The following is a 122,535-nucleotide window of genomic DNA, read 5'->3' as shown; positions in this document are numbered from 1 at the left end:
ACCAAGTAAAACCAAACAATTTCTTAAGAGTTTTTAAAATTCTGTTACCACAATAGAGGAGAAGTCATACATCAAAATACAAAAGCACCCTTACTTCTGCTCTGCTGCACAACACACTTGCTATATTTAGCTGTGCTGGGGAATCAATTGCTTTATATAATCTTATCACAAGCCATTGCTGAAAAAAAAACCATCTGAGTCTGTCACTTGACCTTGGGCAAAACAAGTCTTTCTGCTTTCTTCAGACCTCCTTCTGCCACATATGTTAGAAGAATCTGTAACCAAGCAGTGATTTCCACTGTCCTTGTCCATAGTCAGTGGAGTAAGCAAAGATGCAAGTACCTTCGTTGTCTGAGAACTGTCTTTTTTTTTGGCTGCTTTTTAGCGTGTTCTGTGCTTCATTTCACTTGAACTTTTGAACAGAAACAATACCAGTTTTGTTTAGTCCTTACAATACTAATTTTCTTTTATTTAGCCCTTATTAGCAGAAGCAAACAAACCAAAAAAGATCATTATGATTGATAGCTACAAACCACTTTGATCTCTGAAATACAGAGTGTGCTAGATTACTATTTAAACTTTTCCCTGCTTTTCTTTTTATCCAAAAGTCACTAATACCTGATTCCTACTTCCAAACCCATAATTTCTTCTGTCTTAAGAATTCTACAGTTTGAGGCTGGGAGAAGTCTTTAGAGAAATATTGCAGTATGTTTGCTCTATTCTTTCCATTCTCCCTCTGTGTTGGCCAATACACACCTTGGACAATGGGGTTACAATGACCTTTTTTGTACGGCTGCTGAGCCAAATGTTTGTGTGCTTGGTAGTAGTGAGGGGAATGAGTCCCAGCAGAAGTGAAGTGACCAATAAAAAAGAACAGAGTAAAAAATCTTTAACATTAAGGTCTCTCAAGCCTGCAACTAGAGGACAAAAACAAAGGCATCTCTTTCCAGGAAGCAAAAAATATCTCCTTTGTTTCTTGAATTGAATATCCTAGGGCTTATGTTGAAGGGAAACTGTTGCAAATGATGGCCAAATGGTACTATTTTCATTATTTTATGTCTTACCTTAAGAACTTGGCTGTTTAGTAGGTACACTTACTACTTTATTTACTCACCGTAGTCTTCTTAAAAAAATGTAAGACTAAACCACTACTGCTCTATAGTGTACACAAATGTACAAAATCACAGAAGCTTTTCTGAACACTTTTAAAGGAATAAACATTCAGAAAGCCTGAATTAGCACCATAGCCACAGAATTCTTACACTCACTGATTTTGCATAAGACTTAGATGAAGCCTTTAGTCTTTATTATTGTCTTTCATTACATTAAACAATGAACGTGGCCTATGTTTGCTCACTTGCCATCCACTCAAATGCCCTGTGGTTCTCCACAGTAGCTGACAAACTCATGAGATATTTTGGATGTTTAAGAAAAACAGACAGTGCATTGTAGATTTTATGTTATTAGGGACATTCCTGATTCTGCTAGGCAAAGCCTCCATGTTCTTCACTGGAATGTGTAACAGTGGAACCTACTAGAAAAGACTTCATCGTTAATAAGGAACCTGCTTTTTCAGCATAGCAATGCTCCACCTTTGTGGTGGTCAAGAAACTTGTGTGTGATAATATAGTATGTGTATTATTTCTTGTCGCTCAAAATACAGAAGATAAAACCCGGGTCATAAATGCAAAATTGTATTGTACGTCAGCATCACTTGCTATGCTTTTAAAAAAAAAGTTAATTTATTAAAATAAAATTTTAGGTAAAGATTACATTTGTCTTTACATGAGAAGGAAAGTGAGACTTTGCAAAGTGCTCTCTTTGAAGTGATTTAGTACAGTTAAATAGTTCTAGACAATAAAAGAAGCAGGGTGAATAAGGAGTGCAGAGAAGGGAGCAATGCAAAATATTACTGTTTCCTTTGGATCTGAAAAAGAAAAGGAAGTTACAAGACCAATTAGTTCTGGAATTCTACAAGTCACTAACATTCTTGTATTCCCCTCTTTTTTTCCTTATGTGTTGGTTGATTCTGGGATGGATTGTTCCACTGAGGCATTTCAGGAGCCTTCAACAGAAGAAAGATGCACATCCAACAGAAGTTAGTAAAAATATACTCAAGCAGTTCTATGATTGTAATCATACTGGCACCACAAAACAATCCAAGCTGGCCACCTACATCAGCTGTAATAGAAGGAAATAAACACGTCATCCAAAGCATTTAGTTTAGTCTAGCAAGCAAACAAAACCTACCAGGCTCAAGTGTTAAATAGATTCAATATACATAATCCATCACTTTAAGAAAACAGAATTAATATTCTTAAGAATGTTTACTGAAGAAGACTAATGTGTTTTTGAAAATTCTAAATAAGCAAGTACAATACAAGACATCCTACTCGGAAACAGATACTTAAAATATTTCTTACTCCCCTGCCTTTTTAACTGTTCCCTTGTTTCTCCTCCCCATGTTCTCCCTCTCCCCTCCAAATCCCATAAATGTCACTATTCTTACAGTTCCGTGTGTGATATAGCCATAAATTAGCACCAAACTTAATTCTTACTCTCAGTTGCTCTCCCTACCACAGGTTCTTTAATAGAATTACAGGAGACAGTATCAAAAATGGCCATGAGACAGGCATGATTATTACCATTATAATATTAAAAGTATTGATTTTTGTTCAGAAGCCTACATAGTCTTTGATTCAGGAGAAGAGAGAACAAAAAAGGCTGGTTTTTTTAGTCTAGTAAGGTGGGGGGTTTTTATTAGTTTTAGATAAATTATTAATCAGCAATAAATGAATATTAAACATACACTTACCGAGCAACTCAGATATAGTCAAGGCCTTCTGCTGCTGTGTTATTTTGTAGCTCAGATCATGATATTTAATCTCAATGCACACAAGGTTTTGCCTAATGACGAATACATACAGTTTACTTGAGACAGTCAGGAGTGCTGTTCATTTTTACCAACACCTACCAGCATGGTCTGAGTTCAGGGGGAGTAATGGTGTCTTTTAATGAAAAATTAGATGAGTGTTACCAAAACCAGTTACATGAGAGAAGGAAAAGAACCAAAGTCTCCTAATAAAAACAGGAGCTTATCAGAGGAGTAGATCTTCATGCTATATTGAAAAAGTAACTCTAGGTCTGTACTGTGAGATATACTTGTACTTTTTAAGGGTCACTGAGGTAAACTTGGGTGGAAATGTCAAGCATTGTGACCTACAGCATATAAAGTGCCTGGAAATGTAGTCTACCCTTCTTGATTATGTACAACTGCATATTTAATTGTGCTTATTCCCATGGGCATATTTGTGCAGAACAGTGCTTGTCCTATATTCAGAGGTTTAGTTTTATCCTCTGCTAATAGCCTTGCTTACCTAATTATGTTCTTGCTTGTTGTAAAAATGGGAGAGTAGGTAAATCTCAGTTGGAGCAAGTCCAGAGAAGGGCCATGAAGATGATCACAGGGTAGGAGCACCTCTCCTATGAACACAGGCTGAGAGAGTAGAGAGTTGGGGCTGTTCAGCCTTGGAAAGAGAAGCCTTCAGGGAGAAATTATAGCAGCCTTCCAACACATTAAGGGGGCCTACAAGAAAGCTGGAGAGGGATTTTTCACAAGAACATGTAGGGATAGGACAGGGAGGAATGGCTTTAAACTGAAAGAGTGTAGGTTTAGATTAGGTATTACGAAGAAATTCTTTACTGTGAGGGTGGTGAGGCACAGGAACAAGGTGCCCAGAGAATGTGTGAATGCCCTGTCCCTGGAATTATTCTACACCAGATTGGGTGGGACTTTGAGCAACCTGATCTCACGGGTGGTATCCTTGCCTATGGCAAGGAGGTTGGAACGAGATGATCTTTAAGGTCCCTACCAACTCAAACCATTCTATGACTCTTCAGAAATGTGAACAGCTACAGATTCTTGGATTGACAGTGATAATGAGCTCATTAACAATAATAATGAAAGTAAATTACTTTATATACAAAATAATAATTTCTGTCTCTTTGGGTGATAATTCTAAAACTCAGGTAGCACTGATTAGTAAAAATCATCTTATTCTCATAGCTTCTGTTAATAAGACTCGTACCATTGTCACGGAGTTGCTAGCAGAACTATCCAATAAATATTTAACTTTTCCCTTCTTGCATCTTCAGAAATAAATAGATCTCTATGTTTCATAGTTTGGAATATGTACTCATTAATGCATGGACTGGATTCCTACTGGTTAAAGCTTGGAAACAGGAAAATGTCCTGTATGTTTACTTACTTAATTGAATAATTACTGGATAACTTATGATGTTTACAGACAATTAAATAATCAACAAAGATAAAATGTCCTCAAAGGATTAATATCCTTAGTGTATAACAACAGGTTCAATTTTCATAATCTTCATTGGGAACAGACTTTTTAGTAGGGCCTGTAGATATAAGGCAAGAGGTAATGGTTTTGAACTAAAATAGAGTAGATTCAGACTAGGTATAAGGAAGACATTTTTTACAATGAGGGTGGTGAAACATTGGAACAGGGTGACCAGAGAGATGGTAGATGCCCCACCCCTGGAAACATTCAAAGTCATGTTGGATGTATCTTTGAGCAACCTGATACAGTTGAAGATGTCCTGTGTCATTGCAGGGGGGGGCTTGGACTACTGGACCATTGAAGGTCCTGTCCAATCCAAACTATTCTACAATTTGTATAGTTCTTGATCATATTTAAACATATGCAAGCATTTGGAGACTGATGGCTTCAAAAGTGAGAAAACTGAAGTCACTGAGACAATGAAACTCATAAATATTTCCTTAACCAATTTTTCTGCAGTTTTTTATAAACATACTTTGATGTTGTACATACTATGAGTTCATGTAGCACCTGCCTTTATACTTACTTTGTACTGCTGAGATCTACAACTGTGAGCAAGAGGAAATTCAGTCTATGAAACTGTGTTAAATGCTCTTTGACAAGTAGATCGTATCTTTCTTATCCACAGTCTTAGATGTATCTAAGTATATTATATATTCTTATATATATACATATACATATATATATGTATAAATCTTAAGTAGTTTTGTCTAAGAGATTGTATTATCTCACAGACAATGTTATTAATACCCCACATAAGAATATCTTTTATGTTCATATTTTCATTGTATTGTCTGTTAGAAGAGTTAAAAGGAATTTATAATTTCTTTATTAAACAAGGGGTTAAGCAAGATTACCTGATGTATTCTGGGCTTTTCTTCAGTTTCTCAGAAAAATATTTTATGGCTTTTTCTCCTCCAAAACTTGAATAGGTGACAGTGGTGGGATAATCTGTTTCTTCACATGGGGCAGGGCAAGTAGAATTGTGTGTTCCTACTGTACATAATCCTTTTATCTCTATATCATCTGAAATTTCAGGAGAAAAAATATATACAATATTTCTAAAAAAGCACAGAGTTTAAAAATTTTTGGAAAAAACTTACTAAATGACTTTTAACTGGCTATGATAAATATATAGGTTAATTATCCTTAGAAAAGCAGATACTTGTCAGTTTTGAAGAAACAAATAAGTATTTATAACTGTCATTTGGGAAACTGATGCCCAATAATAAGGGTTGGGATATTTTGCTCACTTTTTCCAAAGAAATTTAGCACCTTTCAGTCTTTCTGCCTTTATCAGGGCTTTGTGTGCTTATTATTTCTCATCCTCAGTTGAATAATAGAACAACGGAAGCATTTCCATGTTCTGTGCTAGCTTTCTAATTACATAGTTAGGAGTATATCCTTGGTCTTGATGCCTTGATGTCTGCCCAAGTCATTTCAATGCACAGAAATGGCTTTCAAAGCAATTCCAGTTGTAGTTTACTATCATCTGATAACTATATAAAAATCTTGGTAAGCTAAATTCACTTTACCTTAACCCCTGCCTGCCATTTGATAGTTGGGCTCAAGACAGATAGGAGTCTTAGGGAAAGCTTTGTTTCTTCAAATATGAAAACAAAGTAATAAAATTCTGCAGGTCTGGCTGCTCACAAAAGTGTTAGTAGGTCCCGCAGATACTGGATTAGTGTGCTGTCACTTTAGATTTTGTTGTCAGATGTCTTACCTCTCTGGCACTGTCAAGGGAGAGTCAGCCCCTAAAATGGGATCCTGGGGACCATACACCTACAACCTATAAACCAGGTTCACCATGTACAGTACTTTGATGCCAGTTCCTTCTGGGGTCCGGCTCTGAATCCTTGATAGGACTTTGGGGTCATTTTTGTTTATTGCTCTGTAGTTTCTTTGAAATTCAGTCATCAAATATCAGTTAAGTAAAATGATAAACCACTTTCCATCATGAGAGGCTTTCGAAGATCAAGGTATTATAAGAGAGCAAACTTAGTGAAATCTATTTCAAAAGAGTCACAGGAAAAAACGGTCACTGTTCACTGTAGTAGATCTTGCCTACATGCTGCACACACCTAATTAAAACAGAAATAAACCCCTACACAGTTCCCCCTTCCACCCCAACTTGTTAGTCTACTAATCACTCATTCCTTTGGGAAGAGAGAGTCACGTTACACAGCAAGAAAGCAAAATAATTAAAAAGGAAGCTTTCTCAAGTTCATGGGAAGTTACTTGTCAGGTTAACATTTTCAGTATTTTTCAGAATATCTGTTCTAGTGACTTACAGATCTTATATCTACTGTGTGCAGATCATTTGTTTATGGAAAAGAATTGCATTTGAAGAGCTTTGAAAATTTATAATTGATTTTACTTTTGAAAAAACGAAACCTTCAAGTCCAGTGATTTATATTTTTATCAGTTAGGAATCTTTTTATTACTGTGCTGTTCACTCTTCTTATACAAAGAATACAACATTGAATCTACAAAGATGTGAAAATGATAGCCAGAGGCTTGGTAACTGAAAACAGATTAATTAAACGTTCTTCCATTTTAAACCATTTCTCATTGCTGTAAAGGAATTTTTCTATTTGTTTGTTGGGCGGGGTGTTATTTTCAGGAGGGTTTTTTTGTGATTTTGGTTTGGGGGTTTTTGGCTTGGTTTTGTTTTTTTTTTTTTTTTTTTTCTTCAATGGGCATATATATCATGCTCTGTCTGGTCTCTATTTTCAAAATAGTAAATGAACTGGGATGTACTCCATTTCAGATTACTTTCAGTATTTTGTTTTAATTGATATTGTCTACTATTTGGAATTGGCTTAGAAAACATGAATATAAAGTTATTACTTACAGACTGCTGGATAAACACATTTGTAAAACTTCAGCAAGTCACATTCTGTTCCATTTCCTAAAAATAAATAACAAGCTTTAGGAAGCTAAATTAACAATCTAACCCTTAGCTCTAATTGTGCTAAACTGAAATGTAATGTCATCAGAGCCTGTTCATCACTTCACATTAATGATTGCACAACTGAGAAATTAATTCAGCTGGGCACAGTGCAGTTGCCAACACCAGAATGGGTACACAGGGAAAAGAGAAAACAGACCAAGCCAGGAGGCTGCTGTTGGAGAAAACATCTTCACTGTATGTACCAGCCAGTACTACCTTTAAGCTTGTGGTTCACTCTTTGTGTTATCTTGCTAAAGACATGAATTTCTGATTTTCCTAGTACAAATAAAAAACCCCAAAAACAAGTGAGGTAGATTTGGTATATGATTACATCCCATGTGTTTCTGCAGAAGTTTTGAACTTCATATAAGAGCTTTTTGGACATGTAATAGGTAAGGTAGTACCCTGAGCTAATAGCAAAATTTTCAGATTTCAGATGTCCTCAGGTTCACCCCAATTTTTTCCCTCACATGGAAATGTTATGTAGAAGTTTAGCACACAGTATTGCTCTCCTTTATCTAATTGTTGTTGTGTACAGCTCTCACCCTGGGTATAGGAGCCCCAGGCTTAATTACCTTCTCAAAACCCTTTCCATGATATTTTCCAGAAGACTGCCAACCACCTTTCCAAAAGGTTCTCAAACAAGCAGGCTAAAAATTACGCATTAATGGGTAAAAGCATTCTACCTTGCTTGAGCATATTTAAAAAATACGAGTCAGAAAGTGCAGGCTTTCTTGTGGCTTTTCTTATGAACTAGTGGCTTTCTTTTCCACTAGTTTTGACAAAATATCTGCAACAGCACAGATTTGTGATCTAACTCTTGCTTTAAGGAGGGATGATAATATTATTACATTTAATGCTGAAAAGGTGTGCTCAGTGTTACTGCTTTACATGTCTGGAGTGATTAAGGTGCCTGTATTCTTGAGAGGAGTGTTACAGCATACACCCTGCATTTGAGGTTGATTAGAAGGCTCCACACAGCCTTTTGGCTTTTGCAGAGCCCAGTTCTGGTGCCAGGCTATTTCCATGTTCATGTGTAGGACCTCAGATTTGGTCTTCAAACGAGCAGTTCTGCTGTGGTTGCTAAACACCTGTAAAATAATTTTTCTGGCTATATGTGAAAATATATGACTTCTTATGGATATAGTTCCAGCTCTTTGGGAAGTCATATTGAAGATTATAGACTGTCTTACACTCCTGAGGCATATTTTCTTCCAATTGTTTGGACTGTATCCTAAGAATAGACAATGACCCAGATGGTAGGTCTAGAGTTGACCAAATGTCTTTTCTTGGAATTTTAATTAATCCAGCTGTAGGAATCCACCAAACATGTGCTCCATCTCCTTCACTGTTCAATAAAATGTGAAGTCTCCTAGGAAGATGATCAGTGTCTGGTATGATGATACTCCTGAGAAATACCTGGAAGAATGAATGGCAAACAGCCACACCAGTCCTGTATGTACCGGGCTTTGCATTCCAGCAAACATCCATTAGTACTATAAATCTTGTGGTACTGCAGCTTTATATCAGGCTTGCACTCTCCCCATGGGTATTCTTGGGTAATTGACTGTAGAGTAATAATAACAAAAGATGAAAATTTTTTTTGTCTCTGTTTTAAATTTAGATATTGTTTTCTCACATTTTAAAGTGCTGAAGGAAGCCTGTTGAAGACATAAACAGTAACATTGTGATTTAATTGGAGGCAGTTACAGTTTGTGCTCTTGGGATTAAAAAAAATCATCTCCTCTCTGTCACAGCAAAAGTAGGGCCTGATCAGACAGCCTAGTGCAAAATGGTGCTCCATTCCACTTGGATTCCACTAGGAATCTGAGACACCCTTAATGGGAACAGAATGTGTTGATGGGGAAATGCTGTGATGTCCTTGTGTCATTAAATGTCAATGAGACTGTAAGGTGACAGGAAACAAAGGCTGACTTTAATAGAGACAAATTAGGAAGACCAGTGACATCCTCCCCAAAACAGCAGTAATCTGTTTTTGTCTGGAGAAAATATTATTAGGAGTCACTTAGGCATGATAAATATTTTACATTCCAACATTGTCATTGGTTCAGAAGAGAATTAGAGACAGTAGAGACCACTACTTCCAGATGATGATCAAAGTCCTTACCTTCAGTTGGTGAATTGCAACCTGTGCGTGCGCGCCGACTGGTGTTAATAAACCTAAACCATCAAAGCGTGGAAACTCTTGGGGTGAATGGATAACAAAAGTTATCCCAGCATCAGTATAACCAAGAGCAGGTTCATCAGTGAATTGGTCCTGATACAAAAAGAATTATTTAAAGTAGTTTTGCCTTTGCTTACTATCCGAAGCTTTAGCTATACTTAATGTGGTACTAAGCTATCAAGTCTTGTATCTCTAGTCATATTTTTGGCAATTAACAGGAAAATATGGAAGCAAACTAACTTGAATTTCCTTTGTTCATTACCTCTGTGGGTTTCCTTCCACTGACTATAAACTTTCAAGTTTTTTATTCCTTTTGGCATCCCTTCATTTCAAAAGCTAGAAGGCATAGATGAGTATTTACTCATATCCTGGATATTTATTCCCTTTACTTGCAACTACCTGTCACATTTCAGCAGACTTTCCACTGTTCTCTTCAGAACCTTTCACTCCTGACTCATACTTCCTAAAGAATAAAAGTGAATGTCTAAGTCCATATTTTAGATTTCTTCCCTGATCTCACAAGGTGATATTCCCTGTTTTCTGCTTTTTGTTGATCAAAGACAATTCTAACATCAGAAACTGTTTACAGTGCAAAGACCAGGTCTTGCCTGGCACTGAGTACTTGCAGCTGCTGCTGCAACTAAAATTCAGTGCTACTTAGACACTGGCATCATATGACCTTACCTACTGGGCCATTATATAAAATGAAGTGATGTTATCCTAGATTGCTTGTATAAAATTAAATCACTGCTCTGATGTCATGTTTAAGTTGTAGATGATTTGTGCATTTATATGCTCACTCACAACTTTCAGAACCCCTTAGCTGGGGACAGAGTAAATAATAATTCTGACTTTTTAAATCTGTATTTGGGCCTTTCTTTTAAAATACCCTCTCACTTGGAAATAGTCTTCATATAGAATTTTGTTCACGAAATTCTGGAGGTCTATATAAAACCAACTAAACCAAAAACCCAAACCAAACTCAAAATGAACATACAAACAAAAAAGCAAAACCCTCCACTAATTTAGAAGTTATGACTTGATTTGTTGTTTATAATCCTTAGGATAGCTGTACCTGTTGGACATCAAAAAGCAAATGTAAGCCTCTTCCAGACAAACTCACTCTTCTTGCTGAAAGATCATTGTGATTAAAAGTAAAGCAGTTTCCATATTCAGTGAAAACATGTTCAAAATCCTTCAATAAAGGAAAATAGGGAAGAATGAAATAAGGAAAGAACACTGGAAGTTTCCCTAGTGAATTACAATTCGAGAGAGTGACTACTGGGGTTGTTGGGGTTTTTTGATGTTTTTTCCCCCAAAGGCAGTCCTCGGTATTGCAATCAGAAAAGTGGTAATTGATGGAAATATTAAAAAATATTTCACTTCTTTCTATAGAAAATGAAATTCAAAGGAGAAATTTCACATTGTTTATTAATACATATGAGCTGCTCAGAATAATTTAATGAGATTCTGTGGTTTTTCAGTACCTGTTACATTATATAGAAATTATATACTCAACAACAACTTGTTTAATTTTTTCATTAGCTGTTTAGTGAAGATTGTTTCAAACTGAAAGTTGTGTTACATATGAAAGTAAGTATTTGCATTTTTGCCAAAGCCACCTCATAATTTAATATGACTGCATCTCATTGCTTTAGTTTTAGTTACTAGCACTGGCGTTTTTCAGTTAAGACAAGTCTCCAATGTTAAATTTTAAAAGCTACAGCATATCTAAAGATTAAATTAAACTGAGAGAAAAAAGGCCTGACTTTTCACATTTTCTATTTAAGTTGAAAATTGCTTTATAGAAGAATCAACATAAAAATGGGATGATCATATTCTTGGCTGTTGTCCAAAATTCCCAGAGTTGGGCTACTTTCATGTGAATATTTAAAATTCTTATGAACTCTGCATATAGTTACCTTGGCTGTCTATATTCTTGACCTCAAGAACAAAACTACAGAATCATGTCATGCAAAATAGTCCATTCAATCTGTCCTTCAATATAGGCCATTGATGGGAAAGACTGTTATAACCTGGAGGTACGATGGCTTTCAAAGGCTGTTGTTTGTGCAGAAGTGGCACTGGGCATAGAGCAATTGAAACTGAAGTTCCGTGTTACAGCTCAGGGAGTCCATCAGGCTGCCTCTGCAGTCAGTATGAGAACTGAGGCCCTCAGGTAATTTAGAGCAGGCCTTTTTTTCTGCATTGTTTGACTGTAAAGGGAACACAGGGGGAGTAGCTGGCAAAGCTAGATGTCCTAAGTTGACTGTAAGAATATATCCCATTCCCCTCCATGCTACTCTTTTTGTAAAACAAGCATATTTACCTGTGGGTAACATGGCTTTCCAAAAAAATCACATTCTAGCAATGTGCTGCTGTTCAGATAAAACCCATTTTTTCTTGTAAACTCTTTGATGCTGAAGTTCTGTTGCCCAGCAAGGAAATCATTTAACTCTTGAGAATATTTATCTTCCATAACAAATTTTTGGAGAATTGCAGACACAATGTTCCAAATAAAAAAAATTATTTTGAGGTTGCTTACTGCATGAGCTTGAAACCTGTCAGTGAGAAGAAAAAGAATTGCTTAGAGTTCTGCAGTTTCAGGACTGATCTCTAGACTGCTCTTGACAAAACTGTGATGTGATTTGTTGTCTGCTTGCAAACTATAAGTGATTCTTGCCCACGGGGCTGCACTTTGATCTTGACAACATGAAGAAGTCTCCATCTTTAGGAATGTATCTTCCATATCTGGAAACAGAAAACTGACACCTTCCCATGGCTATTCTGGTCAGTCATGTTGGAAACATTTCTGTTGTGTGTGGTTGTTTACTAAAAAAAAATAAACCCCAACCCCCCTAAATAGATTAGCCATTCTCATAAGCTAACAACCACATTTTTAGAACTGATGACTAGCTGAAAAATTGCATTTGCATGTGGGAAACTACCTGAGAGGAGCTATTCCTTTCAAAGAAGACTGTCTTTCATTTGGAAAATTGAATTCTAAGTGCATCTGCAGTAATCTCCTGTAGCTGCTTTACTAAGGCACAACGCCCCAGTGTAGAGACAGTCTACCTTCCCATGAGCTCTGTGGCTGGTGACACAGTGGTATAAACCAAGGGTGATCCTTACTCCTTGAATCCATGTGAAAAATCTCAAAAACATGATGAGACATTGTAGGTGCTTTCCTGATGTACAGCATTGAAGTCCTTTATTAAGTAAAGTAAGGATTTACAGAAGTTATATTTTTAAAAACGTATTGGTATGTTTGTATAATGGATCTTGATGTTCCAACTTAAGGAGGATTAGTAGGAACAATTCTTCACAACTGAATTTGAGTCAAAAAATATAGACAAAGAGAGTCCTGTGCCTCTTCTTCCTGCTAACAAAAAATCTGGTTACTGAAAACAGGAGGGAAGGATAAGCACAGCATGAATGGCAAATGGATATGGCAGCAAACTGTGGCTTAGAGGGAAAACTGCCATGCTCAATTTACGATGTGCTGCCACTATAATTACAAGAAGTGAGGCACTTTTGTAACAGCCAGCACACTGCAATCAGAGGGACTTCTACCTGCAGTGCCTGTTGTGCAGTTATAACCCACGATTGCTTCATGCAGGGCAATGATAAGGTGGCATAGTGAGGCAGAACAGCTCCAGGCATTTCAGGCTTGGACTTTCAGCTGATTCTGCCAGCAAAAGGTAGAAGAAAACTTAAAATCTTTGGGGAAAAAATTTGGGTAAACTTTCTGTATTTCTAAAACTGTTACTGAATTACATATTTGCTCTAAAAATCAGGCCTGAGGTTTATTACATTATTTTCAAAGTGGTTGCATCTCAATCTTGGCCACTGTCTTCAAATGTAGAAATCTGTAGTGAAGTTCCTGCTTAGATACATGACTTCCAAACAAACCAAATGCTTCCCTCCTGCAAAAAACACAGACATCGGCTGGAACTCTAAAGGCTGAGCAACTCTGAAAAAAAGGTATTTTTTTGCCTAAGATTTCTACCTTTGTATGAAGTTTCTGTTTCAAGTTATTTGCAAATCTTGTCTCTCATTTTTAACTTGGATGTGGCTGATGATTGTCCCTTAGTTACACTGTAGAAGTAACACTCATTCATAGAACACCCCCACCAGAGGGATTTTTCTACTCCAACTTCTGTTTTGAAACTTAAAAATCTGTCATGCAGTTCTTCATCTGAAGAAAGGGGAAGACTATAAAAAAATCTTCCTTAATCAAGACTCGTATTTTCATCTTCATTTAAATCTCCTGTGTTGGTGTGAAAGACATGCCCCGCAGAACCGTATTTTCCTTATTTTATGTGATTTGTCCAAGTGAGTTGTGCAATATGACAGCTTTCAGATAAAGATGTGTTACCTCTCCAGAGCAAACAACAAACACAACTTTTACCTGTTTAAGTTGCAAAAAGTCACGGCAGGAAATTGGATTTCTTCCACATACTGAACCACCATTGTAGTTGTGGTTGGCCAGCTGAAGTAGTAGATGAAGCGACTGCAAATTTGCCAAATAACAACAGCAAGACAGCCTGCAAGTACAAGCAGCCACAGAACTTTGCGAGTCTTGCTCCGTGTTTTAAGAATATTATGCACGCCATGAAAAGAAGTGGATGAGGCAAACTCGTCATGATACTTCCTTCTGTCTTCGAAATTTGGCATCAGCTTCTTTATTAAACACAACCGTATCTTTTCCAATGTTCCTGAATATGGAACAAAGTGAAAACACTTTTCTAAAATTAGCATTTAACCATCACTTAAGAAAGGAAAAGTAGATGTAAAATTTCCCTTTAATTATAAATTCTCTCTTTACTTGCTTGCAAGGATGTAAGAGTTGTGTGCTAAGACATGAGCTCAGTACTGCCCCGAGTACAGACTATATCTTGCAATATTTCAAGCACACAAATGTTTAAGCACTTTAAAATAAAAGAGTAGTTCCATTTCTTGGAAGAAGATTGGATTTTGGCATACCTCAGTGATCTAGACCCATGGGTTGCTGTGAACTTACTGTGAAAATTAAGCATCTGACTTTTACAGTAACCACCCATTAAAGGACTGGTCCTTCACACATGATCTGAGAAATAAGGTAAAAAAAGGAATTACATGGAATTATATGAAAGGAAATTTCACTTTTTCACTATTAAAAGGTTTAGGATAAGCCTTGGAAGGGTACAGGTTCAAAACAATAACTTATCTCATTTTCTTAAGTTCATACTTGTCTGATTCCCTAACTTTGAAACAGGAATGGGTTTAGTTTTGATTTACCCCAAGTTTCCTACAAACCGATGTTAACAAAAAAAAAAAATGAACAAGCCAAACTGTTTTTAAATCTAAGTTTAGGAGCTATAACAGTAATGAATATAATCAATACCTGGAACTGCAGTAATTTTCTTATGTTTGATGCTGAATAATCTTTTGGACATGGATTTAAACTTCATTTTCTCTCCCAAAATATCCAAATGAGGGAAACTTAATGAGACCTTTCTTGTATCTTATCATAATTGGACCAGTCTGTTTGCAAAGGGCTTCATTTACAGGTTGTTATCCACTACTTTATTTTGACATTGTCCATAAGAACAGTAAATCAAAGAAAGTTTGTGAGTCAATAATAAATAGCATCTGGAAATATAATATTTAGATTGGTGTTTAACAACAATTAAATGCTTCCCTAATTCCGTTTTTAACAAAAAATTAGGTTTAATAGTGTGTGTGTGTGGTAGGAAGAGAATATATCCTTTATAAGACTGATTTACTTGAGGGTGTTACAACTGAGCAAAGGAACAAAGGGATGTAAAAGTCATCTGCCAAAGCCACATCAGCCACATCGTCACCACATCAGTATTCAGGGGTGTTGCTTTGGTCCACAGCTTCTAGACTGTGATAAGGAAATCCCAGACAGTGCTGGATTTCAAAATGTTTCTCTGGAGGGAAAGTATTTTCTTTATGTTGTTCTTTTAAGATCTGTGTAAGAATTTTGATTAATATCACATAATTAAATGTGACCCAGTTTCATCATCAAAGAGTTTTCTGCTAGAAAAAGTTCAAGAGTTTCTCTCCTAGCTCTAGTGACTATCGGACCCTGTTGCAAATCCATTCAGCCATGTGGGGGTTTGTACATCGTGCTGGAATGGAGTGGATTTCTGGTTTATCTCTGGGCTTCTCTCACCAGATATGTGCAGTGGGACGAGCTCTTTGCGTGTTCCCTGAATAAGAGTGGAGGGAAGTACATTCCTAACATATATCTGCATCTGCTGCCTGTAGACTCCAACAAGAAACCACAGGCAAGTCAGACCGTTTTCTCCAGGGACAGTGTTGTGTTTATTCCTCTTATATGCACTGTGCTAGGTAAGAGCATGATACAATATCCCTACATAAAAGTCCATTGCCATAAAAAAACCCACTAGTTAGCTTAATCAGCAGAAGTGTAACTTTGAATCTATGCAAATATGTAACTAAATTGTATTTCAGCTCTTGTGCATAGCTACTACAGTAAGTAGTAGCAAGTAGAAAGGATGTTTTAGCTGATTGTAAAAGTTTTGCTTTTAATGCATAAGATTATCTAATGGCATACTGCTGCTTTCATTAGTTTCACAACAGGAATTAGCACTGCTATGTGTCATAAAGAATCCTTATTCTACTTTCAGATTTCTTTAGCAAATGCTATAATTAAAAGAAAATAAGGAAAGAAAAATTATTTTTAACTACTCCAAGTAAGGTCAAATGGTAGACTTTTGGTGTGAAATTTCGCATAGAGGGTGGATTGGAAAATGGTATCAAATGCGTAAGTTGGGAATAGCCATTTATTTGGGATTTGGTCCATTTATGAGGAATAGCTACATTCCAGTGACATATAATTAAGAATAAAATGGTTATTCAAGGTGTCTGTTAGTGAATAGTAAAATAATAAACCACAATAATGGATGATTGTGAGATTATAAATTATTAACCTTTCCTTCGCCTTAATGGTGGGTCATCACATCCTATGCTGTGCAAAACTTAAGCAGTGTGTGTCTGGACTAAGGCTATGTAACTAACACAGCTGAACTAGCTGTAAGTGGGTTAGAGTATCCAAGCTGCTGCTAGATAGACAGTAAAGTCTTGCAAGACCTTAGACACATAGACAATAAGGTTCTTTTAGTAACAATAGAAAGTATATTTAGTATAGGTACTGCAAAAATAATTGTCAAATGTAATAAACCCAATATTTATAGAAGATTCAAATGATATGGATAAGTAAAAAAGCAAGGAGGTAACCAAATGAGAGGAAGAGAGGAATAGAGGAATCCAGGTCCAGGAACAAACCACAAGTTTGGAGCCAAATATAGAACATGAATGTAAGAACTAGTAAGGTAGCTCATATGTTCAGGATGGGCTGCAGATATTTTGCCTCAGGAAACACTGATTACTGGAAAACCCCTGAGAACCACCATGGTTAGTCAGAAAACTTGATTTTCCAGTCAATATTGTTAAAGAAAAAGTTACTTCCCTGCATGTATAACCAGGAATACAGGGACATACTATTATAGGCTTATAGAAATTCAAATAGAAATAGAAATTCACATAGTTATATGGGTATAGAGAACTTCACCCCTCAGCAATTCACAGTATCTTTAATTTTAAAGCTATAAATTGGATTTAAAGTTTTTTTTGAACTTCAATCAGCAGGCAACTGGTCACCATCTATAACTACTTGTACAGATCACTGATAGATAATGGGAATAGGCTCTTTGATCTAGTGGGGAAAAAGATGTGACAGGACTGAGTGGGAAGAACTGGAAGCTAAGTTCTAGCAGACATAAGGTACAACATTTTTATTTTTCTATTCTCAATATTTAATTGTGATTGGATTTTCATTAATTAATATATTAAAAAAGACTGGCTTTTTAAAAGGTCACTTATCTTCAGCCAGAGCTCTTACCTGAGAAGAGTTATTTCAGGAAGGTTGTATGTGGCTTCTGTACAAGGGTTAGTCAGTCTATCAGATAGTTACCTGATTTCTTCTTTGCCTTGATCTAAAAATCATTCTAGTGTGGTATCATTAAGAGAAGCAATGGCTTAGTTAAAACTGAATTAGCTTTATTCTAAATACATAAAGGACCAATAGCTAAAGATTTTTTTCATTTCTTAGGTAAGTGTACAAATCTTTTTTGGCAAGCTTTTTTCATCTCTCCCTTCTTCTTCATATCTTGAATAGGTACACCACTGCTACATTTGGACAAGATTACAAATAGCAAAGGTCTTGGTAAAGTGCTCTAGTATGCCTCGTCACTTACCTTTAGCATCTGATTGAATGAATCTCCCAAGCTGGTCCATGTGGCCGCGCTTATTTCAATAAGGAAAGAATGGATAACAAGCTGCCTTATCACTGTGACCGCTGGTAGGTAATGGCTTTTATAGAAAATTAAATGGGAGGTGATACTTGATGACACATAAGACTGGGCAATTTACCAGCCAGGGTTGCTATGTTTTACCTTTCATTAACATGGTCTGCAATGTAAAGAAAAGATTATTCTTATTACAGGATCAGTTGTACACATTTATATACATTTCAAATACATAATATGCTAATAATAGTACAAGTGCAGGCTTGTCTTGTGTATTGCATCCCTTTGCAAATTTCTTTCATATTTTTCCCTTTTGCTTTAGAAAGACCAGTTATCTTCACTAAAATACTGGGCTGTTCAGAACTGAATAGCTTCTCTTGAAGTAGATAAGGAGCTCTTCCTGCTCTGGAGGGCAATAAATGCCTACCACAAGGTTCCCACCAGCAGCAGGATGCAGTTCAACCACACTTTAGTAGCTGTCTTCATAACCAGCTACAGATTTCATGTTCTTGTGGACTTGGCAAAAAAGAGCTGTTATTCCTGAGAACTAACCCTGTGGGCGAGGATGAAAATACATGCAAAGTCAATCATTCCAGCAACTCCTTACGAAAAAGGACAGAGACTGCTTTTGTGCTAGATGCGCAATATGATCTTGTTTGAAATTTGTTTCAAGAAAAGAACTGAATATCTAGTAAAAGAGAATAAAAGTATTAGAAAATTCAGACTTGGGATGCACTTGATCAATGCTTTAGGAAACAATAAAGAAACGCCACTTCACATTCCCTGTCTGATCTGCTTATTTCATTCTCTCTGTTAGTAATAGTCCACTTGATCACCTAACCTGTTCTTGGGTTATCAGGTGTATTAGCTTGGCTCCTTGGTGCCCCACTGTCTAGTTGTTTGCTGACTGTTTTCTGGCTGTGTTGTTAATGCTACAAGAAGCAAGGTAAAGCACTGAACTCCATTTAGTTATTCCTGTGTGACAAGATTTCTGTATTCAGCTTCTTGGAATTCCCAGCTCCGTCTGTCACTGCTGCTAGGGAAGACTTTGCACCATACATGTGTTCACTCAAGCAGTGAAGTGCTTAACAATAAACTGTTTTTCAACATCTGTATGTAACTCAACCACAACTAATGCTCTGCTGAGCAGTTGCCAAGCGCTGCAGATCCATTGAGTCCTATTAATACAAACCACTCTAATTCACAGAACCCAAACCTGAGTTGCTTGAATTCTTAAAACAAATTATGTCTATCTTTTATACTGCTGTGTGCATAGAATTAAGAAGCATAAAGAGTAAGTTAGTTGCTCTCTATACAGCAAATTATTCTTTTTACAGTTTTCTTTTTTTTTAAAAAAAAAACCCCTGCGTTGCTGTCTTACAAAGAGCTTTTATGCTTATATAATACTTTAGATGAACAAGACTTGTGTTGTCCTGTTGTGTTTTACATAAGAAATTAATTTTTAAATTTTTCTTTCTTTTATGGTTGTTTTACATTAATTCTTAAGCAAACACTAGAGGGTGAAGACCAACAATCTTGTGTTTGTTCATCCTTCTCAAATGGCTTGCACAAATAGCTCTGAGGCTGTAAATTGGTCACAGGCAGTTTGGTCTGTCCACTTACTCCTAGCAGTATGTATCTGGTTATCTAAACCACACGTTCTCTGGTACTTAATGCACTAAAGATTAGGAAAACCAGCCAATGACGGAGGTGATTGCCATTTTTTGTATTCACACATACCATGAATTCTGTATTCAAACTGTTATTTGAAGTCAGTGCTGTTCAGGTCTTCTCTTATGGTGCTAAATTAAAAAATAATGCTGCAGCCAGCATAACTACATAGCTATTTCCTAAAACAAATAGATAATGTGTTACTGATAAAGTTAATACTTTATAGCCTGGTTGCAGCAAAATGTCTTCTAAGAATTCTTATCGGCTGCTGAGAGAAAATACATGCACACACAAGTAGGTATTTGGTGCATATTTAGCTTTTGTTGGACAATTTTTTTTCAGAAAATGTTGAAGTGTTTCTTTCCAACTCCTGTTTCATTACATGAGACTCTCTGTAAGTGCTTTCTCAACGTTAATGCTTCTGATGTTTTGCTTAGCTCTCTTTTTTGATGGGAACATCTCAAATATTATCCACTTTTAAGATAGAAGAAGTGATGCATTTGGTAATATAGCAGACTGCGACTACTTTTACTTAATTCATAAAAAAAATACTAGCAAAAAAAAAGGGGAAACAGAGAAAAAAATAAAGTGATCACCATCTAGGTTGTTGTAATGTATTGTCATTGTCATTTTATTGCAAATGCTAGTAACTAACTGTATATGCAAGCATCTATCTTGCTCCTTCCTTCAAAGCATGTACTCCCATTGGATTCAGCAATGGAGGGGCAGGGAGATGGAGGGGTCTGCAAAAGAAGGACCTCAAAGAGGGTGTGAGGACTCATTGAGTCTTTCTGCATCAGGGAAGAATCAGCTATGACTGGAGAAATTGTGACCTCTCATTGTTTTCTAGTGCTTAGAAATTTCTTTACTTTTTGTTTTCTCATGTCTCTGTTATCTTGCCATAATTTAAACTGGTTGCTCCTTTTCCCCTCCCCTTGTATATTGAAAATTGATTATTAATCTTCCTTTTGAAAGAAAGATATTTATCACTTTTCCCTCACAATCTTCTCTTAGTTATACAGGTCGATTCTTCCCATTTCTCTTAACAGGCCATATTTCCTACATCAAACATCCATTGTTCTTGCCATCCTCTTCTGAACCCTTGCCAAGAGCTCTTCATCTGTCTTGAAGAGTGATTCCCAGGATAAAATATAACAGACAAATTCTTTCTGATGCTGGATGGAAAGGAGGGATTCCATGCAACATAGAAACTTTCCATTTAAAAATGCTGGTATAAAATTTTCTCTTTTCACAGCTTTGCCTTTTGTTGGTTAACGTGTTATGTTTTAGTAACTGAAACATGAAGCTAATTTCTAAACAATTTCTTACTTGCTACTTTGGTTATCAGACCTGAAATTCGAAAGTACTGCTCTTTGCATTATTGAAGATGCACATTATTAATTTCAAAGCATTAAGGTAAGTGTGAATTCTAGCTCCCATCAGCCAGCATGCTATTACACCTTCCAGGTTGTTCTCTGTTGTCAGTTTAAGAAATGTACAACCTATTCCACCATCCCAGCCATTAATGATAATACTGAATAGGATGAGATTAGCAAATTTTTATCAGCGTTTGTCCTGAACCAGCCCTTTGCACTTGACAGCCGTGTGCCATGGAGTAAACAGCAGCACGAATTGAGCCACGTGGAGGAATTGGGGGTAGCTTATGGCTCCAGGTTTGGGCTTCACAATACCTGACTGGTAATCAGAATTCAGCCATTCTGTATTAAAGAATTGCATCCTGCAATGTGTGGCTGCAAGGCATTTGATAGAGGATAGTGTGCCTTGGGACAACTCTGTGGCATGTATTCAAGATATGCTGTTTTTCCTAAGCTTATAATTCTGGCTGATATTGATGCAATTCACTGATGAAAGGATGGTGTTTTGGCAATAGAAGTGATAGATCATTTTCTTCATACTTGGGGAATAGTTATCAGTCAGAACATGAGGAAGATAAATGGTTCCTCTGGGACAATTCCGAGAGCCGGCTGCTTCACCGTTGGAGTACAGCTCTCAGGCAATCTGCGAAAGCACAATCAGCATGAGTGCTGTATATTTAGAAAATACAGGTGTAGGATGAACCAGTGGTAATCTTAGAAGAGATCCTTTTTAAGCACAGCTTGGATCAGACAGGAGATTTGCTACCAGCATTAACAGATACTGTGCAATGTGAAAGAAATACTGCTGCATTCTGCTGAGCCACAAATGAGAGACAGCAGGGGTGAGGTTGTGCTGGCGACTGTGTGAAACACAAATGGAAGTTAAAAGCATGCTGGGAAGTGATGGCACAGTTATTTGTGTTTAAGAAGTTGAGCAAATGCAATATCTAAAAAAAAAAAAAAAAAGAAATAGTCTTTCCAGCACTATCTCATCTCTTTGTTTGTAGTTTGCAAGACCTTGAGCTCTGTTCCTCCCCCAGGTACAAATGTCTGATTGGATTATTAATATTGCATCAACTTTAAGCTTGTTTGTTTTAGTCCAGAGTCACTAAATTTTAGTTTTCTTAAAACCAACTGTTAATTTCAAATGCTAGTTAAATACCAAGTCTTGTTTTGAAAATCACAAAACACTCATTTCAGTAGAGGACATGTTTTGGTGCCAAGTTTATTTTCTCCCCTTCACCTTCCTCTTATGTGTCTTTATTCACCTGTCTTCTTCTTATTATATTATTAAATTGGGTGAGGAAGAGATTTTTGTTCAGTGTTTGCATAGCAGCCAGCACAGTGAAGTTCTGGCTTAGGCTACTGGGGGCTTCACCTGTGCAATTTGAGTTGTACCTTGTCAACCAAAACGTACCAGTAGCTGCTGTACTGCATTTCACTATTGTAATTGTGTGTTCGTTGTCCAAGAGGCAAATTCTTTTATCACTATAATTCTATGGAATTAACAATGCAGCATCTATACATAGAAAAGGTATTTTCCATTTGATTACTTCATCTCACAATGGTCACAATAGAACCTACACAAGTGTAAAACAGAGTGTCTGGGACTAAAAAGGTATAGTACACTTACTTCTCATTAGCTGTGACTTAGTACCAAATGGAAATGAAAATTACTTGATTATTTGGCAGGAAGTTTTAAACTAACACAGGGAAATACTCTTTCAGATGATATGAACTTCAGTTACGGAACTCATTGCTGCAGGCTGTGGATTCACAGAAGGGTTATTAAATGCAAGGTCACAGATATGTTAGAAAGTCCTAGGCTGTCAACACTGGAAAGTTAGATAAATACACTGGGGAAATTATCTCACTGTAAGCTTGCTTTTTAGTTTGTTGGGTTTTTTGTTTGGTTGGGGTTTTTTTGTTGAATTTTTTTTTATTTTAAAATGTTTGCTTCTTTTGTTTTAATATTTCTTCCCAAGACTTCTTTTACTTTCTAGTAGAAACCTTTTGGCATAGCACAACCTACTTGGATCTTTGACTCAGTGCAGCCACTGCTACGTAGGTAGAAGCCGAGTGTGCTGGGTAACTCATAGTCTGCAATTATGGGACAACAGCGCTGGGAAGCTTCAAGCGTCACTTGTTTGCAGCCAGGAGTTCTCTGAGCTCTTTCTTCAAGTTAACAAACATTAGGAAAACAAATTGATCTGTGATGATTTTGTAATCAGAATGACAGTTTGAACAGTAGAATGGGTGACAATGTCCAAACACGTGTATGCATTTTTTCTTCTCCATAAGTGATTTTATGTAGGAGAACTTGAGATCTGGGTAGGATGAACAGGTCACTTCTAATACACAATCTTCTTGGATTCATGACAATTTATAGGAGGTCATTCTTACTTACCCGTCCTCATCAGATTAATGTTCTAGACAGAGAGCTCCACACAGCAAGAACATGCAGAAGCTTGGCTTCAGCTGTGTCTATAAATCATGCTACAGGCCACCTTTGCCTTACATCAAACGTCCCCTTGGCCAGGCTAGAGACAGGCTCCCCTTTTGCCCTTATGAATCACTTCTCTCAGTCCAAGTAAGTTCAGTTTGTCTCTGGCCTACAACCCTATTGCAGTCAGCCCAGCCACCTCACATCCACCTGGGGAAGCAGAGGTGAACAGAAAGGGGACAAAGGTGCATTAAAAAGGGTGCTTAACAATTCCCATGCTTGGTCATGAAGGCTGTGACAGTTCATTTGAAGGTCACAAAGAGCAGTTCTGAGAAGCTGTGAGGGGTTTTTTCTGCTGTGTTTAACTGTTTGTCTTGTGTTCAGCTCAGTCACAAAACAGAACATTCTCACTGTCTACTGAAGGTTAGATGTGATGAAGTCTTTTTATCTTTCATGCTTTAAAAAGTAAATAAACAAATAACTAAATAAAAGCTCAAGGGCACACACCCTCTTGGTTTTTACAGCCTTGCTCAGTCATCCACAGCATGAACAGCAAGTTATGTGTGGTTACATCTGCTTCTTTGTAGTTCTGACTATTCAGCATGAAAAAGGGAACTAATGGTACATTTTGTGGAAAAAGCAATACCATCATTTAAAATTAAGGTGTGTTTTGCTTTCAGATATATTCACATCAAAGAGCTTTTTTCATCAAGACTTGTTTATGATCATGCTAGTAGAAAGAAATGACAAAGTAGCTGTAAAATCTCTGTTAGGACATAAAGGCCACTCAAACCACTCAAATAAAAAGCAGGTCCCTACAGTGAGCCTCAAATCTGAGCAGCATGACAGAAGCCCGTTTATTTCTAAGGGTATCTGCAGCCAGGCCAGAGTTCAAGGCTCTGAGCTGATCCAAACCTGAGGTCTCTTGTAACCTGTACTGTCATCTACACTGCCAACAGACAGTTTCATAATCAGGTAGTAAAAGTCACTAAAAAAATTAATTTACTACCAGGTTCGTTACACACTTTGAAGCCTTACTGGGATCAGATGAAGGCAGCCAGCAAGGTGAATGACTGACAGTTCTGTATTCTGTATGCTTTTATTTCAGAGGTTTTCAAGTCCTCATTAAGACCTCTTTTTCCACTGATCTTGGACAGTTAGAGATCTGTTGTAGTTAGAATGGTTAGAAAGCTGAACTCAGCTAGGGTGAGATTGAATTTTCTTATATGAATGGATGCAAGGATAATATTATCCATAACATTACCCACCTTTCAGGAATTGGTCAGTCTAGAGCTTTGGAACCAATCAGCTATGAGGTCCCTAAAGAAGGAGTTTGAAATGTTGGAAACACTGGAAATAAGTTTCTTAATTGCTGTAGTCTGGCTGATTTATTTGATTGTCTGGAGCTTGTCTGTTGCTGAATCAGAAGAGGAGTTTCTATACTGCTTGGTTAGATAGTATTCCCAGGTAGATTTCAGGTGAGTTTGCTAACCCTGAACGAATTAACAGTAGTATTACTTCCCAAATAGGGAGTTAACGTTTTGTTAAGCACAGAGTGTAAAAGGGTTCTAATACTTCAGAGTCCTTTATCTACTGGGAAGGCAATGCAAAGGTTACAAGTCAGAGATCATTGCTCTGGAAGTTTATTATTCTCTGTGCCCCACAGAAGAAAATAAAACTGCACAAGAAAACAGACATTAACATCTTTTGTGAGGTTAAGGGTTCAATATTTTTTAACTGTCCTAGTTTTTACTAGTTTCACACTCTTTCTTTGCTTGTGACATGAGAAAAGATAACAGAAAGCTTGATTTCATTATACAGGCTTAGTCTGGATATTTCAGGTGAAGATATATATGTATGACAAGATAATCATTCCTTTTCCACACCTTTGAGATCTATGGATGTGCAAGATTTTTACATTTGTAAATCAAGCTGTTTGAGGGCAAATATGTGAAAAGCAGTTTTCAACATTTAATTTCTGATGTACATGGCAGTGCAAAGTCTTCACTTTCATCTCTAGTTGTCTGCATCGCTGAGCAGATGTGTAGATGTGTGTGGGGAGAGGATTATTTTCCTCTGTCAGGTTTTAACATCATGAAGGAAGAACACCTTGACCTTGCTTGGTGGGTTGCCTCAGTGAAGGCTTTTCTGAATACTTTTCTTGTGGCTCAGCTGAGTTTTAAGCTAATACGTGTAAAGCCTGACAAATGACATATGGCTGAACAGCGTATAGATCCCATCACCCAGACACTGCATATGAATTTTTTTATGAGCAAACTACTCTTAAGTGACCAGAACAGCTGAAACCACCACACAGACGCCACTAAGCAGAGCAAGTCTTGCAGAAAGCAAATGATCTAGGGTCACAGAAGCCCATAGTTTTGTTTGCAGTGAAACTGACCATTAACCTTTTTTTTGGAAAGGGCTGGCAGGCAGGAAAGAAGTGCATACTAGTTACATGTTACTTCATTGTGTGTTAAGCTGATGAATAAATAGAATTGAGTAACATTCGTCAATAAATGAGAGCAAAACTTTTGCGTGAGGAGATAAAATTAAGAAATTGTTATGAATTAAGCCACTGAAAAACCAGTATAACATATACATGATTGCTTTTTCGTTTTTTACTTAATCTGTGTGCATTCTTTGAAAGTATGTGTATTACTTGAAACCTCTTTGAATAAGAACTACTCAGTGTGCCCTAAGAATATGATTCCTCTTCCCCTCAAATTATCCTCCATAAGTTTGATTTTTTAAATTTAAAAGTATCTTGATACAAGAGGCTGAGAGTTGAAAACCTACTTTAACAATTTCTGTATTTATAAAATATTGCCTTTTTCTCACACACAGATGTCTCATTGACTTACTCGTTACACCAATTTCCAAAGAAGCAACTGGTGGAGACCTTGCAGTAAAAAGCATGTGCCATAGGACAAAACAAGCATGCCAGCCATTCCTTTTTTAATTGGTTGAAAAAACCCCACAACCCTGGCGAGCCAACAACACATGAACTTATTGACCTTTGTGCTGTGATAGTTTCTGTAATTATTGAATAGTGGGGATGGGCTGAGGGCCAAGGAGGGGAATTTGGGGGTTGGCCTAGGCAGAGAGATAAGGTTACATATAAGGCAGCAGCAGCAGATTTGGGAATATCAACGGAGTATATTCCCTGGTGTACAGCTTAGTCTGTTTGGATCCTGGAATCATGAGTGGTTGCCCCTTCGCGGGGAAGAATTACCTGTGAGTCCTTCCTCTCTGCATTTTGCTTCAAAAATTCAGTTCTAATGATACAGCGTTAATGCAAAATATGAAAGCTCAGAGAGAAATTACTTGTTAGCAGCAAATAGACAGTTGTAGCTCTTGCTAAATGAAAAGAGATCATACAAGGACTTGTCTGAGCACTTGTTATTTGATGAACTAGATGTAATGCTACAGGCTGTTACTGTGACAAGGAATTTCAGGCGTACTATTTTTCTCAAAAGCCTGCTTTACTTGTTCTGTTTCTCAAAATAAAGAATTGTTTGAATGTTTACTAACAGATGCATCTGTTAGTAAAAAGGGAGGTATATTAATAGTTCTTTAATTAAATGACATTACATATTTACTTAATTTTCCTCTTAGATTTAATTTTAACAAGCTATCTTTGGAAGATGAAAATGAAGACAAATCACAAGAAGGAATAAATAAAGCCAGCAAAGGTGGACTTATTTATGGAGAATACCTACAAGTAAGTTTAAGGATTTCTTGTTTGCTGTCCTGGTTACTCTTATGATTTGAGGCAGGACCTGTGATTGACACTTCTCCCAGCAGTCAGACAGTCACTAAAACAGGTCTCCAAGTTCCCTTCATCTATATGAGCTCTCCATGTGTAGTAACAGGCACAGATGCCTGTCTCAACTGGAATGGTGCAGATGGACTGTGGGAAGGCTTCTCAAACTAGGAGGAAGATGAGTGTTTTGAGCGGTTTGGTGGGGAGTTATTCATATTGGTAAACCTAAACTGTAAAGTGGTGCACCACAAAATCCTTTCTTAGGTCTGACAATGACTATCTGGCAATTTCTCCATGTCAACAGGCTCTGTGCAATTTCCTTGAATTATTTCATGGAAGCCCAGAACATCTGGCTGAAAAAATATATGCCAGAAATCTAGGAGATAGGATGATTACCAGGGGGGATAAAAAATCCCAAACCCAACCAAGACCTGCAAAAACTAGAAGTAATTAAGAAATAAGTAAAAATAAAATGTCATAGGCAATAAAAGAATCTAGATTTTTTTTCTTTTTGTGACAGCACAAACTAAAGTGAGAGGAATTACTTTGTGCTTGTTAACTAATCTGTTGACATTTTTTCTACTGTATGGAATCTTGCAAACATTTCTTTTTAGACAACTATAATTGGATTGTAAATTTGACTCAGTTAAAAAAAAATAGTAATCTCAGAACTGAAATGTCTAGTACAGGCTCAAATCAGAGTTCTTATGCAGATATTCCTGTATGTCTACATGAAATTTTACTGTAGAAACTCCATTTTCATTGAACATGACAGTATACATGTAAGATCTGGAAAACATGCTGGTTTTGTTTGTTTGTTTTTAGTTTGTTTTGCTGCTGTTGTTGTTATTTTGGTTTTGGGGTTTTGTTTGTTTGTTTGTTTTTAAATAATTAAAAATACCCTTAAAAGTCATACCTGAGACCGTTTAGTCTAGCTTCTCATATAACCTAGAATGTGAGGTCTATAGGTATAGTTTTTAAAAATATTATCCTTAAATATTAGCTGTACACAGTTGAACTACCATTTCTCGTAGTAGAATCGAGAGTTTTACAGAACAGTCTTTTTTATTATTATTTTTAAGCTGAACAAGATATTGAATGCTCAAGAACTTGAGAGTGAGAAGAATGGGAAAAAAATCCATGATGAGCATCTTTTCATTGTGACGCATCAAGGTAAGTGGGAGGAGTTCAGTGGGGGTTTAGTGACATTTTTGCTACAGGGAGTTATTTGTTGCTGAAACATGCAATACACAGTTTGTTTGCTATGCAGTCTATTGTAGGCAAATTTTGTGTGTGGTCTTGTGCCTTCTCTGAAACTTCAATCCAGTTTTAACCATTTAGAATCTGTCTAGAAGTCAACATACTGGTTAGGGACTCCCTAACTGCTCATATCTACCTGTTTTGCAGGCTCTGGCCTGATGATATTTTCCTGTTACTGACAGGAAACATGTAGATTGTAAGCAGCTCTGGAGTTAGCTTTTACTGGAGTACCAGATCTGGATTTTCTCTTTGCTCCTTTTGTAATGAACATTCTGTACAACAAATATCTGATGTGTAAAACATGTTTTAAAAAATTCTGTCAGCATTCTTGACTCTACATTATTTTGTGTAATACTTCAAGTAAAGGACAGCATACTGTAACAGGTAATAAGTTTGTGTGTCAACATCTTTTTGTATGCTAGCAGGGTAAGTGTAAGCTATTAATTTCAAATCAAAATACAAGAATTTCACTTTCTCAGAGCTAGGAAGAAAAAACAAGTAGCCTCAAAGCTGATGCTAATGGTGCCTTTCTTGTTGTAGCATATGAACTTTGGTTTAAGCAGATTTTGTGGGAAATGGACTCTGTGCGAGTGATCTTTCAAAATGGCCACGTAAGTTAAAAGCAAATATTAATTTGGGGAAAATTCAGCCCTGCCTTTCGGCCTGATATATTTGGGTTTACTAAAGCACCATGTTCATGTTCTCTTTTCAAAAATAGCATCAAAAAATGATGCCAATAATATTTGGCTGAGTGGCTCTTATATCTGGATAGTAGAGATTTTTGATCAGCAAAATCTTATTTCCCTCTGAAGTATGCCTTTTGCATAGATCATCCTCCAAGACCAATTTCATTGGCCAAAATGCTCTCATAATGCTCTCCTACTAGTACTGGGCAACAGGAGAAACTTAACTTGGAAATATGCTACTGCAGAAAAACCAGGCTCAAAGGCAGAATGGAAAACCAGAGGGCTCACAGTTATTTTTATGATGAAAAGTCGCATCTGCCTTCGCTCAGTTTTTCAAATTTACATATAGTATCCTTCTGTCCAATATCTGCTGTGGGAAAGAAAACTCTTTTGGTAGTTGTGTAATATTAAATACAACAGAAAAGCAAGAATCAAAATCACATTGTGTGAGAATTTCTGAAAATGACAAATGTAACAGTAATATTTTGAACATCTCTAAACATTTGTCTAAAGCCGAACACTTAAGCTTATAACAACAGGTAACAATGGAAAACTCTTGATTTGATACTACATCCACAGAAAAAGGCTGACTGCATGCAATTTGAGAAATACCTTGAGTACCTCATGAGCATGTGTCTACAAATTAGACCAGGCTGAAAGAAGAAAATGATCTCTGTTGTCCTCCGCATTCATTATTTTGTTGGCTTTTTAGTTTAACATTATATCAAATTATAATTGGTTCAAATCAGTTCTTAAATAGAACAATTTTTTGTTATTTAGTTTTGGGAAAAATGAAACCTTGCTTCTAATCAGAATTTGAAATGCCAGTGTTAAGGTCAAGTACACAGCCAGGCAATTAGGGAAATTATTATCATCTGCCATTTTTGTAGTTTGATATTTCCTGGTTGCATACTCAGATGTTAGAGAGAAGTTTAATCCCACTGAAACTAAAAGATATTTTAGCAGACTCTTCTGCAGGCAAAGTATTCAACTTAGCTATAAAAGTTCTGCGTTTTCCATTTAGTATTTTGCATTTCCCACTAGAAGTAGTTCTTCTCTGTTCTTCTCTGCTTGCTAATGCACATTTCTGATAAACATGTTTTAGATGTGCTCTCCTGACGTACCTCTCAGATTTTTCTGCTTCTCAACTTTTAAGTAATTTCCACAACTGATTTATGACTTGTTCCTTCACAATAATAGAAATTATTATGAAAGTAATTGTAACAGAAAGCATAATATAATTATCATATTATATCATATTAATATTGTAGTTATTGGAAATTATAATGATATTATTTTGGTCTAGAATTTAAATTATTTTACTTCTATTTCAGTCAAAAACATAGAAAAGAAAAAATTCTTATACGTTTGGCCTACTTGTATCATCTGTCAGAAAAAAATTCAAAGATTTCAATCTTTGAAAATTGTAGTTTCAATTTCAGTTAAAAACAGAGTGCTTTATTCTACATGAGATTCTGCAGCTATGGATTTCATGTGGGAAGGACTTGGGAACTAAAGTGATGTACAACAGTGAAAAGATGTGAAATAACTTGGTAGGACCTAGAGAAAACACCATTCTGTCTGGTTATGATCTTTCTTTTTTCTACAGGTAAGAGATGAGAGGAACATGCTGAAGGTTATTACTAGAATGAATAGAATTTCATTGATTCTGAAATTACTTGTGGAACAATTCGCAGTTTTAGAAACTATGACTCCACTGGACTTCTTTGATTTCAGGTAAATACTTACTATTCTTCCACAGTAATCCACTAGCTGGTAATTCCTATCTTTAGAACTGATTGTGAATTTTGGATGTGTGCTGACAGCATCGTCATTCAGCAAGGTGGGAGCATACCTTAGAGGGACAAACATGATATTAAAGTGTCAATTAAGGTCAATTAAGAAATTGAGTGTGAGTCCAACATGTTCTGCAAAGGAGTACAAATGAATAGTTGATGCTTATGTGTAGGATGCTGCTGAATGGTTTCAGAGTCAAAAGTTCAAACAATAGAAATAGCTCATGGTTCTGTTAACAATTTACTTGAAACTTGGTGCTACACAGTTGCAATCTTTTTCTATGGTAAATCATAGAAGTGCTTGGGTGAAAGAAATGCACTCTCTGTAGATTATAAAACAGGTTTTTCAAGGTCTTGGTTTGCATACTGTTTCCTTCCTTCATGTTTTCAGTGGGTCTACAGAGCTGGAAGCTTCAAGTGGCTGAAGAAAGCTTTGCTGTTCCTTCTCCTTTTTCCGTAATAACTTCTGCTGCCCAATCTTGCTGGGCTGGATGGTTGGTAGCTCTTCTGCTTTCTGCCCAGGCTTTCTTTGGGATCCTTTGGCTCGTCTCATTGCTCCCATGGCATTTCTGTGTCTTCCCTCACTTCATCTGGGTCCTTCTACCACACTACCACGTGTGACAGCTTCATCCACTGTTTGCCTTCCTGTTCTTCTGCTTCTGTCACTGACCTGTCTGACTCCTGACCTCAGTGCCATCCAGCATCCCATTCACTTCTACACTGTTTTAGTACCCTTTCCTTTCTGTCTTTTAATGTTCCCAAATTAAAATAGCCAGAAAACTAAAATTTTGCTTCTCTTGGAAGTTTGAAACATCTGTAATTGTCTAGGTGTTCAAAATGCTTTACAATTATCTAGCAATGTGGGATTTCAAGCTACTTTTATTAGTAATTTTTTTCAACACAGACAATTCAACTCTGAGAGAATGCCCTTAATTAATCCCTCAAACAAAACCCACTAATTCTATTGTATAGAATAAGGCAAAATATAATATTGCACATATATATTATATATACCAATATATAGGAATTATCCTAAGTAACAAGCCTATTTAAAATGCATTCATTGTTCACATATTGCTGTGGAAATTTTTGTAATATCTATTTGGGGTGAAGCTGCTTATTCTGTTTGGAAAGAGAATATTTACTAATGTTTCCTCCTGTACATCACATGCACAAAGCTGCCACTTTAAAACACAATGCAAGCATAAGCATGTGAATGTAGCTCTGTATGCACAAACAATATATAACTAGAAAATGTGATTAAGTTATATGTACCTTGTCGTTGCATTAAAATAGCTTTTTCCTTTTCTTAATTGCAGTCATATAAAAATGTTCATATAGCTGTTTGATGTTCTTTAAAGGTGAAATATGGTTGGTTTGGGGCTTTTTTTGTTGGTTTGTGGTTGGTTTTGTTTTTTTGAGAAGAGAAACCCATCATTGTCAAATTATATACTGCATTTTTGTATCTTCTTTTCTTCTATTCCCAAAGATACCACCTAAGCCCAGCCTCAGGTTTTCAGAGCCTGCAGTTTCGCTTGCTAGAGAACAAAATTGGAGTTCCCCAAAATCTGAGAGTCCCTTATAACAGAAGGCATTATCGTGATAACTTCAAGGGACAGGATTATGAATTACTGCTTAAATCAGAGCAAGAACCAACACTACTGCAACTTGTGGAGGTAACAATGTCTGTCTTAGACCTTGCTTCATTTTCCCTCATCTCCTAAGAATGTCCTTCATTGGTGTCAGTGCCAAATTCTTCTTAAGAGAAGAAAGTATACTGGCAATTTCCCTGTCAATTGTGTTTTGGATTTTTATCAATATTTGTATGAGAGTTAGTCATTAGTAAACCAACTGACTTTTCACAGCATTTTCTTTCATCTGAAAATTCTGACTGCTAAACTTGTAAATTGCACTGTGGAAATGCCAACTAAGAATGTAAATATATTGTTTCATTTGCATTGTTTTTTATGACTGTAAGACCTTTTGAGAAAAAAACTTTAAAAATATTTCCACTGTTAGTGCTGGCTATTAGAGAGGTTAAAATCACTTACCTTGATTTAATGACATGGTCTCAGAGTTACAAATGACTCACAGTAATTTCTCCAACTCCCTCGTCATTTTCATACACAAAATCACATAATGGTGGCCAAGAGGGCCAACGGCATCCTGGCTTGTATCAGCAATAGTGTGGCCAGCAGGACCAGAGCAGTGATCTCTGTACTCGGCGCTGGTGAGGTCACAGCTTGAATTCTGTGTTCAGTTTTGGGTCCCTCACTACAGGAAAGACGTTGAAGTTCTGGAGCATGTTCAGAGAAGGTCAACAAGGTTAGTGAAGGGTCTGGAGTACAACTCTTATGAGAAGCAGCTGAAGGAGTTGGAGTTGTTTAACCCAGAGAAAAGGAGGCTCAGAGAGGATCTTATCAATCTCTACAACTGCCTGAAAGGAGGTTGTAGCAAGATGGGGGTTGATCTCTTCTCCCAGGTAACAAGCAACAGGACAAGAGGAAACAACCTCAAGTTGTGCCAGGGGAGGTTTAAACTGGATATTAGGAAACACTTCTTCACCAAAGGGTTTTCAAGAACTAGAACAGGCTTCCCAGGGAAGTGGTTGAGTCACTATATCTGGAGGTATTTAAAAAGATGTGTAGGTGTGGTACTTGGGGACATGGTTTTAGTGGTAAAATTGACAGTGGTGGGTAATAGCTGTACTAGATGATCTTATGGGTCTTTTCCAACCTTAATGATTCTATGATTCTATGATAACTTTTTAAAGAAAAATGTAGTATAAACCACAAAAACTATCATCCACTTTATTAGCCCTGTCTGTCTACTAATACCGATATAGAACATTTAAATTTGTTTATCTTTTCTTCATTAACTTAGATATCATGCTCTTGTATCTTTCAGATGAGAAGGAGGAAAATTAAGTGGTCTCTAAAGGGAATTCGACCATAAGGATTCCTATTTTTCCTCCTAATTTAATTTCCATTATTAAAAAGAAACCAAAGAGAAAGCTTTGCAAACTGTCAAGTACATTTCTAGCTTGTATCACCACATATTGTGGTTTAGGTTAATGACAGATGGCTTGATCAGTATTCAGCCTATCTGACATGATAAAAGCTGGTTTTACAGATGGTTTTATATCTTCCTTCTGAGATTTTTCATTACAATTATCCTATATATATGTGGAATAAGATTGTTTTCCTGTATGTACATGGGAGTTTTTTTCAAATATACCCTTAGAATGAGACAACTTTTGTCTTCTAACACTGGTCATTTAATCTGGAACCTGTGGGGGGTTGTGTACGGCACCATTATGCAGGTATAAGTCATCATACGTGCCTACTCCAGCAATAAGCACTTCTAAAGGATATTAAACTGGAACAACTGAAGAAGTAAAATTTATGATGGTATAACTTGTAATTCTAGGGTAATGAGCTTGCATTGTTATTGATTAAACACACCATTATCATAATTGTTACTGTTATTATTATTATTAAAGGCATGGCTGGAAAGAACTCCGGGACTTGAAGCAGAAGGATTTGATTTCTGGGGACAATTCGAAGTGAATATTTTAAAGGGTCTAGAAGAGGAATTTGCCTTGATACAGGTATATGGTATATGTGTACTATTGAACTAGCTATAACCAAAGACAGCTGGCAAAATAACATTCCGTCATAAATTTGATTTTTGGCCCACTTACAGTCTCTCACTCACTTCACTTAATCTTCATCAGTCTCTATCTGCAAGAAGCAGAAAAAAATTGCAAATTCTTCATGAAATTGAAATAGTTTTGTAATTTGACATCTAAGACCATTTAAAGCATGAGATATATGGATTATTTTGATTGCAAAAGAGATGGGTTAGTATCAACGGAAGGGCCAGAGTTGATTTTACTGAAACTACAACTTCACCTTTAGTTAGTACTTGCATCTACAGTCCAGAGTATACACAAAGTTTGGGCCCTTAGCTGTGAGTATGGAATGTCACTATAAACAGCCCATTTCTTGGGCAATTGGCTGCTATGATCATTTGAATTACACTGGCACATAAGCACCAGAAAATCCCTGAATATTTTAGGACCTTTAGCTTTAAGTACATTTTTAATGAAAAAAAAATCATAAGAACTAATCAATTTCCTGAGAATATCTGTTTATAACTTTCTAATTTACCTAAACTTTTCCATATACACTTTTCTTACCCAAAGCTGTGCAAGGATGTCTTCTTTTTACCTTGAAAACAAAATAAATCAGACTTCAAAAAAATTAAGATTAAATGTTTTTAAGGCCTCTAGACCAAAATTAATGTGATACAAGTTTGTTTGGACATTCAGTCATCTGAATTGTATTGGCATATATTTAATTGTATATTTTGTGGTAATTGCACTTTTTAAAGGTCAGTGATTCATGTATCTTGTTTGAAAATACAGTTCTTACATCTAAGATGCCAACTTCAGAGTATTTATGATGAAAATAAAAGTTGGATAATGAATCGTTCAAGTGCTTAATTTTCCCTGTTGAATTCTAAAATGTGTTTTTGTTTTAAAATCAAAGGCCAAAACAGAATCAGAAGAAAAGGATGACTTATTGTCCGAATTCCAAAAACAGAGAGATGTACTACTTTCATTATTTGATGAAAAACGCCATGAACATCTCCTCAGTAAAGGTAGATTGTAATATTTTACGTAAATTTGTAAGTTTTATACATGATATATATAATCACATAATAGCATTAAATTTGCAGGAGAATCAATAACAAACCAAGGACATTTGTATTTTGCAGGAGAAAGACGACTGTCTTACAAAGCACTGAAAGGGGCCTTAATGATCTACTTCTACAGGTAATGCTGGAAGATATATCTTTAATGCTTTTAGGCAGGAGGAGAAGGGAAGATTAAGAACACCAGCACAGATTTATATAGGTTGGAACAGGCCTTGGAAAGTAATCTAATCCAATCCTCCACAGAAACCCTAATTTGTTAGACACAACTAGAAAGTCAGATCAGGCTGCTCAGGGCCGGGTCCAGCTGAGTTTTGAATGTCTTCATGGATGGAGGTTATGTGTCCCCTCTGGGTGTCTGGTTTGTGTCTGACCAGATGGTGCTCCTCAGACAGTAACTAGAAAATGCCTTGTTTAAACTGTTCTACCTGTCCTAGAAAGATTTGGAGTACTTTTCCAAGTAGGAGGGAAAAGGTGTAGATTAAGTCGTAGGTGGCAGAAGCATTTGTTAAAATATCCATTAACATTTCAATACTAATTTAGGAAAAATATATGTAAAGTCACTAAGCACCAGTGAAGTGCTTCTTTGAAAAATACAGTACAGGCCAACAAGTCTCACTGTCTTCTCTTTCATTTTCCAAGAGAGGAGCCTCGTTTCCAGGTTCCCTTTCAGCTTCTTACCTCCCTTATGGATCTCGATGTACTCATGACCAAATGGAGATGTAAGTTACACTTTTTTGACTGTGACACTCCCTCTTTCAGATGCAAGTAAATTTTTCTGTCTCTCAGTTATACCCAGTCTTAGAATCGAGCTTTGGAGTTAATGCTTTACGCATGATTTTTTTTGTTTGTACTTCAGCCAAAAGGAAAGATTAAGAGCTGTTTCTGTGATAATTAGATACAGAGGTATAGCTGTCATTTCTATGACCTGCTATAAGTTAGGTGAATTCTTTTATTTAAGGGACAGGTATATATTTTCCAAATGTCATCATGATGTCTCTTAATATGAAAACATTCCTTCTGCTCCTTCCCTATCTAGACACACATAAGTGAATGTATTAATTCTGTATAATCAGGGCATAATAATGTATAAAAATTAGAGTGTTCATTCTGAATTAACAATAATTTTGAATTAGTTGACTGATGAGTGGCAGATTTAACTCCTAAATTTCTCAAAACCTAGTAGTTCTGTATCTCTGTAAAGATCTCTGTGTACCCTTTAATATTTCAGGGAGGCATCTTGTCATGACTCTTCGGTTATATCTAAACACTGAACATAAATTGAGTGTTTAGATACATGCCATTTTCTTCTTTTGTATCACTCAGATAATCATGTCTGCTTGGTGCACAGAATGATTGGCAGCAAGGCTGGCACCGGAGGCTCATCAGGCTACCACTATTTGCGCTCAACAGTGAGGTAAGAATAATGTGTTTCCCCCGTTACCTGCAACAATACAGTTCATAAAACCTCTAATGCTAGGAGACATATTTCAGACAGTTCATTGGAGTCCAAAGGGCTGCTGCTTCTCGTCTGGGACTCTACCATCGCCTCCTGGTTGTTGTACGTTTATTTATCAGGTTGACATATATAAATTCCAAGCCCTCTGGGCCAAAAAAACCTCCTTTTGATCACTCATGCGAAGTGCCATGTATAATTCTCAGTCAAGGGATCCAGATGTTACTGTGATAGCAAATAGTATTAACCCTGTCTTATCTACTTTGTGTGCCACATAGCACAAGTTAATGAGGTGACACAGGCTGGAAATGAGTCCCGTCTACTGTGCAACTGATGAGTTTCTTTATTCCTTAGTGTGACCACTAATTGCACAACCTGAGGCACTTCAATTTGGGATTGAATATAATCTTAGCCAATAGTAATTAATACTCTCAAGCTGTGTAGGCAATGATCAGAAACGTTTCCTTCTGTTAGATGAAGCAGAAACTTAAAAGGGATGGTTGTGGTCTGAGGACAGAACTCTCTGAATGAGTAGAACTTTTTGTACACAAAATTCAAGCCTTCTAGCTGCAATTGTTCTGACAGTCCTGAACAACATTATGTAAAAAAGCACAAAGATATTTAGACCTCCTTATAAGAAGATCTTGAGGTTTGTTTTCAAAGAGAAACTGTACATAGTCGCTGACTACTATGTATGGCTGTGGGCAACAATCACCATCACCACCGTTGTAAAAGAGGGTAAGAGTAGAAAGCAGATGGTTGAACTGAATTTGAGGATTGAAGGTCCACTGTCTTTTTTAGAAAGCCTTCCCAGTCTTCCTTAATTTCAGGTTAACACTGTTCCTAGATAAATACTACTACGTATCTACCACAAGAGTGAAGGTCTGGAGATTATACCCTATGTACTCTGCAATTTCAGAAGAAAGACATGACTATAGCAACACCACTCCCTTTTTAAGCCTAATCTGCTATGCCCCAGAAACAGTTAGGTTTGTATTCTTGCTCTGCAATATTCAGGAGGGTTAGTGCAGAAACCTTATTTAAATTAATGAGATGGAATAATTGCTGAGGATTTAGAAATTATGGTCTTCTTATGCCGATGTATTTATTATTCCAATTGTCTTTTTCAGTGACAGATACAAGGTATTTGTGGATTTGTTCAATCTTTCAACATTTCTAGTGCCAAGACACTGGATACCAAAGATGAACCCAACCATTCATAAATTCCTTTACATGGCAGAATATTGTGATAGTTCCTATTTCAGCAGCGACGACTCTGACTAGACTGCTTTTCTAGACTAGTTCCTGTAAAGAACTTCATGACTTTCACCTTGAGTGGTGCTACCCCTCAAACAACAGCTATTCTCATGGAGTGTACGAGTCTAAATATGTATTTATGTATGACAGCTATGTGAATAGTATGATCGGCTTGTGGAAGAAATTTAACTGTTTGTAGAAAAAATAATTTCTATTGAGTTAGCCTATACTAAGACTAAAATGATACCCCAATCCAACTCAATGACCAATGTAACTCTTAGTTGGCTTCTTAAAATCTACACCTAGAGAGAGAGAGCAAATTATATGGAATTATAATGACCTGACTTATTTGTACATATTTTTGTATTTGTTTGTTTGCCTAATGGCTGTTACTAATTTATGTCTGGTTGAGGATATAATCAGTCTCATCATCTTCAGAGGAATATCAGTTTCTGAGCTCTACTGCAATTTCAAAAGGAATTTTGGGTTAGGAGTTTCAAAAGCTGTATTTAAAAAGTAAGTCCGGAATCTATAGGAACTGCAGCATCCTGAACGTATACATACATCAACAATCATGTTGCTACATATGGGTTACATGTGAACGTAAATCCCTTCTGTAGAAACACTTACTGTTAAGAATAGCAGATATAAGTACTTACTTTGCACTTCAAATAAAGCAGTATTAAAGCTCATCTTTTGTTAAGTCTTCTTCTACAGCAACCAAAAAGTTCAAACAACAGTATGACAGACATTTAAAGTGGCTTTTATGCAAACTATCATTGAAATAAGGATAAAACTGATACAAAATAAAGGCAAGTTTGGCCATAGAATATCAGTAAAGCTGTGTGGCCTTCTCAGTAAATGGACTCTTGTCTTTTTAAATGCTTCATTTGGAAAGACACACACCATAGGCCTAAATTTCTGGTGTGTTCTCTGTACCACAGCAGTTGTTTTCCAGTTGTGGAAGTGTGCTGTTTGTTGTTTGTAAACCACTCAGGGAAGGCCGTACTACACAACACTCTGAGAGTACAGAAGACTTTTCATTTTGTTAATCTGAAGTTTTCAGCCAAGTAAAATCAGTAAGTAGCAGAACCTGAATTAGTGAAACATGGCTAATTCACTTGGTCTCCCTTTAATTTAAAATATTAACAATTAGAAGGACTAAAACAGTAATAATTACAATAGACAATTATAAACACTCATTGCATTTTTCATAAAAAGTTTATAAAAAACTATTAACATGGTACAGTAATTGAGTGCAAAAATTACAGAATTGCTTCAGTACTTTTCATAGTAGGGCTTTTTAAAAGACACAGGTAAAGCATTGCAGAAGGAAAACTCAGAGCATTTTAGAATTACACATTTGGTTGTGAGTTCTAGTTACATTTGCCTGCAGCTGCAGTTTCACACTCACTCGATTTGATGCATTCTGTAATTGCTGACTTTCTAAATTGTTACTCATGCTTCTTTTTATATTCAAATAATTTAAAATACACTGTTATACTATTGATTTTTTGATCCAAATTCCTTCTCATTTGCCACCACTGCTTTCCTTTTAAGATTTTTCTATGGAATAGTATTCAACTCTGGATAGAGTTCACATTTGAGGTTTCAGTCCATCTTTGTAACCCTGCAGTTGATTCTGAGTCTTCTTATTCCGTGAGAAATTTGACACGCAACACAAATTCGACATAAAAATGTTTTTAAAAACTGCAGCCATCTATTTCTGTACTGCCTAGAAGCAGGAATTGCCCTTATAGCAATTTCTTATTTTAGAAAATGTGGTTTTGAAATACATCTTCAAATACAGTATGTGTCCAAACGATATTTGTGGTCTTTGGCCCAGAGAAGTGTCAAACAAAAACTGATGAAACTGTATCTGCGATACCTGCAAAGGAATTACAATTTTTTTTATAAATACTGGAAGTGGAGACTTCCCAGAATTCCTACTCATATAATGCCATCTCTCCTCCACGTCACAACAGCAGGTGAATTGCTGGGGGGAAGGGGGGGTACATGGAATCATCTGTAGCCCTTTTATTTCTTGCTTGCCTGACACTGTGTGTAGTTGAAACCTACTCTCATGTCCAAAATTTTAGATCCTTTTTTAGGACTCAGCATTGGTGCAATCTAAACCTTGATATCCTGCATTGGCAATATATAGACAATGTGAAGCTATGCAACTTTGAAAGCTCACTAAACTGGAGATCACAAACTCCATTACAAGACATGTTTTTGAACACTCATACACATCTAATCATAGAACAAAGTAGGCTTTTAAACGTGTTCTGCTCTTTTTGTGTTGTCATCATTCCTACACTAGAAGCAAAGTTTGACTATAGACAGTGAAGGTATCAAATGGTAATGGCTCTTCTACCCTTAAAAGTGGTGTCAGAGGTTCTAAATCAGAAGACAACATTCGTGGGGGAAATGAGCAACTACTGTCCTTTGCCAGTTTGTTCTTGTGTGGTACACTGCAAAAAATGTGAAAGATTCTGCTTTTTGAGAGAACAGATTTTGAAAATAATACATCTATTCTCCCTGCCACCTCTACAATTGACTTGCTTTACCACTATTTCTAAATTTCCCTTTCAAAATTGTTTCTTTACACAATACCAGTAAGAACAAAAGATTCAGCACCATGAAAAAGCTATGACTGGATACATTGTTCTGATCTTTACTGAGTGCAGGCAAACTGAATATTATCTGTTTTTATTTGCAGAACATTAAGATAAGCTAACACCAGGGCAGGAGATGGAACTAGCATTTAAAGGATATACCTCTGTCCTACAACAAAAAACACAAGCAGGACACATTTCCCAAGCACAGGTAGATTCAATTTTTGTATTTGTTTGCTAAACTGAGCCCAGAGATAATTGCATCCACCAGACAAGGACAGCAGCTGTTTTACTACAGGGAGTACAGCAATGGCACTAACCTAGAATCATGACACATGACTGTATACTTTACAATGCCATTACCTCTACGTGGTAAGGTACAATAGTAATCTAACTGTTCATTATGCTTTATATATTTTTACCTCTACATAGTGCTTTTCAATCATTTAAATACCTGGTTGAACTAGTAACGCTTTATTTATTTTCCCATCTGGACTCATTTAACTATGCTATGCTAAAGCATAGCAATGATTTGTATTGCCTCTCTGAGGATCCCATTATATCTTTACTATTACATTATATTATTACATAATATATATACATAATATATATTACTATTATATTATTATATTATTATAGCCTTACCTACATGGAGAGATACATCCCAGCGTGTGGCCTTTACCACTTAATTATTTTTTGCCAGACTTACCACAGACATTGCCGCCTATCTTAACACGAACATAGCCATCTATTCCCCACGTAGGCCCCCAAGAGTTCTGTACAATCCAGTATGGGATACTACCTGGAAGAGACATTTCATGAACTAGAGACAACATGAGATTTGGGAAGCTTAAAAGACCCCTAACACTCTACAGAGCAAATTAGCATTTTATTATGTCATAATTTGCAATGGTTTGATGATACAGGCCAGTGAAACCAGTTGTTCAAACAGAAAACAGAACTAATATTCCAGTATCGAAAGATTGGATATGGGCTCTTCTAGAGTAAAGACACATATAGCCATGTTCTTGACTTTACAAGGACAAAGTCCCACAGAACTAAAGTAGCAGTGACAAAGTCACTGGGATCAGGCTGCATTTCCAGAACTGATGTGACATCAGACCAAACAGCTTTCAACAGAACAACTGGTTCTAGATTTTAATCACCTGTCCCACAGAAGACAGAGCTGCAAGTAAGAGAAAAACATGTAAAACCTACTGGGTTGAAGTTCAGTTGATGGAAACGCACCTGTTCTGTCAAAACCAGTCACAAGAACAGCATGATTTGCTCTTCCACTAGAGCAGTGATACTGTATGATTCCACCAAGATAATCCTGCCAGCTAACTGCATCTACTGTTACTGCCAAAGGGCCCCAGTTAACAAGCATCCTCATCATTTCTTCTTCTTGACCGCTGTGAAAGGAATGAGGGATAATGCCAAGTTACTTTAGTTAGCACACTAAAGTGATTTGAGAGATGGTAATCTCCTTGTTAAGTATGAATTAAAAATCAAATAATGAAACTGTTCCCTCTGAGTTCTACATGCCATGTAAAATACATCAACAATTATATATTTCATATACCGCAACACAGTAATACAAATATAGGACACAAAAACGATAGGAAAGGTGCAGATCCAAAGATAAAATGCTATTAAAAAGCAGCAGGTTTCTGGGTCAAGTCAGTGGGCAATGGTGAGCACTACAAATACAGCAGTAACCCAATTCCTAGTCAAAGTCACAGTTCTTGTCTTTAATTTCAGTATGCAGTTATACTGTACTGATAAAAATTAGAAGCACATTTTTTTCACACGAAAACCTAAAAAGCTAAAGTCTTCACACAATTCAGTTGACAATATTGTTTCTAAAGTCATGGGCTGGAGAAGATGTGCGTGGGTATGTAAATGGAGGAATACTGAAATAACTGAATATTTCCTAATTTTTTCAACAAATTCCAACTACTACAGGTAAGATTTACTGTTTCTAATAATAAAGCAGTATAATGTTCAGTAAACATACATTAGAAACTGTAACTGCCTCAACACTCCAGTTTATACACAGCCAATTTAAAAGAGCTAATTTCAAGCCACAGACTTAAGGTTTCTCATATGAGTAGGCTTAGTGATGGCAGTGTTGAGTGGATTTGTAGTGGGAAGCCTTAACTCTCAAAAATGTTAACGCATTAATCCTTCTCCAGCACACAGCTACAGAACTGGTGCAATCAATCTCATAACCTTTGCCTGGTCAATGCACTATTCACTCTAGCTTACTCCACAGTTGCTGAACACAGAAGGAAAAGTATAGCAAATTAAAAGAGTCAATAATAGCTACCTGAAGTCATACGCAGCAAATCCTGTTATTGAAACTCCGAAATCTGAGCGATCAAAATAATGGCACAGTCCTGTTTGAGCTTTAAAAGTGTATTCTGAATCTCTCACAAGTTTCACTCTTGTCTGCAAGAAGATAAATGAGTAAGAATTTAATGCATTTGATTTTATCACTATGCAGCTCAAAACATATTGAAAATGGCGACATAAACCACTCAAAATTCAGTGTGTTCTGGGTGAGATTAGAAATGTGTCATATTGTGAAATAGGTATTTACTATCTCTAGTTTTCTTTTTCACTGAGAAAGCTTCTGAAGGGATCCAGAAGTCTTTAAATAATGAATAAAATTTAAAAGGCATCTCAGGTTTAAACTAACCTCATAAGCAATCTCATCAATTTCAAGATAGAGAGATATTCAATGAATGACTATTCATTCTCTTCAAATGACTTCCACACACAAAATTATTCTCTCCTTGGGACAGTTCAAGAAGCACAAATATCCCAAGAAGCTATATAAAATACTGAAAAGTCTGATTCTGTTACTAGCATCAAATCCTCATACTAACATATTACATTTATATAATGGTTTAAAGTCCAGAAACAAAGCTATTGTATCAGCCTTTTATGCCTTCCTTGTCTTCTGCAGTACAGTATATTTATGACAGTGACTTCTCCAGCCTAATTCATTTGTGGTCCCTCCGTTGCCAAGCAAGACAGAATTTTGCTGCAGAGGAATCAAGATGAGTATCCTCTGTTATTCCTGAAATACAAACTTAGACAAGTTATCTAGACTGTTATTAGCCATGGTTATATGAATCTTCAGGAATTACAGTTTCTTAAAAAGGAAAAACCAGGGTTTTTTTAAACTTCAAAAAACGAAGGAATTCTTTTCATATCCTTATAATTCAATCTGAGAGAGTACTTTTTATTTCAAAGATATTAAAATGTTTCTGTTTACATAGGTTATTAACATGTTTTTCGTTTTTTGTGAATGAAATGTGTTAGCTACAACTGAAGTAGAAACTGTGTCTCCATTTTCAATGTTTTGGGTTGCAAGTGAAACAAAGGTAAACACAGTCCATTTTATTTTAAGGTTCTCCACACTTATACATAATGTTGCAGTGTTTGCAACAGAAACCATAGAAATTTGAAAGCAGAAAATGTCAACATCCTTCCTAGATGCTGGTGCCTCAAATCCACAAAATGACATATGGATAAATGGCTCCATCTACACTGGTACTGTATGTTTGCAATTCCAGCTGATTTCAGGAACATTATTTTCAGCCCCTGAGGGCTGATTTGTTACATTCACAAGAACATATACAGACCATAAAGTTCCAACCAAATTTTAATTCTGCTTAAACAAATTCTCTCTTAGTTCCAGACTAAATAAATATGCATACATATACCCATGCACACATACGTATATGCACATATAAAGGTACACACACATCAGATGAGCTCTACACTTCATCTTCCCCCCCACTTTTTCCCAATAAACAAGAATGATAATATGAAAGCTAATGAAGGGTTTGAGATTTATAAAAAGTTCCAAACCTGGTTCAGCCAGCTCAGAGCACTAACAGTGGATCCCCCATTGCAGCCGTAATTATTGTATGAGCAGTCAATGACTTGCTGCACACTGAGCTCTTCCAGGTTGTTTCTTTCAATTGCATAGGCAGACTCTATACCACCCACAACGCTGAAAGCCCAGCAGCCTCCACACTGATAGAAAGGGAAACAGGAGAAAGAAAAGGCACTTTTGTCTTTGAAGCCTGATATGAAAAGCCAAAAAGAGTCAAAAGAGTTGTCTAATGCTCTTCATTTACTACACCATCCTTGAACTTTGATTTTAAGGCAATAATAAAGAAATTGAATCATCCATTTAAAATACTGAACTGTTTTTTCTCCTATACTGCTCTCTGAAAGCCAGAAATGCATTATGGATGTCTTATTTCAAGGATTCCGACATTGTGGTTGTCTTACATTAAGGAATCCCTCCTGATGATTTTTGTCCTTTAAGATAGGTCTGAGGATGCTTTTTACTGTGAGATATCTATTTTCTTAAAGAAGGATTGGGACTCAGGATGAAATTATTTTTTAAATACATTAGTAAGTTTTTGTAGAATTTTATAGAACTGTATTAGATTACAGTTTAAGAAACGGTAAACTCAAATTAAACATAATAGAAAAACTCTTAGACAGTCACAGAATCTATACTGCAGTTCTAGGCTCTTAAAACTGAGGCCTTTAAATAGGAAGCAGAATTTATTCCTCACAGGGTCCAGGTTACACAATGTGAAGCACAGAAGGGAAAGACACTGGGGATTTAACAGCTTGTTTCTTACCATTTTATCTTGGGATAAACTGTAGTCGTGCGGGGTCTGGTCTATCACGAATGCATCCCCTGGGGTGTTCAGTGGTAAAGATATGGGTGTTGACCAGTCAAGGGCATTTGATCACGGGAATGAACAATAGGAAAGGATCTATACTCATCCAGGTAAACCGAGGGGGATGAGATCAGGTATTAACTTACCTTGGTCCCTCCAGAAAAATACAAAACACACATGATGCAAAATACTTGCAGATTTCATTAACTAAATAAAAAAATGTATTATGCACAGTTTATAAATGCACAGTTCCTAAAAGCACCATTTTTACACCTCATCCTTTTAAGTCTTAATCCCACCTCACATAAAATGCTATATGACTTTGTGTACGTTCAACTGGTCATACTTGTGCCAGCTCTCCAAGGAGTCTGAGGCAGTGCTGGTCCTTTCCAAAACCTTCATTGTGCTCTACAGTCTACCCCCTGAAACTGTGCCTGAGCAGTGTTTGAGAACTAGGAAAGGAAAACACGAGGACTTACCGTTTGCTGATTTCTCACTTCTGCAATGACTTTCTTGTCCCTCCAGTCAAACTTCTTTGGCAAAGGTATTTCCTTTCCCTTTGGCACTTTTGCGTATCTGGGAAGTTTGTGAGGTATGCTTCTTAAGTAAATAGCTAAACACAGAATACAAACATCTATAAATCTACTAACAAAAAAAAAAATCCACAAACCACTATTTTACTAGAAGTCACAGAGGTAACCTTGATCTGTAGGTACAAACGCGAGTTTAGATCTCATTTTCAAATCCAGAGAAAATTCATGTATTTTAATATAATCATTATACTCCACAATGAATGTAAATATCCCTATAGTTCCAGAAAGAAAAGGAATATTCTATATAGAGAATGTGGGTAGGAAATGTGTATATTTTCTAAAGTTAAACAATAACCACTCCATAAAACAAGTTTTGTTTGAAAATTTTCACATTTTACCGACTTAAAAAATACTATTTTATTTTAGTCAGGTACAAGAGCAAAGTAAGAGCAGAATAAGGTAAAGATTCTGAAACACCCGCTAACTGTTGGTTTTTCACTAAAAAAGTTGCTGAATTATTTAAAATTTAAAAAGGAGTTAAATCCTCTGATAAATAGAAAATGTAGTAATAGACTTGAACAGCAAGAAGGGAAGATTAGGTTAGACATCAGATAAATTTTCTAGGAAAAAAAATAAAGCACGTTATATTGCTCTGGAAAGTCATAGCTGTGACTGTACAACCACGGACCTCCAAGCACTGTTTGGGCAGTAGCCAGTTTTGTCTTGGGATGGGCAATAGGAACTTACTCAAGAATCTTGTGTGTCTTCCACTTTTAAAACTGATGCAACTGAAGAAGGCTTTAGGGTACAGTGAGAAGAAAGAAGGAAAGATGGAACTTTGTATACTAAAACATATTCAGGCTGTGAGCAATTCAACATTGCAATACTGGAGAACATGAAGAGGATTGTTGCATCCTTCAGAAGTACTGATGTGGGTACGAGGCACTGTAAATTAGCTGACTATCAGCATGGGGAGAATCTGTAAATGTGAAAGACACAAGGTTTTGGGAAAGAATAACAAAAATATCAGAAAAGGTATTAGCAGCAACCAGAAAATGTACCTTTGAACTCTTCAGGAAACAGGTGAGAAAACTGATTCATTCCATAGAAAGCAGTCGTATTATCTTTTGACGATGAATTCAGTAACCTAATTCTTTTAGCACTTTCCTGAAGGAAAAAAAAATAATCATGGGCATTTTTAAGTTAGCAGTAGTGACAAAACCATAAGAGCAGAAAAAGAAAAGGTTAGCAACAGTAAACATGAACTTAGATAACAAGACAGCTGTTTACCTCAGATTCGCTGTATATTCCTAGCAAACTAACATGAAAGCCATTAGACTAATTTCAACTCCAAGAAAGACCAGAAAAAGCACTTGTTAAGTGCAAGGAATTGATATGAAGCAGACAAAACAGGCAAGCTGAGAACAAGTTGGGTCAAACTCATCTGATGCCCTTCCTTCACAGCACAACAAACCTTGTGGTTCAGAGATGCAAAAATGCCTTCAGATAAGAATTAACCCCACCATGCTTCAAGTCTTTATAAAGGAAAAGAAGAGCATAATGGTCTAAAGACATTAAAACTCCCAAACTTTATATTATTGGGAATCCTGGATCTCTGAAAAACGGGGTTTTGAACTACAAAAACAGGACAAGGACAATCTGACCCTCTTCAACTTCTGCTGACAAAGTTCACCATGAAATACATAAAATTTCATGTCATCTTCTGCGTTTTCCATGACGACTCCATCGCACTCCCTCAATGGCAATAGTGGTCTGCTAGTGCATCCCGGGCAGCATCACCTTCGATTCCACCACACTGGCAGCCACCACCTGGGGCGGGAGCCAGATCGGGCTGGTACCTCAGCCTGGCGACCATCCCCTGCCCCGTAAGACCGGCACCCGCCTGGAACGATGGGCAAAACGGCGGCACTAGAGCAGGCAGGGCCTGCCTGCCTTTTCCCCCTTCTCCCGGTCGCCCCATATCCCTGGGAAACAGCTGTGGCAGCACGCTCCGTGCAGCCGGAGGGGTGACACCCGTTGGCATCCGGGCACGGACGGCCCGGCTCGCACCTGCCGCCCGACATGGGGAAGGCGAGAACGGCCCCCAACGCCAGCGATCTGGGGAGACGCGGATCTGGGGGAAGCACCGAAGGTCTGCGGGGGGCGGGGGGGGGGGTTCCGGCACTGCGGGCTGAGGAACCTGCCGGGCCTCTTTCCTCCTCCTCCCCGCCAGCAGCGGCTGAGCGGCACTCGCCGCCCCTCCTCCTCCGGCGGAGCTCGGCGGCAGCGGTCCGGCAGCGCGGATGGCGAGTGGAAGAGCGGGCTGGGACACCTACCCGGAGGGCCGCCGCCACCGCCTCTTGCTCCCGGCCGCCTCTGTCCCACGGAGGGCGGCCCCGACCGGCGCCGCCGCCCTCCTCCCCGGGCCGGGTGGCTGCAGGCGCCGGGAGGGCGGCACTGCCCGCCCGCAGCTGGCAGCAGAAGAGCGCCAGCAGCCCCACGGACCGCCATGTCATGGCGGGGTGCGACTCGGCGGGCACACCGCCACCCCGCGGGGTCTGCGGCCCGTCGGTTTCCGTGGGGGAAAAAGGGGCGAACCCTGCCTCCTTCCCAGCCCGTGCCCGGAGGCTGCGCCCCGCTCCCAGGCCAACGCGGGGTCCGCCCCCCGCCGGGGCTGCACCGCCCTGGGGGGCGGGACGAGGCGGGGCATGGAGTAGCACCCGCCCGACGCGGCGGGTGTGGTACCGTGTACCCCGTACGCGACTCGGACTGAGCGGCAGCTTCCGAAGCTCGTGGTTCCAGCCTTGTTTTTTTCCGCGGGGAAACGCGCGCGAGGCTTGCAGGGCTGCAGACGGGGGTGCTGAGCGTTCAGTCAGCTGCTGGTTAAAAGTTCATGCAAATCCTTCACCGAAAGTTAGTTGGTACCTGCAAACTGGGCTGCCAGTAAGAAGGGGAAGGCATAGCTAATGCCTCTTTGGGACGGCAGGAATACAATTTACAGACTTCAGCAAGGGAAGGTACGGGTGGGGAGAGAAGAGCTGCACAGCCAGTGCCCCCAGCATCTGGGTTGCAGTTATGAATCAGGTTATGCTAAAAGAAAACATGGAGAAAAACCTGTGTCTGCTTATGGTGGTTCATTGCTTTCCTTGAAGATTAGTCGTGCTGATACTTGAGCAAGCAGGTCAGTGTTTGGTGTTTAAAAACTTCATTAGGCCAGTATGAGTTAACATAGTCGTCTCTTAATTTCCATCACCGGGTACTTTTACACAGTATAAGTAGGATATTTGTATGTTTAAATCTGCTCTATGTTTCATCTCCCTCTGTTGCTTTTCCACCCTGCATCAGCTTGTAAACAAAACATGAAAGCACAGGTGCCTTCTCCTGTGGTGCCGTTAGCCAACCTGGCAGTGCTGTGCTTGGAAACACAAGGCTTTTCTCAGGGTGATTTAAGAGTCATGGTGCAAATTTTTACTTCTGTCCCTATCTTGTGTAACAGCAAACTTTTGTTGGAGTTTATAAAGGGTGAGGTGTAGAATTGTGCCAATACATGTTCTTTCATTTTTTTCAGCATGTAGCATTCAATAATCTTGCTATGAAAAAGAGGTTATACTGTATGAAACACAAGAGATCTGTGTATCTTTAGTTTCTAATTCCTTTCTGGGATAGTAACTCCTGTTTGAGGGGGTACTTCAGCAATTTGAGTACTTGACTGATGTCTGGTATCTCCCCAATGTGACTGAAGAAGTATGTAAATAACTGTGCTGCATTTGCTATTTTTCTTTAAAATGAGCAACTAAACAGGAATTTTACCAAAAAAAAACCCAAAAAACCCTCAAAAAACCCCAAAACCCCTTACTTTTCTGCAGTAAGATTACAGTACCAGAGTTCTTTTCTGTTAGGGGAAGGGAGAATAAAACCCAGCACTTTAGTCATGAGATGAGGACAATGTCTTTCAGTCTACTCCATTGATAAAGGAGAACTCATGTTTGTTTGCAGAACACATCATGCAGGTACCTTTTCTTTATGAGGAAAAGAAAAAAAAAAATCATTATTCTGCTTTGTACCTGGAATTCTACTTACTTCTGTAGTGAAGAGAGAATTTAATGTTTAGCACCACTCTTATGGTGGCCAGTAGATTAATGATAAAACAGTCATGGCAGCTCAGGAACCTCTTGACTAAATAAAAGTTTATGATTTGATTCCACCAAATAGCTTGTGTCCAGGGTTGAACAAACCTGTGATGATCGTGATCCAGCTCTGCTTTTGCCTTCCCCCTTCCCATGGAATGGCTGTTGGGGAATTGTCTGAACTGCTGCCCATTTTGATATAGGGAGGGCTGTTTGTGTCTTATAGCCAGAGTATGAGAGAGCTTGTTAACATAGCAGATTTTATTGATTATTCTGTTATGGTTTATCATTGTAAACCCAGGATTGGCATAGGAGATGTTATTACAATTTATTACAAACTCATATTGACATAATGAAGTCTGGGATCAGCATAGGGACCAGATAGGATGAAAACAGTAGCATAAGAACTGAATTGTGAAACCTTTCTAAGGATGGTCTGGACTTCAGCAGCCAAATTCTGAAACCAAATCCATTAAACTGTAACTCTGAGCGCTGAGACCGTTGGGAGAAGTGTAGGATAGTGGCTGGCAGGAGTGTCAAAAGAAAGCTTGATATGGTCACCATAGCTTTGGATGTATTGATTGTGAAAGTAACAGCACCCTTAATGCAATAGTTGCATGATTTTATTCTCTATGGTATAGTATAATGGAATGGGAAAGAAGTTACTTTAGCAGTCAGTGTAAGCAGCAGAAAGATACTGAAATTATGTTTTATTTCAAAACATACTTTTCATTAAAGTTTTCACATTTTCCACCAGGCTATCATGATCAGCTTCTACTAAATTAGCCTGCTGGCCTTGAAATCTGTTGCTTGGGAATTATGATTTTGTCAAGATGAATACATTTTCTTATGTTTAATATATGGTCATTAAATTTCAAACCAGTCAACTTAGCTTTAACAGAGCAACGAGATAAGCTTTCAGTTATTTTTCAGTTATTATTTCCATGGACTATGCTCTGTTTATAAAAGGAGATGTTGTCTTGATTGGAGAAGCTGTTTTATTTTGTATGTAGATTTCAGGGGTTACTTTTCCTGCGGAACACATGAGGGCAGCAAAGGACTTCTGCAAAGTTGCAAACTATGCAGCTTTCATTTTTATTTTAATTAAATAAATCTCAAACAAATGAGCAAAAACCCCCTATCCTATTTTGGGAAAACAGATTTATCTCAGATGGATTTGGATTAAAAATTCTGTACAGCATAGCAAGAGGAAAAGGTGTCTTTCTCCTGGATTTGCCCTCTGCGTACTAAGTAGATGTGTCAATTTATTTTGTTCAAGAGAAGAGAGTGTTAGAAAAGTCAGCATCTTGTCTGATGACTGGCTCAGGGAGAATAAAGTGTAATGAACAGTCAGTAGGTGACTGACAGCCAAAGTGTTTCAGAAGGCTTTATTTTTCCAGTGAACTACCATGCTATTAAAGCACTTTGTGCTTAGATGAACAAAATCACACCAAAGTACATAGAGAGCTGTGTCTGTAGGCATGCAGTCCTTGCTCTGTTTTGAATTACTCCAGTGTAAATTTAGCTATGCTTCCTTAAGATAAAAGAAAATACACTTGTAAAAATAATACCAGATTCAGACCTGTAAAATAAATAGAGTACAAAGGCATTAGCTTTTTTTTTTGTTTGTTTGCTCTGGGGTTTTCATTTGGTTGGGGTTTCTTAAAGGCTTTATAGATATAGTTCTTATTGCTTCATTGACACAGGTAAGCCATATATTAGTGACACTAGTCACAGCAGACAGGTGATGAAAATCTTTTTATGCTTTTTTGTTGTTGTTGTTTTGGTTTTTGTTTTGTTTTGGTTGGTTGGTTGGTTTTCGGGTTTTTTTCTCAGAAACTCTGATTTAGAATTTTATAATTGTCAATGCTTATTTTAAAATATATTTTAATGAAATTTTACGTATCTCTAATAACCATTCTGGCTATTCATTAGAAGTATTTGATAAGCTGAAAGAATGCATGCTAAAGGAAGAAACAATAATGAACATACATTTAGGAACCTCTAAACTCATTGTAAGATATTTTCTTTAAATGAAGATATTCCTTTCTTAAGAGAATTTGCTTCTCATCAGTTGCAAAACACTTATATCTAAAATTTGTCATAATATAGTAGTGTAATTAGTGGGAGAATTTTTATAGTATTACAGGGTCAGATTGAAAGAGCATGTTAATATTTACTAGTCAGGTTTTTTTTTTTTTTTCCCTTCCTCCGGTGATTTTTGCATAACTGTTTGAAATAGTTAATTGAGTCTTGTTAGACAGCCTAGCTTCAGTGCTCTATGGCCTCTCTGTTTATAATTATCATAGCGAACAGGGCAAAATACAATAAATTACTTCTGAGTTGAAGACAGGTCTGCTGAGGATGGGTGCTGCTGCTGCTAAGGGCAGTAACAAGATGTATTAATAGACCTTTGGATAGGAGGGAAAACTTTATAGTGCTTTGGTTGGTATCTACATAGCAGCAGTTTGGACTTGTGCCTTTTGCATGCATACATGATGTTTAACACATGGAAAATAAATCCATTTGTATTGTGCAGTCCTCAGCCTCAGAGAGGAATAATCTCAATCCACCAGATGGAGCTGAGCACCTTTTCTTAAAAAGATTTGTTGGGAAAAAATATTTCAGGATAAGTCCAAGGATTTGGTTATTTTAAGACCTGGTAGAGATCTTGTTTCCTAATATAGTTACACTGGTAAGAATTTTTAAATGTAAGCAAAGCAAATGAGAATTGCATTTGGGATGAAATCTGTTCCTGCTTAAGCCAATTTAAGGGGTAAATAGGTGGTGATAGGTGGTGTTGCTGTAGCCCTGCCTTTGCCTTTTTTGAACTTCAAAAGGTTCTTCCCTGCTCATCCCTCCAGCCTGTGGACATCTTTCTGAAGGGTTGCACAGCGCTCTGGGGTATTGGCCACTCCTCCCAGCTTTGTGTTACCAACAAAGTTGCTGTGGAGGCCTCTACCCCTTCATCCAAGTCATTAATGGATAAGTTAAAGAATACTGAACCTCGTATCAACGCTTGTGAGACACGACTAGTTACAAACCTCAAACTAAACTCCGTACCACTGATCACAACCCTCTGAGACCTGCCATTCAACCAGTTCTCAGTCCGCTGCAGTGTGCACTTGTCCAGCCTGCACTTCCCGAGCTTGCCTATGAGGATATCATGGTTAAAAAACCAAGGATATCAGTGTTAAAAACATTGCTGAAGTCCTCTGTTTTTGAGTGGTGGTGCAAATGTACCTAGGGAAGTTCTATGTATGCTTCATTCCATTTTGCCTGTGTATGCCGTGTCTGACTAGAAGACCAAAGCTTGAACTATTCCATTTTTAATCCTTTTTACTTCTATCCATTTTAACTTTTATTGTATATTCCAATATCCATTTACTTCTTGGTGTTGTTTTGGGTATGAAGCTGTCTACAGGCTTTGGTTAAGATGTGGATGTGCATTTGAACAGATGAACATGTTTGAATCAGACAGTAAATATTAATATCGAAGACTTTATAAATGTTTTGAGTTAAGATAGAAGGCACTTAAAGCATGAATTTGCTAATGAAGAAATACCCCCTGGATATTAATTAATTATATGCTGGAAAAAGTTCCTTACCTCTTAGCAAGTGAAATTAACTGGATGACAGATTAGGGTGTTTGACTTTATTTCTTTCACTCCACTAGAAACCCTTCCTTATTCTGAGCTATTTGCTGTTCAGTTATAAGAATTGACTTTTCTATTTAGAAAGAAAAAAGTGCAGTAGTAATGTATCATATGTACCTACCTTCTGATAAAATTTTGGAGGTAAAGGTAAAAATTATTTTGTTATGCAGAAAGACAAAATGCTTTAGGAGTCATAAAGGTTGCCTTTCACTTAGGTTAATGTAATCATCTTATAAATTGGACTTTGAATGTGTTTTGAAGTTAGGAATTCATAGGATAATAAATTATGCCTGTAAGGAACTCAGTGCTGGGGTTGTAGTTGTCTATGTGACTTTTGGACTTATATTGTTATTTTAACATAATTTCAAATAAATGTTGACTGTTCAATTAAGCTCATGCTTGTTTTAAGTAAACAAAAGTATAGGTTCACTGTAGTCCCAGTGGTGGATTTAGATGATGTAAGCCAGGAGGAGCTCCGTTTGAGTGTGGAATTATAGTGATGTGAAATTAATGCCATGGTGAGCACAGCTGAGACTTGTATATTTATCTTAGTTATGGACTTTGAACTTGTTTCTACAGCTTGTCAGGGGAAAGGGAGAAATCCTATTACCGCTTCTAGCTTTCTTCTTACAAACCAGTACTGTCGGCCTCCTGTGTAAGGCCATACATGGCAGTGCAAGTAGAGTTTCCCAGACGATTAAATTACCCTGTTTTGAAAAAATTAGATGATGTCAGGAACTGTTGCACAAAGAAAAAAGTTCCATTAATTACTTGAGTATTTATTGTATTTGGGGCAATTTAAAACATAATGAGAGTTTACTTCAACCTTTCTCTGTTAGCAGAAGTTAATCCTGGTTTTAAAAGGGTTGTACCAAGTCTTTGGGTCTTAAGATCTGACTTGTTTTGTTTCATGAGGATACTGAGCTTCTCTTCTAATTTTCCCAGGAAGTAGAAACTATATATGTCATGTAAGACAGTTTCTTAATGGTGTAGTTAGCATTCTCTGTTCTATACCTCATAGCTTCTAATGTATAGCTGAGCACAAAGGAGAATTGGAGAGGCAATTTCTTTTGAAAATCCTGATCATGGCAACTGTTACATGTTACCTTCTAAAACAGAAAACTTTCTCATATCTCAACTTTTCCTCAGAATATTGAGAACTTGTTCAATCTAGAGATCATTGAAAGCGTCATCCTTTAAAAAAGACTCAAGAAGTACATTCTGGTTTTACAAAAAGCCTTTGACATTATCATTTTTCTCATAAGTTTTTTTTTATTATGTGTTTTGATTACCAGGCTAACCACGTACACAGCATCTTCACTGTGTTTGCTGCCATAGCTGAGTATCTGAAGACTATGAAAACACAGTGTAGTAGAATTTGAAGGAAAGTAATATATATTTAATATTACATGTAAAGGGTTTAACATCTAATATTACACCTACATTTAAGATTCAGTTAAAATTAACAGCATTAAGTAATTTTTTTTTGTTTTAACAACAGTTGTTAAATAGATTGAGGTATTTCTTAAGGGAGTATATTGTCTGAAGAAATAAATATTTATATAGAAGATGCTCAAGCTAAAATTGTGTGAAAGCTTTTTATACTTTGGGCCTGTCAGTCCCATCTAGATGTTTGAGTTACCAGCATGTCACTGAATTTTAATACTGCTGGTGAAACATGGTGTCTTAACTATGTTTTTTGTCTTTGTGTGGTCGTTTCTGAAGCACATAGACATGATATTCATGGGCAGATGTGAATGTGTGGCTGAGATCAGTACATGCTCTGGCTTCTCTAAGAGAAGCAACAGGTTCTGCTAGTTGTTCATGGTGTGTTGCCATTTGCTCTGAGTAGAGCACTGCTCTTCACTGACAGGTTACCATGTACTTAGCATGTGTGTTACTATGTGTGTAGCATTTTTATTTTGGGGCTGAGATGCTTATCCTTCTTTTGAACTTAACAGAATTTCTTTCTGGGGTGGGTAAAGTAGTTGTAGTTACCAGGCTACCTAGAGCCAACACCAGGCATGCTGCTTCTTTTGGTTGACCATGAGCATACAACAAGGTTAATATTTTCTGTGCTCAAAACATAAACAGTTTGTCTCATTGAGTTAGTCATGCTTAAGTATTTGAGATGATTGAGAACTTAGGGAAATTAAATAATGTACAATTTGAGCTGAGGAAAACTGCAGATGTTTGGACTATGATTCTTAGCCCATTATACTTAATTTTGATTTTAAGAAGAGAGGATGTTTTCAGTTAAACCCACCATTTATTCCCAGCCAAAATGAATGCAAATACAGTATTAAGTCCTCCTGAATTTTATTTCACATTTGTAGGCTGCAGAAGGAAATGAACACTGATGAGCACTTAAAAGTTTTTTATTATATACCTTTTCGATCTAGTTTTTGGAAGAATACACACTACCTGAAATGTCATCTGTTTAAAGCGCAGACTGGCCCTAGAAATTAAATGGTTGAGATGTTACTTGCCTTAACAATTTCTTGTGATTTGGAGCCAATGTTATGGTGAAATGTGTGCAATTAAAAAGGAAGCTAACTGCTGTGGCAAGAGGTGCTTACCTAAGCCCAGCTTCAAGAGCTTTCAAGAACTCATTTTCCCCTGGCCATTTTGCACTCTGCCCATGCTCATTATATGGGCAGTCTGCCTTAAACAGTGCTGGGTAGGGTTCAGTGCTGAGTTTGAATTACCACTTTATAAAGAGTATATTAGTTTGGAATCTGCAACCACACTGCTCTAGTTGTACCCTGTGAACTTGTCTTTGCCATGTGATAGGCAGCCTATGAAGCAGAAATAGTATGCTTATCAGCAAAGCAAATGTTGAGTGCACTTTTCCTTAAGACTGGTCTTACAGCTGTGGGAGAACTTTATTCAGAGATCCTTAATTTTGAATCTGCATGGGTTTGGGTTAATTTTACTCCTTTGTTTGAATTTTATTAAAGGGAATTTAGTAATTCTTATTCTTCTGTTTTGCTGAGTGTGATTCTTCATAGTCAAAGGTGTCCTTTGGGTCATGCAGCAGATGGGGAGCAGAAGAGGTAGCCAGCTGGGCAGGGATAGACAGGGAGACAGTGCAGGAAAGCATAGCTAGGGAAATGACCAGAAAGCCATGATTTCCGTGTAGGCCTGTCCTGGCTGTATTTCCAGTGCATTGCACAAAAGGAAGTGAATCCACTAGAGTGGGGTGACTTTATACCTTTATAGTGTTAAAAAAAAATATGTTCTTCATGGAGTCAAATACATTGGAGAGGGAGTGCCTTTCTGGAAAGGATCTCCCCTTCAAGATTCCTAGTTATATGCTGCAGCAGCCAGGGCTGACTGTGGACTGGGCAGCCACCCATGTCCCTGTTGAGCAGCTGGTGCAGCCATACCGTGCTCAAGAGATATCAGGTGAAATGCAGACAAAAATGGAGATATTAGTTGTTTTATTTGGCTGTTGGGAGAAAAGGCTCATACTTTTCTCATTTCCCTGATAGATTTTCCTTTTGATAAAGGTGTTGACCATTTTAAGGACCACAAAGTTAAGCTTAATGACATCTCATTTGAAAGCCAAGTATGCACTGTGCTGTTTTCCATGTTAATTAGAAGAATATTCCATAAGACTGTAGTGTTTTGGTCACCTTTTTATTCTAGTCATCTTGGAAAGGGATGATTTTGTTTTCCAACCTCTTGCAAGTCACAATAAGAAAGAAGACAAAGACCAGCATCTTCTCTGCTTGCTATAAATCCAAGCATAGCTCTCTTCTAAAGTGTGGATATAATGCCTAACTAGAATTGAAAGATATACTGCACGTGAAAACTTGATAAGTCATTGATAAGTTGCACACCTCTCTGGCATGCCTGATTAGCCTTCCTTAAATTCATTGGAAAGCTCTCAAGTGGGTTTTAGCCTCTGACTGCTTTTTTTTCAGGACTAGTCCTACAGTTATTGAGTTACCACCTCTGGGGACTAGGAAGAGAGTCTAAAAACATGATAAAAATCTAAGAATTTCTCCATGGATTGCCAAGTGAAATATCCCTACTTGATTCATTGAGCAACAAATGACAGATTGTTGAAGTTGTTTTCAGTAATTGTAAAGAAGATAAAATGGTTTGAATACAAGCTTAGCACTTGAATACTGATTAGTCATCAGAGATGACTCAAGTTTTGACTTCGCAACTTAGTCCTTACCTGGTTCTCTTTGATTTTGTAACCATTCTGAAGACTGAAAATATCAGGACAGAAGCTGTATCAGTAACCAAAATGCAGTACTAAATAGGGTGCTCAATGAGTTTCACTGAGCAATCTTATGTTCTACTAGTAAGAAAAAAATCTTGAAGATAAATGGTCCCACTACTTTAGGAAAGAAATAATTGAAAAGGATGATTAATTTTTGAATTCTTTTCACTTTCATTTTAAATAAATTACTGTAGGGGCAGTGAAGAATTTCTTCACATGTAATGAGTTGATGAATTGTGATGGTCTAGAAATGGTTTTAATTTATTTTGGATAAGTACATTTTATCAAATTAAAAGTTAGTAATGCATTTTCTAACAGTCTTTCAATAAACAAAGAAACCTCACTGGGACTGGTTTTATAAATGCTGTTTGTAAATTATTTATCTTCACCTCACTCTTTGAGTGCTTTGTTCAAGAATTAAGTTCAACTTTTACCTAATATTATTTCAGGCAGACAAACAATTAATGCATGTGAGTCAATGAATTATGGACAAAAGACATTCCTTTGCTGAACAGCTTTAATCTGATTAAAAGATATTTAATGAACTGTATGTAGTATTTCTATTACCACCTTTGAAAATACTATAAGCAGTTTTACTTTTCTGCACTGCACATACCTAGCAATAGTCATTCCCACAGAGGAATTTAAAGCACTGTAATATCTTCATTGTATTAAAGAGTTAATTTACATAAGAAATTAAAAAATTCTTCATTTGAGTGGAACATAAAGATTGGGACTGAATGACAAAATTTGACCTTAAAGAGTCTTCAGACTTAGTTGTTTGGGTGGAACTTTTGAAAATCATGATTTAAAGCCTGTGGAGAACCTCTGTCTCACCAAATTCTAGTCCTGAGGCCTCTTGCATCTCTTCTAAACACAAAACTTACCAAATGGTTTACTATGGAGTTAATGTACTATAAATTAACTATAAACCCATAAGGATCAAAAGTAAGGTTTTACAAAAGTACTGGAATAGTATATAATTTCATCAACTGTCAGCTAATTGTCATGAACCATTATCTAAAGGAAAACTGAAGTGCCCCAGCTAACAGTATAGTATCTTGGGTTTTATGGAGACATTGAGGTGTTGTAGAATACTGTATATAGATAGAGGTGCTCCTTGAAATAGATTTCTGTGTAACTGTTCTGCCAGTGAATTAGTTGCATTCAAATGTAACTTAATATCAAGGAATAATGATAGAGTGTCCTAATCTTATCTTCCAGTAATTTTTCTTCAGTCAAAATCTGCTGTACCATGTAAGAATGTAGCTGTTTAAGGGGACGTTTCAATGGGTAACTGAAAAAAAAACAGCAGTAAAAAGGTTTTATTATTCTTGTGCTGTTACATGTTAACTTTCCTGAAAACAGCTACCTAACTGGAGAGCTAAAGCTGTCAGGGGACTTGTGTGCCTTATTTTCAGTCAAAACCAACCCTCTCTCAGTTTGAAGCCATTCTTCCTTGTCCTATCCCTACATGCCCTTGTAAACACTACCTCTCCAGCTCTCTCGCAAGCCCCCTTTATGTACTGGTAATGTCTCTGCTTTAAAAGCCTTGCTTGATCAAGCAGAAAAAAGAAAAAGCAACAGAAAACCCCAAACACACTAAACTCTCAAGTTTTTTTATTTTTGATTCTGATCAGTTAGCTCTTTTTGTCCCTCAAGTCCTCTAAAAGTTGATTATACCCAGTTTCTGTGATCAGCAAGTGAACTTTGTGACAGTGTTTCTTATATTGTGTCAAGCTTCATATCTGAACTTCAGATTTAACTAAAATTGACTTGTTTTTTTTTGTTTGTTTGTTTGTTTTTTTTTTTTTCTATTCTAGATCTATATTATACCTGCTTCAAAAAGAAAAACCTTAAGGGTGGCAACTCAAATTTCCATCTTCAGTTTCCTCCCGGTGAAATAGGTGTAGATTTCAAAGAGACTGATGCATCTACAAATATGTACAGAGTAAGAATGACCAGAAGGCACTATTTCTAGTTGTACTTCTTCAGTCTCACAGATAAGTATGACTACTGGAGAGATTTATCTGACTATGTAGCTCTTAATATGCCATGTCCCAAGAGCTGTGACTTCCACTTTTGTTATTACCTGTGCTGCCTGCTGATGCACAGAGTTCTGTGTGGGTTAGGACTCTGAAAACTCTCCTGGTTCAACAGCCTGTAGTATCACATCTCAGATGCTGCCCTGTTATCCCTTTCCATATTCCCCTGTTTCACTCAGTGTTGTTCTGCTGTTGTTCTAATGAGGTGGTTAGTAGGGTTCCTGAGTCTATACCTGCCTCCACAAAAATCAATTGTCTCAGGATGGCAGTTCTTAAAATGGATTTGTTTTATTAAGTCAACACCATAATTATGAGTGCCTTTACCACTGCCACAATCTCATTAACTTTTCTTGCTGTTGGAATAGAAATATAGAGTGTTATGAAAATTTAGAGTGTTCTGAAATAGGTAAGCAAGTTAACAGAAGATGAAAGTAACAAGAAAACTATAGAGTTTATTACTATTCTACTTCCTTGAAACGTGGTTGTCTGTAGAACCTTGTTAGCTAGAGCAGATATTGAAACAGAAACAACTGACATTAGATGGGTGTTACATAATATATAAAATAGTGTGTGTGATAAAAGTTGTAGGCAAGGAAATGACTTAAAGCTGTGATAGGGTAAGTTCAGACTGGGTATTAGGAAAAAGTTCTTTACTGAGGGGTTGGTCAAGCACTGAAATAAGATCCCCCGGGCAATGATCATGGCCCTAAGTCTGTTGGTGTTAAAAAAGTGTTTGGATAATGCTCTTGCATATAAGGTTTAACTTGTCCTGTGTGGATTCAGGAGTCAGACTTGATGATCCTTGTGGGTCCCATTCACATATATTCTATGGATATTCTACAGTTCTATGTGTGCACACTGTTGAATTTTCTCCTGGAACTTTTGTCTTCTCAAATCCTTATATTATCACTAGTCTGTAATACATTTCAGAGTACTCCGTGCAGGGATTTTCTGTTGTCTTGTTTGTGCCTCTGTAACATATCATAGTTAATCCAGAACACAGTTACATATAAGATGGCAAGAGAGTGATATGTTTTTTTCATTTTTAAGAGGAGGTAAAAAGAAGTAGAAGTCAGCATTGTGTGACCATTCTACTGTCTTTCGATAGTTCATGTGTCCATAGTTTATTGTTGCAATTATTCCCCAGTGCTGCCTTAGAATTGTTTTATTAAGTCTTCATAGAAGCTCAACTGTGGTCACAAAAAGTTGTGTTTTAGCACTAAAAAACAGTTTCAAGACTAGTGTCTGCAACAAATAGAGTCAAGATCTTGGGAGACTCTTTCTGGGATGACTGACAGATTTCTATCTTTGATAAAACCAGGAAACATATCTTGCTAAAATGATAGTGTTTCACTCCCATTGTTTACAGATGTATAGGAACATAGGCTGTAAAGGAGCAAAGAATTAGGCATTAGGTTCTGATACTAGGCTGGTAACATCATTCTAGTCCTGTTTAGTTACCTCAGGAAATTACAGTATCAAATGCTTTGCAGCTTACATTTATTTTTCCAAAGCAAATTTTCCAGTGTTTTGTGTTGTATATTGTTCCAACTGTTGCTTACGGATACATTGATATTTATATTGAGGTGAACAGTGCAAAGCAAATGAGATGAAGATTTGGTGTCTGCTCATAATAAGGCAGTACTTCTAACCCTTTCTTCCACAGAATAATGTGACTTAATTTAGTGGTCAGACACTCAAGGGCATGGAAGAAATCGTTTTTCTGAGCCAAATGAAGATTAAAAAAAATATTGCTTTCTGTACAGCACATATCAAAGGACCAGAAAAATCAAAAGAGGAAGTAAATTATAGTGTGTTCAAAAAAAAAGAGTCCCAAATGCTTATTTTGTGGCTGAAAGGTGATATTACAAGATTGCTCAGGTTAGTGTAACCTTAGAGCATTGAGAGGTGACTCATAGCAATCTTTTCCTAGCTTCCTACCAGCGTGAACAAGAGTCCAGGATTTATGAGGTGATACACAGTAACCTTGTTTTCTGCCAGCACTGTCTTGGCCTTGCTTGAAAGTCAAAGTTGTTCCTTGGCTAATGAAAAGGTTTGGTTGGCCTTTTGTGCTTCTGTTTTATGCTAGAGTAGAGCAATAAACAGATCTCGCCTGGTTCGCTGTGAAGAGTTATGACAGTGTGAAGTGCTCAAGTATGAGATACTGTAGCCCAGATGCTCTTAAAAATGTATGCAATGAAGATGAGTTTACTGTCTACAAGAATCAAATTACAACTGTGCAGTCTGGAGACCTGGAACTGCACAAAATAATTTAGGTGCCCCTGTAGACAAGCTGAACACGTGAAAATGATGTATCCTCTCAGTAAAGAAGGCCAGCTGCATACTAGACTAATAGCAAGGGGACAGAGAGCAAGTGGAGGGAAGTTTATTATTATTTCCCTCTGGTGCTTGTGAGGCAGCATCTGAAAAAAGTATTCAGTTTTGGGCTCCCCAGTACAAGGGATGCAGAGTTATATTGGAGTGAGTCCAGAGAAAGGCCACTGGAACAAATTATATGCAAAGAGAGGCTGAGAGAGCTGGATTTGTTTAGCCTCAAGAAGGGAAGATCCTGTTGCTGTCCTCAGTTATCTGATGGGCAGTTACAGAGAAGATGGAGCCAGACTTTTCTAGTAGGTGAATAGTGACAGAACAAGAGGCATCAGAGAGAAGTCAGAATGAGGTAAATCCAATTAAATAGTAGAAAAACTGTTTTACCTTTAGGGTGGTTAGACATTAAATCTGAGAGCAGTTTTGTAATCTCCGTCTTCAGAGATATTCTGAACTTGAGGAGATCACCTCAGCTAGTCAAACTTGATCTCCTGAGAGCTTTTCAATCTGTATTAACCACTGATTCTTATTTTGTAGTCTGCCAGATGTGGTAGAAAATTTTACTCATAGATACTATTCTACAAAAGGTTTGCCTTGAGGAGATATTTCAAAGCGATCTGAGGTACTGATTGTGGAAGCTCATTCCTACCTCAATAAAATGTGTCCTTTATTTATCAGAGCACACTAGAGTGAAAAAAATGTTCAGTCACTGTTGTTTGAGCCAATAGCTCCATTTCTTTCCAGATAGCCATGAGAGAGAAAATGACCTTCTAACACTGGATAAATTCAGGAGGTCTGCTGCTTGTCTCAGTGTATGCCTTCAAACTTCTTTGGCTTTCACCAGAAAGTAGGTGAGTTCACTTACTCCTGTATTGAAGTTGACCTGGTAGTATAACAGACCAACTGGACTTTATTACTATGTTTTCCCTTAAAATTTGTGATGGTCTCTTCTATCAAACAAGATACTCTGTTGCTAATGTTTTTGTTTTGTTTTGTGGTTTTTTTGTTTGTTTGGGGTTTTTTTTGTAACAATGTAACAAGCACTTAAATCTGTAGAGTTTAAACCTTTTGCCATGTTATGGATTAAAACATGGGGTTTGAATTGGAATATGTGGGTTATTTGTCCTTTTCAGACTGGCAAGGACAGAAGAAAATCCCATAACATGATTCAGTAGTTATGCTCCAATAGGTACATAATACCCATAGGCTGATGGCGAAAACTGTTATGCAACTTGATACTGTGCTTCAGCCCATCAGAATCTTCTCCTCTTGTTTACTGCTTCTTCTCACAGGAAAGGAGAGCTTTTGTGCTTGTGCCTCTTTTGGTGAAGACTTCAGTCTCAATGAAAAGATTACCAGGTTTCTATCTTACGAAGTAATTAATTTCTTGCATACAAAGCCAACATAATACTTTTTAATGTTCACCTAATAATAGTCTTTGTACGTTTTGACAATAACAGGATTATTTAATTTGTTGTTTAAGGCTACAAAGGTTAAATCTTCTGAATTGTTTATTTGCTATTCATAGGCACACCTGAGATTTCAGTTACTATTTTTTCACAACAGTTAAAATCAGGGCAGGGAATAGCTAAAAGAAAGATGACTGTTTTTTGGTTTGGGGTTTTGGTTTTTCTAACTATTTGCTAACACATTTTTCTAAAGAGAGTTGAAGGTAGTGGTGTTCATGTCACAGATGACAGTCATGTCCACAGCATTTGTACGTGGGAGATCTAATAAAGATGAGGAAAACTAGATATGAAAAGGGACAAAATTCATTAACCTACCTTAGCAGAATAACTTACTATGTTAGTGAACAGGTTATCATAGTATCATCTGATGTAATGAGCAATTTGTCATGTAACCAAGGTGAATACTAATACTATATTCTGTCTGTCCTTGTTTGTTTTAAGCAGAAAAGAGAAGGTAACTGTAATTAAGGGGGAACTTTTTAGTTTGAGCTGTTTGGAGAGCTTTAGTGTTGTTGTATATGAAGCATATGTCATTCTGGTGATTCCAGCCCCCATTTCATTTGTTTGTTTGCTTGCATATTTTCACAAAGAGTTATTTTTGTACTTGGTAGCTAACAGATTACTCCTGGTTTAACAAGGGATGGGAAACAGTTTGTTTATATATTTTTGACTGAAATACTCTTAAAATTCTTGGTGCCTTTGTTTCTAAACATTTTAATTCGCTTGCATATTATAAATATCTATTTTTGTGGTTATTAAACTAAGAACGTGTTATTTCCCAGAACTTCAGTCTCTTCTGTTGCAAACAAAATTGCAAAAGAGGTCTTTTTGCCAAATCATGCCCCTGGCTATATTGATTTATTTAGAAATGTAACATTGTTCAAAGTATGCTTACATTTAGTTCACAGTGTTGCAGAACAGTTATGAACCAAATTCATGTTGTGCTACAATTTGTGCAAATACAGAGACACTAAAGAAGATTTTGGCTTCAAGATTAACTTATGTGAAAGGAGTATAAAAAAAGTAGATCACTTCTGGCCAATAAATATAGATCTCATAATATTTTTCACATAACGGCAATTACTTTTATTTTAGTATTTTCTCCAGTATTCATCAAACACAAGTAGGAGGCTTTAGATCACAGCTTCACAGTCTTAGGCCCAGTTTTGTAACTTTTCACGTATCTACCTTTATTTTTTCTCAGTGGTTTATTAATAATTCAGTTAAATTCTAAAGGTTTCATAGTGTATGAAGCACTATATACTTCAGAGCTATTCATACTATCGGCACTAGATAATTTTCATCAGCTATCTTAGTCAGTTGTTGAGCATGATGACTTTACAGTGTTGACTTTTTAAAGTAGCTGAGAGGAGGCGTTATGAATGTTTTGTGGATTCTTGAGATATTTATCTATTTTTTCTGATTCTAAATTGTATCTTCATCCATGCCCTTTAAACTGCAATGAGTGTGTTAGATAAAAAGAAAATGAAATGTCACAATCTGTCTTTTTATTCAAAATTCCCAAATGTAAAAAGAAATAGGGAGTGTAATTGTGAAAACAGTGTATTTGAGTGTGCCCAAGTGTAATGGGTTGACTCTAGCCAGCAGCTAAGCACCCACCCAACCTCTAATTCTCTCCCCCTCCCAGTGGGACAGAGAAGAGAATTAGAAGAGCAAAAGCTGAGAACTCGTGGGTTTAGATGAAGCAGCAAAGCTGCGTGTGCAAGCAGACAGTAAAATCAGAAATTTAACCACTCTGTTGGCAGGCAAATATCCATCCAATTCATGAAAAGGAAGGCCTCGCCATGCATAATGGTTACTTGGGAACATGAAAGCCATAACCACAAGCCCCATCCTCCTCTTTTCCATGAACTTTCATTGCAGAGCACAATGCCATATTGTAGGGAATGTCCCTTTGGTCAGTTTGGGTCCACTGTCCCAAATGTGTCCCTTTTCAACTCTGGCACACCTCTGGCCTACTTGGCAAGGTGGGCAGACTAATAAAAAGAAAACCACGATGCTGTAAAATACTGGTGTATTAATAGCACTGATTTAATCTCAAATCCAAAATACAGCATGATATGAGCTGTACAGGATTAACTCCATCCCAACCAGACCCAGCACACCAGGGAAGCCAGTATTTATTCTGAGGAATAGTTTCCTTTCTCCCTGTGATGAAGCAATTAACAAGAAAAAATATGAAGATATATATATACATTATATATATGATATCTCTTTAAAGCTCTACCTCTTTCTTGCTTAAGATATATTAGACTAAAAGGAGGGAACTGTACAAGCATGTATGCACTTATTAAAAAAATAATACCTTGATGAATTTTCTTGAGCTCTGTGACTGTACCACAATTAAGAAACTTAGACCATTTTCAGCGTTGCTGGTTTTTATTTATTTTACACCAAAATCAGTATTAGTTGTATGCTTACAAACTACACTAATTAAACATTGACATTTCACATTGTGAATTGCTTTCAGTTAATTTCATTTGGGATTATATATAATATTACATAGATTTGTATGGAATTTCTCAAAACAACAGATGAATGTTAAAAAAAAAATGAAACGATCGATTAATAAATGTTTTCCTAAAACTAACCCACTGAAGAATTTCTGACTCTCTGTTAGTACTAGCACCAAAGGAGGAAAAGAGAGAAAATAATGGATCAAATACTGTGCTTCTATGCATAAAGTTTTGTTTTTGTTTGTATATCCACTTTGTGGTAGAATAAACTTTTGCTTAGTTTAAAGGAGCAGGAAAGGTCAAGGATGTATATAAGGTATGACTTTTAATGCTTTCTCCGCTAACTGCACAGAAGTCCTGGCAGGAGACTGCCATGCATGACTTCTGTTGATACACAGTCACATTTCATGCTTGTAGATACTTTGTGTTTTCAAATAGGGGGCTAAGTCAGATCTTCCTAGAAATCCCTGGGAAAAAAAGTCGTCTTGGTGTTGTAAAGTCCATAATGCAGAGAATAGACTCTTAGCCTGTTTTAAGTCCCTCTCAGTTCTCACAAATACATTTTCTCACATAACTGAACCATTGTGTGGTTTCAGCAGTGAGTTTTGCCTCATTTTTGTAGCATCAGGTCTAGAAGTCAAGTAGAGGGTACATGTGGTCCATTTTTCTTGACTTCAGTGTTAATTTCTTTCCTGGGTTTACTTATTTGCTGAATTTCTCTCTGCTGCAGTTTTCTGTCTCTGTGAAAAGGATGTAATTTAAGACTATCCAGTGTCTCTCCAGACTGTTGCATGCAAACCAACATATAAGAAATCTAAGCCAGGTAAAATGTCTCATTGTCCTAATAACATTCCTTGTTAGGTTCCATCAAAACTAGTGCAGTGTTTGTCCAACATCAATGTAGTAACATTGTAATAGTAACTCAAGCAATTCCCTGAGATGATGATGAAAACTAATGCAAAAGCCATCTGAACTGTAAACCGTAAAGAACACATTTCAGGTGGCCATGCTTAATTGAGCCTTCAGTATTTAGGCAAAGAGTTGATTTACATACTTGAATATATTTTGCACCTTATTTGATCACTAACTAATCAGTGCATACAGATGACAATCAGATTTCTGATCTGAATACACAAATAGTACCTTGTGAATTCAATCAAGGGCTGTGAAGCTGCAGATTGGGAGCTTTACTGAGTTGGAGTGAAAAGTTATTAATAATCCTGTGATTATGAAAGTGGAGGAAGCAAGGTTTTTTTCATTAGTACTTTGAAAGGACGTGCTAATTTATTCACATGTGGAAGATATATTCGTGAGAAAGTAAAAATTGGCTGTGGACTGACTCCAACTCTGTATCCCAGTTTTTATTTTTAAACTTTAACTACAAGAGTGATATAAGTCTTATCACTTACTGAGGAACAAGTGAATGGAATAAGTACTTACAGTACTTTCAGAGTACTTTCAAAGTGCATTTCCCATTTCTCAGTCTTTCACCTTTCCTGAGGAAAGGAAAAGTTTGTGTAGACACAATGTGAAAGTGCCCACATGGTCTTGCATATTCCATAGATCATTGAGATTATAACACCATAATTGATTCTTGCTTCCTAATTGCTGTAAGTTTTGTTAGCAGTTAAAGAATCTGTATGGGTGTGTCTGAAATCCATCTTCAAACAAAAGTACTGATTCCAGTTGCTGTTTTCCTGTTTTTCTCCTCATTTTTAATTCTGTGTTAATAGTTGAACTGGTAAATTGCAGCTGAACAACAAGCCACCTTTTCCAAAGGGTACTTCAGTGTGCTGTACATTGTTGTACATGTTCAATCTTTTAACGTAACAAGTATCCTGAAAGCTCCTTCTATTTCCATATTTAAGTATGTAGAAGAGCTGTTATGTAATGTACACAGGTCCAAAAGAGCAAGATTCTTGGAAAATGTACTGATGCCTTGTAATGTAAGTTATTAGTAACACCTTGATTACCCTTTGCTTACCACTGGATAGTTCAACTCTGATTAAAATGTCCAAACTAAAATTCCTTGAGTCCTGAATTATAGAGACAGGAATATCTATAGAAATATCAAGACCAGGTTGAATGGGGCTCCGAGCAATCTGATCTAGTAAAAGGTTTCCCTGCCCATACCAAAGGGTTTTGGGAATTCAGTGGTCTTCAAAGTTCCTTTGAACCCAAGCCGTTCTATTATCTATTAAAATATCCAAACAATTTTATATGATCTTAAGAACAAGTTTTAGAACCATATAAAGAACTCAGTTAACTTTTATGGTGGAAGAAAGGCCAAGTTCTATGTTTTTATGCACTATAACATATTTTTTGTATTTGGGGAAAATTGGTATTTCTTTATTCCCTATAGTTAGGCATATTTGAAAGTCTGTGAAGTATTATAGGCTTTGGAGTTAATAAGAAGGGAGATTTAAGTTCAATGGAGATGAGACCTAACAGCAGTTTGTGTGAGAAAAGCATGGATCAGTGAATATTTTATAATCCAGATACCTTGTCCAGCCCATTACAATATTGATTTGAAGGGGCAGAGGAATCTGTAGTAATTCTACTAGTGGGATGAAGTTGAATATTTAGATTACTGTTACTGTCAATATTTCTTCAAACATTTCTATATTCTCTTGTAAAACATTGCATTTTTGTTTTGTATGTCAACAGTTTTTGAGAGTGAGGTGCATTCAATTGCTTTACTTATCAGTCATGCAAGTAGCATTTTTAAAAAAGGTTCTTAAATATGTTGTGACTTGTATAGTTTCTTTTCGTTTTCAGTCTTCTTGTTCAGTGGTCCATAGTTATTTCAGCCTTCAAAGTTATTTCTCTCCATGAATGTTGTCTACTATAAAGCTCAAACTATTGAACTATCAGCAGACTTCTCCCTGAAAATGATTAAATTTCAGAACTCTGTTCTTTCAAGGAACTTGACCTCTAACTGGCTTGACCTTCGATTGACTCCCCAGCTTGCTTTGTACTTAACTGAAAGTTTTGTGATGGTAAGACCATTAAGCATGCAATTTCCTTTCCCTCTGAAATATTATCTACATTGGCAAAAGCCTTCATACAAGCATATTTATATGTGCAAAAAGTCACTGTTCAAGGGAAAACACTGATGTTGCTTGTTGCACTAGGGTATTCATTAAACATGAGGCAGTGATAAAATTAAATGGCCTCTACATATCTCTTATGACTAGTGAGGTTTTAATCCAGCATTGTAATCCTGGCCAGTATTTTAATACTTGTGTATTTTACTGAAAAGATGCATTTGATATGCAAGTTATGTTTTTGTTATCTTTTATGTTGCGAAACAAGTTGCTGCTGATTTTTAACTGATTTTTTAACTGCGTAGCTAGAAGTTTACTCAACAGCAACTTATAAAACAATTTTTAATGTAAAAATTGTAAGATAAATGGGTTTTATATTTTTTTAATTTCATTTGCTTTCTTTTTAGATGGAGTAATCAATTAGAATAAGGCAGCTTTTTAAAGTAATGAGATTTTCTTTCATCAGAGTAGACTTTTTTAAAATAAATCATTAATCTGGTAGTTAAAGCACTGATTAAGAATATTCTTTGAGTCGCATTCCTTTGTCTAAATTTGATCTAGGAGAGAGGCTATTATAAAAGAGGTTGATAAACCTATTTATTATTAAAAAATAATATCGCTGATATCTTGTATATCCTTTGCTATTCATCATCTCTGCTCCATTTTGCTTATTTCACCTAGCCTTTCAAACTCTGAGATAAATTTTTTAATATTAATAACTGGTTTAATATTTTACTTTTTCATAACTCAAGTACTGTGGGAGTAGTTGAATTAATTCAAAATGCTCACTTCTGCATCTTCAGAGATGTCAGTGAGTGCTGGGAGCTCCAGGCCCCTGGAGCTCTCCAAAGGCCTTTGTTGCCCCCATTATCTTTGCTCTGGTGCCCACATTATACACAGCCTGGGGAAGTGTGCACATGCTCCACAGTGCCTGTACAGAGCACTGAATGTGCCCACAGTTGTGGCCTCCGTGTTGTGTTTTTGGTGGGAGAAGTCACCTGCTGCATATGAAATTTGTGCTGCCTGACAACAGAGCTCAGCAGTACAAGGACCTGGTTTTCCATAGACTATGGAGCAGGAGACTTGAAGTTCAGAGATGTGAAGCACTGTAAGAAATGAAATCTAGAAATAGAAATGGTTGCAGAAAACTGTCTGTTAGATGATATAAAAAAAGAGACTGGGATATTGGTATCATTTTTATGCCCTGCTTTTGAAATCCTTTTTGTCATTCAAGTTTGATCATGTAGAGGGTTGGTAAAGAAATGCAGTGAGTTAACCTATATCACACACAAAATCGATGTGAGTGTCCTGTAATGGGTTAATAGTGGTTCTAAACTGCCTATATCTCAGCCTTCTTTAATTGAGGCTAGGATACTGTTTACATTTTCAGGATCAAGGCTTCTGCTTATATGCAAAAGTGTAGGTCTTTTTGTTTACCCTTTTTTCTTTCTCACTTGTAAGCAAAACAACTGTATTTTTCTTTCTGCTTGAAGAAAATAAAAAGTGTAATAATACTCTACTGTCTTAATTCTGAGGACAGGTGCAAACCAGAAGTTTTCCCCTACCTCCACTTGCACAGCGTACTTTAGAACTGAAGCTTCTGCTTTGATGAATTTTAGAAAAAATTGACTTCTCTTACCCAAAATTAAAGGCACTAAATATAAAAAAGAGTTCCCATATGAAATCTCACAAAGATGCTGCTGGGCAAGTGAGAAGATATCTTATTTTTCCATTGCAAAGGAACCTACAAGTATGAAATATTTATTTTATCTCTTAGGAAGTTTTCATCCAAAAAGGATAAAAAAAAAATCTTTGTGGTAACATTTCAGATTCTAATTGTATTTCAGAAGGATAACTCTTAATTGGAATTTTTGTGTAAGAGTCTTAAGTGAAACATTTTAAAATCTACATGTAAACTAACAGTTCATAGATATAAATTGTAAATTTCTTTTTTTTTTTTTTTTATTATTCTCTTCCTTTTGCGGCTTTGAAATTATACTTCAAGGTAGGGTTAGAAAAGGGCTGTACATAGCCAGTCATAGGTTCCTGGAATTCAGTGTAAATTTAAAACCTATAGCCCCTGTGCAATTAAATGGTGTTTACACACAGGTTTACTAACATCACTTTGTAAAAGCTTCTGATAAAAAGAATGTACCACTCTAATGCTACAGACCAAAGGAGGATACAGAAGAGACATTTGTCTGGAAGAGAAAACAGCTCCTTCATGCAAAGCTGTGAACACTAGTGCATTATAAATCAAGATCTTGCAGGTGTTGACATTTCATCTTCTCTCCAGTTAACAATGGCTGCAGATATTCTGTGCAGGAATTTAGAGCTGTAGATTGGTTTTTAATTTTATTATCCCTGGTATGTGTTATGTCAATTTTATTAAGTTGAATTGATAGATCGGTCATTGATGTATGTTCACCATGTTTGTTTACCATGTTTCTTTTAGGTTTGCAGGTGTGTGCTAGGCTCGAGTATGTTTTGTTATGCACCCAAGTAATGAGATCCCAAAAGCAGAACAGGTATGGTGTCAAGTCAAATGGTCAATGCGTACTTTCTAAGCTAATTTAATACTACTTTTTAAGCCTAGCCTTTTTTGTGATAAAGGTAATACTCTTACAATTGGATGGTAATTTCTATTCAATTAACTTTCAGAGCTATGGGAATCCTGTAGGAGAACTACAGCTCACCTTCCCTAGGGATGCCTCTCCTAAGGACAGTTCACTCATGGCGGCTGTGTCTGGAGTCCTTGTCTGGAACTTTACACTGTGCACCTTGGCTGTAGCTGAGGCTTTGCCTTGTGTACAGACTGCTGATTATGATTGGACTTGGTTATTAAGTAATGGTTTTGGCTAATTATTATGTTACCCCACCTTTGTCGGTATTACCTAGCGTTACAGTCATATCTTAGAATTGAATACTTTTTGTTTGTTGGGTAAGATTCTTTTCAAACTCTTCACTGTTGCTTTCATGTCACGCAATGATCTTTGCAGGTACTTGAGCATCTCTTGTGGAAAGGCTTGTTCTGGTGCTATTTGTTGGAGATGGAAGCTGTGTGATTTAATTATGAGTCTCAGAACACCCTTGGAAGCATAGAAGTGAAGAGAAATAGGTTTGTCATACTCTGCCTCTGTGATTGCAGGGGGCTGCCATAGGACAGTGTGATGATTAGCTATGTCAGGGCACACAAATTCCTCAGAATTCATACTCATGGCAATGTGCTGTTTATCAACCGCTTATGCAACAGCTCCTGCCCTTGTGGTGGAGTGTGTTTGCTCCTCCAGCCAGAAACTTGTCCTATTCACTTAACCTTAGACTTCAGTTTACAGCCTGCTTATCTTCAAAGATGGCAGTAAATTCTCTTGATGGAGCTCAGAGATTATGTTCCAGAGGCCGAACTTCCATCTAATCCCTCCCTAGCCTTAAGCCACCTAAACTTGTCTTACTCAGGTTTAGAGCTTCATGCCAATGCAACGTGCAGTCTAATTCACTTTTCAGAAGTAATTGGTTTGTTATTACCGTGCTGAAAGAATTTATCTGGTTTAAAAGGAAAAAATAAAACAAATCTCTAGCCACCATTTTTAAACTGCAGGAAGAATGTTCTAAAAATATGAGGACTCGTGGGGGTTTTTTATATTAACTACTTTTCTGTGGTCACTTCTATACAGTCACTGGAAATTATTTCTGCCTAGAGCTGTTTTGTGATATAGAAAAAAAAGTCTGTCTGTAACAGTATCTTTATACTTTCCTATAAAATTTTATGAGCAGTATTTTTGTACTTTCCTACATAAGCTAGATATGATTACAATGCAATGTGGATTTCTTCTAAGAGTGACCTTTAGAAAAGTGATAGTTGTGTCTCAAGTATTAGGCAAGATAACAAAGTTGGAAGCAGTGGTGGAAGCTTTTTAAGTGTTGCAGTGGGTATCTCAAATCTGAAAGTGTGTTTGGAGGAAAAGGGAATAAAATGGAGGGGAAAAAAAGTTCAACCAATACTGGTAGGCATACTTTTTCTTTGGGAAGAAAGAAAAGAAACCTGGAGTAGGACAGGGAGACAAGTTGAGATCTGAGGCTTTAGAGCATTTGGTGCCACGAAGCATGACTGCCTTGGCACCTGTAAATAAAATTCTACTTGCAAGAGAAAGGGGTGGGGCGTTGCTGGCTTAGGAATAACTTCTGGCGACAGTTGTTTGCAGAATAACAGGTAAGGAAGGATCAACACTGGAATGAAAAACTAGCAAGCTGGATCAATGGTTTTTGAGGCCAAACCTCAAGAATATAGGGCAACAACTGCCTTCCTGAAGATACAGGCATGAGAACAAGAAATGCCCAATGAGCTGCTTGCAAAGCTTCTGATGTCTAGGTTTGAACTGTATGGGAGAGAGATGGTCTCCTGAAGGAGATAGCATTGTCTTGATGAATAAAGATTGATTACTGTGGTAGTGTAACTGGAGTCTCGGATGCTTCTGCAGTTCTATCAGAACTGTATTTGCTGATTGCTTGACTTCTTTTTCTAAGTAAATGTAAAAAATTTTCTGTGACTAGAGAGACTCAAATTTATACTGAAATGTGGGATAGATTACCGTTCCTTGGGAAGCAAAGTTAAAGAGAAAAAAGGATTTAACTTATGGTGCTGTTTCATACCTTACTAAATTGCTTCTAATCTGTGTATCCTTCTTCTTACAATAAATTTACTAGAATAGGAACAGTCTATTATTATGCTGGGCAATGTCTTACACAGACTAATGTTACCATTAGTACCATCATCCTAAAAATCATCCACAGTGCCTGATTTCCTTTGGTATGCTTGCAGGTGGACGTGATTGCAGGGAACATTTCCATTTGTTACAGTGTTTGGAGTTCTGGAGTTCAAACATCCTAACTCTTTTACAGAATTTGCAAGTTGAGTAGGTTTAATGTATCGCTTATATGTCATGTCTGTATTTATTACAGAATCTCCTCAATTTACTCTGAAGTTATGAGATTATGGACCCTTAAGGATCTCTGTATTATCTCTGTTCCTTTAAACTCTTACCTAGCTGTTCATGCAGAAATGTTTGTGCCTTTCAGAGTGTTTTTTTTCCTTTTGGTTACCTTTGCTTTGTTGAACTCAGTCTCTGAGATTTTTGAATAGTTGTGAAAAGCATCTTTGTTTCAATGGTAGTGTGATTTTATTCTGATCTGTCTGTGGATTAGTATATTTTCATTCTTCTGGTTTGCTGAGAAGGAAAAAATGCAATTCAAAAGTAAGCAATTAATGTTCATTATTTATTCCTTCAAATGAAAAATTTCCTCAAAATATTTGATCAGTAAGGTCTTTGTAAAGGTCAGGACAACGCAGGCATCCATGAATAACACTTGATCTAATTGTGTGTGTATTCATTATGTGAACCACATCATGTAGGACAAGTGAAAGCTCTGTCTTTTTTTTCCTGGAAAAATCAGGTTCTCATCCTTAGACCACTGCTTACTCCTTTTTAATGGTCATTCAGTATACTAGTATATCAATAGTTTATTCATCATCATTCTTTACTCTCTAGGAAAATATTCTCTGTGTGCAGTGGGCACAAAACTCCTCAGTAATTTTACAACTAGATGTGGTATCACTATTTTCTCCCATAAATCCAGACTGCTGCATTTTATCCACTGGTACAAACCTAAAATGAAATTTCCATTATCAGATCTGCACAGAAAAAAACCTTTGTCCGCCAATTGCTATTATAAACAAGCATGCTGAGAAGCTGAAAGGCTACAGTAGGAAAGTGCTGGTTTGCTATTCGGTGGCTAGTCCTCTGTGGTGGGAGTGCTGGATAATCATTCTAGTGTGTAATTTTCTCTTTTCAATGAAAGTTAGGAAATCTGCTTTATTATCCAGTGTAAAATAATTCTGTACTGAAATAGAACAGTTCGAAGGTATCTGGATAGAATAACCACAGCAGTGTAGCTAAGAAATAAAATGTGGATTGAATTGAAGGGGGAAGAATTGCTCTCTTTAGTTCATATTACAGCATGACATGTGTCAGGTTGCTAATGCATTGATCTCCTTGTTTCCATGGCTTGGGGCTTACAAAAGCTCAAGAACTTTGTTTATTTCTTATTTTTTATTTGCACGGGACATGTTTCAGTGCTGATACTAACACATCATTCTCTATTGGCCCTAAGCCAATCTGGAGCATGAGATTTTGCTAAACAGTTGTTTATGAGTCGATGCTGGTGTATGGAACTGGTGTGGAACTCAACAGTGGACACTCTCACTACTAGAGAGTGTCCAGAGGATGGCCACAAAGATCATTAGGGATATGGAGCACCTCTCCTATGAAGACAGGCTGAGAGAGCTGGAATTGTTCAATGTCAGGAAGAAAAGGCTTTTGGGAGACCTTCCAGCAACCTTGCAGTATTTTAAAGTACTTTAAGGGCGCTTCTAAGATGGAGGGTAAGGGACTTTCTGTACAGGCAGATAGTGACAGTACAAGGGGCAATGGTTTTAAGCTGAAAGAGGGCAGGTTTAGATTACAAAATCACAGAATATACTGATTTGGAAGGAACCCACAAGGGTCATAGAGTCCAACTCTTAGCCTTGTACAGGACCATTCCCAAGAGTCATATTAGGAAGAAATTCTTTACTGTGAGGATGGTGAGGCACTGGAACAGTTTGCCCAGAGAAGTTGTGGATGCCCCATCTCTGGAAGTGTTTCAGGCTGGTCTGGATGGACCTTTGAGCAGCCTAGTTTAGTGGTGGTGTCCCTGTCCATGGGCAAGGGGGTCGGAACTAGATGATCTTTCCTTCTGACCTAAACCTTCCTGTTATTCTTTGATTCTATACTGATTATTTGGGACTGTAATACCAATTATTTGGGAAAATGTTAAGTGCCATTTGGGCATATGAGAGGCATATTATCTCATTTGCAGTCCCAAAGTCCAAGTTCAGTTAAAGTACCCAGCATATTTTAATATTTTATTTGGAAGAACTCACAAGCTCTGTACAGTAAACATGAGATTAATTTTCTGCATATGAATAGTCTCAGCACTTTCAATTGGATTTTAGACATATACTTAAAGTATATGCCTTAATACCGTGGTGAGTTTCAAGTAATCAATGAGAAATCTGTCAAAAAGCAATGTATTTTCCTTAAGCTGTGCAATTAAGGGTGACTATTTTGTTATAGTGTTTAAGCATTGACAGACTTCATGTGAGAGGTTTCTAAGGTGTATTTTGTGACCTATTCACTTTAATATAAAGTCCAATTTTTTATATGTAAGGATTGAAAGTGATGTAATTTATTTGTTGTAAATACACAGCAAGTGTTATTGTTGTCCAGAGAACCGGGGAGGGGAAACTCTTGCATGTTCAACTCCCCACCTCACTTTGTACTCCTTCACTGGAATGTTGAACTGTTGTTTACTTAAGAATTGATATCTATGAAACAGGATTCCTTCAAAGTGTTCTGTAGGTCATATTCACAATCCTTGCTATAATTACAGAGTAAAGGCAAGTTCTCCCTCTCCTCTCGAATATTTTTAAACCTTGCTTTATATTACTTGTGCGTTCTCAATGGAAATAAGTCTGATGGGTTTCATACCTAAGGGAATGATTTAAGAGAGGTAGTGAATGATAAGGAGCTGATAGCTCCACAGGATATAAAGTGAAAACATATGCATCTAGTTCTAGTCACAAGAGCTTTTATGAAATAAAAATGTTTGTGGTAATACTATGACCAACATGTGTTGAGATGCCATTAACTATTCAAGATATATCTCCTGAATATCCTCTGAAGTAATTTATTGACAAAGGATAACTCTATTTTGGGTTAGAACTTTAAAGCAATACTGCATAAAAAGAGGTCATAAAAAGGCTTTGAATGAACAACAGTTATTGATAATTCCACAGACTTTGCTGAGGAAATACAGTCATTTCATGAGTGTTTCCATAAAGGCTTCCATCAATAGGTTTTTATTTTTTAAAAACTTTTCTAATTATAGTGTCACACTGGATCACTTTGAATACTACTGTTCAAATTATGAAGCATTAGAATGCCATTCTGAGAGTACCACTCCCAGTTTTCCGGTAATGAGTTTTGCCTCATTTCAACAACTTGTTGAAAGTGCTATGTCATATCAAATATAAAGAAGTTACTTTTCTTTTTTTTACTTTTTCCTTTTAAATTGTGTTTACTAATTATAGATTAATTTTCATGTCATGATTCAGTAGGAGAAAACAAATGTCAATATTCACATGTTCTTTCTCCCTTTTTTAGTATTTCTCTAGAAAGTGTATGCATATTATCCTGATATTTTTATAGAAATGTCTATGCAATGATGCCTTAAGATTCTTTTAGTTTTTTGGTTTTTCTAATTTTTATAAGCTTTATAAGTAGTTATATAGTAGAAGTAGATTTTAGAAGCAGCAACCCTTATTCCTTTACCCTTTAGCACAGTAGTTTACACATTCCTCAACCCCTACATACCCCATTCCATGCACCCCATATTGATATCCCCTGAATTCCATTAGAAAATGTTTAGTCTCTTGTCAAAGTAGGCCCATTTTGTTTAGAGAACACTTGTACCCTGGCCTGAACTGCAAGAGTACAGTCAAGAACTGAGTGACCGTGTACCCTTTGTGCTCTGAAGAAGATGAAGATGATGAAGAAGTGGTCCTGAAAGAACCCCCAACCCCAGTTCCAAGGGGATGGGATGGGGGTGGATCAGGGTAAAAGCCACAGGATGGGAGAACTTCAGATTGGACAGGCAGTATTATAAATTGTAACAACTGAGGCACGGGAGTACGTGCGCGTCTTGTTACTTAATTAAGTCATTTTCTTATCTCAGCTCCAATTAAATTGTTTTGTAGTTTTTTTTTTCCTCAGCTCCTGCAGGCAAGAATAAAGAAATAGATAAGCATATTCTCTTAGGGAGAACTACATATGTATAGCTTTTACTATAGTAAGGGAGAATCAACAGCTCCCCTGGCCATAAGGATTTCATCTGTGTTACCATATTTGTTGAGATTGTCGTATAATTATAATGTACTACATTTTTCTTAAGCTTTAAGACTCTTACTACTTTGTTGCAGTGAATATGTGCCAACCTTAATACCTGAATGTATTTTATTATAAAAAATTGATTTTTCTTCCCATTTTTCATATTATTGCTTGTCCTGTACAATAATAGTTTATCACTGGTTTCTAATGGTTTGTTACTCTTTTGCACTAAATGTTGTCTCAGGCATTTTCTTTCATCATGCTAAGTATCTTCAAAGATATGTTGGCATATTTCATATTTTACTCCATGATTTCACTGAGGATGACTCATTAATTCATCCTTTTTGTCTTGCATCTTGTTTTAACTTCCACTGGTATCAACCAGTAGCTTTATTTTACCCAATTTGGTATAATTTTGCTAAATCTTGAAGTGTAAGAATTATTTTGTCAAAAATTTTTGAGCACTAATGTGTATGAGAAAATAATATGCAGTTATTCCTGCTATCGCTTGTGCTTGGTAGAAGTTCACCGTGTAAATCTGGTGTGGAATAGTAAGCACACAATAATATATCAAGTTTATGATGAGCACACAGTGCCAGTGAGCAAAGACAAATAAAAAGTTAATGCCACTGAGACCAATGGGAAAATTTCAGTCAAGTTCTTAGAGTAGTCTTAATGGAAATGCAGCACTCAGGTATTGGTAATATTGACATTTCAACTGACATGTGGAAACATACCATTCATGACCATAATTTTGCACAGACTTGCAAAAGCAAATCCTCGGATCTATTTGGGAATGCTTTATGTAAGTTACTGAGGATGTGGTTACTTTTCTTGTATATATGTTCTGTTCAGGTCAGAGATTACATATGGGCCACAGAGGAAATTCCACGTGATTGTCCTGATCAGATGAATTTTGCTCTCCAAAATATTGTTCAGTATTTTTCTTAAATACTTAATTGGAAGGGGATTTTTTACATTATTTTCTTTATGTGATACAATAATTTTTTGACTCAAAGTGTTTATTTTTGTGCTGCTCTCTCTAAAATTTAAAAAAATAGTGGAGTAATATGCAAAACATAAAACTTTTACAGTTGTTATGATTTGTGTGGTATTGTACTTCACCAGCAGTGGTACAGCACAGAGAATATTTAAAGGATTTGAAAAATGCGGCATAAGAACTTTTTATTAAGAGTAAAATAATTTTCAAAGTCAGTAGTCAAAGATCATTTACATTTGGTCATTCTTTACCTTTTATGAGAATTTCTCTTTTCAGAGAATGCAGTCTATTGTATTCTCAACCTTTGCAGAAAATAAATAAGGGGTCTTAGATTTTTCTTTTTTTGTTTAATTATACATATGTATTTCCTTCTTTAATCACTTGTTGCCCTTTCTGTGCATCAGGATGTTTTTTGTGATAATAAATTATTTGAACTGCTAAAGAGGTGGTTTAGACAAATTTCTTTTCCACCGGAAAATGCATAGAACTTGTGTGGAAATATAGAAGTCTGGTAAAATTTATCTGAAAACACTATTCCTAATCTGGAATTATATGTTGACCTATTTGAGGCAGATTTCTTGCATAAATGACCAGTGAGAAGTATTTGAAAGTCAAAATAGGGACCCTATTGTCTGTATAGGTATCTGTAAATAAGATTGAAATGGGCAGATAGACTGACAAAGATTCATTGCTATCTGGCTGTTGCCTTTTGTTTGCTGCATGAAAATATCAAAATGTTTTAGGTCCATGATGGAATAGTGTAGTGCTTACATTTCAAAATCCATGATGGGTTATGAAAGCCAGTTCTCTTCAACTCCATGTAATGTAACCATCCTTCAGGGTGTTTGGTTTTTTTTTTGTACAGAGTCATATTGACTCTGTAAATATTTGTGTCCTAGTGGTATGATTCAGTAGAACAAGAACTGACCAGTAGGAACCTGACTCTTTACCTTAACCACTTTCTATAGGGTGGACTCCACCTATATGTGTGGTCTGGAACTTCTTTCAAGGTAAGACCTTTAAAATGCAAATAGTCCATTTTAGTTATGTGCAAAGAAATCTCAGTTATTTGTTTGAGGATCTGTTTTTGTAATTAGCAAGAAATATTTCCCTTGGCAGTGATATCGTTTTGGAGAATGTGTGATTTATTGGGAAAGTTGTCTTAGGGGTTTTTTTTGTGTGTTTTTTTTTTTTTTCTTTGATTTGTTGTTATGGGATATGTCCCTCTAAAATAATTCAGATAAATGCATTGTGTATGGAATGAGAATGCAGGACTTTTAAAAGCTCTACAGGTCACTAGTACTATTTTAATAGTAATAAAATGGGTAAATAAAACAGTTGATACAGAAGGGTCATACTGATGATGGGGCCTGTAGGAATCTTCTGTGTTTTCCTGTTATGGGATATACTGGGTTATATTGTTATTTCAGAAAAAGAGTCATCCGATCATAAACAGCATCGGGTTTCTGGGTTTTTCCTAAAGGAAGGCTTCTGTGGATATCCTGCATTCCCTATCTGAAGTATGACACTGAGCTTCTATGTCAGGTGTTTTGCAAATAGACCCAACACGAATCTTCCAAGACTTGCTGCTGCCTCTGATACCCTTCATGTAAGAAAAAATGTTTAATTAATCTCTCAGAGAACCCTTCAGTGATGTATGGATAATGATTTGGTGGGGAAGGGGGATGGGAAAGGGAGCCTAGCTGACTTGTAATTGTTTCAGTCTGTTGGAAAGTTTTGTACTTCTCAACAGGCATTTAGTGTATTATTGTTACGGTTAGATGACAAACTAAGTTTTTATAGCAGCTATCAACCTTTATTTTCTGTTTAAAAAGGGAAAAAATCATTTCATTAAACAGTAGAAAGTAGATTGTGGAATATAAAATGTAAGCACCTTTTAAAATTTTTCATAGTGACTCTTTAAAAATGAAGGGATATGGAAAGGGAGGAGTTCAAAAATTTCACCCTTTGGCAGTTTCTTTTTTTAGTTTCTTTTGTTCTTCTTTGTAGTGGATTCTAAGAAATGAGAAATTTTCTGGAATCCGTTTTGTCTGTATTATTCCTTGTAGTATTGATACCTGATTTATATTCACACTGATAATTTACTAATAGTCATCTGTAGAGAATTTTGTAAGCTGTCATGTGTAGTGTAAAATGCATGTGAGTGATCCACTGAATATTGAATTAATAGAATCACAGAGTAATTCAGTTTGGAACAGATCTCAGAAGGTTTCTAGTCCAGCTTACTGTTCAAAGCAGGGTCAGTCCTGAGGTCAGCCTGGGCTGCTCAAGGCTTGATCCATCTGGATTCTGAAAGCCTCCAAGTCTGGAAACAGCCTCTTTTGGCAGCCTGTTCCATTGCCTGACTGTCCTAACAGTGAAAAAGTGTCAGGTTGATCAGGCATGATTTACCCATGGTAAATCCATGCTGACTGCTCTCCATCGCCAAGTTTGGCCCATACTAAGCAAACTGAAGGTTAAATAACTTCTCAAGTTCATGAAATGTGACAGTTTTGTTAAGGAGTAATTTCAGAGGAACTGTAGTATACATTGGAAATACAAATGGAAACATTTTGAAGGTCTAGTGGGTACTACTAACCTTCTACCCTTTATCTCAGATTCATAGTTTCTCCATGTCTTTGCATTTAATTTATATTCCTACTGTATAAGGTCTTAGGCACAAGGGAAAGCAGGAAAATTTGTTATAGATGTTTTGTACTTCAGAAGGTGACTGATTTTTTTTGTAGTTAGTTCTAAAATTTCTGTCAGTGTTTTGTCATTCTGAAATGTCTCTGAGCCACTGAGAATCTTTTATTTGGTACTGCAGTAAAAATAACGGATATTTTAAGAAAGTCACAGTCATACAACTGATAAGCCTGTCTAAAAGCGTGAATCTTCTTTGCTCTTAAACAAGAAGCAGTTGTCTATAAAAGCAGCAGTATTTCAGTGAGAGTATCTCAGTTTAACTAGCTTTCAGTGGCATTTAATTAGAGGAAATATTAGAGGGGCTTAATAGCACAGTACCTCCACTGTCTAGTTTTTAATGTCACATTTCTTCCTATTCCTTTTAGTTTTATGACATATGCCAGTATACGACATGACTAGACCCGAGCTTATACAGAATGACGTATTCTGTTTTCTAGTCAGAATGTTTAAGCCTCATGTCTCAACTGGGACAGAAACAGCAATGTTGAATATAGATGTATATTTTACAGCCTGGCTGTCAGAGCTGTATGGTCCATAGGTAGACCTAATATTTTTTTAATATGTCTGAGGAAAGAATTAATGAAACCAGATTTTAAAACCTACTTGAATATGGATTCCCTTAGCTATGGACAGAAATGAGAATGTAAGGGAATGGTCTGTAGGAAATATTGAGTCAATCTCTTGCAGGCATGTAGAGAAATTATTAGGCACAAGGTCTTGAACATGTTTATTTCTTTCCCATTTTAATAAAACATTCTCTAAATGGTAAATTAATCTAAGTAACATCTGAAAAAAACTGTGAAGCATAGAGGGTTTAAACATAGTAGATCAACTGTAGCTACCAAATCAATTCTACATAAGCAGACTTTTCTTTTTCAGTCTAGCTCCCAGTTATATTTGTTGGATGGATTAAGGAGCAGTTAACCAAGAAATATGAATATTTCTAAGGGTATGTAATCTAGTGTAGAATAGGGGTACCTGAACTGTGGTAAACCAGTGTCTCTTGGAGTCAACCTTCATTCATTAACATGGAGTTAATGATCTAAGTTTTATTACATAAATAAAAATACTACTAGTTTAAGAAACAATTTCTATTTTATATAGAATAGAGCATATAAACCATAATGTTGTATATACTTAAAGAGCAACATTTAAATTCTGATAAAGAATGATTCCCCCCATCTTGTAACTAAAAAGAAGTTAGCAGAGTCTTGCAGGCATGTTCTAGGTTAGTGAGTTATTCTGTTGCTTATTGTGCAGTTCAATGAAATAGCTTAATATATATAGTAGGTTTTTAATTTCATCTGTTCTTTTCAAAATTGCAATGAATTCTACAACTAATATAGAAGAAAAAAAAGTGAACATGAAGGAGATGCTTGTGAACATAGGCAAAGCCAGCTAGTGGTGGTCAGTCACCAAGCTGTTTGAGCATGTAGACAGAGGCTCATCATACAACCCTTATTTCTATTATTTGTTTTTATTTGGTTTACTCTGCAAGATTTACAGAATGAGAACCAGTGACTTGCCTTGTGTGCTGTTTGGAATTACTTTGTTTTAGAGTAAAACCACCACAATTGAAGGTAGAAGTTAAAAAATTGAGAGCCTGTATTTTCTCTGTAAGAATAAATGTATTTGAACAATGAAAAAAAAAATTATTGTTTGCATATTCTTCTGTAACATGGATGTTACAATGCAAGATAGTATTTAAAGTTCCTTAACCTATTTAGGACTAAAGTTATAACTTACTTTGGAGAGTTATATCTAATGATCTATCATTAATAATGAGCATTTGAGCATCCTTAAGGGTTTGATTTTAACTCATGATGAAAACAAACTGTTAAAAACATAAGCTGTAAAAAGGTGATTCAAGTAATATAAAATTGTTCTCAGATCCAGATAATGATTTTATTCTTGCTCTTTTAATATTTGGCTTGTGTGTTACATCACTTTTTTTCATTTCAAAGGTACCTGAAATGAACCAGAAAGAATAGTGCTAATTGACTGTTGTCTTAGTACTGACTTCTCCCTCCCCCCATTCTGTTCTTGTCAATTTGTTGTCCAATTCCAAGGTTACAATTACATTGTTAGAGAAATAGAAGAAAGCGTCTTCTCAGTCAGCCATTGACAAAAGATACGAAGAATGCAAAATATCATACATATTTGTACATTGGTTTATGGAACAGAAGTTATCTGTAGGATTGAAGACTACAAATGTATATATGAACTTTAATTCTTTCTCATGACAGAAGAAACTGCTTTCTCTTAAAATCAAATAAAAAGCCCCAAATGCTTAACTGAAGTTACCACTGGCATTTTTTCAGGTCTGTTGCCTCTGATATACTGCCACTGTCTTTTCTCAAGGTATTTTGTTCTCATTATGCATCTTTTTCTAGGAAAGATAGGAGAAGGAAGTTGAAAAGGGAGCAAGGTTTTTTGAATTGACTTTACCTCTGCTCTTTGAAATGTGTTTTGAGATGGATTCAGGTTACCTGTTACCTTACCAACAATAAAGTAAGTATTTTATTGGTAAATAAATAGCTAAAAAGCTATTCCATCAGTTCAGATCTCTGGTGGAGACGTGCAGCCTCAAGATATTCAGGATCCCTACTTCTATAATGATAACCTTCTCTCCTTATAACAGAAACAATTGTACGGAGCCCATAGCAAAGCTTTTTTTCAAAGGCAGAAAACTGGCAAGCTTCAGCAGAGGAAGTCAAGGGACTAGGGATAAATGTAAAAAGGAAGGCTCTCTGTCAAGAACAATGGATGAGTTGGTCACCCTAAAAATAAATGACTTTGAAATATATGAGACATGCTGTGTGCTTACACATGTTACAGTGAAGAAATTTAGTACAGATATGGTTTAGATGACCCACAATCAAGCCTTTTATGCAAAATCAGACACTTTTTTTGCTCAAAACCAAACTCCTCTGAATAAGGTCTTATAATGGAAACTAAACCAGTACAGAAATGTAAGCAAGCATCATTATAATGAGAGTTTTGTTCTGATTAGTAAGTTCAGCTAGATAATGAATACAGGTTGTTTGTTTGGTTTTTTTTTTACTGAAGAATTGAAACCATGCTAAGTTAAACCTGTCATTCACTTTGAAGAATTAAATTTTTTTAAAATACCTTTTTGCACCTTTTTATTGAGAGTCACTGGGTGCTGTTCTTTTAATGAGATTTTTGTTGTGTGTTTCACTGCAACCCCCCCCTTCCATGCTATTTACCTTGACAATGTGACCTTACTCTGGGTCAAGATTCAGTTTAACCTTTTGATGTGATTTTTATCATGGAAGAAGGGACAATATGTAACAGATCACAACATGAGCAAGGTTATTTTCTTGAACACTGTTTGCTGTGATTTTTCAATAACTCTCTGGTAAAGAACCTTGTTGGTTGCCATTAACCCAGAGTACAGGGTTATTTTATCCTTCCTGAGTTGCTGAAAGAACTTTTAATGAAAATGAAGCCTTCTACCAGGAGAAGCTAGAAATGTCTGTTGATAGCAAATGTTTAAAGGGTGATAAATTCTTAAACTAAGATTAAACATAAATGATATTTATAGTTAGTATGCTATTGTAATTTATTGAGAATCTGTGTAGATAGGGCGATGGAGAAACCATTTCTCCTCTGGCTTTTCTGTGGATCCTAAATCTGGCCTTGCAGAATTCTACATGAAGGTGTAAAGCAAAAGCCTGTGCATTCAGGTAGGTGTAGGAGAATTAATTGTCTTATTGCATAGCTGCACATTTTAAGAACTTTACCTTAAAAGTCCAGACTCCAGGCCTATCTATACAGATGTATGTAAGTATGGTGTAAGTTTTGGTTAACATGTATGTTTTCTGATGGGTTTTATGATTTTTCTTTGGTAACTTGGATTCTCTTTATTGGTGTCATTGAAGTCCCTTATTACCAGGGCTTGTGAGTGTGAGGTCACTCCTATCTGTCTGTAGAGGACCTCATCTGCTCCCTAGTCAGGAGGTGTGTAGCAGACTCCCTGTCTGTCTGTCGCCTGTCCTGTCCTCCCTTTAATCATGACTCATAAGCTTTCAGATGGCTCCTTATCCATATGCAGGCAGAGCTCTATGCACTCCAGCTAGTCACTGACATAGTGGGCATCACCACCTCCTCATACCTCTTGCCTATCCTTCCTAAAGTCCCTGTATCCTTCCATTTCAACACTCCAGTCTTAGGAGCCATCTCAGCACATCTCCATAGTGCCGATAAGATCATAGCCCTACAGTACATCTTTATATGGCCAATGTTTTTAATATGTATAAAGTGCAGTGTAAAGCAGATGAGTGGTTACAGATAATAACACCAATTTCAAGACAGTGTAACTGTACTTAAGAATAGAAACTAGCTCATACAAATACATTAATATATCTTGAAATACTTAAAATTGTTCAAGTTTTCTAGCCATATTTTTGTAAGTGGTATTTTGTTAGGTTTCCTTTATACCACTTACTGTAGAGTCAATTCTAGGAAAATATTCTGCTTCACCAGAAGCAGCATTTTCTTAAGCATTTGAAGATGTCAGAGGTATTTTTAATAATTAACAGAAGGTCTGTTGGAAAATGAGAAATGCGAACTTCCTAAGTTTTTTCATATATCGAAAACCCAGATATTACAGGAAATAAAAAGAGAGATTTTACTGGCTTCACTGGTCTGCTCTGATCCATCAAAATCTCTGTAGAGGAAATTTATGTTGATTAGAAGTCTAATTATGAGTCCTTTTTTGAAATCTAATTGCTTGTAAAAGGTACAAGAATGAATAAGTAGGAGGTTGCTACCCTCTGTACAGGCTGGGTAAAATTCCAGCTGGCAGGGCACTGCTTTCCTCATCTCATTTATCCTCTGTGCTTTAGCCTTGGTGTGGATATAATAGTAACTTCTTTTATTTTTCAGCCTGATTTGGGTTCCACATTATCTGGGGATTATTCCTGGTCTGCGGAGATGTAAGGGAGAGAAAAATAGAACTGTAATTCTCTGAAGAAAGAATCAGAGGGTTTGGATCTTTACATACATATATATATAATTGGCAGCTAATTCAGATTCATTGGACAGTTTTTTTTTCCAGTCATGCGCAAATAAGACTGTCTAGGAAAAAAATCTGCAGGACTTGAGAACAATGCAGTTATCAAGGGGAGAGTATGGAAATATGAATGGCCTTAGTATTTTTATGTGAAAGGGTCTTTTAGCAAAACTGAAATTTCACTGAAGGGTCAAAGAAGAAACAGGAAAATCCTGTTAATTCTACTAGAACTGAGATTAGTACAATAGCTTATAGAACTACCTTATGACAGTAAGACCGTTCTTTCTCAGAAATGTACAGCTTATTGGAAAATGGACGAAAAAATCTGGGATAAAAGTAGTAGCATAAGTATTACTTGTAGATCTTAGGCCTTATCAGTCTAACAGCCAGTGTCCTTAGTGGAACCATAACCTGAAACCAAAAGCATTGCCCAGAGGAAGTAGCTGTCAGGAGAAATATCCTTTGGCAACCCCCCCTTATTTTGGCAGCCTTTTTCTGGCTCTGTACACACTGTAGCTCTGAGATCTCTTTGCCAGCCTCTCCCTGCCAACCCTAAGCCTTGATGGTCAGATAAGTCTTTACCCTGGACCAATAGCCATGACCTGGAGAAAGAGATTTACAAGGGAAATTTCTTTTGGCAGAATTCCTTTTTTGTTTGGCAAGCCTTTTATCCCTACTTATGCTACAGCTCTAGGGTCTACTTTTTTTCTGAACCTTGACTCTAGGCCTTCATCTGAGCCTTAACCCAAGACCTATAAGGAGAATTTTCTGCACCCCGCTTCTTGTTTTTCCAGCCCCCTTTCAGCCTTACTTGGCAGCATTAGGCTTTCTGTGTTTACAAACCCTAAGAAAAATCACAGGTCTTAATGATATTTTATGAGTGTGTTTATCAACTTTTATTCTTTTAGGAAAATGTGTCAGTCCTTTGTTGTTATGCTGGATATGCTATAGATTCATATACTGCAGTCCAAAAAGGCAGGCTGCCTTCTCAGATACTTTTTCTTTACATATTTTAACTTATACTAAAATTGATACTGAGAGGAGATAGTTTCTTTTATGGCATGAAACACATGGAAAGATCTGTCTAAACTCCTTCAGATGAACATATGTGGTATCTAAAAGTCTATGTAAAGACTATGTCAAGAAGATTATCCTCTATTATTCAACTGCTATATTCTCTCAATCCTCTAAAGTAATTCAAATACCCAATTTTGTAGATGTTGCATTCATGATGTATACAGAACCACTGTGCATAACAAGGATGTAAGTGCTTCTACATTTCATTTCAAGGAAGAAGTGGTCTTATGCGATTTGAGTGTCATACATTTTAAAAACAAGTTCAACTACATTTTTGACTTGAAGTTTTATAGTGTATAATAATATCTTTCACTATTGCATCTGACATAAACAAATATATTTTCTTCTTTGTGTGGAAGGAAAAAAATCACCTTTGCTCATTAAGCACATGCAGAATGGAATTTCACATGGTGTATCTGTTTTACTGGCAGATTTTGTAGCATGGTTTGAATGATAAAGCTCGCATCATCATCAAAGTGGCAGGATTATATTATGCAAAACTAGCATGCATCCTTTTTTCTGTCCTTTTGAAGTAGAACAGTACTGGTTGATTGTATTAAAAGAAAATGTCAGAATCATTACATACAGCAACCTGATTTAAATGAGGACACTACAGTTCTTCACTTTTATTAGTTTCTGTGAAAGCTCATACTGCTAAAGACTGCTGTTAACAAGATAATCTCATTTCTCTTTTTGTAAAGAGAACTTTCCAAATATTTGATTTGATAGAAAACAATACTTATTTTACTTACACTAGAGGCTTAGAGAGGATTTTATTTTGTTTTATTTTCCCAAAGCAACCATTTCCCTCAGAGTGGTGCAGTCCACTCCGAGAACAGCAGTAAAATTGACATAAAAGTATTTACAGCAAAACCATCAAGGAACTTGTATGTACTTCTGTATCCGATCACTTTTTTGTATTTTGGCTAGGAGAAAATAATTTTCAATTCAAAGATATTCATATAGTCAATGCAGAGTGGACAGTAGGCTCTAATTGTCTTTTTAAACTTCCATTAAAACATAAATGCAGAAGTAACCAAAAAGATTAGAGGGAAAGTATGTTTTATAAGAACATAGAACTTTATTGCTGCCTACAAGAAAGGCTTAAGAAACTGGAAGAAGGCTTTAAAGGTAAGATTTCTTAAGTCACAAATTTGACCTCTACTTGCCTGCAGTTCCCCATTTTTATTTTCCTAATTTTTTTTCTTTCTTTTTTTTTTTCTTTATATGCATTATAACAACTTCAGGACACTGACTTTTAACTGAGCAATGAAGTATTGGGCACTCTTGGGAGGAGTTTTACTTAAAGGTTAGAAAATATTTGAATTTCTCAACTCCTTTTCCAATACTCCCCAAAAATTCTTGACAATAATCTCCTGGTCAGGGAAATTCATTCCTAGTCTGTTTGTCATGCCTGTGTATTGTTTACAGTTGTTTCTGTTGTGGAAACCTGTTGTGATCACTGTGAGTGACTAAGATATAAAATGATGGACAATAATGTTTTTTTATCTCAATAATGTTTCAAGGGAATGGATGTTTATGTATAATATTAAAGTAAATTTTCTATGATTTCATTAAAATAGATCAGTAGCATTCAAGATAAACCAAGGAAAATATTTACATAAAAATATATGCACTCTATGTATTTAATATAGAAGTAGATTTCCCTATTTCATTTTGTGTGGTTCTTCCCCCCTCCACCCCCCCCAAAAGGTATGTATTTTGATGATCTTGAGATGCACATGGCACAGTGCAAATCCTTGTAAGATAGCAAAAATTGAAATATGACTGTAAAAATAAATAATCAAACATACATAGATATATACAGTTTACTATGATAAAACACTTGACTGCATATTTCTTGCTTTGAAGATAAGAGAGAGAATCAAACTGTCCTTTATAGAAGTTTTTAATTAGGGGACTTAAAAAGAATTGATATTCAAGTGTTAAATGTGAGAAAGGTCCATGAAAGCATACGAAAATTTGACACTGTACTCTTCAAAACAGTGAGATGTGTAACATAGTTTACTTTTCTGGGAGGGAAATGTGTTATTGAGACCTTATGTTGTTAAAAGATTGTGATTATCTGCAAGAGTAAATAATGTTAGCTTTTTTGTTAAGGTCCAGTGCTAGCAATAAAAGTAATTTCTACTCGAATATACCTTCTCAAGAGGGTATCTCTTGAAGAAATGAGAAATCAAGGTGATCAAGAGGAACTTGTTATTTAATGAAGGACATCATTTAATCTTGACTATTTCTAAAAATTTTATATTGTAATGATCAGGAAAAATATTTTGCTGTGAAATAACCTCCAGTTACTCATTTTTGCTGTCAATATCACAGGCAGCAGTAGGGTCCAGACCCAAATGTTATGTAGGTCTGGTCAAGTATGTCTGTATTCGATAAAGTCAGAAAGGACAAAACATAAAAGTTAAAGGAAACAACTTACTTGCAACACCTGTTTCTTCATGTGTAGATTGTCTAGGTTATAATTAACTATGCAGGGTGCAGAGGCTCTGGCGCTGCTTTTAGGTAGCTAAGTCCTGGAAGACTTTCAAGTACTTTTGATGAGAGCTGTCCTGAGACAATTTAATGACCTATTTCACTATTATCTCATGTATGTCCTCCTATTAAGTTCTTGTCACAAGCTGATAGAGGTTTTTGTTGCCTAATTATCTCTGACATCAGTCACTGTTCTGCTTCATTCAGGTTCTCCCCCTCATTCTTTTCCATGAATAATTGTTAATAAGCTGTAGTTGTTGATATCTTTCCCCCATACAAGGTGCACTGAGTTGTCCTATGTCTTTGCTGTTCCTGCACCTGGCTGCTACAGCAAGCAGAATTTTGCTTAGGCATAATGGGATGTCTGGGTAATGGGGCACACTGGTACTTCATTGAGAAAATGTGTACTGCAATAATTTAACTTAAAGACAAATAATTAGACTATTTTTCAATATTTTTTTTCCTTCATTAATGCTCACTTTCAAAAGGAGTGTTAATTACTCTTGTGGTGAGAGATTAATTTGAACAATGAGATGTGCATGGAGTTCTTTGATAGTATAGTTTTCTCTAGCTTATGCTTCAGTGAAATTCTAGAAAATAACTTGTAGGCTTGCCAGTATATCTTCCAGAAGCATGTTAACTGCTGCGTGATGAGCCTGTGTGGTGAGAGCATATTGATTTGTCATCTTTTTTGGTATGCTTTAATTATGTGTTTGTTTCAGAAAAGGTCACATTTGTTATTTAATTGTGAATTATTAGAAATAATCAAGCATTGGTTTACATTCTGGTAAAGAAGATATAATATAAATTTACCTTCTCAAACTATGGTACATTTTTAAGTTTCTTTACATTTTTTATATAGCAATTTCTTTCAGATTGTCCATTTATTTTGCAGTAGGTTTTCCCTGATGATATAACTTCCAGATTCTTTACACAAAATGTCCATATTTGATTAAAATACATCATTTACTTCTAGTAATGCTCACCATTTTAGTAAATGTGAAAATGGATTCATACACCTGATTGATCCATAAAATGGGAATTTTAATTTATAATTATTTGGGCTTTGGACAGTTCTCCTTAAAATATTAGGAATTCGACTTGGTCCTAGCAGACATTTGTATTTGATCTCAAATAGCTTTAAAGTAATATTTTCTTGTAGTAAAGGTAAACCACACAATTGCACATTGTTGCATGCCATGGAAAATTTAATCTTAAAGTTCATCATCGTCATGGCTGGGCTTCGCGAACGAAGATTTGGGAAGGTTCTATCCACGTTTGTTACAAGTGTGCTGGTGGCTAAAAAGGCCAATACGAGATAGACACGTCCGGTTGCAAAAGGCACAACAGAAAGACTCCTTAGGTGAAATATTCTGCAAGACACAATTCTTTCTGCGTTGTCTTTTCTCCTCAAGAGTGATCCTGCGTGCGTTTTCAAAAGAAGCAGCAGTGTTATAGATGGTGTGTCTCCAGACGTCCTGACTGGAGGCCAGAGTAGACCAGTTATGTTGATCAATATGGCCAAGGCTGAGATGTTGTTTCAGGGAGTTCTTGTATCTTTTCTTCGGGGCTCCTCTCTTGCGGCAGCCGGTGGCAAGTTCACCATAAAGCAGGATCTTAGGGAGGCAGTGGTCCTTCATCCTTGAGACATGCCCTGCCCAACACAGCTGTGTTCTCAGCAACATGACCTCAATACTTGTGACTGCTGCTTGTTCTAGAACAGATGTATTGGTCACATAATCTGACCAGTGGATGTTTAGGATTGTGCGGAGGCAGCGTTGGTGGAAGCGTTCTAAGAGTCGCAGGTGATAGCGATAGATGATCCATGATTCGGATCCATATAAGAGAGTAGACAGCACTACGGCTCTGTAAACACTGATCTTTGTACTTTTCTTCAAGTGTTTATTTCGCCAAACTCTTTTATGGAGTTTTCCAAAAGCATTATATGCCTTTGCTAACCTGTTGTCTATCTCTCCATCAATCTTACCATCCGAGGAGATGAGACTACCTAGGTAATCAAACTGTTGGACTGGTTTGAGCTCTTATTCGCTAGTGGTGATATGGGGATGATGGAAGATGTCCTGAGGTGCAGGTTGATAGAGAACTTCTGTCTTCTTTAAGCTGACCTCCAGCCCAAAGAGCTCAGCAGCATCTGCAAAGCAGGATGTTAAAGGCTGCAGAGCTGCTTCTGTGTGTGCGATGAGGGCGGCGTCATCAGCATAGAGCAGCTCCCGGACAAGATGATTTAAGGTCTTAGTGTGGGCCTTCAGTCACCTTAGGTTGAAAAGGCTTCCATCAGTACGGTATCAAATGTAGATACCGTCCTGATCCTCGAGGTCTGCTGTGGCCCTTTGGAGCATCATGCTGAAAAAGACTGTGAATAGGGTTGGTGCTAGCACGCAACCTTGTTTCACACCATTGGTTATTAGAAAGGGCTCAGAAAGTGTGTTGCCATATCTGACTTGGCTGTGCTGATCCTCATGAAGTGAGATGATTATTTTAAGGAGCTTGGGGGGGACAACCTAAACGTTCCAAAATCTGCCATAGGCCTTTTCTGCTCACAGTATAGAAAACCTTGGTGAGGTCAACAAAGGTTACATAGAGACCTTTGTTCTGTTCCCTACACTTCTCTTGCAGTTGTCTGAGAGCAAATACCATGTCTGTGGTACTCCTGTTGGCTCTGAAACCACACTGGCTTTCAGGTAGAATTCCTTCTGCTATAGCGGGTATTAGTCTGTTCAAAAGTATTCTTAAAGTTAGTATACAGTGAAATAGCATACTTTCTTAGATCTGGAGCTTCAAACGCACTTGGGTCTCAGCTGTGGAGTGGAGTGACCAATTGGAATTACTTACTGACATGGTGCTGCCTAAATTGCCTTCAGTTACTTTTCTAGGCATCTGAGTGCATAGAGAAAGTTTGCCTCTATTGTATCACAGTTAAATGACTCAGCACGTATTTTGTACTCAAGCCTGCTTCAGGTCCTCAGAAAAGGGTCCTCCAACAGGTTACTGAGAGAGGCTACATTCCGTAAGATTGTTCTTTGGCACACCACATGCATTTGCTTGAACACCTTTTGTTATAATGTAACTCCATTTTGTTAAGGTATGGTAGACTGGGATTCCCTGTCTTTTCAAGTGTGAGGGATTTTTCTACATGTGAATGTTGGAGTTGGAGGCTTTGGCTAATTTCCATTCTTCTATTGAAACTCTTCCACTGTGCCATGAACAACCAAACAATTGTTGGAGCAGAAAAAAATCAGCAAAACTGTATTGAAGGGATTTGGAAATTCTGAAAAGGCATATTCTTGAAGTCAAACTTCAAGACAAAGTCAATATAGAAGGGACAGATATTTTATTGAAAGCACAAATCCAATCTTCACAGCAGGTGTCCTTTTAATTTTTTTTTTACCATTTTCCAGCTCTTCCCCTGCTCGCGTTCCGTCCCCACAAGGGTGAGAGATTTTGGGCTGCTGCAGTGACTAATGTTCTTCCTGCCTGCCAAAACCTCTTACAAATATCCAATAGACAGGTTTTTTTCTAGATCAGTTTTTTTCAACTTTTTCTTTAATACATGGACCTCTTTAGAATATTCACATTAATAGTGTTGTACAGCATGTAAGAGCTTGCTTTTCTTTATGCACTGTGGACTTTTTTAGAGGCAGTTGGGAGATGGATTATATTATTTATAGAAGATGCAGATTTATTGCATCTCTGTATTCCTCTCTGAGAATACCAATTCCTTTCAGATGGACAACTGTATTTAGTGCTTGTTTGCTACTTCACATGATCTGGATTTAGGTTGATGACCTCTAGATAAGAAACTTTATCAATTACAAGTAATTGTGTTTAAATCCCGCAGTTCTTTTCAGCGGAAAACCTCCAGAGCTAATGATTACTTCAGAGCAAAATATTTACCTTGAGTGTATAATGTATACATTATTTAGTAATATAACTAAATAATGTTATATGTTATATTTTATAGTATAACATACATTTAATTCTTCAAATACTCTTACTGTTAGCCTGAGCTATTCAATAGAAGCAGTAAACTTATATTTAGAATAGCTTTAGCTGTTTTCATAAAGGCAACCCATTTTCAAAGTGTGTGTATGTACATGCATTGCGAGAGTGGGACGTTTAGAGGTTATACCTCTAGCAGTCTGGTTCACTTAAAGTTAATTTATTTTCTTATGCAACTTGATTCCTTTTCACTGAGACTGAAAAAAAAAATCAATTTCTATGATACGTCACCCCTTCAAAGTCATAACCAATGGTGCTGATTCATGACATGATTACCATGCCTTCAAAAGTTCAATTAGCTCAATCTGAAATAGAATTTCCAAAGGCAGTGTTGTCCTCTGAGGTAATATAAATGTCAGAAAAAATGTACTAGCTGAATAAATATCATCCACTTACACTTAAGTATTAAGACTGCAGATGGATTCTACTTATGGCACTTAAGCAAATAGGACCATTTTGTAGAAAAGGTTGCAAATATGCCTTTTAACTCTGTGAATACCGTCCAAGAACTGATAATAATAAAAATAGGCTTACAATGTTCTAAAGTAAGGTGCTTCTCAAAGTTGTGTATTTTTGTAAAATTTTTCTTCTTTGAAGTCAAATGCATTTGATTCTATTTATTTGCTGTTGCTATTTTTTGTGTATTGGTTCACTTTATGTTCTTAAGTTTCACTGAATTTCAAATCGAACTTCATATAAAGTGAGAGAAACAACATTAATTCAATTTTGAGAATTTAGCTGTTTTGGTGCATAGTAGATTTAGCACCCAGTGCAGCATCCATTGACCTGGGGTGGGCTCTTCACCTTTGCACATCATGGATGCACCTCTGGCTCTTTGGAAAGGTGGTAATTGCATGCTTCGTGAAGACTGTACTTCTTCTGTTAACCTGGTAATGTGAAAAATGGATTAAGGATAGAAGTAGTCATTAGAAAGGGAGACTTGAGCGATAAACCTAGCCTAAGGTTACTGTGTGTTTTTGCTTAAGGGGGAAGAAAAATATCCCCCAAAAAACTGTGAGCTATAGTGAAAACCTTGATAAGCTAAAGTGTTTATGCTTGATTGGAAGGTTTGCTTGAATGGTCTTATATTGTGCAATACATAATATGTAACAACAGTGGGATTAATAGTTTACCTACATGGTCTCAAAAACTTTCAGTCTGTTGTCACAACAACAGTTTCTTTTCAGAATGTGTTTGTACTGCTCCTTCTCTTCCTGATGCTGAAGAACTTTTGTGTGCTGTGGGGCATACAGTTTACTGTAACAGATCTAAGGCTTAAGTATAGTATATGTTTAAGGCTTTCACATAAGAATATGAACAGTGAAAAATAGACTGGAGATCCTCAGAAAAAAAAAATGCAAAAGCAGTGTGCTATTGGCACCTGAATTTTTGGGGAGTATGTGATTCACTAACACTAGATTCTTTAGATTCAATATACCTCATAGAATATTCTTCCAAGTGCTGCCTAGGTATGCTGTCTGTGTGCTGTCCAGATGTTACCAACATCTTGGTGTCCTTTCTATATCAACCTTAATTTAAGACAATGTAGAAAAATTTGAGACAGTAAGTGGAGAAAAAGCAGTATGTTTTGTACTTTTGAGAACCCCTTGTTTCAGCTGTGGCCTGAAACCCCATGTGTTATGGAAAAAAATGCGGAGAATAATTGATGTGGTATTTTTGCTTCAGCCTAACTATGATATGAGGGAACAGGTTGGGATTCCACTGTTACAGGTGCACAGCTGAAAGTTATGGGGCAAGGAGGAATAATTTAGTAGGGATGCTTCTCTTTCAAGCATTGAATCAATTAAAACAATGGTTTGGGTTCAACATTCTCATCAGCAAAAATTCTTCAGTGAGCAAAAATTCCTCAGTGAGCCAAAATGGAACAGGACAACCTGTCCATTTTCAGCTCCTGTGCAGTGAAAGTGTTGATGGCATTATGAATCAGTTGCTGAAAGCTGTTAGGACTATCAGGCATAATCCAAGCCCTGCAATCTATTTGGAAACATTATTTTTTAAATAGCAGATTTTAATACTGCTCACCATCTTTTTTCTACTTCTGGTTAATGTTTCAAAGATGCAGAGCTGTGATAATGACCTTTATTACACAGAAACTGGTGTAACAGCTCCAGCATGTTTTCTGGGGATTAATGGAAGGGTTTGATATGAACAGGTTGGTTTTAGGTTTAGTGTTGGAAAAAGTAATTACTACAAGGTAATTGCACTGCTGCTGTTTTAGTTTGGAACATAAAGTGACTATTCCAGCACAATTTAGAATGAAATCTGGTCAGATTTTGATAAAATCCCATGTATATATGCACCTGTGAGAATCATGCTCTATCTCATAAATGCTGCACAAGACTGGAGTGTTGAAGGGAAAAAAACCCCTGGATGCTGGTTGAAAGATTTGGGGATTTTTTGAATTTTATGTGGTATTTGCCTTAATATGTATATTTTACCTTTTCTTGCTTAAAAATTAAAATATTACCTTGTTGTAGTTTAGGAATGGTATTCTCCAATACACTAGTTCCACTAAAACCACGCTGCCACTCACATCCCTCTTCTACCTCCAATTAGAAGCACAAAAGGCAAAGATCATGGGTTGAGACAAGAAGAATTTACTGGAAACAGTAGTGAGATAAGAAAACCAACAGTAACACCAACAATATTAATAACAAAAGGTATAAGATGAAGAAACAATTTACACAGAAAGTACGTGACAATACTGATCGGCTCTTCGCCACCACATTTTCTCTCAGATGACTGAGGTGGTATAGAATAACCTCTGTGTCTTAGCCACACCCCATCATGGCTACTGCAAAAAATTAACTCTGTCCTGGCTGGAACCAGGACATAACTAAACAAGGTTTATTGCTGGAGTTTTTTTGTTTTGTTTTATTTTAAACCTGAGTGACAATCCTAGCAGGCTGGCATAAATCAAAACTTCTGGCAGTGTTCCTTTGTATCCCAGAACTGTGCTGAACATGGGTTTTGTAAGCATAGGTAAAAAGAATTCCTAGTTGCTCGGCAGTGAGGCTAAGAGTGCCAACTCAGCTAACAGTGTTTGTTTCTGAAACCTGTAAACTGCCCTGTGATGTAAGAACTGGCTTTCTATTTATCTTTGGTAATCATCAGAAATATTAGAATGAGCACAGAACTAGAGGAGTTCAGATAGACTGCTTTATTGTTCACTAAAAAGTTATACCTCTGTGATACCATAACTGTCTATTGTAGAAATAATTAGAGGGTGGCAAACAGAATTGTGACCTTAAGTGTCAAGTAAGAGAAGAAAGTGATTAACACTTGAGGAGGAAAAGTTCTTATTTTTTGAAGAATCTCAGCAAGAAAGAAATAACTCTTAATTTCTTCCTAAAGTAGTGTTCTCCAGGTTTTTGAAAACTGTCTGAGTAAGCACTTCGTTCTTGCTGAGAGATACCTCTGAAGTGTGTCACATAATTTTATGCAGAGTATATGATGTACAAGTACAGATATTTGGAAGAGCCTGTGAGACAGTGCCCCTGAACATTTTTAAGGCAAATCTATTATACTTTTTTTGGTGAGGAAAACAAGAATATGGCTTTACTGACAAGAAGCCCAACAATACTGAAACAGTAGCACCTCAATTACCTCATCCCTTCTTCTTCAGGCCATAAATTAAATTAGAATGGATATTCAACAATGGTATTTTTGCAGAGCTCCAAATAGCTTGAAAATAAGGAACTTAGTATAAGCCAATTAAAAATATTCCTATCTTTGCTTCAGGTTTAGAAGTATACTTTTCTTCAGCTTAAAAGTATATTTTTAATTGACTTGTGACATCTGAGACTGGCCCCACAGGTATCTATGCAAGAGACAAGGAAATTGGAGAATACTGTAAAACTGATTGAAGTTCAAAACAGTTTTAATGAATAGGTTTATCAAGAAAAAACTATTTTGTTTTCTACAGACAAAGAGCTGCTTTCTGTTCTGTTGATGAATTTGAAGCACTGCTACCACTGAGGCTGAGCCACTTTCTTGATAGGCCAGTGCTATTAAAAATCACACAAAAAGTTATCAAAGAAAATACACAAAGAAAGGAGGTGACCAACAATAAATGCAGTTTATGTGAAACTTCCAAGGAGTGTGATTAGTTTAGGAGGAAAATAGGAACACTTGAATGTGGTAATACTTTGTGTTTAATAAGAACTTTGTGTGTAATAAGTGGCAGCATTTTGCATTGTGAAAGTTACATTCTGAAGCCATCAACTTGGGATATTTAGATGTGACTTTCAAAGAGTCCAAGCTAAAGGATATGGAAATAGTAATATTTTCCCCCTCAGCAGAGGTTGATTCTAGTCTTTTGGAGAAACATGCAGCATGGAATAATTAAGCGAATGTTGAATGACTTGCAATTAACTAAGTAATATTTTCCAAAATTAGTGGCTACTAGATGTTTCCTAAAACCAAAACAAAACTCTTAAAAATATTTTTTATAGTTTACCAGTTGATCATAACGTGCAGGTACTATATGTTCCATTGGTTGCTAAAATTATTTCAGAACTGGAAAGTATTTGGGAACATAATCACTCTAGTAATATCGTGCTGTCCTTGCTTTATGCTGTGATAACAACGGACCTAATTTTTCTTTTTTAAATGCTGCTTATCATTCCATGTACTCTTAATCATGTTCTTTCAGCCTTGAACATTTTTATTTCAATTAATTTCATGAATTATTGTTTACTTTTTGGCTCTGCAGTCTTGCATTTAAGTGTTAGCTCTTGTCAGTATCAGAAATATCTGCATCCTTCATTGACTCACTTAATGTAGCAGCAGCCCTAAGGCTGGTTTCTGATTATTTAATACATTTATGGAGATTAAGAGATACATCAGACTGGATGGCTCCTGTTGTCAGCTATTTTCTTACTTCAATGAAGTTAAAATTGAGTTTTGTGGTATCATTTATATATAATAACTTTAGATTTGATTTTGAATCCTTTGTCATCAATGACTGTGTAAAGCAGAACAACTAATAATACTACAATCAGATGAAGTATGGCTTAGTAAAGTATGAGATTGAAATGTAGGGCATGTAGGTTCTCTTTACTCTTACTCTAATGACAGAACAGTGATGAGACAGATGCTTAATTTCTGTGTGCTGTAGTTAACGTGCTCGTAAAATAGGTATAACTATACTAATGTGTGTAAGGTGTATGCATTAGACCTTTAAAGAGCTGTAGGATTGCTGTATTACCTCTCTTCAATCTAGCCTTCGAAATCTTGGTCTGACTGCAGTCTTTTGAATAATCTTTTAACTTAATACAGGGGTTTTTTTGTGCATGGGGGTCTTCTTTTCTTTAAAAACTAAGAAGTAGATCTGTTCTTTCAAAGAAAGCTAAAGCACATAGTGTGGTGTGGAAATAAACAGTCCTCTTTCATCGAAGAGTATAGCAAGATAAAATATACCGATGTTAACTCATATTCCTAATTTTTAATCCTTTATGAAGGTGATTCTCTTTTTCTAAAGTTCTATCTGTATGTTAGAAGTGTCCTTATGGAATTGGGAAGGTTGTACAACTAGAAATTAGTGAAATACTGATAATACCAGTTCTGAGTGAAAGGATTAATACAAACTTTAATATGCTCCAAGTAAGTAGAAGTAGTATGAAATAATTTGTTGTTAATACTCTCAAAGATAGCTCTGCTGTTGCAAGCAGTGCTAAGGTCCTGGTTGATCCTTCTAGTTGGTCATATGAAGAGTATCTGCTCAAAATGAGTCTTTGTTGGAAAGAACTGTTCAAAAAAGCCTGCTTTTGACCTTACTTCATGTTGGCATGGCCTCCTGCAGTAGCTGCCAACACACCAAAGTTCCAGCAAGGGTTGACAGGACAGTAAAAGAGAAATAACCTCTAATCACAGCAAAACACTAGACTGTAGATAAAAGGCACTGTAAAGAGAAACTGAAAATAATTTCACAGGCTATAAAATCTTTGATTTTTATCTTTTGTTTCTCACCAACTTGGGCATGGGGTGTTCTCCTGTCTCCAACTATGTTGCTGGTGGCAGTACTGCAAAACAGAGGAGCTGCTATTTTCAGGGGCTTGTCTAGTATAAACAGAAGAATAAAACCAGTGTAAGAGTAATAATAAAAGTAGTAGGTAATAACACTGAAAACTAGCTCCCTATTCAGGGAATTGCATGAATCATAAAATTCTTTGGTATTTTATCCATAGACTAAAAGGAAACCGGAAAAGAAACACTAATAAGCCATAGCAAACATAATAAAACAAGAGTATTTATTTTCTGCATAAAAAGACAGTAATTTGAACTATACTATTTATATAAAGTAGAACATGTCTAGACATGTAAGAAACAAAGTTTTACTTAGAAATATCCAAAAAATTGGTCAGTAAACTGGGACGTGGGAGAAGTGCATCCCTACTTCAAATCAGTGGGAATCAAAACCCCCCAGAATTTCTGATATCTAGGCAAGGTCGTAAAAGATGATGATACACTGACTTGTAATAGTTTTCTGGAAAAGTTTATTTATGACTGTTTTTTAAGGTCTTGTGTTGTGAACGATAATGAGAATGTGCAGTGGTCAATTAGGAAGGTAAGAGAAGTCTCATTTTAGATTACATGTGATTTCAGAGAAGCTTAGAAGATTGTGTCATACTATGTAAATGGAAAACAGTACCTAAGGTCTCCAGATCTAAAACATGCATATATGCATGAAAACATCTAAAATGAAACCAAAACATTCCGATTAATCCACTGACTCTAGTTTTGATATATTTATATGATGGAAAGGTTGAGGGAGGTGAAGGGTTTTTGTTTTGTTTTCCTTAAGATGAGTTTAAATAGTTTCAGGCTAAGATTCTCATAAACTAAGAAAACATTAGGATGAAATAACTTGAATAACACCATTGTAACCTGTTATTTAAATCACTTTTTAAAAGCTCTGTCAATGTCTGGAATGGAAGTTTTAATTAGGATTCTGGGTGCCAGTCTTGTAATGTAAGGTATAGTATATGTAGAAGTACAGAGGCTTCCCATGCCAAGAATGTTAATTTTTATTTTCATAATAACTGTGACCTTTTCAGACCATTTTAAAATGAACTTCTTGGTTTCTTAATTTCGTCAGACTCTCTGTAAAACTGTATTGTTCTCCTTTGGAAGAAGTCCTGCATATTTAGTAATAAACCAAATATACTTTGTGAAACTCTTTAAAATCTCAGCAGTTCTATCTCATATCTGATGTGCATGGGTGACACAGTCACTAAGTGATGCCACATAGTACACATCTATATTCTTTTTTACAAAACACGTGTGGTATTACATGAATCTCCTGAGGAATCTGATTAATAGTTTTTCCCTATGTAAATTAAAGGTAAACAGAATAAAATCCTCCCTACAACTTTTATGGTCCGTATATTTACTAAAATGGAGACTGTACCTAGTTGTCATTGCATTTCATATAATGAAAATGCATTTATTTTCTAATTGAGAATTAGGATAGCTTTATAAGTCTGCTCTGATGTCCCTGAGGACATTACCGTTGAAAACGGAAAAGCCAAACGTCCTTCACAACTCTCTCCTAAAGCCATGTTTTTGTCTTGGAAGTAACACAGTGTAATATGAGATACAGCAGTTGCCAAGGTAACTGTTCTTTTCTCTTTTGATAGCAGCAGGTAAATGGTTGCCTGGATATCCACAGTAATGTGCTGGGGCTCTAGTAATCCAGTAAGGATGTACACATTCTCTTTCAGGCTTGTTTTTTCTCTTGCAGAAGCTTTAAATAAAATCCTGAGGTACACGATAAATATTAAAATATTATCCAATATTATTCAAAAAATATTATTCTTCTAATGATGTGTTTTTAATATTATTATTTTAATAATGTTTTCATATGCTGAATATTAGACCAAGATCTTTTTTATATTATGATAGTTCTATTCAGAATAATTTATTTTCTGATTTTTTTTTTTTATATCTTAGTTGATTATTTCAAGACCTTTCATAAATTTAACTAATTAACTCCACATTTAAATCTGGAGCTAATGAGACCAATTCTGCAAGCAGAATTTCTGGTTTGTTTATATTGCACCATCTTTTGTTGAAATCAGTGAGATGTTTGAAAACAAGACCAGTCTCCCATTCTAACTCTGCTTCAACATTCTCTTGAATTTAAAGGAAAATACTCCTAGCAAAGAGGCATTCAGATTTTATAGACTTTGAGGATACATAGGAAACTTCTCATGAAATGTGACATAATAATAATTTTCTTGACCACACTTTTTTTTTTTGTTGCTGTTAATCTGAACCCCATCAGTATAATTATATACTCCAGTTTAGAAGATCCATCCTTTTCTGCATCCTGTGTTATTTTGTATTGTGTCAACTTTTTTTTTGCACATTTTGAATAAAATTATCAGAGATTAGAACCTAAGTCTTCAGTGTGTCATAATTAAGTTCTAGATTTATTGTGATAAGAATTATATGTTTATTCAGTCTGTTTGCAGACCCAGAAAGAATCTATTGAACTCTTTATACTACAGTTTCTTGGCCTATTTCATACCTGTAATCAGAATGTGAAGAAAATCTTAAATTTGGCACAAAGGGAATATGTTTTAAAAGTTTTCACAGTACATAAAATTGACCGTACAAGCCTCTGAACATGTGTATATATGTGGCTTGAATTCTAGTTGTTAAATACCTCAGAACTGAGCAATCCTCCTCATGTAATCTCTCGATTTAGCACTATATGTGAAATAGCACTTCTTAAAGGAAAATTAATCTTTTTTCATAATTCTGTTGCTGTTACGAATAATACCAATGTCCCCAAAAATCAGTACAAGCAAACTGGCAGTTCATAAGTAACATGGCTAAATAAATCGTCACCCATATTTATGGAGAGATGGACAAGGCAGGCTCAAAGCTGTTGGACCCAAAAATTAAATACATATTTTCAGTGGAAGTATTCTGGAGATAATGGCATTCTGAAAGATTTTATGGAAATCTTCCATTTATTTTTTTTCTTTAGATTTTTTTTTTCCAAGCACTTGATTTCTGGAAAGTAGAATTTGTACTAGAAATGATTTTTTCAAAGCTGACAGTGAAACTGCTTTATAACAAAAGTGTAATCTGCTTTCTCTTGGTTACTGAAATAAAATGCAAGGTATGCCATTGTTGTATGGTATAGACAGTTCTTGGCTCAGAAGTAGATTGTTTCACCACCCGAAAAAGGGGTTGGGGAAAAGGAGATTTGTTTTAAGCATCCATCTTAGGCAAGACTACCATCTGACAGGTAGACTCAACATCTTGACACTACTGTAAATGTTAATGTTAGCTCTGCTTTGTTTTGATAGCCTTGACAGACACTTATTCACCAATAGTACTTTCTTAAGTAGATCAGATTCTTAGAATTAACAAAACCACTGTAATTCCCTGTCTGAGGACAAATTTCTTTTACTGAGGTGTGTAACTCCAAACAGATGTGATAGTTATGCTCTTTTCCCTTTATGATTTGACACTAAATCCTGTATCTCAAGTGAGTGACCAGCAGTGACCAAAGCACAGCTGTCAGATTCTGGACTGACTTAGAAGTTATGTGAACGGCATGAGCTTGTAACAAGTAAACCTATTCAAAAGTTCTGGAGAAGCTTTTTTAAATTTTTTATGTTTAAATATTGCAATAAATTTCTGTTCTTACAGAAATTTCCAAATTCAAGTCTGCTATTAAACAAAAGCAAACCAAAGGAATGTTACTAGAGCTGCTATTCATTTCTGAACAAAAGAAAGAAAGTGCCTTGTTGATACATATTTATTCCTTCTGGTTCTACATGTGATGTTTTTGATTTATAAAGTCTCCCCTTAGTGGAACAGGGTGGAAAATAGGGTCTTTTTAAACTGACAAACTAGTACTCCTGTGTATTTCAGTAGTGCAAAACTGACTCTTCAATATGAAACATTGTTATACCCTTGCAGGTTTCAGCTTCAGTACAGTTAATTGCTAAAAACAAAATAAACTCAAGCAAACAAAAAACGACAAACAAAACTGTGGGTACATAGATCCTCCTGAAGTTGTACTTCTCTTTGATATTAAATTGATGTTTAAGTTAATGTTTAAATTAATATATTAGTAATAAATTATTATCTACCAGAGGTGTAATAGGGCATTTAGAAACTCTAAGTTCCAGGCATGTGCTTCCTTCAAAACTGACTGTTATTGCAAAGGTGAATCACTGAATCATCCATGTATTGCATTTTCAAAGTTCTTCTTAGTTTATAGAAGTAAAGGGAATTTTAACAACTCTGGTAAATTAAAACTGCAAAATACAGACCTCTGAGTCCAGATAACAGCATTGAAATGATTCAGTATAACATTTGAATAGAAGAATTACTCAGGTTTTTTTCTTAATGATTATATTTGAAGTTTGGAGCTTTTTTGTGTGTACAGAACCTGCAGAACAGATGCAATATTTACAAAAAAGTTAGCAACATAGTAAGGCTTCAAAACATAATAATATTTTGTGACATGAGTGATCTTTATAAGTTGTCAGAGAACCATGTGTTCTACAGCAAACTCCTTAGCATCTTGCTTTATCTCCTCTTCTTGTGGTAAACTTTTGATATCCAAAAAACTAGTACAAATGTCACTTGAGAAGAACTGCTTGAACAACCTGTTTGCAGAAGTAAGGGTAAAATTATATATATCAAATTTTCTTGGATGAGTTGTTTCTTCCTTAAAATATAGGTAAAGCAGTTTTCAGGCTACAGATTGAACTTCTGTCTGTTGATCAATAATGGATCAATATCAGATCAATTAAAATATATCTAAATGTCTTTTAAATTTTGTGTAGTGTTTCACTGCAACTGCTTACATAAACACTTTTTTCCTTATTTCAGTGATACAGAAGCAACTTTACTGGCTATGTTTCCAAAATAAATTAGTTTGAGGTGGAGGAAAAGCTGTGAGAAAACAAGTGCTTGGACTCATGTAGTCAAGGAGTATTAATGTGTCATTTGATCTGTTTTAGTTAGAGGAACTAAAGTAGTTAGCCAAAGTGAGTCCTGTGGGTGGAAAGGTAAGTTGAAATAGATTTTAATATGATTTGGCTAAGTGGTTGTACTACTGAGATAGTAGCATGTTTAACAGTGGAATTAATTGAGCCTTGTGGGGATCAGGGCTCCTAAAACCTATTTCTACAAATAAGCTGTGAATGCTGTTTACCAGGCAGTGGGAGCCCAGAGTGTTGGTTAGGGCTTCACTGCACTGAGGTGGTATATAATGTTATAGACTGTGTATGAATTGCTACATTCTTATTAATGGGATTTATCAATGTAACTGTTTTTGAAAATCATAGCTTAAAAAAAATGATTTGAAGAGTAAGTTCCTTCCTTTTGTTTATGATTTACTCTTTAGAAAAAGCAAGCTACATTGATTAGAAAAAAAATTGCTTAAATCACAGGTTGAACGTGTGTTGGTCCAAATGGCCACCACAAAACAAATGCTGGTAAAATCCTACTTTGAGTTATTTTGACAGCATAAACAGTATTTAGGGACTTACCAATTGAATGTGTGCAAATATCATCCAGTATAATGTAAAATTTCATCTCCACCTTTCAGCAGACATTCTCAGGTTCTGTATATTGTGGCTAAATACAGTCCAAGCATTTATGAGTGCAGATGGTGTTTTTAGCCAGCTGTACCATTCTGATGTAAAAGGAATTCCTTGTAACATGGAAGGGCACCTCATCAGCTGAGGGGAATGTAAGGAAAAGCAATCTAAATGAGCCTGTAGAAACATCTGTTGCAGTCGTAAATATATATGAGGCTGTTCAGCTGTATAGAATAAAATAGTTTCACTAACACTAATTTTAATAAACCATAAAGGGGGATTGCATTGCAAATTATGGATGCTGACAGATTTTTAAAATCATACTAAATGCTTATTTTTGTGCTGCATTTTCGCATCATGATAACATTGCATTTCCCTTAATGAAGTTAGAAATTGGCAAAAAAAGTCAACAGGCTTACCCTGCATCTTTTTTAGAGAGTCATAGTTTGGGCTACCAAAGATTAAGAGACTTGAAATACATTTTTATTTTATAAATTTATTTTATAAATACATATATATATTAATCTTCACTTAAATAAATTAGTGAACTATCTCCTGTTTACCCAAGTTGAAAGTTTCTTTGATATTCCTGTCATCTTGGAACTACCAAAATGGCTTTTTAATGAAGTTTCTCATTGTCTTCAATGATTATTAGATGAAATTAATATATAAATTGGGTCAATTGTTTTACAATACTTTACAGTCTTAGAGAATTCTTGCCAGTGCTGCTAAGGTAATGACAAGGGTTTCTATACATTTGAAAATTAAGGGAATGAGTCATACTCATATCCCAAGGGTGAGATTGTCTACTTAAGTCTTAATGGCAGAACTCCCAGGCAAGACAAATTTTCAGCCTCTTTTCATCTCTCTTATTTCTTACCTGCAAAATAACTTTCTTAACAAGTTTCAAAGTTGTCTTCCTGTCAGTTCCCCATAGCTTTTCTTTCTGTTTTTTCCAGAATAATGTTGGAGTTTAACCCTAGCGAATGACTAAGCACTACACAGCCACTTCCACTCCCCCTCATCCTGCTCCCACAATGGGATGGCAGGGAGAATTGGAAGCGTAAAAGTAAGAAAATTTGTGAGTTGAGATAAAGACAGTTTAATAGGGAAAGCAAAAACTGTGCACACAAGCAAAGCAAAACAAAGAATTTGTTTACTACTTCCCATGGGCAGGCAGGTGTTCAGCCATCTCCAGGAGAGCAGGAATCCATTTTGTGTAATGATTATCTGGGAAGATAAATACCATCACTTTGAATGTCCTCCCATTCCTTCTTTCCTCAGCTTCATATGCTGACTGTGATGCCATATGGAATATTCCTTTGGTCAGTTGGAGTCAGGTGTCCCAAATGTGTTAGCTCCCAGCTTCTTGTGCACCCGCAGCCTCCTTGCTGGTGGGATGCTGTGAGAAGCAGAGAATCCCTTGGCTCTGAGTAAGCACTGCTCAGCAGTAACTGAAACATCCTTGTATTGTCAACAGTATTTTCAGCACATATCCAAAACAGAGCCCCATGCTAGCTACTGTGAAGAAAATTCACTCTATCCCAGCTAAAACCAGCACAAATAGTTAATTCCAGTCTTTACTCAATTTGACTACTCATGTGCCCTCTTTATAGCTACAAACGCCATTAATGATGATTTTTTTCCATTTTTCTGTCATAGTTTTGTTCTACAGGTATAACTGACTCTGATTTCCTGCTGCAAATACTCTTCTCACTTACTGGTAGTCTTCAACCAAATCTGTTATACATGCCATAATCAATTATCTCAGTACCCTAATCAACATTCATTTAAATGCGGCAGAGGTTTTATGTCTGTCTCGACTTGCCAATCTAACTGACATAATTTAAATTTACTAGAAAGGTTCTAAATACTGATACATTTTCCATTAAAAACAAAATTCCTGAAGTAGCCTGAAGAATATAGAAGTTGATATTTAGCACTTAAGTTTTTAAAATAACCTATTTGAAAATAAATAATGTCATTAATACTTGAAGAACAGATTACTTACTGTCACTGCTTAGCAGTGTATTGAAATTGTTGATTAACTCAGAATATTTGAATAGTGATTCAGATGAGACATTGAAATGTTTTCATCTTTTTACTCCTCATTTAGGAAGAATACAATAATGAAGAAATTAATGGTTTGAAATTTAATTGTATGTGCTACTTGGAGAGAAGCTTGACTACTTCCTGTTCCTGAAAGAATATTTCTGTCAGGCCTTGCTGTGCTTGACTTGCATCATCCCTGGGAGACGCTCTGTAAAACTGGTGCCTATTTGATATATATTTAATTTTTTTTCAGAAAATTTGTCCAAACTCATGCACCATGTACACACATGCCTTCTGTTATGCTAAGAAGATAAGCAGAAAGGGACACTGAGAAATGTCAATCTATGTTTTAGATGGTTGTGGCTGACCGTAGGCTGTAATGCATCTTCAGCTTGACTGCACCTTGACACTCACTCGGTCCTGCCTCAAGGTGGAGCTGTTATATTTTCAGTAGAGATGAAGATATGAAAAGCTTTTTCTTCCCTCAAATCCTGTTTCTGATTTGAATAGATGTATGAGTTATATTGGTAGAGAAAAATGGCAAACAATCTTCCTCCCCCTCAGCAAAACCTGGAGTCATCAAAAAGCTGTGTCACGCAGGTGGATTGACCTACAACACTGACTTTTATTCAATCTGACATTACTTTTCAGAGCTTCAGGAAGATGCATACCTTTCACTTACAGTAGGTATCCAGCAGGATTATGACAATATGTGCATTCCAGCTGTCAAAAGCTGTGCTGTTCTTCTTGTGGCTTTTCATAATTGGGAATGTTTTCCCAGAAGACATTATGTGTGTGTATGTATTGTGTTCTAATTAAGACTATATGAGACAGTTATGGCAAGCTGTCAAATCAATGGGACACTGGGTATATTTTAGTCTCCATGCTGTAGTCTAAATAACCTTTTAAGGACTCTGTTCCCTCGATGTGGTAAATAAGTGCTGAATGTTTTCTACTTAATAGGCCTTTGAGTAATGTATTCCATATGGCTTTATTGCTGGAATGAGACCTTCTTATCACTAAATACACAATAGTGACATGAGGTCATTGCAGCATGAAGAAATGCATAAATCTCATAGATGAACAAAGTCAGTTTATTGTGAAGTTTAGTTAAACAGGAATACTCTAAAGTAAACATTGGTGGCAAATTTAAGGAAAATGAAGGAAACCCACAAATACTTATTCTAGTCATCTTTCACCTCTAAGTTTAAATACTATGAATGTCTGTCTTAAGTGGATTTGTGAAAGCGACACTCATTCCCACTTGTTTTCTTCTTTGATTTAGAGTATCTTTCTTCTGGTCACTTTAAACATTAACTATATGATGCATTTCAATAGCTTCTTGCTCCAGACTGTATGAAATTTAACCATGCCTCTCTCTTAACAGGTGTACAAATTACCTGCTTTTAGTTCATTTGGGGTGAAATTTACTAACAGTGAGAAGAAATTAAATTAGGCCCTGAACAGTATGAGTGATCTGAATTGGGAGCAGACTGGGGGACTGTCTGATGGGCTGGGTACATAGTGCCCATTGGTGCCCTGTGTACTATAGAAGAGGGTTCACATTTGAAGCCAGTATTCTATACAGAGTTGGGTGACATCTGTTTTGTAAGACATTTATTCACCTAAAAAATGCAGCTCTAATTGCTAGCAGTTTAGTAAAATTGAGTGCAAATAGCTTTGGCTGGCATGAAAATGGAAAAAGAAACATTCTTGAATGGTGAAGCACTTCAGTGTTTTAAAACAACATTTTGATCATTCGGAGCTAGACTGGGAACACGGAGACTTGGAGACAATGTACAAAACTGAAGAAAAATTGTTTTTTTACATTCAAATCTTGTTTTCAATGGATGTTTTACTTATATGTTAACAATGATTGCTTTTATCCCATTGCCTCTAGGTATTTTATTTTTTGCCTGCCTGTTACTTAGAACTTTTTTTTGTGAGAGGTGCTTCTAATATATTGTAGTGGGTTTCTGTGGCTGGGTTTTGGTAGCGGGGGGGGGGGGGGGGGTACAGGAGTGGCTTCTGTTAGAAGCTGCTAGAAGCTTTCCCTGTCCGGTGGAGCCAATGCCAGCCGGCTCCAGGATGGACTTTCTGCCGCTGGCCAAGGCTGAGCCAGTTAGGAGTAATAGTAACGCCTCTGTGATAACATATTTAAGAACAGAAGGTTGCTGTGCAGAAAGAATTCCAGCCAGGGAAGAGTGGAATGAGAACATGGGAATAACAAGGTAGACACCAAGGTCAGTGCAGAAGGAGGGTAGGAGGTTCTCCAGGTGCCGGAGCCGAGGCCCTGCAGCCCGTGGTGCAGACCATGGTGGAGCAGCTGTGCCCCTGCAGCCCATGGAGGACCATCGGGGTGCAGAGACCCCCCTGCAGCCCATGGAGGAGCCTCTGCTGGAGCAGGTGGATGCATGAAGGCGGCTGTGACCCCATGGGAGGCCCAACATGGAGCAGGGTCTTGCTGGGACCTGCAGTCCATGGAGAGGGAAGTCCACTCTGGAGCAGGTTTTTCCCAGGTAGGACTTGTGGCTCCTTTGGGGGACCCACGCTGGTACAGCTCATCCTTGAAGGACTGCGCTCCATGGAGGAGTGACCCATGGGACAAAAGTTTGGGAAGAGCTGCTGCCCAAGGGATGGACTCACGCTGGAGAGGTCCATTTCCTGTGGGAGGGACCTCACAGGAGCAGGGGAAGGACTGCTCTCCCTGAGCAGCAGCAGAAACAACTGACCATAACCCCCGTTCCCCATCCCCCTGCACTGCTGGGGGGGAGGAGGGAGAACCCTGGAGGAAGGAGGGGTGGGGGGAAGGTGTTTTTAAGACTGTTTTATTTCTCACTCTTTGGCTCTTATGCTGTTAGTAATAAACTAAGTATTATCCCCACTTTGAGTCTGTTTTGCCCATGAAGGTAGTCAGTCACTGACCTCTTCCAGCTGTTATCTCCACTCATGAATCCTTAGCTATTTTTTTTTTCTTTCTCCTCTGTCCAGTTGCAGAGAGAGAGTGAGAGAGTGGCTTTAGTGGGTACTTGGCATCTGTCCAGGGTCAATCCACTACATATATATATTGATTCAGGCAGGGAGAAAATTCACTTCAGTAAGTACCCTTCACCATTGGAATAGATTGGTAAAAACCAACAACAACATTGATTCATATCTTAGTGATATAAATGATAATTCCTTTTTAATTCTAAACCTAGTTCTTATTATTAAAATTACTGTGATAAAACTAGTTCCAGCAAGTTGAAATAATTCAGTTTTCCCTAAGTCATGGCTTGGCCTGAAATCTGAATAGGAAGATCTGAAAATTGTGATAATTTGAGCTTTTTACTTTTGTTTCTTTTGAGTTTTTTTGTTTGGTTTGTTTTGGTTTTGCAGTGAGCTTACTGAGAGAAGGAGTTAAACCTTGGGTTGTGGAATTAGTCTGTTTAACTTAGTGTTGGTTGTGTTACCTAGTGTTTTTCAGAGTATTTAGGAACGTGCTTAATAACCTTGATGAAAACAGATTTTGAAATTCTCTGCTAACTGGAATCCAAGATGTTTGTCTGTGCTGTCAACTCTGCAGCTGTTACTCGATTTACCTCTGAGTTTTCTATGTCTTTTAGGTGCTCTAGTACAGTTTTTGAGGAGTATTTTTGGTTCTTTCCTCACATGCTATTTATGGTCCTTGGATGGTTCATATCTGTTCTAAGAGGAAGATAATTCCTTACAGCAATATTTACAGTTATGTAAAACTGGTTGGAGGCTACCTGGAACTCAGAGCATAGTTTTGTTACTTTATCCTAAGTTGATGAGAATTAATTTCAGTTCGCTTTCAGACTAAGAAGCAATTGAACACAGTCTTGCCAGTTGTAAGGACTGTGTTGCATCATTATTATTATTGTTATTATTGTTATTATTATTATTATTATTATTATTAGTAGTAGTATTGCAGGATGCCTGTATGGATGCTTCCTCTTTGTTTTATAGGTAAGTGTCTTAATTCTAGGGCTTGAGTCCAGAAATGTTAAAGTGGGTACAGAATAAATCTTCTATCTCTGTCCCATCTTTCTTCTCAACTTATGCTGAGAACTGTACTTTCTTTCTGCTCAGTTTTTCAGAAGTACTGCAGATAGCAGCATTTAAAAATCAAACTGCCAGTTTCAGCCCATGCTCTTGCTTCTCTACACCAGTTCTAGTTGGCAGCTTCAGCTCAGCTCAGGTTGGAGTGGATGGTGTTGTCAGAAGCAACTTTTGTTATTTTCTCAGCAGAATTGATCAGAAAAACATGGCAGAAGGAAGAAGATGAGCTGAATAAGCTTCTAATGGGCTAATAAGGGTAAGTTCATAGATCCAGCAGGCTTTGAATATCTGAAAAGCATACTAATGCTCAGATTTCCTGAGAAGGGCTTGCTGTACTATTTGGTCTTTCTACCAGAACTGTGTAGGTGGATAAACCATTTCACGAAGATGCTGCTCCCCTTCTTTCAGAAAAAGGTATGTCATTAGGAAAGAATCCCTAAAATTTATGAACTGCTGCATTTCTCAGCCCCTACTGATATTTTATAAATCAGATAAAGTAATGAGTAGAATATTCAAAACTTAACCCCATTTTCTTTAGACTTTGTATCACATTTTATTTTATTAAAACTAAAAAGAAATCTCATGTTAAGAGAGACTAATGTTAAGAGACTGACTTGATTGGAAAATTGTAATATAAATGACAGCCAAGTTGTCCTGGACTTATCCTGTCCTTCCTCTCTCAATTCTGTGGTCTCAATCCTCAACCTCCTCCAAATCATTTTCAGACAAAATGAACTTGGAACATTTCCTTGGGAGTTCAGCATGTTGTGACAATCTATAAATATTAACTGTACTTGTTAGGATGAATCTCTGCTCTATGAGTAATTTTGATGCTTGCAGAATACACAAGATCTGAAAGTCCTGTACTTTGTGCGCACAGAGTGGTTGCACAGTTGATCTGACACATGCTGAACTGATATCACCTGCCTAGAAGAAGAGATCCTATACAGAGTACTGCTCTATGAACTGATTTTCCTGAATAAATGTTTTTGTCATAGCAGTCTGAAGGAACAAGAATCTGTGGGGAAAAAACCAAACAAACATGTAAAGTAACACCTTTAGTAAAGGTGTTCTAATACATCTGTGATTATTTGTGCATCACACTTACAATGAAATTTTTTAAGTAATTCTGAAAAAAAAGTTAAACTCAGAAGTTACTTTTTCTATCAGTTAGGCTGTTGGAATATCCTCACATTAGTTAGAAGTTCTGGAAACCTTGCCTTTACAACCAAGACAACATTTCTTGAGCGCTGAGTTACCCAATTCTGTTTGTGCTCTTCTGCTGTATCCATCACCAAATTATTTGTTTGCCTGATCTGTTCCTATGGGAACCATGTGGTTTCAATTAGATGACCTGGGATTATCTTTTTGGTTTGGCAAGATTGCATAATGTCATTCCATCTCTGCAATGAAAAGACCCAAGTATTTTTCAGTTGGCATAAAGATACTGTCAGAGGATAAACTAATGGTGATACTTTCCCTAAATTCTGCTTTTTAGGGCTTTTTTCTTCTTTGGGGTTTATTGTTCTTGTTTTCTATTTTTAAAGTATTCTCGTTAAGAAGTCTTGTGGCATTATGCTCATGTGGTGGACAAAGGTAGTAAGTATAGTCATTGTGGAAGATGTAAGCAGAAGTGGAGCTGCATTTACTTGCAGAAGGAGAACAGGAGTCACAGGAAGCCAACTACCATTTATGATTTGAAGGGGTATGACAACTCATTGTATTCAGAAGTTTTGGATTTCTGTTAAAAAACCACATTTGCTCAGCACAGTATACTCTCAAGTTATAGAAACAGTGCTGTCCACAACTTTTTATTCATCAGAGCTAATGTATTCAGCAGTAATAAGTTCAAAGAAAAATGACCTGCTGGCACCCTATTTTTCCAGGAGGCATTTGTTTGACAGGGAGACCTATTGAGAAGCTGGCAAGAAGTCAGCAGGAGCACTGGAGGTAATGCGTGATCAGAAGGAGGCCTAGAGGCAATCTCTGTATCTACTGACTCTTCTTTAGACTTCTGTTTCATTTTGTGATTTAGTGAACTTTTACAGATCAGCAGACAAGGCCGCTAGGTCCCCATCAATGGGGCTTCAGAGACATTTTTATTTTGAGGATACACAAAATTAGTAGTGGTATTGAGGAGAGTATGAAAATCAGAACATTTTTCTCAGGTGTTTCTTGTATGGTTTTAGTCATGTATGCTGCCATGGGTAGTGTTAAAGCAAGAGTTCTGTGAGTCAGTGCCTGAAAAAAGTTATGACCAGCATTATTCTGGAATGTGTATGAGAAATACATTAAAGCCTGCAGAAATTGAAACCCTTAATGGAACTTATCAGAGCTTTCTAGTAATGAGTAATTTTCAAGTTATGACACAATATATTAATGTGAAAGTTTATATAATTTCAGGACTATTTCTCTTTATGCTGGGAGGACTCTGCTAAAGATAATCTGCTGAGTAAATTCTGTAAATTACTGCAGATTCTGAAATAAGTTCCAGTCCCCCTTTTTTCCCCTCTCTTGTTTGAAATATTTTATGGGAGCTCAGCATAAATCTCTTACAGTAAAAAGCAAGGAATTGTATTTAGTTTCTGAAGTTTGTAACTCCTTGAATTAAGAAAAACTTCATGACTTTGAGTTGTGTTAAAAAATTGCTGTAGTTCTTAATGACTGCTTCCAGAAAAAGTAACATTACTTTTATAATACAATGAGGATAATAAAGGGGATATGTGTAGGATGATGGAATCCTCTTTTCAGTGCATTTCTTTATGCTAAGTGCTTTTCTAATCTGACATAAACAGAAAATTTTAACAGTTTCTAAGATAATGTCAGAAAAATTTAAATTATAATTGTGTAGTTGTGTATTTTTGAGTATTTGTTTAACCTGCAGAGTAGAAAATACTGACATTATATCCAGGTTTTACCCAATAACCTCATGATTTCATGTCAATCTTCAGTATTTTCTTGCATTTTATTCACAAGAGGATGAAACAATTAGTCTATTTTCTTTTGTGTTTCTCTTACTCGAGTTGGAACTAATTGCAAAACTTCGTGGATAATGACTTGTGTATTTCTATAGCTGCTTTTCAAAACAAGAAATATTTCTGTTTAGGCTTGCCATACATCTTCAGACAGAACAATCAATACAGAGATTTCTATGGTTTTTGTCAGACTTGATTTCTTAATATTACTAATCTATAAGTATTAAACTAATTTTTATAAAGCACATACCTTATATGAAGATGAAAATTATGTATAGAGTGGGATTGTTTATAATTACAGTGCCTTAGCCAAATAATCTAAGCCTATGGTGTTCATAAACACACTTGCCTGCAAACGCAGTTTAACTGCTCTTTAATTGATCGGGATTTATTGAGTACTTGCAAATGCATTTGCAGCAATTAATCGTTATTTTCTCATTTTGTGTAATCTTAGACCTCACTGACTTCAAGTGTAATCAAAGATGTTAACAATCTCTAAAAGCAGACACATCATAAATTGTATTCCAGCACTCTTTGTTGACTTTATTAGTAAGCAATAGTGAAATCTAACCTAACAGTTTAAGGACAATAATTGTCATATCATTATTCTTTTGCTTATCTTACTATAGAAATTAGTTTTGCCCAGGCATATGTTACAAAGAGAAAGAATTTCTTTCTTGAACCCTTCTTTGCCACATAATATGTACAGAAACCCATGCTGCTGATGGTAAAATGTATTTTGAACCATATTAAAAACAGAATATTTGAAGGAAATTAACTCCATTATCCCAAGCCCCTGTCACTTGTCTTTCATAGTAAGGCCCATGGAAATTTTTTGTGATGCATGGCAAGGAAAATTGGGCTGCTTTCACTCCTGACAGGTAAGTTGCCTTTTGATTTCCTGATTGTAGTACTGCAACATGAACTAGGGAACAATCTTATTTTAATTAAATATATGTCTATTTATGGTAGTAGCATTCCTTAACCTCTTTCATTGTTTTTGAATATTTTTTGTAAGTGGAAGGAACTGTTTTCCAGCAGCTTGAATATCAGGTTTGCATGCATTCTCTTTAAGAAGCCAGAGTTAATGTCATCACAAAGTTGACCTGAAATAGTCTTCTGAGTGAGGGGTTTTTTGTGTGCTTTTTGGTGATTTACCTTCCTTTTACTAATTTGTTTTTTGATTGTTTTATAGTTTTGGGGAAGATTTTTCAAACCATTGCAAATGTGTTGAAACAACCTGGAACAACTAAACTAATTATGAGCTGTGCTTTACATTGTAAGTTTTAAATTTTATTTTTCTTTTATTTTAATCAATTTTAACTGCAGTGTTGTTCACACAATAAAATATTTCTGGCTCACATCATTTTACTCATTTTGCCTGAAGCATTTGAATAGCTGTCCTTAGTAGTTTATTGACCTCATTGCTCAAGTATTTGCTGGATTTAATTCTGAATTTCCACTTAGGAGATAACCTTCCTTTGGAGTAATGCTTAAGACTTTATACATATTTTAACTGGATCAGTATTTTAAGTTTTTTCTAATTTTTCTCTAAGGAATATCCTAGCATATGATAACAATTTTTGATGATCCACCATAGGACACACAATTCGCACTGTATTAATTGAACAAACTCCTGAATCTGTAAAGTGCATGATGCAAGCTACCAAACTTGTTAGAAACCACATAACTTCTTTTTAATCACAAACTTTACAAAAATGTATTAAGTAAAAAATTATTAACTTGGTAATAGCTACCTTATTTATGCCAGTGAATTATTTTCTTTTTTTTTCACAGAATTCAATTATTACAAACCATGAATTGAAGCTTTTTACTGCATTATTATTAGATATGGAGATTTGTATTAGTTTGGGTTTGAATTGGTTTGTTGTGGGTTTTTTTTTGTTTTTGGGAGATTTGTTGTTGTTGTTGGGTTTTTTTGTTTGTTTGATTTGTTGATTGGGGTTTTTTTCTGCAGAGAGCAGGTCGAGGTGTTTTACTTTGCTTTTATTTTTATCAGGAGCAGTCTAATTGCTTATTTTATATAAAAGTCACATTATTGTCACTCTCAGTACCATAAATTATTTAGTTTGCTGGGATGCTCTTGTCATGGATGCTCAACATTGTCTGTTTGTGCATAGAAATAATTCAAGCAGTTTGAATGCTGTAGAGGTCAACTAATCTCCTTTCAGTTTTCATTTCTATTTTAAATAGAGATAGGACTTTTTCTTTGCTCTCTGGATTTTTTTCTAATCTTTTATTTCTTGAAAATATCCAATATCCATATTCATAAGTGTATGAATTTTTAGGTATCAGTAACTTTTTGCAGATTCAAAGTTTTCTCTCATGCTTTAATTAGTACTCTCTTTTGTTGTATTTTATTTCAACATGGGAATCAATACCATGTTCTACTGTCACATATTGTACTTAATTCCTTACCCTTGTTAGTCCTGGGTAACTGCTTAAGGGGTGAATGTTGTCTTGGATGTAAATTGTTGTGAAAGAAGTTTTGACTCTTTTAATGTTTTTATATTAAAATTTACATTCTGTTATTACTAAAGGAAAATCCCCTATGTACATTCCACATCACATTCCTCTTCCATGTAAGGGAGGGTCTTAAAAGGGCATCATTCTCTCTTCTACAACTCCTTGCCCTCCAAATCTGGATACCGCGTGAAGGGTGTGAGGATTTGGGTGGAAGGAAGTGTGACATTTTTCAGGAAGGCTGCTTCCCCTGGAAATTAGGGGACCAAGGCTGGGGAATGCCCCACAGCATACACCTTCATTGAAGTCGAAGTGTTGTGGGTGACTTTGGATTTTCTTACGTGTGGCTTTTGGTTTGGCTTTTTTTTCTGGTGGGTGTAGGCAAAACCAGTAAGCTTTGGCAGTTGTGACCTGAAACTGAAGTTCTAGTAAGAATCACAAGGAGGATGCCTTTATGTCTCTGGGCACAACCAATGTAGTGCACTCAGAACAAATTTATTTGCCAAAACACCAGGGAGTAAGTTGATGTTTCTGGAGGTTACCCATATATTAGCAATAACTGTGGAAAACCTGATAGTCTTAAAATAAAGCATCTAGCTATAAAGTAATATTAAAATATCCTGAAAATTATGCTTTCAAGACCTCATATACTGTGAATCTGGTGATAAACCAATGGTATAGCAGATTAGAGTTTTGTGTCTTGATCTAAGAAACTGAAGCATTCTTCCCTATATTGTCAAAGGACAAGAGGTGTCAGTAGTTTGGGATGTGGTGCTGCACTTTGGGCCTTGCTTGGAAACATTTTCCCTCATCGTTTGTGCAACTGGACTTAACAATTAAAACTGTTATGGTCTTCCTCTAATGAGTTTGAAAAGGCTTAGTAAAATTCTGATAGTTTGTTTAATGATATTTTCACCAAAATGAATAATTCAGAGCCCTTGATGCAGTTCCATGGGCTGAAGAAGCCTTGAATTTAAGACTTGTGCTTTTTGATCATGTTTTTAGAAATTGGTCACTCCCTCATTTTCCAGAGGGTTCTGATTTGAACTTTATATGCTAGGTAAGCACAGAGCATGGATAGAAAATTAGGCCCTTTAGGAGCTATTGGTAAGGTTTGACAAGTGTCTGGATATTGGATGTGTTTGGGCAGAAAAGAGTAGCTGCCAGATCCACCAAAGCAGCACTGTACAAGGTGTTAATGCAATGGAGGAGTTTTAAATGAGTAAAAAGATTTCTGAAATCTCTGTGATGTGGGGGGACTTGAGTGCTTATACAGACATGTAAGACCTCTAAATTCCAAGGTGCTGCTTTGAACTTGGCTGTGATTGTCTAGCTACTTTGTTTTAATGGCAAAGTTTCAAATGTGTACATGAGAGTAAAAAGAAATAGAAGGAAGGGGGAGTCCTATTAAAACCAAACTGAAAATCTGACCTGTAAAATGTTGGTTGGACATTGATCACTCTCCCCCAAGGTGTAGTTAAATAAAACAGTTCCCTGCTGTTGTCCCTCTATAACATTACATCGTTTCCATAAATTTATTGGCTGGCACCTGCTCCTTTCTCATCCTAGGTGTGATCCAGCCTTCTGACATGGACAGCTGCTGGATTGGTTCAAACAGGGCTGTGGGTGGTCTAGCATGGCTTCTAGCTAAGCAAGGCATCCAGTTCTGTAATTTATCACCTTCTGCTGGCAGTTGTAGTGAGGAGGTGAAGAAAGGCTGGAAATTAAGGAAAAGAAAATGCTGTCCTCCTCATCTCACTGGCAGCTCTTGTCAAACAGCTGAGGTGCACTCTCAGCACAGCGAGAGGCTGGGCTGCTGTTACTGCTCCCTGCTCTGTGGGAAGTAAGCCCAGGGATTTAGTACCATTACTGAAGAGTTTACTGAATTTCTAAACCTGAAGGAAACTCCTGTCGCTTTGCCCATATACCTCTAACAATTTACTCACATCAGTTTGTGAAACAATGTAATTTGGTAATATGTCAAAGTATTGCATAAAGGCCTGCTTCTTTTTCTGGTTTGTTTTTTGTCTTTTTAGCAGACCCTCACATGTTTGCTGGTTTACTTGATTCCATTTGCCACACAAGCTCTTGAAGACTTAACACAGAATACAATTTTACATCAGATGGGAGCACAGCTCCTAGTTCTATTTCAATTGGAATGTTTTTTTGAAGACTGCAGCCAATGTTGTTAATATAGTGGTCTTAAACAGGGGAAAATTTTTCTAAGTCATCAGCTATCAATACGTTGTTGTTAATCATATCTTTTAAACTGTAAGAGGTTTTGATTATTTGAATACAGAAATTCTAACATGCTTCAAAATGCAGATAAAGGAACACTGCTGAAATTACTTTTAGGCAACTTTTATTTATCTGCTAGGGGAAGACTGGTTCTTGATAGTAGTACCAATAGCACCAATGGCAAGGTGGAAAAGGAATTTCTACTTTTTTTGGTCTGTGCACCTGGTTCTCTTCATGTGTGTCTTATGAACTTGGCAGACATGAGCCTGGAAGCAGTACTCACCTTCTCTCTGAGAGAAATAAAAGCTCAACCTTTTTTTTTTTTTTATTATTACTATTTTATTTCTGTAGTACCTGTGAGACATTGAATATGATTTTGGCTAGATCATTTGATTATATGGCTGTGGGTAAGAGATCTAGCCCAATTGTCTGTTGGTACCTGAGATAAAAATTATGCTTGTTTCAGGAGAGTTGGTCATCACTTGACTACAAAAGTAACCTTACAATACTCTGTTCTTTATGGACTAAATTCTTTTATTTTTTCATTTATGCAAATCACACATCTGTCATGTCTATCAAGCCAGCTACTTGACAGATGTGGATTTAATATAATGTAGAATTACAACTTAATATAACAATTTACTGTAATGAAGTAAATATCAAGTAGTAAATAGAAAGCAGTTTCAAACATATTTGGAAATTGCTGGGTATTATTTTACCTGAATACTTCACAATAGAAAGTTTGTCTCTTAACTGAAAATAGTTTTTTAAATTTACTATTTTCTAACTGAAAATTTTTAACTTCTCAGGGAAAAAGAGATACAGAATTTTTCTCTGGTGCTTCTCTCCCTTTTCTTCTACCATCTGCAGCAGTCAAAAGGAGACTTAGAAATACCACCAAATATCTCATGTGAATTAGTTCAAGTACTTTATGTCCCCCGCACTTGTCCCTAAAGACCTAGTTTTCAATTTACAGTTTTTTCCAGGATATGCTGCAGACACTCATTAAGGTAATTCATTTTGCAGTGCTTTAATAAGGATAAAAAAATTGAAGAACACTTTTTGTAAGGAACTATGAGACTATTTCTTAACTAAATATTTTACTTTCTTATCTGAAACATTTTTAATTCTGATATTTTGTTCTAGTGTATTGTTTTAATATTTAAAAATTGGTCATTTCCCAGAGGAAGAATAATACACCTTTTCAACTGTATCTGATTCCATAGCTAGTGTTTCAGTGTTTCCATTTTGGTCTTGAATTTATGTTATAATATTTCTTCCATTAGTACATAGTATTTCATCAGTCATCATTACAGCAAATGTCTTCAAAGAGAATACTCTTAGTCTTTTGGCTAAACCCACAACCACTGGCTGCTGCTTCTCATTCCTGTGTCACAAAATAACAAAATACCAGTAGCAGTATTTCCACATACTGCTATATAACAGTATGAAACAAAATAAAAACTGCTTTGCAAATGCTTCTTTATTGTTGCCTTATAACTTATTAAAACTAAATAATGAAATTAATTATATTTAACTTATAATAGTTTGGCAGACTGTGGATCCTTAGCTCCCAAAGTTCACAGGCAGGCTTTGGGGCTGTAACAGTTCCATTGCTTTTAAAGTGCTGTATAGAAAGGAGATTTTCAGGCAGAAAAAGCTCAACTTTAAAGCTTTTGCTTCTCATACTACATGATACCTCAAAAATGGGTTTCTGAAGATAATACTGAGTCGAATGTGACTATTGGGGCATAATCTTCAGTTTAAGAAGGTCCCTATTATCCTCAGTTAGAGTAGACTCAGACTGCTAGAAGATACTTTAGTTACACTGGGTCCTACAAAGCATTTTGCTCTTATTATTTTCAGAATATCAGTGTTAATATTGGGTACTATCTCATTATGTGCAACAAGAGATTTTTGCTGTGGTTAGAGAGGGCTTGTCTTCCTGATTCTTGGCTTCAGGCCAGATCTAAAGAATTTTTGTTGAGAATTATAAGTTTTGCTCCCACATCCATGCTGTTGAGAGTGCATAAAGTGTTTTGCAGGTTGGCCAAAATGTAAACTGGCAACAGTCTTGTCACAGAGTGGTAACATCTTGGAAAAGAGTAAAGTAGTTTTCACAGTTTGCTCAGTTACTGGTGGGTACCTGATATTTCATTGACTTTCTGGGAGAGATGAACTAGTCTGTTTAAATTATTAGTTATATATTATCTGGAGTTTGTCAACACTTAAGGCTTGAGATGTTTGTTCTGCACTTGGCTTCATGAAGGAAAAATA

General features: G+C 36.5%; 3 protein-coding genes across 3 annotated transcripts; 1 reads left to right on the top strand and 2 right to left on the bottom strand.

Annotated features, from left to right (window-relative positions):
* Positions 1-1,981: 1,981 nt before the first annotated feature.
* Positions 1,982-18,097, bottom strand: ASIC5 (acid sensing ion channel subunit family member 5). The gene is made up of 10 exons (XM_027635580.1): positions 17,791-18,097; positions 13,914-14,220; positions 11,832-12,063; positions 10,578-10,697; positions 9,446-9,595; positions 8,737-8,884; positions 7,219-7,275; positions 5,219-5,387; positions 2,816-2,907; positions 1,982-2,181 (listed from the first exon to the last, which is right to left on the bottom strand). Exons 1-10 carry the CDS (start codon positions 17,828-17,830, stop codon positions 1,982-1,984), a joined length of 1,515 nt encoding a protein of 504 aa, XP_027491381.1. The 5' UTR covers positions 17,831-18,097.
* Positions 18,098-26,431: 8,334 nt separating this feature from the next.
* TDO2 (tryptophan 2,3-dioxygenase) lies at positions 26,432-39,133 on the top strand. The gene is made up of 12 exons (XM_027635581.1): positions 26,432-26,568; positions 26,950-27,055; positions 28,180-28,270; positions 28,898-28,968; positions 30,653-30,780; positions 32,329-32,515; positions 34,342-34,449; positions 35,393-35,504; positions 35,622-35,679; positions 36,201-36,280; positions 36,885-36,975; positions 38,145-39,133. The coding sequence occupies exons 1-12, from the start codon at positions 26,534-26,536 to the stop codon at positions 38,296-38,298; spliced, it is 1,221 nt and encodes a 406-aa protein (XP_027491382.1). The 5' UTR covers positions 26,432-26,533; the 3' UTR covers positions 38,299-39,133.
* A 550-nt stretch (positions 39,134-39,683) lies between these two features.
* Positions 39,684-48,791, bottom strand: CTSO (cathepsin O). Its single transcript, XM_027635582.1, has 8 exons — positions 48,474-48,791; positions 47,199-47,304; positions 46,084-46,217; positions 44,772-44,939; positions 43,219-43,340; positions 42,138-42,301; positions 41,599-41,691; positions 39,684-40,159 (listed from the first exon to the last, which is right to left on the bottom strand). Exons 1-8 carry the CDS (start codon positions 48,651-48,653, stop codon positions 40,125-40,127), a joined length of 1,002 nt encoding a protein of 333 aa, XP_027491383.1. The 5' UTR covers positions 48,654-48,791; the 3' UTR covers positions 39,684-40,124.
* Positions 48,792-122,535: the final 73,744 nt, after the last annotated feature.

This window comes from Corapipo altera, unplaced genomic scaffold, assembly GCF_003945725.1.
Source record: "Corapipo altera isolate COAL_440 unplaced genomic scaffold, ASM394572v1 22b, whole genome shotgun sequence".
NCBI lineage: Eukaryota > Metazoa > Chordata > Aves > Passeriformes > Pipridae > Corapipo > Corapipo altera.
This window is presented reverse-complemented; position numbering and strand designations above follow the sequence as displayed.

Coding starts and splice junctions, on each gene's coding strand:
- CTSO (XM_027635582.1), bottom strand. CDS start 48,653: ATGACATGGCGGTCCGTGGGGCTGCTGGCGCTCTTCTGCTGCCAGCTG. Junction 46,218..47,198: donor GTTTCCTGAAGAGTTCAAAG/GTACATTTTCTG, acceptor TTCTGTGTTTAG/CTATTTACTTAAGAAGCATA. Junction 42,302..43,218: donor TTTGCTGCGTATGACTTCAG/GTAGCTATTATT, acceptor TTCCTTTCACAG/CGGTCAAGAAGAAGAAATGA.
- ASIC5 (XM_027635580.1), bottom strand. CDS start 17,830: ATGGACCAGCTTGGGAGATTCATTCAATCAGATGCTAAAG. Junction 10,698..11,831: donor GAAAGCCATGTTACCCACAG/GTAAATATGCTT, acceptor CCTTTATTGAAG/GATTTTGAACATGTTTTCAC. Junction 2,908..5,218: donor AAAAGCCCAGAATACATCAG/GTAATCTTGCTT, acceptor ATTCGTCATTAG/GCAAAACCTTGTGTGCATTG.
- TDO2 (XM_027635581.1), top strand. CDS start 26,534: ATGAGTGGTTGCCCCTTCGCGGGGAAGAATTACCT. Junction 35,505..35,621: donor TGAACATCTCCTCAGTAAAG/GTAGATTGTAAT, acceptor TGTATTTTGCAG/GAGAAAGACGACTGTCTTAC. Junction 35,680..36,200: donor TTAATGATCTACTTCTACAG/GTAATGCTGGAA, acceptor TCATTTTCCAAG/AGAGGAGCCTCGTTTCCAGG.